The sequence below is a fragment of the Stenella coeruleoalba genome (genome assembly GCF_951394435.1).
Source record: "Stenella coeruleoalba genome assembly, chromosome: 5".
NCBI classification, from domain to species: Eukaryota; Metazoa; Chordata; class Mammalia; order Artiodactyla; family Delphinidae; genus Stenella; species Stenella coeruleoalba.
Window position 1 is genome coordinate 37137718 of NC_137150.1, and position 144179 is coordinate 37281896.

The 144179-nt window shown below is 41.5% G+C and overlaps 1 protein-coding gene across 6 annotated transcripts; it reads left to right on the top strand.

Moving 5' to 3' along the window:
* Positions 1–45161: 45161 nt before the first annotated feature.
* On the top strand, positions 45162–111032 carry TIPARP (TCDD inducible poly(ADP-ribose) polymerase). Of its 6 annotated transcripts, none has more exons than XM_079921534.1 (8): positions 45162–45910; positions 79584–79670; positions 81639–82199; positions 85052–86008; positions 101107–101275; positions 102922–103082; positions 107990–108268; positions 108953–111032. In XM_079921534.1, the coding sequence occupies exons 4-8, from the start codon at positions 85092–85094 to the stop codon at positions 109398–109400; spliced, it is 1974 nt and encodes a 657-aa protein (XP_079777660.1). In that variant the 5' UTR covers positions 45162–45910; positions 79584–79670; positions 81639–82199; positions 85052–85091; the 3' UTR covers positions 109401–111032. The 6 variants fall into 6 exon arrangements, with proteins under 6 accessions (XP_079777660.1, XP_079777663.1, XP_079777661.1 ...); XM_079921537.1 differs by having other exon boundaries at positions 81639–81804; XM_079921535.1 differs by lacking the exon at positions 81639–82199.
* Positions 111033–144179: the final 33147 nt, after the last annotated feature.

Here is a 144179-nt window from a genome sequence, read left to right on the forward strand (position 1 = left end):
TCTGTTTTTCTTATGCTTTTTACTAAACTACAGTTTCTGAAATCTAAAATAAGTTCCAATTACCAGTTCTCTACGAGAGCCCTGTTTTCCACAGGGCTCCTATGTGGCTTTTAAGAATTCCCAGGGTTAATAATTTGTCTTCGCGCCAAACCCCTGGCTTCATTTTCCTTTGCCCATCTGCACATTTTGCATGCATACAGGCTGTTGGTGTGCATATGTATCCAAGCCTTTGCATATGGAATGAGTACGCTTTCAAAAAGCAGGCCCATAAAAGTTCTAAAGCAGGCAGTGAGTTACTTGGAGGCGGTCCAGCCGCACGCTGCAGATGGCGCTACTGCGATGGAGTAGGGGGAGTTCGTAGCTCGGATCAAACCTCCCCAACGAACCTCTGCGCTCTCCAGCGGGAGGTGCGGGCTCTGTGCGCTTACTCTTTGTGAGGGGCTTCCGCACAGCACTAAGGATGAAATTAATGGAGGAAAATGCAAGGCTCTTTGTAATGAATGCAGAACGTCTGCACGCCTTTGTTTGCAACTTGGAGGAAAAAAATGGTCTAAAGGCTGAAACCAGTGTCAGTATTTGATAATAATGAGGAATAGTTACAGTGATCATCAAACCCTCTAACTTGCTATAAAAGAAGAAACCACAGGGCTTCCCTGGTGGCGCAGTGGTTGAGAGTCCGCCTGCCGATGCAGGGTACACGGGTTCGTGCCGGGAAGATCCCACATGCCGCGGAGCGGCTGGGCCCGTGAGCCATGGCCGCTGAGCCTGTGCGTCCAGAGCCTGTGCTCCGCAATGGGAGAGGCCACAACAATGAGAGGCCCGTGTACCGCAAAAAAAAAAAAAAAAAAAAAAAAAAAGAGGAAACCACAATGGGCTGGTTACGATCTTGGGGATGTCTCAATATCTTTTTCACTTAGTTCCACAGAAAGCCAATTGTCTAGTGAAAGTAATGGTTTATATAGATTTAAGTCATGTGCCCGAGGAGGCTGCTAGATGGGAAAGGAGAGCGGAGAGAGTATATTTGATCTAAGAAAGAATATTTAAAACATGAGGTCAGAATAGCTGGGGAGCGTTTGGAATATCTAATTCTGAATTCAGGGTGTTTTACACCTAAGTTTGTACTAAATTAAAGTTTGCAATAAAGGCTGTGATCAAGAACACAATAAACGGCACCAGCCCCTGACTGGTTTTGACCCTGAGCTCCAACGACAAAGCCCTTGTATCTGGGGATAGTGGCTGACAGCTCAGCTCAGGCCTGAAAGCTAGAGGAAAGGGACAGAAGTGATTTACTTTTGAAGATTCTTGTTCCATTATCTTGCTCTCCACAGTGCCTGGCACAGCTCTTCGTACATAGTTGGCACCCCAAATATTTGTTGAGCTGAAATGATTGGCTACCAACTGAACAAGCACAAAAAGGGCAGGGTGTGCAGGACAGGACAATACTGAGCTGAGCTTGTGCAGTTGCGAGATAATTGCCTTAAAGAGTTCGGAGCGGAGGGGGGGACTTCCCTGGCGGTCTAGTGGTTAAGACTCAGCGCTCCCCCGCAGGGAGTGGGTGGTTGGAACTAAGATCCCACGTGCCCTGAGATGTCCCAAAAGGGAAAAAAAAAAAAGAGTTCAGGGGGACCTCTGAGGGAGGGAAAGAGGAAGGGGAAGTGGCTGATGTGCCTTACCATAAATCTTTTGATGGGCTGAAAACACAAATGCCTTGATTCTCAGACAATGCAAAGCAATGAAAATCAAACACTATGTAAACCATTTACAAGGAAAGGTGGAGTTTGCTTAGGAAGGACAATTTGGGAGTTATCATGTTTTCCGTTTATACAGAAATTCATTCCTGGAATAGCTATTCTCCTTAGCAGGTGTCCCTCTGGCCCCTCATTAGGCATGGCCAGGGGGTGGGCCATGAAGTGGCTGTACCCTGAGTGCCTTCTTCAACATGTGGCTTCCTCAAGTGAATTTTTCAAAGTACTATGTTGACTGGACAATGGTTAAAACTATGGTGAGGGCTACCCTGGTGGCGCAGTGGTTGAGAGTCCGCCTGCCGATGTAGGGGACGCGGGTTCGTGACCCGGTCCGGGAAGATCCCACATGCCACGGAGCGGCTATGCCCGTGAGCCATGGCCGCCGAGCCTGCGCGTCCAGAGCCTGTGCTCTGCGGCGGGAGAGGCCACAACGGTGAGAGGCCCGCGTACCGCAAAAAAAAAAAAAAAAAAAGACATAAAAGATAACACATATACACTGTTCTTTGAAAACCATTTTGGAGAGTCATCAGTTATTTAAAAATGAAGGCTAGGGCTTCCCTGGTGGCGCAGTGGTTAAGAATCTGCCTGCCAATGCAGGGGACACAGGTTCGAGCCCTGGTCTGGGAAGATCCCACATGCCGCAGAGCCACTAAGCCCGTGCGCCACAGCTACTGAACCTGTGTGCTAGAGTCCCCAAGCCACAACTACTGAGCCCAGGTGCCATAACTACTGAAGCCCGCATGCCTGGAGCCCGTGCTCTGCAACAAGAGAAACCACTGCAATGAGAAGCCCGCGCACCACAAAAAAGAGTAGCCCCCGCTCGCCACAACTAGAGAAAGCCTGCGTGCAGCAACAAAGACCCAACACAGCCAAAAATAAATAAATAAAATAATTTTTTTTTAAAAATGAAGGCTAATGAAAACGTTTATATTAAACCTATTTCCAAGTTATTAATACCAGCTTTTAGGGGCTGTTAGAGGCTGACTACTATTCAGAGGGCAGCAAGAGCTGAGGGAGTAGATGAGGTTGTCCAGGCGAGGGTGTAGAGAGAGGAGCTGAGGGCCTGGAGAGACAAGGTGAGCACATAGATTTTGGAGAAGTGCAAAGTGGAGAGCCTCACAGGAGACAGAACAACCAGCCAGAGATGATGGGAGGAAAACCAGGAGAGATCGCTGGGTGATGTAGACACTGAGAGAGTGTTTCCAGAAAGAAGGAGTGACTGTTAATAAATTATCTTAATGAGCTTTGTAGATTTACTCCATGATAGAATTTTTGCTTGCTACTCAAGCTTCAGAGAGTTCTGCACCTCCCTAGATATTTCTGGGGTTAGCGATCCAGAAACATATGTAACCTACCCAGGTACTTTATATAAGTTTTGAATAAGTTTCCCATGGTCATGCTTCCTGAACCAAATACTGAACCACATGAGCTGACAGAGGGGCAAAATATTTGACGTCAGGTTGCTCTAGAAAACTGTGAGTGAGGACAGCCATGGGTGTCTCCTCCCGGCCTTTCCTTTGAGCACTGAGGAATCACAATTAGAATGTCTTCATGTGAAACCTCTCCACCCCTCAGTAATTTTTACTATCTAAATAAAGATGTTTTCCAAGACCTTTACACCTTTTTCAAAATAAAGATTATCAGGAGTATTTCTGCTCTAAAAGTAGTACTCATTAGAGAACATTCTCATTACATAAAATACAAGAAATTAGAGAAAATCACCCATTATACAGGGATCTAGTCTCTTAACATTTTTAAGCATGTTTTTTCTCCATCTTTTTTTCTACACCTTTAAAATTTTCTTTTTGACAGTTCTGCATAATTTTTATACTCTTATGTGTTGTTTTTTCTCCATTTGATGTAATACAGTTTCCCACTTTAAAGTCCTCATAAAGATTATTTGTAATAGTTACATTACATAATTTAATTAACAAGGCCCCTATGGTTAAACATTTGTATGAATTTCTAATTTTTATTATTATTAAAAACTCTGCCTCTAACACATTTATTTTTAATGCTTTTACAATTTTTCACAACATTTGTTATGTGTGGTAGAGCAGAATATTTAATTTAACAGATTAAGAAATATAGGTGTTCTTGAGGCTACTGATTTATTTTGCTAAATTGCGTTCTAAGTTGGGTCCCAGTAGTCTTTATTGTAAGTTCAGGCTTTAGAGTCGGATCTGGGTTGAATCTTGACTCCAGGGGCTGCAGTGAGACCCTTAGAGACGCTCACCAATGGCAAGGGTGCCACCAGCCCAAGCCCCCAACAAGTAACTCAAAATAAATTCAATACCCAGCTGAAAATACATTGTGAGGAAGGCTAAGGAATAGGTATTTCCCCGTGATGACTACCTTTAATGCTTTTATTTTTTTGACTATCAAACTTCAAACTCTATGTTTTCCCTCTTTTTTCATGCCCCTATTTTGCCAGACCCCTTGGCACATGTTGTTTCACTTTGTAGAGTGATGGAGCCCCAGAGAACCACCCTTTGTGCCTGTGAGAATTCAGCAAGGTCAGCAGGTTTCTCCAAACCTTATCTTTAAACTGAGGATAACAATATCTATTTTATGACCTTGTTTTAAGAGTTAAATCAAGTTTGCTCGCTTTGTATAGTATCTGTCATGTATTGATAGTAAGCACTCAATAAATGATAGCTGCTGTTGTTATTCTTTTATTTTTTGCGGTACACCGGCCGCTCATTGTTGTGGCCTCTCCTGTTGCGGAGCACAGGCTCCAGACGCACAGGCTCAGCGGCCATGGCTCACAGGCCTAGCTGCTCCGCAGCATGTGGGATCTTCCCGGACCGAACCCGTGTCCCCTGCATCGGCAGGCGGACTCTCAACCACTGTGCCACCAGGGAACCCCACTGTTGTTATTTTTGAGGAGATGTGATGGTTTACCTTCTTAAACACCAGCAAAGTATGACAATACTTACCATTAAAATTTTTTTAATCATGTAATAATTTTTAAAAATGGAGTCTCAATCTTGTTTAGTTTACTTTTCTTTGCTTACTAATGAGGTTAAACCTTTTTTCCGTGTGTGTTAATAGGTTATATTTTCATTTAGAATTGTGTGTATGGGTTCAAATCTCAGTGCTTCCATTCACTTGCTGTTACAAGGCCTTTGGTGGCAAGCAACAGAAGACCCAGGCTCAATGTGACTAAATAAGAAATATACTATCTCCCACATGATAGAGCCCCAAATAGAGCCTCTGGCAGGCCGGGTGGGGTGGGGGGCGGAGTATGATTAGGATTCCGGCCTTCTTCCCTGCGAAGACTTGGTTCTGACCCACCTCCAATGATCACAACACGTCTATAGCATCCCCAGGTATCACATCCACACCCAACCCTAAAAGTGTAGGTGAATTTTCTTCGGTTTTCTCATTGGGAAAGAACTTTATACTCTAAAAAAAACAGTGGGAAATTAGTACATAAAAAGATCAATTCATTTAAATTCACAAGCATTGTTAATGTCTTTAGGATATTTATTGCATTAGGTATTGCTTGTTTGGTTTTGCATTACTCAGAGAAATGCAAATTAAAATCACAACAAAACACCACTACACATCTATTAAATTTGCTAAACTATGAAACAAACCCAGAGACAAACAAACAATAAACTGGCAATACCAAGGGCCAGCAAAGATGTGGAACAGCCCATTCAATTTTCATATAAGCCTGGTAGGAATACAAAATGGTAGAGTGAAAAGGCAAAGAAGGCACTGTCTGTTTATAAGAGCGAGAAGTTATTTCCGACAAGCCCGTGAGAAGATTTCTCCCTGTCATTTTCTTAGCCAGAATTTGGCACTTGTCCACTCCTAAACCTTATCACTTGGCAAGAGGAATGGGTCCACACCTTCAATAACTGAGACTATTGAGGACACATCTCCTGGGCCAGGGGCAGGGCCGTGAAAGAAATCAAGGTGTAAAAATGAGCCAGGGGCTGGGAGGGAACACACGACCGATAGGCAGAAACAGCGCCTGACCCTTGAGGTGAGTGACTAGGCAAGAACCTTCACACCTCCGACCCTCAGGTTCTTCCTGGACCAACTGGGGATGGCCACCTTTACTGAATGTTTGCAAGCTATCCAGCACAGACTTGACCTGGGCTAGGTGCTCAGAAATTGTATTTCTGCTGATTTCAATTTATCTGAATGAGCATTTTATATAATACAGTTGGCCCTTGAACAACACGGGGGGAGAGGAGGGTTAATCCACGTGTAATTTATAGTCAACCCTCCATATCGGCGTTTCCTCTGCATCCCCAGATTCAACCAGCCTCAGACTGTATAGCACTGTAATAGTTACCATTGAAAAATATCTGCATCTAAGTGGACTCTCGCGGTGCTAGCCAGCATTTGTTCAAGGGTCAACTGTAATATGTTGTCTTTCATATTGATGCAAGATTTTTCTCTAAGGATATTGAGGATATATTAACTGGGAGAGTAAGACATCTATGGAAATTTGTAATGACTGTGTGGTCAAGCTTATTTAATCTCTTCTTTTAAAAAATTTCTTCTAACACTATCAAGCTTACAAAGTGCTTCCAAACCCTTTTGCACTTCTCTTCACTGATACCTAACACAAAGTCGTATTTTTGCTTCTAGTCTTTTTTTGATGTGATTTGTTTCATTCTGCTCTCTTTAACCCGTATTGGATTTGGTATGGTCTAGCTGTCAAATGAGGATCTACATTGATTTCTTTCCTAAAACTATAACCAATTGTTTCACTATTACTTATTAAATAATGCTCTCCCACATCGATCACATTGATCGTGATACCTTTGTTACAAAGAATTATATTCTTATACAATTTGAAGCTAGAGACCAGGAAAATCTCTCCTCGTGAAAACCAAAGGAGCAGGGAAGACACAGCCCAATAACCACTCCCTGCACACACTGCAACCAAACCTATAAGTTTAAGAATTGGCAGTTGCGTGAAAGTTCAGTTTTTCTACCTGGTCGATCGCTCGTCCTCTCAAACCTTCATTTAGACATTTGGTTGACTTTCTGTAGCTTCCCTTATATCACATCCTCACAATGCTGATTAAGATCATTATAGGTATAGTTATTTTCCCTGAATGTTTGACATGTTGGAAATAACCTAATAGATAAAGATATGTAAATTCAATGGAATGTTATATCCTAACCAAAAATGAACAGAAATGAAGACAATAAAGAAGACGAGGAGGATGAGGGGGAAAATGTTTACTAAAATATCTATAAATGAATTGTATGAGCAACTTAATTACAAGTAGGCGTATTGGTCAGTGTTTGATTAGATGACAGAAGTGCTACAGGAACTAGGGCAGCTGTGGAGAGGCCAGAGCCTGTCCTAATATTTGTCTCTCTGTCTCTATCTGTCTCTGTCCCTCGCTGTCTTTCTCCCCCGCACCCTGCCCCACACCTCTCTCTCTCTCTCTCTCTCTCCTCCCCTTTCTCATTGTTACTTTTTCCTATTTAACTTAATTCTCTTGCACCACACTTAGCCTTTCTCCTTGGGGGTGGCGGACACGATGCAGACAATGACTACCAGAATCTACAGCTCTGTGAGCCAGTTTGAAAATTTTTAAATCCTGGGAAGGACTCTGACAGGTATGGATGGACTCACAGGCTCACCTTAGGCCAATCAGCGCCATCTTAGGAATGTCTACCTTGATGGTCAGACTTGGAACAAGACTGTCCCTGGCATCAGGGAGAAGGGCTAGTGTGACTGGGCGTCTCATCAAGATCGTTTGATTTGAATGGAGAAGCAGCAGCTTCCCAAAGGGAATGTGGGTGTGTTGGGGGGAAAAGCAGAGGGGAAGATCCAGGGAGAAGCGGCCAGGGTGCTGAGTAGACAGATAAACAACAGCTGCAGTCTTCGAATTGGCATGCAAGGTCATTTGTGACTCTCCCCTGACCTGGCCACAGTGTCCTTTTTCCTCCTTTTCCTCCCTTTTCCTCCCTCCATATTCCTGATCCTGTGTTAAGGACCTTGAACTAATTAGAGCACTGCATCTCCTGGGCTCCACTTTGCACATGCTGTTCCTTCTCCATCTGAGCTCTCCTACCCCTCCTGTCTCCACCTGGCTAGTTCCAGCTCACTCTTCAGCTCATTGCAGCTGTCACCTGCTCTAGGAAGGCCACCAGGATTCCACACTTCCCCCATCAGAGTTAGAATCCCGTTAAGTGCTGGTCGTACTCAGGCTTACGTCTAGCATAGCAGGTATCACATCAACTTGCGAAACACTCCCACTAGTTTAAGCAGAAAGGGATTTATTACAGGGTAGAAGGTAGCTTACAGAATTTCAGAGAGGCTAGGGAGCCAAGCCTGGGTGTTTCCCAGCCTGTGAGTGGCACAGCCAGGAGAAATATCCAACATCCTATAGAAACCCCACAGCCAGCCGCTGCCTGCCACTTGGCCTCTCCAGAGCTATAGAGACAGGACTTGAGAACCCTTCCAACAACGGTCACCGAAGAACCAAGCGCCTCCACCACCCTTCCTGCCTGAAGGGGATCGTGGCCACCACTTCACAGTGTTTTCTTTTACCCTCCACATCTCTGGTTGGCAGAAGCCTGGTCACAGAGAGAAAGGAAACTGGGAAATGTAGTCTTTACCACAATAAACAGAGGGTTGGAGTAGCGTTGAATGAGCCAGTCTTCAGTATCTTCCACAAAAACTCTCTTGTTAAAGGCATACATATTTATGTTTTTTATACTATCTTGGTGAATAGTTTCATAATCTATATAAAATCTTTGTGCCCAGAAATACTTTAAATTTAGCATCCACTTTACCTGATATTAGTATTGCTAAGCCAGCTTTCTTCTGGGTACTAATTTCCTGGTATTGTATGTCTTTTTTTCCCATCCCTTTATTTGCAATCTTTCTATGTTATTTTGTTGGTGGTGTATAACTTGCAAGTAGTGTGGATAACTGGATTTTTTAATAAGCCAATCTAAGAGTCCCATCGTTTAATAGGCAAGTTAAAAATATTCATTTTTCACTGTGATTAGGAATCAAACAACTTATCTCTGACATTTTATAGTTTCTAATTTATAAAGACTGTTCTTTTCTTCCCTTCTGTTCTTCTTTTGGATTGTCAGGTTTTCCTAATTCCTTTTCATTTTCTTCAACAAGTTCGGAAATTACACATTCTATGTCTAATCGATTAGTGGTTTTAACAAACTTAGGTTTACATTTTCCTAATGAAGTCAATAGCTAATCCATATCTCCAGCCTCCTCCTGAACAAGACATTAGAACAGTGTAACTTCCCTCCTGACTCACCACTTTCCCCAAAGTTCCATGTTATCATTGTCTAGATTTCTCAAAATGTTTTTATCTGAGCTTGGAAAGAAGAAAGAAGTTTCTCTGTGTGATCACTCTACCATCTTGATCTAGATGTTACAACAGCCATGGGATGGATCTCTTCCTTTCTCCTAGTTCCTCCTGACTCACAGCCTTTCACCTGCATCCTTGACTTCCTGTTTCAACCATATTGTATGAAGACCCACAGCTCCCCCCCTCCCTACCTCACCACTGCACCATCCTGCAGGCCTTCATCCTGGGAGAGGCAGGCAGGTGCTCATGCACCCAGGAACATGTGCTCTGAGCATAAAGAACATAAAACCACTGCAGTGTCTCAAGCTCCCTCACCCACTCTTGCCTTTCTCTTTTTCAGCATATGACTTTGCCTCCTACTTCAGAGGAAATAGAAGCCATCAAGTAATAACTCTTAAAAATGTATTAATATTTATAGAGGCAATGAATGCATACATTTGTCATACAGGATATTTACGAAATGGCCACAGTAGCTGAGATGTTGTTAAGAATATCAAGATAGGGCTTCCCTGGTGGCGCAGTGGTTAAGAATCCGCCTGCCAATGCAGGGGACACGGGTTCTATCTCTGGTCCGGGAAGATCCCACATGCCGTGGAGCAACTAAGCCCATGCGCCACAACTACTGAGCCTGCGTGCCACAACTACTGAAGCCCACGCACCTAGAGCCCGTGCTCCGCAACAAGAGAAGCCACCACAATGAGAAGTCCACTCACCGCAATGAAGAGTAACTCCTGCTCACCACAACTAGAGAAAGCCCGCGTGCAGCAACGAAGACCCAATGCAGCCAAAAATAAATAAATAAACTAAATTTTAAAAAAAGAATATCAAGATATTGTAAACACTCAGAAGTGTAACTTTCTACTCATATTTGAAGATCATGTCATGAATCCATACCACAAATATCTGAGTCCAACAATTGCCCTATTGTAGGCGCTGGGGATAGAGAGTGAATAAAATAGACAAGGACCCCACCCTCATGTAGCAGGTACTCCAGAGGAAGGCAGGAAATGAGTAGTCAAATAAAATAATTTCAAATGGTGGCAGAGGCTTCAAAGAAAATAAAATGGAGTAATGGGTAGGAAGCAGCATGTTTGAGGGAAAACGAGAAGGCTGGTGTGGGAAAGCATAAAGAACAAGGGGAATGAAGTATGAGGTGAGGAAAAGAGGGTGGGAGCCAGACCGTGACATCACGTGTAGCTTCCATCCTAAGTGCATTAGTGTGCTGTTGACTCTTTTAAACTGAAGTAAAACATACACTGTAAGGTGCACAGAAAGTGCACCACTTGATGACAACACGCACACGACTCAGGAAACAACCCCCCCAGTTCGAGATACAGAACATTTCCAAACCTCAGATGCTTCCCTCATGCCACTTCTCTGTCTAGCCGTCCCTCCACCCCAGTCCCCAGCAAAGGTAAAGACCAAGTAACCACCAGCTGGCCTTCTATCACTACAGATTAGTTTTTCTTGTTCTTGAACTTATAAATCGAATCATACAGTACAAACTTTTGTCTGTCTTCATCTGTCTGTTTGAGAGATTCATCTTTGTTGTTGCCTGTGCCAGGAGTCTACTCTTCTTTTATTTTTTTGGCTGCACGGTGCAGCTTGTGGGGTCTTAGTTCCTGACCAGGGATGGAACCCACGCGCCCTGCAGTGGAAGCATGGAGTCCTAACCACTGGATCGTCAGGGAAGTCCCAGGAGTCTATTCTTTTCTATTACTTGTTATACTTTGTTATATAAATACATAATAGTTTATCTATTGTACTGTTGATGGACATTTAGATTGTTGCCAATTTTTGTCTATTATAGATAAAGCCTCTATAAATATTCTTGAACATCTTATAGTGGACATAGGCACTCATTTATCCTGGGTGTATATATATACATACCCAGGAGTGGAATTGCCAGGTCATGGGGTAAGCATATGTTTAGCTTTCTTAGCTATCACCAAACAATTTTCCGAACTCATTACGTATTCCCTTCCACTAGCAGTGTCTAGAGTCCTAGTTCCTCTATATTCTCAGCAATACTTGGTATTGTCAATCTTTTTAAGTTTTAAAATTGTAGCCATTCTGGCAGGTGTGCAGTAATCTCTCATTGTAGCTTTAATTTTACTTTCCCCGATGGTTAATGATGTCAAACACCTTTTCATATTCCAACCGTCTATTTGGATTTTGACTTTTGATAGGTTTAAAGCAGGAGATTGACCCAATGAGTAGCTTTTAAAATATCTCTCTGGGGAATTCCCTGGCGCTCCAGTGGTTAGGACTCCGAGCTTTCACTGCTGAGGGTGTGGGTTCAATCCCTGATCGGGGAACACAGATCCCGCAAGCTGTGGGGTGTGGCCAAAAAAATAAAAAATAAACTCTCTCTCTGGTTGTTCTGTGGAGGGCTGACTCCAGGGAGCCCAGTGGAGACAGAGGGCACTTTTAAAAGCCAATTATGTAGTCTGGGAAGGAGAGGTAGGTAGCTGAGACTAGCAGTGGCAAAGAAGTTAGAAGTGAAAAGATTCAAGACATATTTTGGAGGAGGCCTGCCAAATGTACCCATAGGCTGGATGTGGGAGAGAAAAGGAGGAATCACCGATGATCTGAACAGCTGAATGGCCGGTGGTGCATTTTCCACAGGGTGGAAATCTGCGGGGGGGAGCTGGTTCCTTGAGTGTTAGAAGGAAAGTTGTAGGAGATGAAAGAAGAGACTGAATCACACCATAGCAAACTGTGCTCCTTCCTGAATAAAAAAAAATTCTGGACACAAACTGTGCTCAAAGGAACATTCTGGGCACTGAGAGAACTGCACTGGACTTTGATTGGCTTCCCTGCCTTGCAAATGAGCTCTGTAGCACTGGGCAGTGTGAGTTTGCCAGCAAAACTTCTATAACTTCATTTATCACTCATGTCCTTGGGGTTTTATTTTTCTTTCCAAGAATAAGTACATCTCCACAAGATGAAATGAAAAATCCAGAAATTTAAAATTAGATTAGTTTGGAAATTACTGGAGTTTTTCTTCTCGTGTAAGGTCACTCTGCCCTTTCAGGCCAGTGCTGGGCAAGTGACACATTTCTTTCCATCTCACACTTCTGCTTATTTTCGTGCAATAAAAAAACAAATCCTCAACATTTCAAATGCTTCGTGCATGTGGCAAATATTTTTATTGTCATTTAAACCTTTAATTTGAAGTTATATTATGTAAAAGGTAGGGTGTCAGACCACTAGTTTACCAGGCCACTTCTATGTGGAAAATCTTGTACTTGCAGAAATAATAAGCCGACTCTCCAAGTCTCCATGACATTAGGCTGCCTGCTGCTTCGATTTGTGGGTGCTTTTCAGTTCTTAAACCAGTGACAATACCTCATAAAAGAGGGGCCTCACGATTAATAATGGCTTACTACAGATAGTCCCTATGAGATATGCACTATTAATATCTCCATTTAACATATAAGAGAACTGACTTCAGTCATTTGCCCATGATCGCTTGGCTGGTAAGCGAGATCAGAACCCAGGTGTATGTGAATCTAAAACGAACTCTTTTGATGGCTCCCAAGCTGGGAGAGTGTAGAGTGGAAGTTAAGCGTGTATCTGCCAGAGCCAGTCATCCTGGGTTCCTATCACAGCTCTTCCACTTACTGGCTGTGTGTTCCTGGGCAGTCTCTGCTGGGGACCATCATGGTACCTATCTCATTGGGTAAGGTAAGAATTAAATAGTTAACATATACAGTATACAACACTTAGAACTGTGCTTAGATTATGCTTTGAGGGTTTTAGCAATTACTTTAAAAAATAGCTTTATTAAGATAATTCACATACTACAATTCAAACATTTAAAGTGTACAGTTCAGTGGTTTTTAGTATATTCAGAGAGTTGTATGACCATCATCATGATCAATCCTAGAGCATTTCTACCCAGAAAGAAACCCAGTCCGCATTAGCGAGCACTCACCACCCTTACCCTACCTCCAGCCGTAGGCAACCAGTAGTCTACTTTCTGTCCTTATAGATTTATAAGAATCTATTGAATATACATTGCCTATTCTGGACGTCGCATGTAAATGGAATTGTGTAATATGTGACCTTTTGTTTCTGGCTTCTTTCTCTCGGTATAATGTTTTAAGGTTTATACCTGTTGCAGCAGGTATCAGTACTTCATTTCTTTTTATTGCCAAATAATATTGCCTTGTATAGATATCTCATATTTTATTTACCCATTCATCAGTTGATGGGCATTTGGGTTGTTTCCACTTTTTGGCTAATATGAATAATGATATGAATACTTGTGGACAAATTTCTATGTGGACATATATTTTCATTTCCTTTGTGTATATAGCTAGGAGTGGAATGGTAGCTATTACTTGGCACTGCTCCCCTCTCTCTCTATATATATATCTCTGAAAATGCAGACAGATAATTCTCACAGATAAACACATACCTTAGTGTTTTTGTTCTAAGTGACCTAATGAGGTAAGTATCCTTCCTATTTCACACCACAAATGAAGAAACCGAGACTCTGGGAGATTTGCCTTATTGTTTCTTGGTCTGCAGCTTTGCCCATGATATATACCTTTTTAAGCATGCTCTCCCCTCTGCCCCTTGCCAATCTTTTGGGTTTGAGCTAAGACTCTACTTCTTGCCAGGAAACTTTGCTCAGACCCCACGGGTGGGTCAGGTGCTCTGCTCTGTGCCTCCATGATGTCCTGAGCATTGCTTTACCATAATCTTCGTCATTTTCTACTACACTTATCACAACTACCAGATGGTAGGACTCTAGGGAAGGAATACTGTCTTCCTCAACTTTGTCTTTCATACCAAGCACAAGCCTGGCATGTAGTGGTTGCTGAATAGATACCAGTGGAAGTTAAGAAAAAAGAGAGGAAGAAATCTGGTCCAGATACGTGATAGAAAGTAAAATCTTTTCTGTCACACCATGCAGCCTCAGTTTGAATTGATGAAATAGAAAAACCAGGGAGTGATTATTCGGATCAGAAAAAAAAAAACCCTTCACTTTATTAAATCACTGAGCACAACCTTCTTACAAATAGTGAGACCTCCTGGGAGAATGTTGCCTAAAAGATGTTGTGTGTGTGCCATAGGGCAGTGGTCCCCAACCTTTTTGGCACCAGGGACAGGTTTCATGGAAGACAGTTTTTCCACAGATGAGGGAGGGGGAGATGGTAAGGCAAGCTCTGGGGAGCAGTGGGGAGGGCTGGGGAGCGGCAGATGAAGCTTCGCTCGCTGGCCTGCTGCTCACCTCCAGCTGTGCGACCTGGCTCCTAACGGACCGCGGACCGGTACCAGGCCCCGGCCCAGGTGTTGGGGACCTCTGCCATGGGGATACCCAGGATGGTTTTACTGGTGCATGAGGACATTTTTTTGCTTAATAGCTAATTATTTATCTCAATCTATATTAGAAATAAATATAACTAGGATACAAAACCTTTTATATCATTGTTCAGGAGCAAGTTAAAGTCTTTTTTAAAAAATTAGGACTATTGGGCTTCCCTGGTAGCGCAGTGGTTGAGAGTTCGCCTGCCGATGCAGGGGACACAGGTTCGTGCTCCGGTCCGGGAAGATCCCACATGCCGTGGAGCAGCTGGGCCCGTGAGCCATGGCCGCTGAGCCTGCGTGTCCGGAGCCTGTGCTCTGCGGCGGGAGAGGCCACAACAGTGAGAGGCCCGCGTACCGCAAAAAAAAAAAAAAAAAAATTAGGACTATTCAAAATGTGTATTAACAGTGGTGAAGATGAAACAGACAGCAAGCATGGTGTAGATGGTACAAAAGAATTCAAGTTTAAGGACACTATTTAAGGATATTTAAAATATAAAATGTACCAAGTACACTTTATAAAGCTAAGCTTTCTCCAGCTTGACTGGGAACATGGATCACCTGCAATCTTCCTAAAATTCAGATTTTGATTCAAATAGGTGTTATGGACTGAACGTTTGCATCTCCCAAAACTCATATGTTGAAATCTAATCCCCAGGCATTTGGAGGTGAGGCCTTTTAAGAGGTAATTAAGTCGTGAGGGTGGAGTGCTCATGGATGGGATTAGCGCTCTTATAAGAAGAGGCCAGAAAGCTAGCTCACTCTCTTCCCACCATGTGAGGACACAGCAAGGAGACCGCCCTCTGCAAACAAGGAAGAGGGCACGCACCCAGAACCTGACCAAGCTGGCACGCTGCTCTCTGACTGGCGGCCTCCAGAACTGTAAGAAATAAGTATTTGTTGTTTAAGCCACCCGTCTGTGCTAAATTGTTATAGCAGCCCGAACAGGCTAAGCCAGTAAGTCTGGGGAAGGAACTGAGATCCTATATTTCCAACAAGCACCCAAAGAGTGCTGACCCTGCTGATCCCAGGCCACACTCAGAGCAGCAAGGTCATAAAGCATAAATGAAAGTGTAAAGTATTGATAATAGCAGTACTACTACCTGCTGTCTTTTCAGTTCTACTAGGTACTGGGTACTCTTCTAGGTGGTCGATAAATGTTAAACTTATCAATGCTCACAAAAATCCTACAAGGTAGTGATTAATGTCTCCAATTTACAAATGAACATTGAAAAAGCAGAATTGGCTTGGCTTTTAGTCACAACATTTTCTTCCCCCACAAAGTAAGACACACAGGCAGAATGGAAATGATAGTATCATTGTCTTTATTTTCATTATTAATATCAAACAGAAGAAATCAAGCTACAGGAGCCCGCACCACTGCCATGGCTTTGGCCAGTGAAGGTTTTCAGTGTCTGTTCTATTCACATGTCCTTTCTCTGGCCTCATTGTGAGTCAGAAAGTAATCTGGTCCAGGGATCAAAGCCTGAAAAGTTTTCCCATTTCCTTCCCCACATTCAAAACAAAACAGCTCTGGGCAAGGGACGCATTTCTGTCCCATGGTTATTTGATGAAGGAAAATAACGACTAAAACCTGATTTGGAATAAAAAAGCATTCTTAAAATAAATATTAACCACCTATGGTAAAAAAAAAATACACACACATGGACACACACATACACGTACAGATACACATGACAGTTTCAGCTTCTGGTAGAGTTGTGCTGTTGTCTCTGGCTGATAGTACTAATTCATTCCCACATGGGTGTTCTGTGAGTTAACTACTTCACATTTATGTGGTTCTTTTTTCGTAAAGATTCCAAAATGCCTCATTAAAAATAAATCCAAGAAAAAAGTAAAAGCTAGGTTTCCTTTCAGAGGATCCTAGGGCGCCTTGTAGCTGGTGGGGAGGAGATTTTCTATTGCTCTGCACAGACCACCAAGGTGCCTTAGGTGTCTTCCTTATTATAAAAGACTTCACCAGCGAAATTTACCCCCTACGTGGCTAAACAGCCAAGATTTCAAGAGATTTCAAAAACCTGAGGGTTTAGGGCTCAACCTGGCCTGCTCAATTGGGCCTTTTTTTGTTGTGTTGTTTACTGTCTGTATAAGTCAGATGCCCGGCTTCACTTAGAAAAATCAGAAGGCCTAGCAACACTGGACCCAGATTTCTGCATTAGCTTTAGCTACTTGTAGGGGTGGAATGGCCGTCCCTCTTGACTGTACCAGCAACTTTCACTCATGTCTACTACCTGCCTGGCCCTGTAGGCTTCTGAGTTTGGAATTCCTGATTTATAAGCAGGATATATAAACAGCCAACATTTGCTCATCATTATCCTGGGGAAACTCTGGCCAAGGACGTTGGAACACTGACAAACAGCTTCCTTTTAACAAAGCAAAAGCAGCTGGCTGACACAGAATTATTCACTGAGTTTGTGGAGACTGGGTGCGCCCTGATTTAAATGCTATATTGCTCAAATACACAAGCAACAAATCCCCTGTGTTCCTCCCTGTAGAGCAGCTGGTCATCAGTTGGTATACTCTTGGCTCATTTCCTGGGAGGCTCATTTAAAGTGCTGGAAGGGAGTCTAGAGGTGGCCCAGTAATTTCCCTGTCTAGTTTGCGGGTTAGCAGGAGGTGAACTTCCTGAGGGTCATAACGGTCCATAGAATGGATGTACAGTATACGGTAGAAAGAGATGACACCCAGAGAACTGAACTACTTTTATTTTTTTAAAAAAAGCAAATACCTTCTTGTACTCAATTTAGAGGGTGGAGAACATTAAGTCATCTGATCTTTTACTCATTCCATAAATATTTATTAAACACCAACTTTGTGCCATGCACTGTGCTAAACTGGGGATGTGAATGATGAAGGAGAATGAGTCCCCTGGCCTGGAGAAGTTCAGTCTGGAGGTGGTTATCCAAATATTTATACCCTGATAGCGGCCCGAGAGGTTGTTGGTGCCGTCTTACAGGTAGAGCAAAGACCAGTCCATTAGGGTTCCCAAAGAGATCCCACAATACTCCCATCTGTTTGCTTTCAAACAGATATATTTTGCCTCAAGAAAGATTTTCCAGAGGTCCTACTGTTCTTCACCCCTAAGACCCCTCCACCAACATAAATACCCTGGGTAAGGGTGAAATCTCAAAATCCTCCAGGGCCTGGCAGCTAAAAGGTGAGTGGGAGACGCCACTCAGCGACTGCCAGCTGTTGGTGGGCCGGAACACTGGTCCAGTGTTGCCGGAACCTCAGGGTTTGTGAGAGAAGCCAGAAATTGGGATTTTAAAAAAATGTGACATCTTCTTTTGTGAGAGTTAGGGTTCAAAAATATTTTTAAACCCAGTGTAGATCATCAAAAATGGCAGATTTCATCAAAAGGCAGATTTCAGTCAAGGGTCCCCAGATTGTGATCTCAGTTCCAGGAGACCCAATGCCCCACCCACTCACTGTATGTAACGCAAATCTTACCAAGAACTGGCAACCTGGGATTTGCCTTTTCCAGGAAGTCCCAATGGGCCTTTCATGTTTTTGAAGATCCAACACATGGAGATATTGACTTCCTGCATCTCTCTCTCTCCCTCCCTCTCCCTCTCCCTCTCCCTCTCTCTCTCTCTCTCTCTCTCTCTCTCCCTCTCTCCCTCTCCCTCTCCCTCTCTCTCTCCCTCTCTCCCTCTCTCTCTCCCTCTCTCCCCCCTTCCCTCCCCCTCTCTCCCCCCCACTCTCTCTCTCTCAGTATTTCTCTTTCTTTGTTACTCTTGCTGTCTATCCAAAAATATTCTCATTATAAGTGTGAAACTTGAACACATTCGTCAATACAAGTTATTCTTTAAGAGTAACCTTTGGACGATATGTGTATCAAAATGTAATTGGGTTCTTCTGACACTCAAGCTTAATTGTCACATTCACGTCATTCTGGCTTGGAATCAGATCCTTTCCTGGGCACTTTTACTTTTGGACTGGTCTTGAGCTAAAAGTCCCTGAGTGGCTTACCTTTCAATGCCTGCAAAGACTTCATTCTCTACCATTCACAGGTGCTCTATTTGCCCTACCTGGATTGTATAAACTAATTACATGAAAGATTTTGTTTTGATTTTCCATCTCCCTGTTCTCAGAGCTGCCTTCTTTTTATCCAAATTCGGCTGAAGAGAAACAAGGTAGAATTGAGAATATAAAGCCTCCCTGGTTTTGTTTTTATTCAGAGAAGATATTTTCATTCTTTAATTATTTTACTGCAGTTTCTCACCTCATTAGGACCTAAGTTATGCACAATAAGTAGAATTAATTTTAATTAGTAGCCCTGAATTGTGAACTTTCCTTAGCAAATCCCAGAAAAGCCCTCAGCTTTAATAATGCTTCAGATTCCCTGCCTTTCTAGAACAGTATTTGAAAAAACAGAAAGAGAAACGATATATAAACCAGTTTCCCTAACACAATATAGTTATTTAAAACATTCTAATCACCTTGGGATGCTCTGACGAATGCTGGGTCTTTTTTTCCTAATCTCCTTCTAGTTGCCATCAAAAGAACCTGTTGAGTATCGCGGACACTGATTCTTCTCTAGAACTGCCTGTCCCTCGGGAATTTAAAAATGATGGTTTGATCATCATGACTTCAAGCTGAGGCCTTAGTAGTTAGTAATGCCTAAATGTGATCCAATTTTCTGAGAATGAGGAAAGTGACAATTTATGGAAACCAAGACAATAATAATAGCTGGCATTTTTAAATTGCTTGCTACATTCCAGCATTGTTCAAATCACTCTGCCTCTGTCTGTCAGCTCATTGAACTCCTATTATCATCCCATTCTTCTAGGTGGCATAGCTAAGGCATGGAGAAGCGGTGTAACTTGCCCAAGGTCACAGAAGTGGGAGCAGAGCACACATTTGAATCCACACCCTCTGCCCAGAGCCTGAAGCCTTAACCACTTGACGGCCCCACCTGCTGGGACTGAGGAAAACCGAAGCAGAGGTATGGTTGAAGCTGATGCTTTTTCCTTGTTTTTTTTCCTTAATTTGCCTTGGGTAGCCTTAGTCATTCCGTTTGTCCCAAATTCTTCATTTGTAAATTCCAACAGTCTATTTCCCAGGATGTTGCAGCGACTCATTATTTAAATGTATTCATAGTTCCTTGGAAGAAAGGCTACATAAATATTACAGAACCATTTAAAAATAGATGAAATGTCTTCACCTGAGTATATGACGGTCACGTTTCTCATTCTGAATAAATGAATGGGTGCTGACTTTCTGAGTCCCGAGCACGCAGTTGCTCTGGGCCCCTCTGCGTCATCTCACAATAGGGTCTCACATCCGACTCTTCAGACTAGAACGAGGCCCCCTGAGGCCTCAGGAAACCACCTCCCAGGCAGTGGCTATGCCTCCGTGAGCCTTATTCTTCAAACCTTCCACTATGCTAAGTGCCAAAAGAGAAATATGATGAAGCAGCAGGAGAATGGATAAATTATGATGTACTCATGCCGTGGAATACTACTCAGCAAGACAAAATGAACTAAATATTGTACAACACAGGTGAACTTCCCAAGCATTTATGTTGAAAGAAGACAGACAAAAAGTAATACATGTTGTATCATTTTATTCATATAAAGTTTAAAAACAGGCAAAACCCAGGGTGATGGGTGGGGTGTGTATAGGCCAGGAAACTTAGCGTGGAGGGAATGTTTTACGTCTTGGTCTGGGTGTGGTTAACCATGGATGCAGACGTGTGTGACAATCGTAAGGCCATACGCTTGTGATGAATGAACTTCATACATATTATACCTCAATAAAAAGTAAAAGGAAAGGAAAAGTACGTTTGTAGAAGACTGTGCAGCTGCAGATGCATGGAGGGGATCCACAGCCAGAGCTGAAGGCTGGGACCAGCTTGCAGCGGGGCTTGGATGTCAAGCTAAGGGGTTCGCCCTTTAGGTAGTCAGCCCAGGGCCCTCATGAAGGAGCCAGGGGATCGGATGGGAGTGTTGAAATCTCACCCAGCATCATTCGGCAGAGGGAGGCCCGGAGTGGGGGCCAAGCAGAAAGCTGGGAGATGAGATAACTGGAAATAGTGCTCATCTGAGAAAACTAGAATTGTATTTCTACTCCCTTGATGAGTAGAAATCATCAAGCACATGTTGGGTGATACACATGTCCACCCATGAGGCTGGGGGAGCAGGCGGTATCCACGTGGACCCACCGCACCACCCAGGCACGCGGACAGTGTTTAAACAGTCTGTCTGTGCCTGCACCACTGCAGGCCCAGAAAGCCTTGGGGCTCCCCAGGGCAGGCTTTCCCGGCTCCCCGCCCTGCTGGGCTTCTCCTACGTCCCCACTCCTCACTCCTGTCTGGTTGCAGTTTTCTTCTATTCACAGCATTTGCATGGAGGAGGAAGAAGCAGGCCCTGCTGGCCACACTGACCTAAATAAAATGCAAAGGTCACCGGGTCATCTCCATGGGGATTGTATATGATTTGCACATTCTCACTCAGGCATGCTGTCAAAATTTAAGACATTTTCCAAATTAAAATTAAATACTGCTGACTTAAAGATAAGCATTTTTGAATAACTGAATTGAACATAGATGATTTTTTAATGCAGGTCCTTTTTTTATATTTGTTTTGAGCTCTTTCTACTTATTCAATGAACATTTCTAACAAAAAAACTGAAGTTTATCTGTTTATGTGCTTTAAATATGTATACATTGGGCATACTGCTGTGTCAGTAATCTGGGCTCTTTTCTGACGTAAGCTTTTTCAGGTATGGTCATGTATTTTTCATCAGACACACTAAAGTAGCCACTTACAGGCCATTAAGTAAATAAGATATTTGGGTTTAAAACAAATGCATTCTGCAAATGTAATACTCTAATTTTAAAAATGAATTTGTGTGTGTGTGTGTGTGTGTGTGCACGTGTGCGTGCTTGTGCATGTGTAATGTACAAGTACTAATTTACAAATGAACCTTCTGGTACTCTCAAAATGAAGTTGTGTGCATTTGTTTGTGTGATTACTCTTTCCTCTTTCATATGGCTACCTTAGTTTCCAGATAATATATTTTTATGAGTGAGAGAGAAAGAGGAAACCATAGTACCTCCTGAGTCAGGAGGAATGGCTCAAAAGCTCGCCAGGCCAGTCGGGAGCAGAGACACTAATAGATCCAGGGCCTCAACTAGTGTTTTAGCAATTCCCACATTACTTCAGAGTCTAGTATCCTCTAATCTCACATTTATATCTCCCCAAGATTCATGTGAAAGCCCCTCTGGTCAGTTTTAAGTATGCACTGTGGTTCAAAAGCAACTCAGGCTTCCAAAGAAAACCACAATCCAAAGACGAAATCAGAATTTCTTCAGGATTTAAGTGGGCATTTATCTCAGTCTTACGATTCTTAGACACTCGTTTCCCAAATAATCTCGTCTGAAAGAACACATCTGAAATGTTCCACCTCCTGCAAGAATGTACAGTACAATGATTCCCTGTTCCAGGACATTATATGCTTTAGTGAGTCTTTAACAGACTTTGGATACTTTGTTTTCCTACTGAGGTGTCAACTGAACTCATAATTGCGTTTAGGGTCACCGTGGCTTCCTTCTGACTGATCTAGTACATACTTAAAGACTTCCTGATGTCCAAACCTGAGAACATCATCACCCATGGGGTCATCATGAAAGTAGTTACAGTTGTCTTTAAAATCTGCAAACAGTTCTCAGAATGGCTAATGTGATGTTTGCGCACACACACCCCTCCCCCAACTCAAACTATTAATTTGGTTGTGCTGGAACTCTTTGGACTCATCTATACAGCCATTTATTCTGGAACGAGTTCATTTCTTGCCATGAGAATTGGAGCTATTTTGTATTATAGCTTTTGGACCTGATTGCTGCCAACTGGGATAATTTTATCCATGAAAGGTTTTCTCTTCTCTCTCTCATGTTTGAAGTTTTCCGTTGTTGTCATTGTTGATTCCTGAAGATATGGCAAGGTTTCTTTTTCTTTATATCATCCCAGCTAAACTGTTTGGTGTTTCACAAATAAATAATACATAGCACATAGTCATTCATTCAGGAAAAGAAAGTTAAGTCCCACTGAATTTCCTGGAGCCAAAGAACACCCCTTTATCTTTTCTCTCAGGGGGTGTTTAGGATATAAAATTAGAGCAAACCGGAGGACATGTTAGCATGCATCAATGTGCTTTGGCTGCCAAGTACAAGAGGTGAAATGAGTCTCTGATAAATATCTTAGAGGGTACACACTTGTACTGGACAACCCAAAAACGACTGCCCTGTACTGGGAAGAACACAGTGCTCCCTTCAGTAATTTAGAGGCTTCTGTCTTTGCTTGTGGCAGCCCGTACACACTGGGTAGCTCAGTTGGCTGGAGCATTAAGTACCCACTGCTCCACAGGAGAGAATAGGCCCAGAGTTCTCCAGGGGCTCTGAGATGGGAATGCCTGGCACGGACCCCAGGGGAGGGAGTGCAGAGATGGGCCCTGACCAAGGTGGGCTGGATGCCACCAGGAGCCATCTGGCCGGTAGGGCCTTTCTGAAGTTGAGGGACACCAGGCTTACTTCCATTTATTTTCAGGGTCCTGGTGTATTATAAAATAAATGCTGAAAAAGGTATTGAAATTGTGGCATATTTTAAATATTTGCAACAATTACAGCTACAAATTGAACATCTTTTTTTCCCATTGCTGTATTTCTGGGGTTGTTTTACCTCATTGGAGCTTATAGCCAAAGTCTACATTTGAGGCCCTCAGGGAATGGTAGGCTCTGGCCTTCCTGGGACACCACTGCCCCTAGTTCATGCCCAACTCGGACCAGACAGCCTGACAGGCAAGGCCCACACTGTCCTTAGAGCTTCTTTCTTACCCTATCCTCTGTGCCGTCTGTGCCCCCGAGTAAGTATATGTCAAATACGTGAACTGAATGTTCTTTAAACATAAGCAAGAACTTTTTAATCTCATTCCTCTTCTGAAATGACTCCTGATTTGGCTCCCGACTAACTGTGCATCTTACCCACCTTTGACGTTCTAGCCAAGCTCCATATTTTCTTTTTTTTTGATATGGACCATTTTTAAAGTCTTTATTGAATTTGTTACAATATTGCTCTGTTTTATGTTTTTTTGGGTTTTTTGGCCACGAGGCATGTGGGATCTTAGCTCCCTGACCAGGGATCGAACCCCACACCCCCTGCAATGCAAGGTGAAGTCTTAACCACTGGACCGCCGGGGAAGTCCCAAGCTCCATGTTTTTTTATGAAGTCTACCCGTCGCAGTCACTGTACCGTATTTCCTGGATATGCTCAGAAGTCCTCCCGCGCTTTTACCGACAGAAGCATTTACAACAGTGTGACACTCCCACACCTCCATCCCCAGCTCCCACCCCGGCCTGGAGAATTCAAGCTCTTTTCAGTCAGGAAACATGTCTTATTCTTCTTTTGTATCTATAGCGTAAGGCCTAAAATTTCATGGGCTACCTTGACATCTTCGAGCCCCACGGGGCCCCAGAAGCCTAACCATAAGTTCTCCTGCTTTTGCCAGATGTCCCCCACCCAGTGGGTAAGGCACCCCACTTGGGTAGTTCCCCTATTAACCCCACCAGCTTCATTCCCCCGGTCCTCAACCTGATGGATATTAGTTCCCTGTCAGCCATGAAGTTGTTCAAACTAGCCAATCACATCCTCCCGCCGGAACCAGGGGTCACCCTACCCTCTGGTTAATAGAAAGCCTACCTCCTCCCGCCCCTGCTTATTTACTCAACTCCCAAGAGCAACCCCCACGCGGCCCTACGTGGTGTGTGATGTCTTCCCACAGGCTGTGAGTGTATGTGGCTAATAACCTGCTGTCCATCTCATCTGTCCAGGGCCAGGTGTGGTATGTTTGGCCATCTTGTACTACTTCGTGTGAGGAATCCCTCCTTCAATGACGGGGTGAATAGGAGGTGATCAGAGCAGTATCCTAGACAGAGCTGGCACTCAACAACTTTGTGTTGATTCCGTGATCTTCCTTCTGTGAAGTTCCTAGCCCCAGTTAGGAGACTGGAAATTAAATAAATGTTCACTGTAGATGACGACAGATATATTCTCCTACAAAGAATCCACATCCATTAGAATCATACAGCAATGGCTTCCATTCACTTAATTATATTTCAAACAATCTTTTCTCTACTACTCACCATGTCGTTGACCAATAAAAGTAAAGTTGCCTTAGGGCGAATCTGTACTTAATTTCTATACTACTGATCTGGCATCTACATTGTAATTCCTAATTGCTAATAGAAATAAACTATAACATTGTCCACTTATGAAAACAAGATGCTAAGTATCATTTGATATGATCAAGAGACTAAAATAACTGAAAGCATATGAGAACTCAGGCTTTTCCCACAAAAGACTTTACTTAATCTGCGCCATCGCTTTCATTTATCTCACTTCTTTGTAAGCAAAAATGGCAACACTAAAGGCACTGAGAATCAAATAGCATCTTCCTCCAGGAATGCAGTTAGCATTAAGCTTATTAGTGCTTCAGAGAGAGTTTCATTGGTTACTCTTCTATTTTATCACTGGGTTTCCGAAGGTCCAAGAAAAAAAAAAGCCACATGTTTTTACTTCTGAGGGCTCCTGCTTATCCTAAAGCAGCAGGTAAAATAATGCACAACAGCCAGCAGCTCTCCCATGCAGTTTCCAACTCACACTCATGCTCACATGGGTCACCTCCTCCCAGCGCCCTGCCACTCCTCTCCTAGGGCTAGTGCTGGTGACTCAGGGACAGAGGTTCTGAGATGGAGCAGGAAGGCTGATGAAACCTCAGATCCACGCTGGTACCACTCCTCCACCACACTGGGCATGTCATGACTCGCTTTCTAGCCTCAGCTTGCCAAGAGGAAAACTCCAGGAGGCAAAAGCTATGGGAAAATGGTCATTAAATAATTCCAGAAAGCTTCAAACCATAAGCCAAGTACAGGGCCCTTCTCTAATGCCTGTCCCTGTCAGGTGCCTAAAAGTCTGCGCTCCCAGCCTCTTCACTGCTCCTTCTCCAGAAGGGATGGCATGCGTGAAATACTCAGTATACTGTGATGCACATGTGCTGATCACGTGATAATTATAAGGCTATTGCCCGAGGCAAGGGTATGCGCTCAGGGTGGAGAAGCAGACAAGGAAAAGAGATTGCCCAACAACCCCAATGGCTTGCTACTGGTGTCTAACACTTCACTGGCATGTGGAAGAGGGAGCCAACCGGGCCAGGCGTGCGTGTACTCGTTAGTTCTGCAGGCTCCACACGTGGATGTCTTAGCTGCGCACCACGCAGGCGTCAGTTCCAGAGCGCGGCTCTCCATGCTTATGCAGCTCCTGGCCTCTGCCTCCAAAGGAGGATGGACTTTGCTTCCCACAGCAACTGGAAAAGAAGGAAGTACAAAATAAAAGGCATTTTCCCTCCTTTACAGAGAGGGAAGGCAGGGTGCCAAGCCCCTAAGAAAAAGCAGAAATGATTCCTCTTGAAATAAGAATTCTGTGTCAAATGGAGAGAGCTCTTGGGAAAGCATCTGGTTTGCAGTTTCTTGTACCCAGAGTTTATCTGCTTTGCTGCTCATTGCTGCCAGCTTAATCAGCCAAAAAAAAAGTCCCCACATGTGACCTGTAGATATGGAGACCTTTCTCAGTAGTCAATATACAAACTTTCCAGATTTATTTAAATTTTTTCAGAAAAAAAAATCAAAAGAGAAAAATTGTTTTTCCATAATCCAAGTATCCAGTACTAATACTGATACACTAATGTGTATATTCCAGTAGTTACATGGGTACATATATGTATGTTTTAAAAGCAGAACATACCATATAGTTGTGTGATCTTTGTAAATTTTTTAAAAATTGCATCATGCTTATATTTCCATGATAAGAAATACCTATATCTACTTCATAATTTTTAAGGCTGCAAGTGGATGGATATGCCAGTCAATTCTCTATTATTAGATAGTGTGGAAATGTTCCATTTTTCTGGATCATAAAATCAAGATGCCCTCTCTGTATAATTGGGTTCTCAAGCTGGCAGGTCAGACCGGCTTTTTGGAGCCTCCACATTCCTGCTAAATCTCACCTCCACCCTTTTCTAAATGCTACTCTGATTCCTTCTAACAATTTTCATCATAATCCATACAGATATTACACAGAAATTCGATATTCCTTTCACCGTGGTAAGAAAACACACCTAGGAGTCAGGGAGCATGGATCCTAGTCTGACATCTGGCATTGTGTAAAGAAAGTTCTGCGCAACCATTATGGACTGAATTATTCACCCCCCTGTGCCTGTTCACATGTTGAAGCCCTAACCCCTAGTACCTGCAACTGTATTTGGATATAGGGACATTAAAGAGGTGATTATGTTAAAATGAGGCTTTGCGGGTGGGTGCCTCTCTGTGGACACACAGAGAGACCTCAGAGGAGTTTGAGCAGAGGAAAGGCCACATGAGGCCACAGCAACAAGCTGGTTGTCTGCAAGCCAAGGAGAGAGGCTTCAAAAGAAACCAAACTTGCCCACACCTTGATTTTGGACTTCCAGCCTCCAGAACTGTGATAAGTTTCTGTTGTTTAAGCCATCGAGTCCGTGGTGTTCTATTATGGCAGCCCTAGCAAACGAATGCAGCAAACGCTGAGTAAATGATTTGAATCCATGAGCCTCAGTGTCCTTCCAATAAACTAAGGGGTGAGATTCCGAGATCTGCATGATTCCTAAACCTAAATCTGTCATTTATTTTAAATGAGATTGGTATTGAAGAGAACACTGAGCTTCACTAGCACACACCCCTGGAAGTCCAGAGGACAGTCAGAGACTTCAGGGCCGTTGATTTAGTGGAGTCACCATGTTTTCAAGGGCCCACATCTTTTTCTGTTTCTTTGTTCCGCACACCACAAGTGTGGGCTTTGTCTTAAGCCTAGGTCTCTTTATGGTTCCCAGATAGATGGCTGTCCACAGCAATAGGGCAAAATCCTTCCTTATTCACAACCAGAAGTGGGGAGAGAAGGCCAGTACCCTTCTACTCATATTTCATTGGCCCAAAGGGCTTAGACCTCTCCATTCCCAACTTAATCACTCACTCAGAAGTACAGGTCCTGTGAAGGGCTTGGATTGATCATCTGGCTGGAAAGGGTGTGGAGAGTTTACTGTAATGTCCTCTAAAGCTTGGAGTAAATCATTTCATTGCTGGTTGGCTATGATTTCTGTGTAATCAGTATGCATACTCAGGAAAGTGACACCATAATCTGCAAATATATTTCAAGCATAATAACATTTTTGTGAATACTAAATTTAACAATTAATGTATGAACATAACTATATAGTTCAGAGACACTTAACTAAATATTTAATGAGTTTTGATATCACTGTTTTCTTTGTGCATTTAGAAGCCAATACATTTTTTTCAGGTTTAAAATATTCAGACCCCTGAAAAGCTCTTAGACTCCAGGCATCGTGCACAACGAATAAAAAGGCCCCAGAGGCAAGACTAGAATGTGAAGGTAATTAAGAAAATCAAAAATGTGATAAATGATTGCGTTCTTTGCCTGAAGGAAAACTGTTTATGGGCGAAACAAAATCCCTCAGGAAGGGGGAAGCAAAAATAGAAAAAAATTTCAGTGTGTATCCAGGGAAATAAATTTTGACCACTAAAATCAAAGATGTGGGCAGGCACTACTAGAATCCCCTTTTCTTTACTAATATGTCCTTGCAGCAATGTGTCCAGCAAAAAAAAAAAATAAATCAAAACCAAAGCCAACAACAAGGGCAGCAACAACAGGAAAAACCAAAAGAACTGTAATTCCTCTCTCTCTTGCAAACTGGGATCTTTGTTTGACATAATACAGGCCAATGAGAAACAAGTGAAAGTCCACTGAAGATTTCTGGAAAAGTCTGCTTTCCTATTATAGATGTCTCCCTTCCTCTTTTTTACTTTTCTTTTTCTTCTCCCTACCTGGAATGCAGATTTATGGCTGGAGGTGGAGCAGCCATCTTGTGACTATAAAGTGACTATGAATAGAAAAGCCCCATGCCAAGGTTATGGTAAAATAAAAAGGCAGAAAGCACCTGAAGGTTGATGGTATCACGGAGCTGCTGCACAAGTCCTGAACTGCTCACCTCTGGACACAAGAGAAAGAGAAACACCTACTTGATAGAGGTATCTAACTGGTTTCTATTGCATGCAGCTGAATAGGATCCCTATTTAATGCAGAAAGCCTCATTGATATGGCAGCATTTTAGTTGGGCCTAATGATGAATAGGATTTAAACATGAATTAAGATGGAGAAAGGCACTGCAGCCTGAGGCAACAGCAGCAAAAAAGTGTCCAACTAATAGCATTTTATCTTATGGGAATGAAGAAGAGGGTCTATATCGTTTATTCCTGTGCAAACATGAGGGAGAAAATGACGCTCAAAGGTTAGATTGAGAACAGATTTTAAAACGGCTCTTCCCAATAGACATATAATGCAAGCTATATATATAACTTAACATTTTCTGGTAACCACATTGAAAAAGTAAAAAGAAATAGGTGAAATTAATTTTAATAATACATTTTATTTAACCTACATATACAGCATGACATTTCAACGTGTATCAACACAAAAAATTATTAATGATATATTTTATATTCTTCTCTTCATTTGAAGTCTTCAAAATGTGGTGTTCTGAAGACCTCATTTGAAGCCTTCAGAACCTCTCAGTTGATTCTGGCCACAGTTCAAGTGCTCACTAGTCATGTGTGACTAGCAGCTACCATAATGGACAGTGAGGTCTTAGAGAGTCTTGAATCTCATATTTAAAAATTTGAACTCTGGGAATTCCCCAGTGGTCCAGTGGTTAGGACTCTGCACTCTCACTGCCGAGTGCCCGGGTTCGATCCCTGGTCAGGGACCTAAGATCCCACAAGCCTCGCAGTGTGGCCAAAAAATAAAATAAAAGTTTGAACTCTAACTACAGAAGTATAAATAGCCATAATTTAATTTCTAAGAAAACATCTAATATAGCCCAAACATTATTGTATTTTATTTCTTTTTTTCAAATAAATTTATTTATTTTTTATTTATTGTTGGCCGCATTGGGTCTTCATTGATGCACACGGGCTTTTTCTAGTTGCAACTTCTCATTGCGGTGGCTTCTCTTGTTGTGGAGCACGGGCTCTCTAGGTGCGCGGGCTTCAGTAGTTGTGGCTCGTGGGCTCTAGAGCACAGGCTCAGTAGTTGTGGTACACGGGCTTAGCTGCTCTGCAGCACGTGGGATCTTCCCAGACCAGAGATCGAACCCGTGTCCCCTGCATTAGCAGGCAGATTCTTAGCCACTGCATCACCAGGGAAGTCCCTATATTTTATTTCAAAATATTATGGTTTATGGTTTTTGGAGGCAAAACCTACAAACAGTAAATTTTCAAGCTTCTGTGGAACAGTAACACCAGTGGTCTGGAACCCAAGGTCAGGGATGTCTGCTGAGTCCCCTTAGCATTAGAATGCTTCTTTCACAAGAACATTTTTTGGGGATATTTTTAAGAAAAAAACAGAAGCCAATAAGAAAGAAAATAAAGTCAGTTACCCCAGATAACTATGGTCAACATGTTAGCAAACTGACTTCTTGAACTTTTTTATGTATGAATACTTTTACACAGTTGAGATTATACTTTTTATACTATTCTATATTCTTAACATTATTTCATAAGCACTTTTTCTGTTAAAAATTCTTCAAAAACATCATTCTCAATGGCTACCTTATACTATTTCTTCATATGAATAAACTATAATTATTTTGAACATTACCTTAAAATAGACACTTAGGTTGTTCCAAACTTTTTGCTGCTGTAAATAATTTGTGCCAATCATCTTTATACACAAAACTATTCTCACACCTTGGTTTATTTCCTTAGGACAGATTCTTAGAGGTAAAATTACTGTAATAAAAATTATGAACTCTTCTTCATCTCTTGATATCGATCTTCCAGACTACTTCCCAGGAAGATATGAAGCAATTTACACTCTCACTGAAATTGTGTGAGCATATATATTCCTCCACACTGTTACCCATATTCTGTATTAACCTTAAAAAAAGGCAGTGGAGGAAGAGAATAAATGTGGGAAATCATATGTCAATGTGCTTTAATTTCAATTAGTTGATTACTAGTTAGAATGAACACTTTTTTCCTTTGTTATTTAGCAACTAGTGTTTGTCATCAATTTTACGTACTGTTTATCTATTAACAATATGCATACTTTGTCACGCTTTTTTTTTTTAACATCTTTATTGGAGTATAATTGCTTTACAACGGTGTGTTACTTTCTGCTTTATAACGAAGTCTTTGTCATGCTTTTTAGAAAACATTTTCCAGTTTGATTACCTTCTAAATTTCTCTTTTTTTTTTTAAAGTCAGGTTTATTGTGATATATTTTACATGTAGTAAAATTCACCCTTTTAGTATAAATTTCTATGGATTTTTACAAACACATACAGTTGGGTAACCAGCATCACATTCAATTTATAGAATATTTCCATCACCTCCAAAAAACTTCCCCATGTCTTTCTGTAGTCAACCCTTCTCCTCTCTTCTGCTGCCTCTAGCCCCTGGCAACTACCCATCTCTTTTCTGTCTCTATAGTTTTGCCTTTTCCAGAATGTCATATAAAGAAATCATATAGAATATAGCCTTTTAAGTCTGGCTTCTTTCAATTAGTATAAGGCATTTGAGACATTCATCCATGTTATTGTATATGTCAATACCTTGTTCTTTTTTATTGCTGAGTAATATGTATGGAATCCCATATTTTGTTTATCCAAATACCAGTTGAAGGACATTTGGGTTATTTTCAGTTTTTGTCAACAATGAATATAGCCACTATAAACACTCACATACAAGTGTTTGAACGTAAATTTTCATTTCTCTCAGGTAAATACCTCACAGTGGTATCACTGGGCTATAAGGTGAGTGAATATTTAACTTTATAAGAAAACCACCAAACTAGATCCAGAATGGATCTACCATTTTATATTCCGACCAAAACTTCATGAAAATTTCCTTTGCTCCACATCTTCGCTGGTCCTCAGTATTGCCAGTTTTGTTTTGGGTTTGTTTTGGTTTTTTTTTTTGGCTGTGCCCCGAGGCTTGCAGAATCTTAGTTCCCCAATCAGGGATCGAACCCAGGTCCTCGCAGTGAGAACGCGGAATCCTAACCACTGGACTTCCAGGGAATTCCCTGTTTTGGGGTTCTGTTTTTCAGCCATTGTAATAGATGTGTAGTGGTATTTCATTGTGATTATAATTTGCATTTCCCTGAGGAATGCAAAAACAAATAAATAATGCTTAATGCAATAAATATCCTAAAGAAGTTAAGTTTATGAATTCAAATGTAGTGAACTTTTCATTTGCTATTTTTCCACTGTTTTTAGATTAGGAAGTTCTTTCCCAATGAAAAATCAGAAGAAAATTCAGCTATATTTTTAGTTTTTATAAAAATATTATTTTCTCTAAATTATCCACATTTTTAATCCATATTTAGTTAGTTGTATGATGGTGACAAGTATCTATATTCATTTTTAAAAAAAAAGGCTAGTCAGCTTTCTCTATAAACTTTATTGACTAATCCATTCATCCTATTTATTTGTGAAGCCTCCTTTATTAAATAATAGGGTCTATACCTCAGAAATCAAATGTATTCCATTTTTCTATCTGTCCCTCCATTCAACAATTGCTTATTAAGCACTTACTCTGTTCTAGGCTCCATGGTAGGTTCTGGGAATACAATAGTGAACTAAAAAGTAAAGCCCCCTGATTTCTTGGTGCTTACATTCTAGCCAGGGGAGATAGGTAATAGTTAAAGACATGAATAATTGTATAATATTTTGGGTGGTAATAAACGCTAAGAAGGAAAGTAAAGCAGGGTAAAGGGCATAAAATGACAAGCGTCATTTGGGGCTATTTGGTCAGATCACTGTCTCTGAGAAAGAGCTACTTCTGACCAGCATGTATCAAGGTTGTGCAATGTATCAATGCTCTTCTAGAGGAGGAGCCTTCCAGGCAGAGCCACCCCCAAATGCAAAGACTGTGTCTGGAATGAGCTTGACATGTTGGGGAAGAAGCAGGGGGGCCACTGTGGATGAAGCTAAGTGATGGGGATGGAGCATGTAGATGAGGTGAGGAGGGCACGTAGAGGCTCAAATCACAAAGATCCTTGTAGACGATGTATGTTCTAAAACAGATCAAAGTTATTGGAAGATTTTGAGCAGAAGGATGATGTGACCTGACATTTAAACAATAACGTTCTGGTTACTTTGTAAACAATAGTTTCATACATTTAATTTAAATAAAAATCTATTGGAAGAAAAATTAGTAAGTAACAGCAGAGTCATACTTGAATATAGCCCCAAACGATAAAGGTCATATTTTAATGCCCACCATGTGGGAAACACTGCTTAACTGATTATTGCTAGTATCCAGGCAACAATTCCTACAAGATTCTCTCACGACAAGCCATTTTCCTGAACTTTGCTGTTAATTCTCAGAGTTCTCCCACTGATTCTTCAACAGGGATTTCTCTCCTTCCTGGTATTCAAGCCCAGTTACAGAGCTTCATGGTTTTCAAAGTTATCGTACATCTATGATTACAGCAGAGCTCGGAGGAACTCACCTCGGAAAGGTCTGGAACTCTGAAGCCAACCAGAGCTATCCGAGCCTCCATCAGTGATCCAACTGTGTGCTGAGAACAAAGTACCAGAGACAGAAGGACAAATAAGCACAGATAAACTGTCTCAAAGGCACGCCCAGGCACAACCTCCTCCATCACTGCGCCTGTTCTTCTGGATTGGCATTATCAGTGAGCAGTTTGGAGAGCTGTGGTGTGATTCCAGATATGCCTAGAGAATCTCCATGAACTGTCTTGTGATCCAAAAAACAGAGTTTGAAAGATGCTTTCCTACCCAACTGAATAAACTGGGCAAAACTACCTATTTATTTTGGAAAAAGTAATATATACACATGATAAAAAAAATTCAAATAATATGAGAGTATACAGTGAAAAGTTTCAAGTGGGAAGTATGTACACGTGGCTATGAATGAGTTAGCATAGGCATGGAATGTTTCTGGAAAGATGCCCAAGAAATTATTTGCAGTGGTTGCCTCTGCAGAGGGGAACTACAGGGGTCCAAAGTGAGGAAAATTAGAAGAGCTTACTTTTCATAGACTCTGGTACTTTCTAAACTTTTATTGGATTTTTTTTACTATGTGTATATATTAATTTTCAATTAAACAAATTAACTCAAAATGATACAAATATGGCATTTGTTTCTATCACTCACGTGAGGGATCCTGGAAGTTCACAGTGCAGAGGCATTCAGCCAGGTACCTCAATTCTAGCCAGAAAGACAGTCCACCTGAATCTCAGCTTCCTAGCTGCTGCTGAGCCAGGAGGCCCTGAGCTCCCTCCTGGAAACAGAACTCTAGCCTTGCCTGAGATACGACTGGAAAGTTCAGTTTGAATCCCATCCATGAAACCCACTGTGGGACATACAGCAAATTACTTAACTGCTCTGAGCCTCACTTCCTTCATTTGTGAAATGGGGGAAATAATACCTGCTGGTGTTTTTTTTTCCTTTTCAAATTGAAGTAGAGTTGATTTACAATGTTGTGTTAGTTTCAGGTGTACAGCACAGTGATTCATATATATATATATATATATATATATATATATATATGTATGTATATATATATATATATATATATGTATGTATGTATATATATTCTTTGTCAGATTCTTTTCCCTTATAGTTTATCACAAAATATTGAGTAGTGGTCCCTGTGCTATACAATAGGTCCTTGTTGGTTATCTATTTTATATACAGTAGTGTGTATTTGTCAGTCCCAAACTCCTAATTTATCTCTCCCATCCTTCCCCTTTGGTAACCATAAATTTGTTTTTCTATGTCTGTGGGTCTATTTCTGTTTTGTAAATAAGTTCATTTGTATCTTTTTTGTAGATTCCACATATAAGCAATATGTGTGTCTTTGTCTGACTTACTTCACTTAGTATGATGATCTCTAGGTCCATCCATGTTGCCGCAAATGGCATTATTCCATTCTTTTTTATGGCTGAGTAATATTCCATTGTATATATATACCACATCTTCTTTATCTGTTCTTCTTTTGATGGACATTTACTGCTGGTGAATTTTTAATGATAGAGAGGGCTTTTTTGTGTGCAAAGGAACACTCCCAATTACTTGGCTTTTAATTAATATTCACTATGTTGAAAGTTTTCATTTTTAAGCCATTAAATACTATTTTCAAATAGTACTTTTATATTTTTATGCTGCTATATATTAGATCATATATATATGTTTTTAAGAAATTTATTTATTTATTTCTGGCTGTGTTGGGTCTGCATGCGGGCTTTCTCTAGTTGCAGCAAGCGGGGGCTCCTCTTTGTTGCGGTGCATGGGCTTCTCATTGCAGTGGCTTCTCGTTGTGGAGCACGGGCTCTAGGGGCGTGGGCTTCAGTAGTCATGGCACACGGGTTCAGTAGTTGTGACACATGGGCTTAGTTGCTCCGCGGCATGTGGGATCTTCCTGGACCAGGGCTCGAACCCGTGGCCGCTGCATTGACAGGCAGATTCCACTGTGCCACCAGGGAAGTTCCAGAACATATCTTTTTAAAAATCAAAAAAACTCATTCTTTGATTAATGTTTAGTTCATTCATAAATTTAATAAATGAGAATTTCTTAAATGGTCAATACCTCCTACATAGTTAATGAGATTCCTTTAGACATTTCAAATATGAATTTACTACATTTTACTCTCTCAAACACTTAACAGCACAGATTTATAAATCTCACAAACAAAATCTTTCTTAGAGTTTAAACAATTCTTTATCTAATAGATCAGACTTAAACATTTAATCATCACATTCTCCTAAGCTTATCATATATCTTTTAAAAAATCATATATAGAAAACGGCCCAAGGATTTTTTTTTAAAACTTGCTACTAAACAATTTACACAAAAATATCACTAACTCAAAGAGTTAAAATATTCTAAATACTTTCCTGGGGTTTTACTCACTACCACTGTAGGTCAGCTGAGATGACTCAGTTGAAAAGGAATCAGAATTTGAACGCACGTACTGGGTTGTTATTGTATCCCATTTTGTTTCATAATTTTAGATGTCTGTTGACTCCCATCCTGTGGCATTTTGTTGACTATATGATGATTAGATATGTTAATTTATATACAGATTCTTACCGAATATTCAGAACACTGGGAGTATTCAGTTATTCATCACAATTTACAGTTAGAAAGGAAGTGGAAGAAGATTGTGAATAGCCTCCCGATATTGTCCTCCCATTCCTTATAACAAAACCTAATTTTTCTCTGGCCACCCTACAGGCAGCTAATAGATGACATTTGTCAGCTTCCCTTGCAACTGGGTGTGGCCATGTGACTAAGTTCTGACCAATCAGATGGAAGCAGAACAAAGTTGCAACTGTAGAATGTATAGGAAGCCTCCTTAAAAGGAAGGGGTACACCCTTCAGTTTCCCTGTCACCTTCCTGCTGCTTCAAATGAGGAGCTCCAGCAACCATCAAGTGCCACAGCCCAAGGATGACAGACACAAAGAGTTCTGTTCCCTGGTGACCACAGAGCACCATGCTACTCCTGGACTGACTTCCTAAAGATTTCTTTTAAATGAAAAAAATAAGGTTCTATCTTGTTTAAACAGTTATTTTTCAGGACGCTGCTACTCATAGCCGGACTTAATCCAATTGCCCCACCTTCCTCAATAACAGAACCCTGCGTTATGAGCTAGAAAACCAAGAATGTTACATATATTAGATACAAGGACCCAGTGTTAATAAAATACATATTTTTCATTGTTGCCACATTAGGGTCATAGGTTTTTAAATTTTTCTTCCATAATATCTTACAGATGCTAATTCATCTTTCATAAGATTAAATTGTTAATTTAAAAAATATTTAAAACGTCTCCAGAAGAAAATAAGTAGCCTGAATCAGTGCTGCCCTATGCCAGGGTCTGTGTAAGATGTGGGCCCCTCTGGGGTGCATGAAGCAAGCCCTGGGCTCTCAGCCGAGTTAATTGGAGGCTTGGGGGTGCTAGCTTGTCCCTCCTCACCTACGGGCCCTCCTATAGCCTTTGGCTCAACCTCTCCCACACCTCACACTGCCAGATTGGCTCTCCTCATCCATTGTTCCCAAAGAAGCTTGGCGGAAATATAACAAGAGGTTGGAGCTTTTCTTTCATTTAGCACTTCAAATATTTGAATTTGTATGGGATGACTCAATTCCAGGAAACTTCAGACATCCTGTGACACTTGTTCAGTGCAGTGTTAAAAAAAGACCTACTCCAGGGTCTTACGGAAAGATGTGAGCAAGCCAGCTTGTGGGAGGCAAGGACAAAATGTAACTTCAGAAGAGCGTCTCTTTCATTGCCTTGTGGTTTGCAACGCTGGGCTTCCCTGCCCCACTCCCACAGTGTTCTCCTGAACCCAACCCTGTGTGCTTGGCTCCAGGAAAGCCTGGCTACTGACTTTCCCATAGCAACTGGCTTGCACGCTCTTCCAAATGCTATTTATGAACGTGTGTGTTTAATCATAAACTCTTTCAAATCCTTCGCGGGAAATATTTACTAAATGCTCATTAAAGCCTTGATACAAACACTATCTCCTTTACTTCTCTTATCTATCCTTCAAAGTAGGCTTCGTGAGACCCATTTTACAGAGGAGAAAACTGAAGCTCAGAGGTTAAGAAACTTGCTCAGGGTCTCAAAGTAAGTACTTACTGGAGTTTGCATTAATCTCAAATTCAGGCAGTTTTTCCTACTGCCTGGCTCAGCCACGCCAGAAAGGAACTGAATTTTTTTTTTTTTTTCTTGGCTGCGTTGGGTCTTTGTTGCTGCACGTGGGTTTTCTCTAGTTGCGCGAGCGGGGGATACTCTTAGTTGTGGTGCGCGGACTTCTCATTGCTGTGGCTTCTCTTGTTGTGGAGCACGGGTTCTGGGCGTGCGGGCTTAGTAGTTGTGGCTCAAGGGTTCTAGAGCACAGGCTCAGTAGCTGTGGCGCACGGGCTTAGTAGCTCTGTGGCATGTGGAATCTTCCCAGACAAGGGCTCGAACCCGTGTCCCCTGCATTGGCAGGTGGATTCTTAACCACTGCGCCACCGGGGAAGCCCCAGGAACTGAAATTTAATGTCATTTGTTACCAACAAAATAGAAAAATCACAGGCTTTGGAATAAGACACACCTGGGTTTAATTCCACTTGGTTGTTTCTGAGCTGTATGACCATGGGCAACGTATTTAAACTTGGTTCTTTCATCTGTAAAATGGAATAATAACAGTACCTACCTAGTGGGACTGTCAAGAGAATGTAAAAAAGAGCTTGCACATGCGAGATACTGGATGAATAGTAAGCAATGATGGCTTTTTTGTTGTTGTTGTTGTTGTTTTAAAAAAATTGAAGTAGAGTTGATTTACAACGTTGTGTTAATTTCTGCTATGTAGCAAAGTGATTCAGTTATATATATATATATATATATATATATATGCATTCTTTTTCATATTCTTTTCCATTATGGTTTATCACAGGATATTGAATATAGTTCCCTGTGCTATACAGTAGGATCTTGTTGTTTAATCCAATGATGGCTTTTTAAAATTAATTTATTCTTCAAGATGATGACTGAGTGCCTAGACTATATCAGGCCTAGGAGTTTCGACTGCTTTTAAAATGGCGTTAGAGAAATAGCAATTCATTTTTTCTACAACTATTAACACCTACTCTTTGCCAAGACTGTTCTGGGGACCAGGGGTCCTGGAACTTACAGTCTATCGAGGTGGTGCAGGAGGATCAGTAAATCTAATAAATAAGTTAATTATGTAGTATGTTGAAAGATAAGTGCTGTGGGGAAAAATGTTGACGAGAGAAGGAGCACGTTGCAGTGTTACACAGAGAGGTCTTGGCAGGCCTCAGCGAGAAAGCAAGATTACAACAAAACTTTGAAGGAGGTGAGTGAGTCAGCCAAGCAGACATCTGAGAAAAAAAAGAAAAAGAAGTGGATTTACCGTAAAGCTAGTGAAGCTGAAATTTCAAGATCCCTAACTTGCAGGGCCCCTTTAAGGACTTGCATCTAATTTTATTCTTGTGATTTTTTTTTAAGAGACTATTAAACAGTTACTTTTTTTTTAAGAAGATGTTGGGGGTAGGAGTTAATTAATTAATTAATTTTTGCTGTGTTGCGTCTTCGTTGCTGTGCGAGGGCTTTCTCTAGTTGCTGCAAGCGGGGGCGACTCTTCATTGCGGTGCGCGGGCCTCTCACTATCGCGGCCTCTCTTGTTGCGGAGCACAGGCTCCAGACGCGCAGGCTCAGTAGTTGTGGCTCACGGGCCTAGTTGCTCCGCGGCATGTGGGATCTTCCCAGACCAGGGCTTGAACCCGTGTCCCCTGAATTAGCAGGCAGATTCTCAACCACTGCGCCACCAGGGAAGCCCTATTTTTGTGATTTTTTAACAAAGTTGAATATATTTCAGTATTTAATCCTGTGGAAAAGTATTTCCAGCAGAAGAACCAGTTAGAGCAAAGCCTGTGAGGTAAGTCCACCTGCCTTGCTCGATTCATAGCAAGCAGACCCCTGTGGCAGGAGCGGAATGAGCAGGAGACGTGGGAAGAGGGAGATAGATTACGTAGGGCCTTGGAGGCCACTCTAAGGACTTTGACTTCTATGAGAAGCCATTGGGGGTTTTGAGCAGAGTTGTGACGTTATCTGATTTACACTGTAAAGCATTGTTTGGCCTGGTATTCTGAGCAGAAACATGGGAATGGTTGGGAGTCCATGGCAGAAATCCAGGGGAGAAAGTTGATGGTGGCTTGGACCAGTACGGCAGCAATGATAGCGGAGAAGTACTGGATTCCGAATATACTTTGAAGGTCAAGTCAATAGGATTTCCTGATGGAGTTACTGTGGTCTGTGAAGAAGAGTGAGGCAGAGGCCCTACTATTTAAAGTAGTGAAACAGCAGGAGATGACCAATGAAGTGAACCTAGAGAAGGGAAGAGGACCGAGGTTTTTTGTTTTTTTTGCGGTATGTGGGCCTCTCACTGTTGTGGCCTCTCCCGTTGTGGAGCACAGGCTCCGGATGCGCAGGCTCCGGACGCGTAGGCTCAGCGGCCATGGCTCACGGGCCTAGCCGCTCTGCGGCATGTGGGATCTTCCTGGACCGGGGCACGAACCCGTGTCCCCTGCATTGGCAGGCGGACTCTCAACCACTGCGCCACCAGGGAAGCCCCAAGGACAGAGTTTTGAGGCAGGAGGCATACCAACTTTTCAACAAAAGAGTTTGGAAACTCTGGCCTAATACTTGATTGAGGTAATTCTTTCAGACAAAGGCTGAGATTTAATTCGCTCAACATGCCCTTGTAATTTAATTGTCCTGATTGTTTAATTAAATTAAATAAAACTAAGGTGTGTGTGAGGCTTTTCCTTCCCTCTCCCACTCTGTGAAATTCAGCTAAGAAGATGTATTATATTAGGTCAAAGAAAAAGGCATCAGAACTGGAGTTTACAGTTAAGGGTTCTAGTCCCAGTCTACGGAAAACGGGACGTGGGCAAGTCACTTAAACCCCCAGTCACTGATCTCTGCATCTGTGAGATGAGAGGATTGGAACAAATGTCCCTTCCCCTTCCATAGTTATTCTTTTTTGAGATGAGTCTGTAATTGGTAAGATTTCTTGTTTTGTTTGTTTTGTTCTTGATATAGTATAAGAAGGATAATTTTGAGCAGAAGCAACTTGAAGCACGCTTTATTTATCTCCCTCACACCCATCTTGGTCTGCAAGGGAAGGACATAGCCTGAACCAAATGCTTCCATTAAAACTGAGTTAGACATGACATTGTAAATCAACTATACCCCAATATAAAATAAAAATTAAATTAAAAAAAAAGAAAAACTGAGTTAGAACACCATCCCCGCTCTCTCTGCAGGATTCCTCTGGGAATATACTATGCACTTCCTGCTGAGAAAGGGATGTTTCATTGGCCTGGCAACCTGGGGCTCTCCTGCAGGTATTTCATCAGATTTTTGCCAGTAAGCAGTTTACAGGGCTGAAGCCAGAAGCAGCAGCTCTTACATGCGTTAGATCATGAAACCCCTTGAGAATCTGATGCAACAGCTGCTCTATCAGGTCAACAGGAAAGATATCATTGCCACCAAATATTAGAAATGGAAACCTCATCCTTTAATAAATGAAGAGGCTGAAGATAGAAGTGAAGAGATCTGCCCTAGGCCTAGGTAAGTAGTGACTGCAGACCAAAAATCTAGGTCTTGACTCTTGGCCAATGTTCTTTCCATTATATGATGATGCCTTGGCAAATTTTATATTTCTCTTATTTTCCTACAAAGCTACTTTTTAAAAATATTTTTTGGGGGGCATGCCATGTTTTGTTCTTAACAGCGTTACTGAGCTATAACTCACATACCATAATATTCAACCATTTAAAGGTACAACTCAATGGTCTTTAGTACAGTCACAGAGTTGTGCAACTATCAACACTACCTAATTTTAGAACATTTTATCACCCCAAAAGGAAACCCTATACCTATTATCAGTCATTCCCATTCCCCCATCCCAGCCCTAGGCAGCCACTAACCTACTTTCTATCTCCATGGCTTTGTCTATTCTGGGCATTTCATATAAGTGAAATTATACAGTATGTGGGGTTTTGTGACTAGCTTCTTTCACTTAGAATAATGTTTATAAGGTCCATCCATACTATAGCATGTCTCAATATTTCCCTCCTTTTTAGTGCCAAATAATATTCCATTGTATGGAACGTTTTGTTTACCCATTCATCAGTGGATGGACATTTGGGTTTTTTCCACTTTTTGACCATTGTGAATAATGGTGCTATGAACACTGGTACAAAAACGTGTACAAGTTTTTGTGTGGACATATGTTTTTGTTTCTCTTGATTTATACCTAAGAGAATTGCTGGGTCATGTGATGTCTGTGTTTAACATTTTGAGGAGCTGCCAAACTGTTTTCTAAAGTGGTTACACCATTTTACATTCCTACCAGCAATGTATCCAGGTTCCAATTTCTCCATATTCAAGCCAACACCTGTTATCATCTTTTTTCTCGTTTTTTTTCTTTTTTTTTTTGCGGTACACGGGCCTCTCCCGTTGCGGAGCACAGGCTCCGGACGCGCAGGCTCAGCGGCCATGGCTCACGGGCCCAGCCGCTCCGTGGCATGTGGGATCTTCCCGGCCCTGGGCACGAACCCATTTCCCCTGCATCGGCAGGCAGACTCTCAACCACTGCGCCACCAGGGAAGCCCTGTTACCATCTTTTTTAATCGTAGCCATCCTAGTAAGTGTGAAGTGGTGATATATGTGGTTAGTGGCTACCACAGTGGACAAAGTAGAACCAAATAGTCAGGTACTAAAATGTAATTCAAAGCCAGATCATAAATTCTACCCTCATTTTTTTCCCTGCAGCCCACACTGAATGAGCCTTTACTATGTGACATTTACTATACTAAGCACTGTCTTAGATTATCTCATTTAATTCTCATGATACTACCAGCAATAGATACTATTACTGGCCCATTTTATAAATGAGGAAACTGGCTTAAAAAAGCTAAGTTGGCTTGACTTTGTGACCAGTAAGTGGTAAGTCCAGGATTTAAGTCTAGGTCTATTTATCCCCTGAAATGAAGTCTTTAATCACTACACTCTACTGCTAAATATTTTATTCAGTAGATTTGCTTTTCAAAATGAATCTTAGCACTCATTACTTTTCAAAGTTTTACCCTCACCGTGCCTCTCTCTAGCTCCCAGGGATATCTGAATAGTTGTTCGCAAACTCAGGTATTAGAATCGCCAACTTCAATGTGCTTTATTAGCCTTATGGGTGTTTCTGATATAAACCAAAATTTGAGAACCACTGAGTCTGTTAGAATTAAGTGCAGCTGCAATGAAAAGAAACAGTGCCACAACCAACTTAGAAGTTTATTTTTCTTATCCATTAAGAAGCCCAGAGATGGTCGGTCAGTCTAGGGTGGGTATCAAGCTCTGCAGTGCTGGGAACCAGGCTCCATCCATCTCTTTGCTTTGTGTGGCTTTCGTTTTCCCAAAGTCATCTCATTGTCCAGCTTGCTGTTGGAGCTTCATCTATTATGTTTGCATTCCAGCTAGCAAGAAGGTAGAAGGGGAGAGGAATACATACATTCCCTTTAAGGATTGTCCAGGCATATGCACGCACCACTTCCACTTATTCCCACTGGCCAGAATTGAGATGTAGGGCCACACTCTGCTACAGGGAGGCTGAGAAAAGCAGCCTTTATTTTGCGTGGCCACGTGGTCAGAGAACTATTATAAGTTCTTTTATGAGGGAGGAATTAGGAAGAGTAAGTATTTGGGACAATTAATCTCTGTCACACACAGCAAAGAGAAAAATTTACCTAATTCCACCTCTACTTTTGACACGAGACCTAAGAGACATTCTTTTTATCAGAAATTTTAGATCCCATAATGAAGGTGGCTAGGGCAGTGGTTCTCAAACTGCTGCACATAGGAATCACCTGGGGATCTTAAAGACCACTGATGCCTGGCTTCCACAGTGGCCCCCCATGGTGATTCTAAGGTGCAGCAAAGTGTGGGAACAAGACTCCTAAATCTTTGATCATCAACCTAAGATCCATTGCATGTGGATTTGCTTCGTTCTATTTTTTTCTTCTGAATTGAAACCCCAGCAGTTGGACTGATACATATTACTGGTAACAGGGTTAGGTATGATCAGGGTAAATCCACTACCAGCCCTGAAAAAGACAATTCAGGGGGCATGTCCTCCTGACAATAGCCAGTGCCATTCTCACATACAGAGGAAAACACATTTTCATTGTAGCTATATTTAAACACGTATTATTTCTGTGTGGCATGAAAATAACTACTCTGGTCGTGTGTGTGTGTGTGTGTGTAGCAGGGCTCAGATATGATGATGTATCATCCTTGAGCATTTATATTTCAAACAGAAGAACTCATTCAAATCAAATTCAGATGACCCTCTCTATTTGGCAGTATGTTTGTCATCTAGGAGCTCAAAATAGCACTTTAGAGATCCAAACAGCCTGAGCTAGTGGCATCTCAAACCATTACTAGCTGTCAGATATTTTATCCATTCAAGGAGTTCGGTGGACAAAGGTTATGTTTCTTTGAATTAATGCGGAGGCCTGTTTTCTAAGTTGAGCTGTGAAAGGAGGAGAAGAGGAGTAAAATGGAAAATTTTCAAAGAAGAAATCTAGACAGGTCATTTCATCCACCTCTTCCCCTTCAGGAAGAATGACACTAAAACATTCCAAGCAGATGAGAATCTATACTATTTTTATAGCTCTTAAATGACAGGATTGCACAACCCCATTCTCCCTGTACCACATTTCATTGTAATAATTGTAATTGTAATTGAGATAATTTGCAGCTAGGAAATTTTTCTTTGCATTGAAGCCAAAGGCTCTAACCAGGTTAATCCTATTTCCTCTTTGCTGGTCTTCAGTTCAGATGTGCAACAGCATCCTTTGTGAAATTTTCTCACACATTTGGAAACTATAATTAAATAAATCTTCAGGTTTCTCTTTTCCAATCTGAATAACCTCCCTTCACGCCTACGTATTACATTGCTTTCAAACTTGTGGGATTAAACTTGTGGTTCTTAAACTTGTGAGTTTCTCAAACTTGTCTGCACATTGGAATCACCTGGAGAGCTTCAAAAAAACTACTGGTGCCTGTGTCCCACCTCCAGAGATTGTGATTTAACTGTCTGGGTTATGTTGTGAACTTCGGACTTTTTAAAAGATTTCCAAGTGATTTGAACTTGTGGACAAGTTTTCGAACCCCTGTCTGAACCTGCTACTGGCCTATCACACTCCCCTCCTTCCTCCTTGCTACTAGAACCTCAATAACAGCCCCAGATTAGGGATCATAATTGACCTGAAAAAGTGGTTCCCATCCCTGAGTACCATTAGAATCATCTGCAGAGCTTTGACATTAGGAATGCCTGGACCCCACCAACAAATTAAATCAGAACATGTAGGGGGTGGCACCGGGGAACTTATACCGTTAAAAATGCTCTCCAGGGCTTCCCTGGTGGCGCAGTGGTTGAGAGTCCGCCTGCCGATGCAGGGGACGCGGGTTCGTGCCCCGGTCTGGGAGGATCCCACATGCTGCGGAGCGGCTGGGCCCGTGAGCCATGGCCGCTGAGCCTGTGCTTCCGGAGCCTGTGCTCCGCGGCGGGAGAGGCCACAGCAGTGAGAGGCCCGCATACCGCAAAAAAAAAAAAAAAAAAAAAAAAATGCTCTCCAGGTGTTCCTAATGCACCACCAGGGTTGGGAGCCATTGGTGAGAAGTCAGTGGTTCTCAAAGTGTTTAGCTAAGACCAGCAGTATCTGCATCACCTGAGAACTTAATTTTTTTTTTTTTTTTTTTGCAGTACGCGAGCCTCTCACTGTTGTGGCCTCTGCCGTTGCGGAGCACAGGCTCCGGATGCGCAGGCTCAGCGGCGCCATGGCTCACGGGCCCAGCCGCTCCGAGGCATGTGGGATCCTCCCGGACCGGGGCACGAGCCCGTATCCCCTGCATCGGCAGGCGGACTCCCAACCACTGCGCCACCAGGGAAGCCCAGAACTTAATTTTTTAAATTAATTTTTATTGGAGTATAGTTGCTTTACAATATTGTGTTAGTTTCTGCCGTACAGCAAAGTGAATCAGCTATGTGTATACATACATCCCCTCTTTTTGGGATTTCCTTCCCATTTAGGTCACCACAGAGCACTGAGTTCCTTGTGCTATACAGTAGGTTCTCATTAGTTATCTTTTTTTTTTTTTTTTTCCTTTGCGGTACGCGGGCCTCTCACCGCTGTGGCCCCTCCCACTGCAGAGGACAGGCTCCGGACGCGCAGGCTCAGCGGCCATGGCTCACGGGCCCAGCCGCTCCGCGGCATGTGGGATCCTCCCGGACGGGGGCACAAACCCGCGTCCCCTGCATCGGCAGGCGGACTCTTAACCACTGCGCCACCAGGGAAGCCCTTAGTTATCTATTTTATACATAGCAGTGTATATATGTCAATCCCAATCCCCCAATTCATCCCACCCCTCCCTTCCCCGCCTTGGTATCCATACATTTGTACCTGAGAACTCTAAATAATACAGATCCTCAGGTTCTAATCCAGGCCTACTGAATCAGAATCTCTGGGGGTGTTTTAACAAGCGCTCCAAGTGATTCCAGCGCCTGTTAAACTTTGGGAAGCACTAGTCTACGCCCATTACAAAGAGCCTGGTCCCTGATTTCCCAGCCTCCCTTTCAACAACAGGTGGTCATGTGACCCACTTCTGGCCAATGAGACCTGGTAGAGAGCTGGGAAGAGGTGGTTTCTGGGAAGGCTTTTACTTTCTTGATACGGGAGAACGGTTAAGGCTAGCGGTGCACTTCTGCGTCTTCCTCCGTCGCCATCTTGAAGGTAGGAGACCCCCTCCCTGGAACTGTAGCTGCCATCTGGGGGCCATGAGACAAGCAAACCCAAGAGAATCTCAGAGACCTTGACCCCAATTATAGCATGCTGCTGACCAATACCAGCAGTAACCTACCTCCATACTTCTAGTTATGGAGAAAATAAATCCCTACTTATTTATGTAAGGTCGGATCTTAACAAACGGCACCGCGAAACAGAGGAAAGCGTCAAGTGAGCTTTATTAGGGAGCGCTCCCGGGCGAGGTTCACTTGTCCGAGAGAAAGGGGCCAGAGAAGTCACATCCGGGCGAGGGTTGGGCAAGATTTTATAGGGGAAGAAGGGAAAGGGGTGTGGTGAATCTGGGAGGGCGCAGGGTATTCCTTATTTGGTGGTCTCTTCGGGTATCGTGGCAATATCTGGTGCCGGTTGCATCAGTCTTGGGACCCGTTAGTCCCGCCCCTCGAAAGGCGGGAAGGCTGGGCGGGGTGGAAAGTCCTCAGGTCAGTCCCTGGAACTGGGTGGTCCGGAAAGTCTCCATGTCAGTTTCTGGAACTGGGTGGTCTGGAGAGTTTCGGTCTGATGCAACCTGTGAATCTGATTGCGTTCCCCTGCCTCGGGCCAATTGGCCTTACATCTTAAGCCACTGTTAGTAGGATTTTATGTTGGTCGCAGCAGAACACTATCCTTACTGATAGCGAATCAGATCTCCCAGGACTTTCTACACGGAGAAAACTCAGAATTGGATCCAGTATTTATAGTTGGAGTTAATGCTAACTTTAAGGGAATGTCACCTTCTAATTGTGGTATCCTAAATATTACATCAGTGGACCCCAAACCTGGCTACGTATCAGTACTACATGAGGAAGCTTATTTTAAATGATTCCTGAACCTCACCCCAGATGTTCTGAATTGGAATCGCCCAGATTTGTACTGGGAAACTGAAACTTAACAAGGTAACTTTTGCTCCCAGCTGGCCACAGACTACGTGTTGCTGAGACTAGGGTGAGGCTAGTAAGGAGCCCAAGGGAAAATTTTAAAGAGACACTCACTCTCAGTGTCACGCAGCCGTGGATCCTACACTTGCAAGCCCCTGCCAGTGAGTGCCTCCTTAAATTTTGTGTCCTAGGCATGTCACTTGGCCTCACCCTGATTCAGATTAGGTACATTTAACAGATGATGTCTATCTTTAAGAGGAAACCCCAAATAATCCTTTATAAAAAACAATCAGCTCAATCAACTAAATTATCTAATTTTTCAGTGGTGGTTCTAGCATCGTAAAGACAGACACATTTATTTATAAATTATGCAACATACAGTTTAATTTCAGTTTGGGGTCTGCATCTTGGTGTCAGGTGACATCGGTTCCCTTCTGAGTTGAAAAATAACTACAGCACTGATTGTCTCAGTCCCTGTTCACCCACATGAAAACAGATATGTGATCTTGTGAGAGAAGAATTTAATTAGGTGAGTCAAAGGGTGTCAGATAGCGTGCTAGTGGCAGAATCCAGGACTGAGGTCCTCCTGTAGCTACAAAGCAGTCAAGTATCCATTACTTGAATTAAAAGTGGAAACTAGTAGGTGTTTGTAAAAATATGTGTTGAGCTTGGCTATTCCTGTTTCCCGAAAGTATTTTAGGACACATATAGGCTGCGGTCTCCCAGAAATAGAAGTGTGGGTAACTTAACCCAAAGTTGTGGTTCCTGTGTGCAGCCTGTGTTGGATCGTGCGTCAGCAGAATGCATGGTGAAGAGTCTGAGTGGCCTGACCTTCAGGAGCTTCCTCAGGATGCCTCGTTAGGGTCGGCAGGGAGGTGGGGGTGCTGGCCAGGCAGACTAAGGGAAGTCGCACATGACTTTGGTCGAGGCAGAGCCAAAGGTCCGGGCTAAAGCTTAGGTGCACGTGTTTCACTCCACGTTTCATGGCTCTGGCTTTTGATTTCATAGATATAGTACTGATGGCAACAGCTGGAGGCTTGTAGCAGGACAGCCTTCACCAAGTGAACCATAAAAGGGCCCTCTTGTCACACTGCCCCCCTGCTGCAGAGGTGGCCTTAGATTACCTGTCATCTTGGTGTGGCTGGTGGGCACCCCAGCACAGATCAGGCAAATATTTAACAAGTAGTTGCTACTTGTTAAAAATAATGACTACACTTTCCTGTGTGATGGAGGCTAGAGACTCTGACTGACCTCTCTCTGTGTGATTGTCTCAGATTTACGGCAGCAAGATTAGATGTCCTGTCTCGCTGCGGAAGGGGATTAGTTACAAATTCTACCTGTGAACCAGGAACTGAGTAACTGTTGTCTTGAGGCTACTTCCCTATTTCCTTTTCTGACAGTCTTGAAGCACGCAAGGTAGCACTCAGCAGCCACTGGCAAACCGAGACCGGATTAAATCAAAACTCAAATGTGTCAGAGGGTTTGGAGGGAGCCCAAAAAAGTGTTTGCTAGCCAGGATGACTGAGAACCCACACGTGGTGCCAGAGTGCAGCCAGCCCAGACAGCGCACCCAGGCAGATCTGCGGCGCTCGCTGGAGTCTGTGCTGCGAGGGCCCAGCTGGCTCTTTGCAGAGTCACCCTCCTTCAAACACAAACCCTGGGTGTTTTTGTTTTTGTTTTGTTTTGTGGTACACGGGCCTCTCCCTGCTGTGGCCTCTCCTGTTGCGGAGCACAGGCTCCGGACGCGCAGGCTCAGCGGCCACGGCTCATGGGCCCAGCCGCTCCGCGGCATGCGGGATCTTCCCGGACCGGGGCACGAACCCGTGTCCCCTGCGTCGGCAGGCGGACTCTCAACCACTGCGCCACCAGGGAAACCCAACCCTGGGTGTTTTGATGAGATGCATCCAGAAATATGAAGGGAAGAAATGGCATGATGTCTGGGATTTGTTTTAAAAGTATTTAAGAATTTCAGCGAAGAATAAAGAAGAAAAATAATAAAAGGGGCTTGATAGAGCAACTGTGGCAAAATCATGATGGTGGTTGACTCTGGAGTTTGGGTAAATAGGAATTTATTATTCTATTCTTTCTGAGTTTGTATATTTGAACAGTTTCATAGTTAAAAATCTGTTTAAAAGGTTAAACTGTCATTGTAAAGATTGTAAACGCTGCAGTAAGTTGATGTATTTTTTGTATACTACTCATTTCTTTTGGGTGACATCAAGCAATAAGGGGCTAGAACTATCTGGAATTTGATCTGGAATATCCTTGCTACTCAGCCCCGTCCGCCTCCTGCTTGGGCTCAGGACCTTTATTTTTCGGTGAAAAGATGGCAGAACAGGGCTTCCCTGGTGGCGCAGTGGTTGAGAGTCCACCTGCCGATGCAGGGGACACGGGTTTGTGCCCTGGTCCGGGAAGATCCCACATGCCACGGAGCGGCTGGGCCCGTGAGCCGTGGCCGCTGAGCCTGCGCATCCGGAGCCTGTGCTCCGCAATGGGAGAGGCCACAACAGTGAGAAAAAAAAAAAAAAAAGATGGCAGGACTGGGGCTCAAGAAATGTGGGTGCAAATTTGATCTGTTCATTAACAGTGAGACCTTAGATAAGTCACTTGCCTGTCCCACAGCTGCTTTCCTTTCTCTGTGAACTGAGGCTGATCCTGTGATAACACCAGCCTCGCAGGTTCTTAGAAGATCACATGAAATAAGGTACCCTGTGAAGTGTTAGGGAAGTGTTAGTAACAGCAGCATGACCTTGGACCAGGTGGCCAAGTGCTCTGGCCTCGGATTCCTCATTTATAAGATGAGAGGCGAGGTCACATCAGCATTCCCAGAGCCGTGTGAGAACCGCCCCAGAGGAGTGTTAAAATTCAGATTCCGGGCCCCACCATAACCTCCTGAATCAGGATTTCCAGAGGTGAAGCCCAGGAAATGTATGCAGCCGATTCTGCATTGCAGCCTATTGGGGGGGTGGGGGGAGGCAGGCACTGAGTTAAATAATAGAGGTTCTTTCCTGCTCTAACAACTGAAATGGCTGTTTGGAGGATTGGGAGTCTTTTGGTGCCCAGTTATTTTGATGGTTAGCTGCAGGTCACAGATTTGGGGTAATTTCATGGTGAAAAACAGAGAACCATAATAAATGAGGAGGAGGGAGTCTGAACTAGTCTGGTGGACCAAGGCCCTTATAGCCAGAGGTAGACACACAAATTAAGAGTGGAGAGTAGCGTCAACAGTTCTGCTCTTGCAGCTGCTGTGTAAAAATGCCCAGTGAGCGGGCCTCAGCCAGCCACTACAAGAGCCTAGGGTGGGAGAGCGAACTGTCTCCAGTGAGAGCACCCATAGTTTCTGCTGTCTAGGGGACCCTGGGTGGCCAGTCCAGACAGCAGGGCCACGTGTGGGAGGGTGACCTTGCAGTCCTGTCTCCAGGCGTGCGCCTCCGTCACCATCACCGCTGGCTGGAGGGGGGACTGGCTGCCCACCACACCCGTGTCCGTCTCTTCGGCGCCCCTCCACTTTCGCCTGAGGCACATTCCAACACTGGTTCATGTTTGCTCACCAGTCACTCTCCCCCCATTCTGAGTTCTCTCAGAATTCTTGCTTGTCTCATCTGAAAAGCAGTCCAAGTCAGTGTTTGTTGACTGTCTGATGTGTTCAAGGTCTTGTGCTACTGACCTCAGATGAGGCAAACAAGAGGAAAAGGGAGCCCTTGCCCTTAAAGCACCGGACTGATGTGGGGAGGGAGGAGAGGCTGAGAAAAGCACACAGATAACCCGATGCAAAGGACCTGGCAAGCACCACAGGAATCCTGTGAGTTGTGGAAGGACTTTAAGGAGGTTGGTCACATTCAAAAGACTTGATAGAGAAAGCACGGGGACTTCCCTGGTGGTCCAGTGGTGAAGACTCCGTGCTTCCACTGCAGGAGGTGCGGGTTCGATCCCTCGTCGGGGAACTAAGATCCCGCATGATGCTTGGCGTAGCTAAAAAAAAAAAAAAAGAGGAAGAAGAAAGTGTGGTATTAGAGATGCATCTTGTAAGTAGGTCTTCTAGAGGCAGAAGAGGATGGGCAAAGTATTTGGGGAAGAGTATTTGGGGAAGGGTGTGTGTGTGTGTGTGTGTGTGTGTGTGTGTGTGTGTGTGTGTGTGTGTGTGTGTGTGTGTGTGTGTGTGTGTGTGTGTGTGTGTGTGGAAAAACAAGCAAAGACATTTCAGCTGGATCCTGGTCTGAGTAGGAGACCAGTGGGACACAGATGCAGGCTGGGCCATTCAGAAGAGGCACTTACTTCAGCTTGCTAAGTAAGAAGGTTTTTGAGAAAAAAACCTGATGTGATCCAAGCAGTACTTTGGGAACACTGAGTTAGTGGCCAGTGTGCAGACCGCAGAGACAGACGGACCAAGCTGCCTACCGTAGAGAGGACAAGAGAGTGGTGACCCTCAGGATGGGCCACACGGGGCCACCACATGGTGGTACCCAGAGTCCAGGAAACTCTGGAGTTGGGCTGAGGAGGAGATGTCATGAGGTGTTATTTTAAAAACTCTAGTTAGTCTGAGGTGAGCCACCCTCTGTTCTGACCTATACTTGAGGTCTGGAGAGGCCAACATTTTCCTGTCTTACACAAGAAACACAAAATCAAGGTTCCTCCCCAAGGGAGCCACCAAATTCATCTTTCCCTAATATCCACAACGATTCCCACAGCCATTCCACAGGGATCTGCAAGAAAAAAAACAAGCAGTTGAAATGGAGGTCCGAGTACCCTGTCTTTGTGCCTCAGAACTTCTAAACAGCCCCGAGGGTAGATGATTTCACTTGCGTGTAACAGCCTCTCTCCTCCACCTGTGCCCTCAGTTCTGTCCCTTCCCTGCCCACAGCTCCTGCGAGGTCTCCCTCTCCCATGGCTCCATCCCTCCACCATCCATCCCATGCGCCTTCTACTCCAAACCTCGACCACTGCTGGAGCCTCCTGACTGCCTCTTTGCCCTCTTGCCCCCTTCCTGGCCCTGCCCTTTGAGCCACGGACAGACAGACACCCGGAGTGGTCCTTTTCAGAGTGAAATAACACTATGTCACTATCTTGCTTCAACCCTCCAAGGAGACCACTCTGGCCTCCTTGCTGCTTTCACACCCGCCAAGCGTGTGCCAGACTCAGGCTTGGCCCTTGCTCTACCCTCTGCCTGTGATATTCTCCCTCAGCTACTGGTATGGCCTACTCCCTCGCTTTAGGCTTTTATCTGAATGCCACCTCCTCAGAGAGGACTTTTTGGGCTGCCCTGTCACTCCTATCCACGGACCCCGCTTCATTGTTCTTTGTAACGGAGATGGCGTCAGTATCTGTGTGGTGTCCATCTGCACCAGCAGCAGGATGTGAGCTCCATGAGGATGGGGTCTCTGTTTTGCCCACCTCAGTTTGCTCAGGGCCTGGATAAGGGCCAGGTTCTCAAATATTTGTCAAATGAATGAATGTGGAGATCTCTCCGGAAAACACTTTCCTTGGCTCTGCTTCTGTTTCTTGGTCCTCATTCACTTTGGTCCTTGAAGGTTTTGACTTACCTGAGCACCATGGCCGGGCCCCTCGACGAGCATGGAGCTAAATGTTTCTCCTCCTCCGTCTCAGACCACTCCCAGTACTTTCACGGGCTCCCTAAATATAAATACGTCCCAAGATTCACTCCTTACTCTCCTCTCACTCCCTCTGCCTTTTCTCCATCTTCATCTCTTATCTCTGTGCAGATGATACCTTACTGTTCACTTTCAGCCTGGATCTCTATAAACTCCAGTCCTTCCAATGCCCAGTAGACGGGACGGCACCTCATATTTCATATATTCAATACTTAAAATTTTCCTCCCTCTCCTCACTTTTCTACGCAATATGTGTTACTAGCACTACTGTTTCCTTGGCTTCCAAGTTAGAAGTCTTAGAGTCCTTTTTTTTATTCCTCCTTCAGACTCTGTTTCCTATTAGTCACCAGTCCTATTGAATCTGCCTTTGAAGTGCCTCTTAATGTCTCTTCAGCTATTTCCATTCTCACAGCAACCACCCTGTTATGACCTTTGCCTGCCTGGCCAGAACCAGCTTGACCTCTTTGGTGGTTCCTTTCCTGCTGGCAGGCCCCTATTTAGGACCCCCTCCCCTTATATCTCTGCTTCGAGGAGTCGCTCCCGGCTCTGATCCACCAGCCTCACCTCACTGCGTCTCCAGCCCAGCTGTGGCTCCCTGCTTGCCCCTGCACTGCCCAAGGCTCCCAACCCTGCTCTTAAGTAAAAGTCTAAAAGCCAGGTAGGCCAGGCCCACTCCTTTCTCCCCATAGGCCCAGCTCCTAGCACCTCGGTCCACTCAGAGGCCCCAGCTCCCATCTCCCCAGGCAATGAGGTTTGAAGTCACTTCTTCACCAGCACCTCTCACCCCGCTCCAGTTTCTTCCCTTCCTTCTGTCAGATGTGACGTCAAATAACAGAATCATTTTTGGAAGAGTAGCTTTAAGGGCTTGGCCACCCTGCTAAAAAATGAATAGCTCTGTATTTCCTATATAATGAAGACCGAATACCTCATCTTACAACTCAAATTTGAGTATGATCTACCTTTTAGCCATAAAATTCCTAAAATAGGCCTAAGACTCAAATGCTGAGAGGGGCTGGGAAGGTAATAGAAATGAACAATATGTATACTACAATAGGGAGTGGTGGAGACTGGCACACTGGAGAGCACGTGTGCTCTTTAAAGAGGAGAACCAGTTGTTGCCATGAAGAAATTTGGGCCTGGTAGTGCCAGATGTTCTCATTATTCAACAGACGCTAGAAATCTGAATTTTTATGCAAAATTTCCTGAGTTTTTAAATGTTGGCTTAAAAAAACATTTGGTACAGTGCAAATCGTGTCTGCAGGCTGGATCCAGCTGCAGAGATACAGACTGGAATTCTGCCCTCTGTACCAAGCAAACCAGCCAAAAGCTCTGAGCCTACGCCTGTGAAAACAGTAATAATAGCAATAAGCGAGTGTCAGTATGGTGTTAAAGATCTGTTAGCTCCCGGCTGAGACCTCCTCCTTGGTGTAATCAGAAGGAGAGAGAATTCAAGTGGTAATAACTTTCTCACTATGTGAGTCAGTGGCATTTGCTGCCTGGTCTGTGTACAACCTAAAACCATCCCGTAGCGCCAGTAGCAATGGCCCCATTTGTGTCTCAACCTGGCATAAGGTACACAAACCATGCTTGTTGTAGTAAATAAGTGGCATTTCCAGAGGCTTGGAGACAAAATTCTTTAAAGAGTTCGTGTTCCAAATGTTTGTTTATAAGGGTTTTGGGTTCTTTCCAACATGGAGCACACTTTCCCCAGAAATGGGGATATAAATAGGACCACAGAAGCAACACTGCAGATGGATTACTTTACATTTGCAATGAAAAAGAGTAGCCAAGAAGGCTGTTACAAATATATGGTATGACACATCAACCCCACAAACCTCGTCTGCCCTAGTGGCTCCTGGTCAGAAATAAACCTCTGGGAGTCAGGCCTTTGAGAGGAGCCAGGACACACAGAAGGGTGGGGTGGGCTGGCGGAGGAGAGTGTCTGACAGGATATAGAGTTTGTGAAGTCCCTGGAGGGAAGGTGTTGGCCCTCCAACCGCTCTCCCTGGACTTGTCATCAGCACTGGCCTAGGAATGGCCCTCCTTTGAGGCTGAGGGCCTTGGGGTTTGGCCAGGAGTAAGGAAGGGGAGAACACAGATTAGCGGAGCAATCCTCCAGCTATCCTAGAGCTGGAGAGCACCACAGGACAGTACAGTTTTCCCTCCTGACCAGGGTGCTAGTGCAGTGAGTTTGGGAGAACGAGCAGGCAGACACGTCTGGAAATGTCTCCAACTTACTCAGGTCAGAGGCCCCTCTCACCTCCCCACTCCTTTCTCCCAGCCCTGCCTCTCCCTGGGGGCTGGCTGGAGGTACTTCCTTTACAAGTTCAGCAAATGGAGCTGACAGCACCCCAGGGGACTCCTACCATCTCCTCAGTCTCCAGGGAGATGCCTCCTGAATGAAAAGATCTAAAAAGAGACACACACACACACATTTATACACATGGCTTCCTGTTCCCTCAAGCCCCAGGATAGTTCCTGCTCTGGGCTCCCACACTCAGCAGCCTCATTATCTTCTCGGAGATGTTTTTCTCCTTCCTCATACCACTGCCTCAGCTTCCACACGCACCCGACACACACACACACACACACACACACACACACACACCCGACACACACACACACACACACACACACACACACACACACACACACACACACACACTTCCCACTGTCACCTCTGAGGGCTAGGAGAGCTATTGAGAAGAGAGAAGTGTCTAGAGCTTCATCTACCTGGCGACTTTACCTCAGTCTCACTGTGGGATACTAAGAAAGCTGTTCCCAGAAGTATGGAGGGCACGTTGCTCTTTTCCCCTCCTCTCTTCACTCCCCTCAATCTCATTCCCATTGATCAGTGAGCCCATAATTAATTTCAAGGCTTCTGTTCAAACCTAATTTTCCTCCGTCAAGACAGCCACCAACCCCTACACCTCTTCCTCCTCCCCCCGCCCTCCTCCCTCCACACCTCCATACCCCCAGGTTGGGAGACTGTGTGTCTGGCTTTTCTATTTCTGCCATTGATGAGATGCAATTCTAAGGGTAAGACACCACAGGGTGCTCAAAATGTCAGCCAAATTTGTTTGTAAACAGTATTTTAGTTACATTTCCAAGTAATATGCGGAATGTTTTTCTTCAACGTTCAAACCCCTTCTCAGGTGAAGCTTCTTTAAATGTAATGCAGTAGGCCCAACTGTTAATCTGAAAAGTGCACTAAAAACACTACAGACGTATCCAAAAATCTGGAAAGGCAGACAAAATTGTATTTATTGTACTTTTTTCAGATTAACAATTAAACCCACTGTTTCTTTAAAGGGAGTGATTCCTCACCCGGCATATAGTTGAAAACAAAACCATATTGAGCATTTTTTAAAAATGTAAAGACTATGCCCTAAAAGGTCAGTTTCTCCCATGCTTCCTGACTTTACAAACACTCAGCATCATACCCTGTAATTTAAAAACCTTAAAAAGTGGACAGTATAATAGGTGTATGTTCCCTTATTGCCTTCTGAGCTAATTGGATTAATAGAAGAACTATTTAGCCACATGCAAACCCTCCCATGAGGATGACCAATTCAAATTCAGTAGGCTTATAATATATTTATCAGAATATGCCAGAAATGAGGATGATTTTGAGTTTTGCATTTTAATGAAATCCTGGAGCCTCCAATGAGAAGCAGAGTAGAAAAGGGTCATAGTGTCCTATTTCTCCTTTTCTCTAAAAATAGATTTCTTATTATATAAATATTCTATCTGTATTACACAATAAATCTAAATAAGTGCAAGAGAACTTCTGCTCAGAATCTTGTTGCCTCAGCAGAGCTGACTTTTCATTTGACCCTGCTCCCTTCCAGCCCTTGTGAAAAAACTGCAGTGAGTTCATTCTCCCATTTTCAGTTCATACCTTCTCAGAAGCATGTTCCGTGTTGCTGTGTAGTCTTTTTCTAATTTAAATTTTAATTACTACACCATATTTTAAATTATTCCCCTGCTGTCAGACATCTATTTTATAATCTTTTCTATAATAATCAATGTAGCAGCTAATCTTTATTTCACATTTTTTCCTTGTGGGCTGTTTCTTCAGACTACATTCCAAGAGGTAGGATAAAAGGTCAGAAGACTGGATGTGAGGAGGTTTTGATGTCACCCTGTGACCAAGGGGCTCTGAGAGCCCTGCCCATGGGCTCCACCTTTTCCATCAGAGATGGACAGTACTCCATCAGAGGTTTATCAAGCAGCTGCCGTCCCCCACTAGAATGCTGGGACAAGGTCAAGGTCCATTTCAGGAAAATATAGCTTAAATATTATGACCTTTAACCCATATGAGCTTGTTATATGTTGTTATTACATGGTTCTCAAGAAGGAGCATTACCAGCACTTTAAGATTATAACAGTCTAACTGAAGGAAAAAAAAACCCCATGACCAAGTAGGGACATTTTAAGAGTTGTATGCCCCTTTAATAAGTGTAAAATGTTCCTCATTGTTGTTTTAATTTGCATTTCTTTTACATTAGTGAAACTGAATACGTTTCCATGTATTTACTAGTTATTTCCTTTTGAATGTAGCATCTGTTTCTTTCTGAGATAGTTCCTATATTCTATAATAAGGACCTAATATTTTTTATGAGCATTCTATATAACATAGATTTAAAGCCTTTTTAATACACGCTAATAATATTTTCCAGTTTTTCTTTTTAATGTAATTCTAAAGTTGTGTTAATGAGCTATATCCACCTTCAATTCTCATAGAATTGCTGCAGAAAGCTTTGGAGATTGATTTTGGTTCGAAGGTCAGGTACAAATCACTAACATACGTGCTTCCAGAGACAATAATACAAAAGTGTCAAATGTTGGGATTTTTACAATATGCCAGGCATAAATAATGGTAATATCTTTGATAAATGCTGAATTATGTAGTAATTCATTTTGGGGGATGGGGGTACCGCATAAACAGAATAATCAGTTAAAATATATTGGGGGCGGGCTTCCCTGGTGGCACAGTGGTTGAGAGTCCGCCTGCTGTTGCAGGGGACACGGGTTCGTGCCCCGGTCCGGGAAGATCCCACATGCCACAGAGCGGCTGGGCCCGTGAGCCGTGGCCGCTGAGCCTGTGTGACTGGAGCCTGTGCTCTGCAACGGGAGAGGCCACAACAGTGAGAGGCCCGCGTAGCACAAAAACAAAAATTATATATATATACATGAACACACACACACACACACACATATATACACATATGTATATATATTGGGGGCTTCCCTGGCCGTCCAGTGGTTAAGACTCCGCACTTCCACCGCGGGGGACGCCGGTTCGATCCCTGTTCGTGGGAACTAAGATCCTGCATGCCATGCTGCGTGGCCAAATAAATAAATACATTTTAAAAAATAGATTGGGATTTGGGGGAATCTCAATGCAGGTAATAGGGTTAGGGCCTTTTGGAATGTGGAGAGGCAGGAGCTGGGCTTTCATGGGCTGGTGTGAGATAGGGGTGTGTGTAACGGGATGGACATAAGATGAGGAGTGGACTGGGAAGAACTGAGATGAGAAGAGTTTTCTTCTGTCTCTGGCCTTCTCCATTCCCTTCCCCTTACCCCTTTCTGATCCCTGGATTGGAGTTCCGTAGGAAGTTGTTTGCAATTACGTTTGGTGTCTCCCTTCATTGCCTCTCTGCTACATTCCTTCCCAGACTCCCCTGCTCCTTCCCCTCCTTTTCTCTTATGGCAGGATAGCACTATTATATTGGGGTCAAACAAGCTGGGTCCCGGCCCTGCCATTTGATTCTTGTTTGACTTTTGCCAGGTTACTCTCTGAGCTTCTGTTTCCTCATCTGTAAAATGGAGATAATAATAGTACCTATTTCTAGAAGGCTGTTATGAAAATTAAAGGAGAAAGTGTGTGAATGCATAGCATAGTATGGTGGGCTATTTTATTGTTCACAAACATTCGGTGCTCCTTCCTGGGGGAGGATTAGACTTCCCAATCCAAGTGATATCAGCCTTGGCCATGAGGGTTGATTTAGCCAATAAAATATGAATGGAGGTGACATATGACACTTTGAGGCAGAAGATTTAAGAACCAGGACACTGCTTGCCATGTTCTCTTTTCCCTCTGCATAACAACAAACAATGTTCTAGAGAGCAACTGCTGCATTGCATTGAGTCTCAAAGAAAATGTAGAATAGATAGTTGCAGGCAACATGCAGTGAACATGTAGCATGAGCAAGAAAGAAAGCTTTGTTGTAAGTTATAAGCCACTGAGCTTTGGGGGTTGCCTGTTATCAGAACATAATCTAGCCCATGCTCATTGATGAACACAGTATCTGGCTTATTGTAAGAGCTCATATAATGACTGGGGAGCTGTAAACCAATTCCAGTGCTCACATAGGCCTGGAAGACATTTGAGTCCAGCTAGAGTGGAGTGTCCTTGATGACACCTAGTAACAAAGCTTCAAAATACATGAAGTGAGAATTAACAGAATGGCAAGGCAAAATAGACAAATCCACAGTTATGGTCAGAGATTTCAATACTACTATCTCAACAATCTATTGAATAAGAAAATTAAGGGCACAGATTACTTGAACAACAACCAACTTGACCTAATTGACATTTATAGACTATTCCACCCGACAGTAGCAGAATACATTCTTTTCAAGTGCACACAAAACAATCATCAAGATACACCAGATTCTAGGCCATTAAACAAGTCTCAATTCAAATCATTCAGAGGATATTCTCTGACTACAAGGTAAATTAATTAGAAATCAGTAACAGATATCTGGAAAATCCCTAAATATTTGGAAGTTACACTACACATGTCTAAACCTATGCATCAAAGAAGAAACACAAGGAAATTAGAAAACATCTTGAATAGAATGAAAATGAAAGCATAACATACCAAATTTGTGAGATGCAGCAAAAGCAGTGCTTAGGGGGAGAGTTATACCTTTAATACCTTATTTTAGAAAAGAAGAAATGTGTAAAATCAACAAAACTTTCAACTTAAGAAGCTACAAAAAGAAGAGAATTTAAACCAAAGTAAGCAGAAGGAAAGACATAATAAGGATAAGAGCAGAAATTAATAGAATCAGTTAAACCCAAAGCTAGTTTTTTGAAAAGATTAATAAAATCAATAGACAAGAAGAAAGAAGAATATTAGAAACCGAAGAGGGGACATCGTTACAAATTCTATAAATATCAAAAGCTTAATAAATTAATATGAACACCTTTGTCAATAAATTTGACAACTTAAATGAGATGAACAAATTCCTTAAAAGACTCAGTCAACATTGATTCGAGAAGAAATGGGAAACCTGCTTAGCCTCATATCTATTAAAAAAATTGAATTCCTAATATCTATTTTTTTTCCTAATATCTATTTAAAATATTAAAGTTAGGCCCTAATCTGGGCCTAACTCTAGATGTGAATAGCTTAACTGGTAAATTTCACCAAACATTTAAAGAAAAATAATATCAATTCTATATAAACTCCCTCACAAAAGAGAGGAGGGGGGCGTATTTCCCAACTCATTTTATGAAGCCAGGATTACTGATATCAAAACTTGTTAAAAACATTATAAGAAGATCACTGACCAGTATCCCTCATGAATGTATATGTAAAGATCCTTAGCAAAATATTAGCAAATTGAATCCAGCAGTGTTAAGAGGAGACTCTGTCACGATCCAGAGAGGTTTATCTCAGGAAAATAAGATTGATTTGAAATTCAAAAATGGATTGATGTTATTTACCATATTAACAAAATAAAGGAAAATACAATATGATCATCTTGATAGATACAGAAAATCATTTGACAAATGTTTCATTTATGACAAAATCTCTCAGCAAATCAGGAGTAGAAACTTCCTAAACCTGAGCTAAAACATCTACAAAAGTCTGCAACTAACACCATACTTAATTGTAAAAGAGTGGATAAGAAAACAAGGGAGAAAGTCTTTCTGAAGTTGGGATAGGCAAAGATTTCTTAAAACAAGGATAGGGACAATTTAAAAGAAAAAAAAGTTGAACTTTGTCAAAATGAAAAACCTCTGCTCTTAGACAAATTCAGGCAAGCCCAGACTGGAAAAAATATTTGCAAAATACACTTTAGATGAAAGACTAGAATCCAGAATATACAAAGTACTCCTATAGCTCAGCAGTATTAAGATAAAACAGTCCAATAAAACAAGGGGCAAATGATTTGAACTTCACAAAAGAAGGTATATGAGTGGCCAGTAAACACATGAAAAGATGCTTCATATCATTAGTCTTCAGGGAAGTGCAAAGTAAAACCACAATGAGTCACCACAACATATCCATTGGAAAGGCTAAAATTAAAAAGACCAAAAATACCAACTGTTGGCAAGGATATTGAGCACCTAGAGCTGTCATACATTGCTGGTGGAAACAGAAAATGCTACCACGACTTTGAAAAGTAATTGGGCAGTTTCTTAAAAGTTAAACATACACATACAATCTATCAATGCCATTCGTAAGTATTTACCCAAGACAAAGGAAAATATGTATGGGTATATACCTATACATGAATATTTGCAGCAGATTTATTCATAGTAGTCAAACTGCAAATCAAATGTCCATCAACAGATGAAATAATAAATTATGGAAAATTCATACAGTGGACTATCACTCAGCTATTAAAAGAAACTACTAGTGCACACAACGGTATCAATGATCTCAAATAGTATGCTGAGCAAAAGAAACTAGACATAAAAGAGTGCATAGTGTATGATTCTATTTATATGAAATTCTAGAAAGGAAAAATCTAATCTAGTTACAGAAAACACACTAGTGGTTGCCTAAGACTAAGGGTTGTGGGTCTAGGAAGCATTGACTGCAAAATGGTACAACAGAACAGTTAGGGTGATGAAAGTGTGCTGTTTCTTGACTGTGGTTGTGGTATGGTTGTATACACTTGTTTAAACTCATTAAACCGTAACTTAAATTAGGTGCGTTTTATTTTATGGAAATTATACCCCAATAAAACTTATTGTTTTAAAAAGTTACAGAAGTGCTTCAAGGGTACACACACTGAACCTATCAGCCTGGGTTGGAGACCCAGCTCCAACTCTTATTAGTGATATAACTTTGGTGAAGTTATTTAACCTCCCTTTGCCTCTGTTTCATTATCTGTAGCATCAGGATGATAATAATAGTATCTACCTCATAGGATTGTTGTAGGGATTAAATGAATTAACATACAGAAAGCGCTTAGATTAGACAGCAAATATTAATATTATTACTGATATTTTCATTGGTCACAGGATGATCCACAGAAAGGCACAAATATTCAAAAATGAGCCACTCCCTCCATTGTTCATTTTTGTTCATCATCCGTGTTTATTGTTCGTCTCCAGCATCAAGCATGGAATGATAAACCTGATGATAAACTTGATAAATATTTTTTTAGTGGATGAACTATTTATTTAATGAATAAGCACTTATTCAACATGTTGCATAAAATATACCTAGTGATACAGAGTTTCTGTTTAGAATAATGAAAAAGTTTTGAAAATAAGATAGTGGTGATGGTTGTACAACATTGTGAATGTAGTTAATGCCACTGAACTATATGGTTAAAATGGCATACTTTATGTTAAGCACATTACCACAATAAAAGAAGAAATTTTAAGTATCTAATGAAAAAGAACCTACAGCTTTGGATTCCAGGTTTGCAGAGGCTACAAATAACCTCAGAAGAGTCGCTGCAGTTTTGTCTGTGGTTAAAATGTGGAGAAAAATGTTCATTTGTAACGGCCTTTAAGGTCTGAAGATGGGGATGTTTGTGATCACTTGAAGGAAAAAAGTGGAAATTTGGATCCATCATAGGGTGCATTAAGAACCAAAAAACTTGATCTATCAAGCATTTGTCTAGTAACATAAAACTCCCACCAACTAAACTACAGCTTGCTTCCCACACAAAAGCTATAAAAATATAGAAGAATCAGCACCTGTTAGCAAAATTATGAATTGAAATATCTTGAGTTCCGGTGTTAAGTTGCTTGATAATTTTATGGTTAACATTCCTCTTCTTTAGAAATGTTGTAATATGATTTGCTTGCATAGCTTGAACACCTGTATAGAAACACTGATTTTGCTGCAGTGGTCAGTTTTTAGGAAATGTTGTCAAAATGACCACTTGAAAAATATCATTGGTTTATTTCTGACACTTCTAAAGCACATGGAGAAGTGTTCATTTTATGGATATAAAATACTTACATGTTGTTCCTCCGCTTGGTGGAAATTACTTAAGAATTCATGTCCTGGTGTCTAAGATGATTAAAGTTACATAACAAGTACAGAAGAAAAACAGTTTTAGTGGTCAAATCAGTTTGACTAGCATGTAGTGTTACTTCCTATCATAAAGACAGAATTAAAAGATACCCAATAGTTCCATTAAAAAGGAAAGTTTTATTCATTTCTTTCTTCTCCATTCCTGTCTCTACTGCTTCATGGCAAACATTGAAGAAAAGAGGAGGCGTATTAGATTCCGTGGTGGCATCTGCCGTGACGTAGAGCAATGCTTTGCCGTCTGCTACGTATTTGGGGGCTGGTAGACTATCTAAACCTTGAATAACTTATTATCAAAATACCACAATGATGAGTTTCTCTCCCTCAAAGAATCTGATTCACTTTACAGTTACTAATCAGCAAAGAGCACAGGGAAACTTTTATGAAGAAAAAAGCTAGATATAAAGTGTATTATTTTCTTTACAAAGTACATAGGCTAAACCTTTGAATGGAATACCTGAAGGGAGTTTTGCAAGATATTTTAAATATTTCAAAAAGCCCAGTGAAAATTCAGTCGATAATAAGAGCTACCTGGCTGTACTTTTGGCTTGCATATTTTTATAGCATGCTGATTAAGTGCTCTAATTAGGGGTTATATATGTCTAACTAAGGCATTACATATGATTAAAAATGGAAAAGTATATTATTGCATATGATAAATATAGTTCGTTTACTAGACATATTTTTTAAAAAATTAATGAGGGAAAAGCATAATGAAACAAATATGAGGTGATGAAAACGTTGGGAACCACAAATCTATACTAATCACTTGGCAATTAGTCACCTTTCTATACTGCTGCTTTAGTGAGTATTATTAATTTGTGATTTATACCTTACATTTTTCTGAAAGAATTTAAAGTGTCTCATGCTAGCTAAATATTGTTCTTTCAGTATTTTGGTTACCTTCTTATGGTCCAATGAGATTATAGAATCCTTAAGGAAAAGAAGCACCAGTCTTAGATATCCTTATGAACTTCATCCTGTTTTTCTAGCAGGCATTTTCTGGCATAGAGTAAGTGGTTTCCCCTTGTTCTACTCATTGACCAATGGATTGTTGGTAGAATTTTCTAGTCAGATCCACTTGTTGCCCTCATTCGGCAAATACTGATTCAAAGACTACTATGTGTCAACTACGGTACCTAATGTCAAGTGTAATTAGGCAAAGGGAATAAACATAAAAGGAGTAGGCTGAAAGTGTTCAAGGAAAAGGGAACAGTTTATGCAAAACTGTAACTGGGAAAGAGCTGGGCTGGTCCCAGGAACTGAAAGGACAAGAGGTTTAAGCTCTGTGGGCAAAGGAATGAGATGAGCTTGAAGAGGCTAGCGAAAGCCACATCATGCATGGCCTGGTAGGCCACGGTATGAAGTTCTTAAAATTTTACTTTCTGACTGTTTGGGTGAAGAGATTGGGGTTGGGGTGAGGGTGACAAGAGGTGTATCAGAGAAATCAGCACAGAGGCCAGGTGTTGGCTTAGACCAAAGTGGTAGAAGAGGAATAAAGAGAAATACATTTAAGATTTTTTGTGAAGGTAGAACCATAGGGCTTACAGATGAGTTAGATGTAGGAGATGAGGGAAATGCAGAGGTTTCTGGCTTGCACAGTTGCATGAAACTGAATATACCACTGTCTGAGTTGGGAAGACTGGGGGAGGACAGGTAGAGCTGGGAGACTTTGAAAGAGAATCAAGAGTTTGACTGGGGCTATGTTGTGTTTGAGATGCCTGAGAGAGATTGAGAGAGAGATGGCAAGTTAGTAATTATGTTTACAATCTGGAGCCTACTGGATATGTGGTTGATCAGCGTATATAATATTTATATACAATGTATATTTATTTAATTAAAATAGTATTTAAAGATATGTTAGCGGGACTCCATATTTCAGAGATTGAAGAGGATAGTGTAAGAAGATAGAGAAGGAACGGGGAAAGGAAATAGGAAGGAAACTGGGATGTGTAATGTACCAGAGGTCAAGAGAAGAGAATGGTCAACTGAGAAGTGTGCAGCTTGAAGGCTACTGAGAAGTGAGCGTGAGGATAATAAAGTGACCATTAGATTGGACAACACCAAGGTCACTGGAGGCCTTAACCAGGTAGTTTGGAGAGCATGACAGAGGTGAGCAATTTAAGACAGTACAAGCAGATAAGTCTTTGGGGAGATTAGGATAGCATATAAAAAGGAAATTCAAAAAAAAAGAGACAGATCTGGGAAAGGGAGATGGGGCTGAAATGAACTAAGTTTTTAGGTACGGTGAGCTTCAGGTTGCTACAGAACATCTGAGTGATAATATCTTACAGGAGGCTGGATTATGAATTGAGAACTTTGGAACCATGTATGTGCAGCCAAAGCTGGGACAGGCATCTCTGGCCCAGATGCCCTTTTAACATACCAGGTCCCCTTGTACTGTCCCTGCTCAAGGTCCTGATGTAAAAGAGATTTAGCATCTAACCTCTCTTCCAGACATGAGGCTTGAACTACTCACCTCAGCTAGTAGCTACTGACTCCATCCTCTCTCTAGAATCTACAAGCCACCTTAGCCCTTTCCGTGGCCCTACAGTTTTTTTCTGTAAGCGAAATTTCTAGAAGTAGCATTTCTGGGCCACAAGATATGTCTTGATCTGACATTTCAGAGGCATGACCGTGGCAGGTTGGAGAAAGCTGAATGAGATATGCTGTCTCTCTCTGTTCCTGCTCTGAGTGGTACCTTACTTCTGCTTGGTTTCTGTAGCCTTTGCTAAATAAATCAAGAACTTCATCTTTCTTGGGTCAGTTAGTGTGGTCTCTTGAGCCACTCCATGGCCCAAGACTTTCTTTCAGTGTTGGGAAGGAGAAAATAGCTATGAAAATCAGAGGAGGTGGGAGGACTTTTGGAAGTGGAACCCATTATATATGATTACTGAGAACTTTTCTCAGCACTTTGGTTTAGACTGTTTTAAGATTCCTCATGGGAACACTTTCTTGTGAGAGTTGCATGCAGGTATATTTTACAGACTCCTTTTCCTTTTTTCAAAATAACTTTAACATACACCTACTCAAATAAGCCACCCATCTTATATGAACTGAGTCATTTGTCAATAACAAGTGCAGAAGCCAGTGTGGAGGCTGACTGCTCCACCAAGAGCACAAAGTGTATTGTATTTCAGCTTAAGCATGTCGAGCAGTGAACTTTTCCTTGTTCATAGGACATCCATTGACTTACATGTGGGTCCTCAGTGTCCTGAGAGAGACTGTAAGTTCAGTGCAAAGGGGACAGGGACACAACATGGGTAGAACGTAATAGAGATGATGTATGGACTATCTCATTGTATTCGTTATTGTATTAGTGTCCTAGGGTGGCCACAACAAAGTACCACAAAGGGGTGGCTTAGAACAACAGAGATGTATTGTCTCCCATTTCTGAAGGCTAGGAGCCCCAAATCAAGGTGTTGGCAGGGCCATGCCTTCTTCTGAAACCTGCAGAAGAAGTCTTCTTTGCTTCTTTCTAGCTTCTTGTGGTTGGCCAGTGACCTTTGGTGTTTGTTGGTTTACAGCTGCATAATTAGTCTCTGCCTTCATCATCATGTGGCATTCTGTGTCTGCATGTGGCTGCCGTCTCTCAAGAACACTAATTATGTTGGATTAGGGCCCACCCTACTCCAGTATGACCTCATCTTAACTAATTATGTCCATTTCCAAATTTTTGTGACCCTATTTCCAATTAAGTTCACAGCCTAAAGTACTAGGGATAAGGACTTCAACCTATTTTTTTTTTTTTTTTTTTGAGGAGACACAATTCAGCCCACAACACTCATGTTCACATCAAGGAAGGGATGGGAGGGAGGAAAGGGGGAAAGAAAAGTGATAGTTATGGATAATGAGTTGGAAGGCTAGTTGTCCCCATTACTGTTTCCAGACCACTACTTCCCTACCCTCTTCTAACAAAAAATTGCTTCCAGGGGGCCCTGCTATTTGGCTAAACTACCCTCTCTTCCTTTCTTCTGGTAGATATTATTATATACTGAACAGTCTTCTGTTCTTTGCACTAAATACTGGGCAGTGGTTCTCAAACTCTTCTGGATATTCCAGATCACCTGGGAACTCGGTAAAAATACACAGAAGTCCAGGCCCTATCCTACTTCAACCAGCCTGTCTCTGTATCTTCTAAGGCTCCCTCAAGTTTGAGAACCACTGGCCTTGGACATATGGCTTGCAGTCTTTACCCCAACCTTTGCCAACATCGTGGGTACGTTATCATCAGAGTCACAAAGATGACTCTGCCAGCACCAGACCTTTCATTTCTTGACCTCTTCACCCTCAGTGACCTTCTACTCACTCCTTCAGAGCCAGCCTGTCCCACAGCCACACCCTGGACCTTGTCGGCATTATCTCATTAATGTGCGGAAGCAATGTCTCTTGCCTCCTACTGGCTTCCTACAATTCCTTCCTCAGCCCCTGGCCATCTATCTGGTGGCAGCTCCTTCCAGCCCATCTTGAAATCTGAGATAGCTCCAGACTGCATCTTCCCACAGGCCCCCACGTGGTCTAGGAGAAATACCCACCCCTACCCCACCGCTGGGAGAGGTGCTCCCAATGCAGCCTTACCACTCGCCCCTCTCCCCTTTGGTCAGAGCTTCTCTTACCAGTCCTTACACTTTTCAAACTTAAGGAGGCACATTTGAAGTTCTTCAGGTTGCTTCCTTAAAGTATCTCTCTCACTTGGTTTAAGAAGAGAGGAGAACCATTCCCTTCACCTGGCGGGGGGGTGGGGACGGAAAGAAAAAGCCAAGGTATTCCAACAATTCTCCAAAGAAAACTTCTCTCAATTTTTCAGCTCTTGTGCTTATACAAACTCCAGTTGGGTGGATTAAAGGTCACAAAACCAGTTTGACCTCTCTTTACAAGTTCTGCATTGGTGGTATAGCCCCTCATTATAGCACCTATTGTTTTCTTCTCAGTCTTTAGGCCAAAACTAAAACAGAAAGAGCCCCAACTGAACATCCTGTTTACACACACACTGCTCCCTAATTTAGGAAATGGCTAGTTCATTTGTTGAACAATTTTCACTAGGACCATTCCTTGACCTTAAGGGGACCCTTCCCTAATTCGTGGTCCCATTTACTTTCACCACTAGCCTTCTCCCGCCTCCCTGCATCACAGGTTAGATTTCATGGTTCCTACTCTCGGTAATCCTCTTGCCAATGCCATAAATTTCCTTGTCTCCTTATCTTTTCCTCATATCAATCTGGAAAAACCTCCATCCTGGATGAACTCAACAGCCTACAGCCTCCATGCCTGCACCCAGGCAGCTGTGCACCACACTTTAGAAACACAAAAGGGCAAGTTGGTATGACTATAATTTTAAGGTCACTAGCTCTAGGCCCTTACTGCCAACAATTCTGTTATATTTCTTGGAGAACACAGAAGTCATTATACTGTAACACCTTCTCCCTAGCAAATTTGCCACCCAACCTTCAACTGCACCCATCCTATTCTCTTTCCCTCCTGTTAAAATAGAGATATTCCCCCTTTGGTCCAAGACCAATGCCTCTGTTTCTTCTTTGGATCTCATTCCCTCTCACCTTCTTAGGAACCATACACCATTAATTATCCCTTCTTCCATCTGGATTCCTATCGGTGTCTAAATATACTAAAGTCTCCCCTAGATTAACAAACCTGTAACAGCTTACACTTTATAAAGTACTGTGCATCACTATTATGCTAAGTACTTCATATATGCAAATTATTTAGTCATCATATTACCCTCTGAAGTAGGTAGTATTTTTATCTCCATTTTTTAAAGAGGAAACAGATTCAGAGAGATTACATAACTTGCCCAAGATCACACAGCTGATGAGTAAAGTGGGATTCAAACCCAAGGAGTTTGGTTCCACAGCCTTTTCTATTCTCTGGATTCCCTGTTGGTCTGTTTTTGTTGTCTGTTGTTTCTCCAGATTTTCCATTTCATTGTCTTGTCTCCTCCATGAACTGCTTATTCCCCCCATCCTGCTCTAACTTTTATTATGATAAATTCAAAATTTACAGAAAAGCTGCAAGAATAGTGCAGTGGACCCCTATATATACTTTACTGAGATTCACACACATAAATAGGTGTATACACACACACACACACACACACACACACACACACACACACACACACAGAGGCAGTTACACAATGACATGATTCAAATTTCAGTTACCATGGTATACTAACTGTAATTGCGTAAAGACTTCCCTGCCAGAGCTTCAAATAGCTACATAATGAACAGATGCCCATGATGATCGGTGACAGTGACCAATCATGACACTTCTTTCAAAAATCCATCAGATTGGTCACTGCACATCTGTTACTCAGTTCATGCAGACAGCAAAGCATGCAATTGTGTTGCCTCCTTGTGTCTCAGTGATAAACTCACATGACATTTTATAAAAATGGATACTGATCAAAAAAGATGAAAGTGCAGGAAAGAAATTAAAAGTGTTAATGCTAAAAGTGAAATTCCAATCAAACATAAATGGAGTTGTAGAAGACAGAACTGGGAATATTGACACTGCCACCATTAGAAAGACTCTAGATATGCAGCCAGAGGAGCTTAGTGAAGGCAAACCTATCAAGATTAATGAGGAAAGTGGTTGTGATGAAAAGGATGAAGATGTCCCGGGAGAAGTGACATTAGCAAAAACTTCACATTAAAAGAGCTTCTGGAGATATTTCACAGCATTGTAAGTGCAAATGATAAAAGGATGCAAGCTGATCCAAACTTAGAAAGGAGTATGACAATTTGCAAAGGCACAGAGAAGATTCTATATAGTTAGTTATATGATCAGAAGAACTGTTCAAACTACTCTCAGTGTTTTACAAAGAAAATATTTTAATCGTCAGTGTTTCTAATGGTTTAAATTACAGTATACTAAATAAAAATTAGTTTTACTAGTATTTCATTTTCCTACATTTATAACTGACCATAAGAGTTCATAGTGTTTTGACAAAACTGTTTAAAAGTCATGCAACAGTGGTAATTTTCCCCATTGATTATTAAAAATAAGTTTGCACAGTTTCACTTTACACAGTCATTTCTGAGTCCTGTACTACCATGCAAAGTGAGGACTGCATATATGTATACATATATATATTTTTTTTTTGCCTGAGCCATTTGAAAGTACTCTGCAGATATCATAATGCTTCATCCCCTAAATATTTCAACATGTATCTCTATCTCTTAAGAACTGGGGCATTCTTCTAGGTAATCACAATACCTCTCTTACCACTCTCAAGAACTTTAACATTGATACCATATCTAATATTCATTATGTATTCAAATTTTCCCAGCTGTCTGAATAATATCCTTTGTAGCATTTTTTAAAATCCAATGGCTACATAAAGGCCAAACATAGCCTTTAGTTGCCTTTAACGTAGAATAGTTCTGCTGCTTTTTTTTTCTTTTCTTCTCCTGACATTCATATTCTTTAATGAGTTCTGTAGAGTGTCCCACTACTTGGATTTGTGTGATTGTTCTCTCATGCTTAGATCTAGATATTTATGTTCTAGAACTTGTTTCCTTCACCTGCCCTCCTCCCATTTCCCAATCAGTGCCCAGGTAGCTATGGTAAGGTATGGTGAAATTTCTGTAATGTCCTTCTCTCCTTTTTATTCCTTTCTCTCTCCTTAACCAAGTAACCAACCAATCCTCTTCTCTCAAAAAAAAACAAAACCAATCTACTCTAAGTAACTCCCTCAACCCTGCCACACATTCTTATGACTGACTGAAATTCCATCATCCATTCCCTTCATTCTGTCGTTTCTAGGAGAGTCTCTCTTTTCACCCCTTGGGTGCTCAAATGCCTGCACATTCTCTATCCCAATCAAAATCTGCTCTCAAGAAAAGACTTAAAACCCTCATATTCAAAGTGAACTGACTACCAGCAGTTTAAAAAGGCACATCTCCCAGGGGAAGATTTGCCTTTTAGCAAAGTTCTGTGGAGATATATGCCCAGTGCTCAGCCAGTTGCCAGGGCATAATAGAGTCTCTAATTTTTTGTTGAATTAAATTGCCTTATAGCTCAGCAGGCAAGTTAGAGATTTCCATATCAAACTCTGTCTTCATTAAAGCACTGCTTTCAGTGGTATCTCTTTCTACTGATAAGTTCATATAGGAGGGCTAGAGTCTTGGATGACCAGGTGGGCATTTGAAGAAAATCTTTGTAATATTGTTGTTTTACTCTTGGCAAACAAAGTAATTCTTGTAATATAATTTTCATGGATGGCTTGTCTCATGAACTAGTTTATAAACTTGAATTCAGAGAAAACAAAGTTATGATATCTTAAGGTCTCATTCTCCCACGACTCCTAACACATGCCTTACCTGTAATCAAAGTTCAACAGATGTATACATTTGACAAGAATACTACATAGATGATGGTTTGTCCTCTTTTGTTCATCATATCACAAGGTATATAATGTCTGTTCGTAGTCATTTAAGTTTTATCATTGGGTTAAGGTGGTGTGTGAGATTTCTTTGTCAGATTATCTCTTTCCTTTAATTATTAATGAGTACTGTATAAGGAGGTACTTAGAGACTATGTGAATATTTTATTTTCCAGCCTTTCACCCAGTAGTGTTAACATCCATTGATAACCCTTCCCTTCTCAGTTATTATTTTGGTGGTTACAAAATGAAGATTTTCTAATCCCATCAATCCATCTACATTTATTACCTGACATTTTTCTGTAAAGAAGAGCTTTCCTTCCTCTCTTGCACCCTACCCCCACCCCCTGCCTTTTTTTTTGAGTATTTTAATTGACTCATGGATCCTTTTTCATTCAGTATGCTATAATGAATTGCCATCGTTATTTTTATCTTTCAGATTGCCCTGTTTTGGCTAGTAGGAGGACCTTTAATCTGGCTTCTGTGTCTTTTGACATATCCCATTCGTTTGGAATGCTTATTTGGTTGCTTTTAATTGAGTGCCAGATATTGCATTTGGATAATTGTACAAATAGTTGGAGGCCTACAATAACATCTTTCTCCAAGGAGGATTTATGTTTGCTTCTGGCAAGAGGTTAAGGACACTAGCAATCCTAGATCATTTTAATCCAATTGGAGAACCTGAGAGGATTTGAAGCTGGGAGGGCTGGTCTATTTCTGGTTTACCCTCACTCCCAATGCAGTTCTTTGGGTCCCAACCCAAAACCTGGCGTCACTCCCTTTGACCTTCCCTGAACTTCAGTTTTTATACCCCTATCCCTGCTAGTCTGTCAAAAGTTCTGTTCAGCTTCTTAGCCACCTCTTTGGAAAAAGTGGCTTGAAATGTTCTGCTCACCTCTGAGTTTTCTTCTCTCAGGTCTTATTACCTTAAATCTTTGTGTTAGCTCTTGGAGTAATTTTTAAAGTATTTTTTTCCCAGCTTTTGTGGGTCTTCTGGGTAAGGTGCTAGCCTGAATTACCTAATCCATTACTAGAAGTGGAAGTTCTCCTGACCCCAGAGTTGACTTTTAAAAATAAAGTATGGTCACATCATCTTTCTAATTTAAACACTTCAGTGACTGCCTATCTTTCTGCAGAATTGTTAATTAGGCCTGAACGTCTACATCCCCAAATCATCTCCAGCCACTCTCCCTCTCACTTTCTGCTTTCCAAACCCACTCACTCTTTTTTGCATGCCACACCTTCACAATTCTGGCTTTGCACTTGCCGTTCCCATCTCCTGACCGCTGTTCATTTCTCCCACCCATCTCCCTCTGAGCTAGTTAATGCTTACTTAATCATCAGAGCTCAGTCAAATGTTTCTTCACCAAGGAAGCTTTCCCTGGCTCTCCCTGCCTAGGCAGGTCTCAGTGATGGCACCATGCTCTTCTGCAAAGAACTTAGTGAGGTTTGTAAGTTTAGGTTGTTCTGAGTGATTATTCAAGTAAAACCTGTCATCTTCCATATCCTATATGAAGGCAGGGATCATGTCTGTTCTGCTCACCATTGCACACTCAGCAACTGTTTGTGGCAGGCATTCAATAAGATAGAAGAATGAATAAAAATAATTGTCAATCAACAAGTCCTTTTCTGGGTCACTTATCTATGCAATTAGCCCACTTATTTTTACCAACAGGTCCTCATGTAGGGTTTCGTTGATGCAGCTAAAATTTCCTGGCTTTTAACTTTGAAGTCTGATAAAAAAACAGTTTCGGTTTCCATTTCTCTTATGGTCACACTGATTTCATGTCTATAGGACATTATTTTTAACCAAAGACACACTGTTTTTTTGATGACTTTACAAAACTTTGAAACCAAGAGTTATCCTAGGTTTCAATAATCGTCGAGAAAAAGCCAGTTCAGATCCTTGATTTCCAATTTAGTTAAGTCTTCAGAAAGTGAAAAAAGTCAGAGTCTCAGGCAGGTGATGAAGTCAAAATAATACGGCAAATAATGTTGCAAATATTTTGTTTAATATAGATTTCCCTGACAGAGTAAATTTCCATCTGTTTTGCATTTGAAAATAAAAGACAGCTGTTTTGTAGGCAAGAAGTCAATAAATAATGGGAACTCTAATTGATACTATAGATTTCTCTTTTAAAACCAGACTTAGGCTTACATTGCTAGAAACTTGTATGCACCTGTACCAATTGTTAATTTTCATACTGTAATATGCTTGACTTGGATATTTTTCTTTCTGTAAACTCATAGAACACACAAGTGTCAACTGTTTCTTTAGACTCTAATTTCTTACTCAGCTTCCCCAAATGGGGTCTTCATTGACCAAGTTAGGTAATAGGAACTGTAAATTAGCTTAGATTTACAGGGATTACAGCTTGCCTCAGCTGGAGAAATATGAAATGAGTGGACACCACTGGGCAACACCTCACTTTCAGGCTTTGTGAAAATAAATCTCCCTCATCTACAAATGAAGAATGCAGCCCAGTACTCTTTTTAAAAGACACACGTTTAGGGACTTCCCTGGTGGTCCAGTGGTTAAGACTCCGTGCTCCCAAGGCAGGGGGCCCAGGTTCAATCCCTGGTCAGGGAACTAGATCCCACATGCCACAATGAAGATCCCGTGTGCTGCAACTAAGACCCAGCGCAGCCAAATAAATAAGTAAATATTTAAAAAAGTAAAATAAAAGCTAGCCCTAGTCCCACCAGGGTCCCTAAGTTTAAAAAACATAAAATAAAATAAAAGACACATATTTAGGCCCTCCTAATTAACCTTTATGTCAAATGGAGGAACCAATGTATTCACCATGTAGGTTTAGAAATGGGGAAATTCTTAGATATGATAGCAAACAGTCCCAACTTTTCTCCTAAACTCTAGTCTTCTTATCTACTAACCATCTCCTCTTTGTTTTTGCTGCGTTGGGTCTTAGTTGCGGTACACGGGATCTTTGCTGAGGCCCATCGGATCTTTCGTTGTGGCATGCAGGCTTCGCTCTAGTTGTGGTGTGCGGGTTTTCTCTTTCTAGTTGTGGCGCACAGGCTCCAGGGCGTGTGGGCTCTGTAGTTGTGGTGCACAGGCTCTCTCATTGAGGCATGTGAGCTCAGTAGTTGTGGCGCATGGGCTTAGTTGCCCCATGGCATGTGGGATCTTAGTTCCCTGACCAGGGATCGAACCTGTGTCCCCTGCCTTGGAAGGCGGATTCTTTACCACTGGACCACCGGGGAAGCCCCTAACCATCTCCTCTTAATGTGTCCAAAACTACACTCTTGTTTCCCTTTGCTCCCAAAAGCCTGCCTTCCACAATCTTCACCCATCTCAATAAATGACAATTCCATTTTCCTAATTGCTAAGCTGAAAACTGAGGGATCATCCCTGGTTCTTCAGTTTCCCTCATAAACTGTGTCCAATTCAACAGCAAATCCTCTCAGTTCTACCCTTATCATGCTTCCAGAATCTAATCACATCTCGCCACTGCCACGGTTAGTACACTGGTCCAAGCTACCATAATCTCTTGCCTACACCAATAAATGATCTTCCTGCTTTTACTACTGCCATCCTACAAGGCTCTTCTACACCCAGTAGCCAGAGTAATCCTTTTAAAATGTAAATTATGTAGATTTCTGTCTCAAGTTGGAGTACAAACTCCTTACCATGGGCCTAAAAGATATGAGATCTGGTCTCTGGCCACTCCTTTGACCTCTTCAGCAGAACTTCCTTTCATTCATTCCACTCCAATCAAACTGGCCTCTCTGATTTTTTTTTCTAATATGCCAAGCTTGCCTCTACTTCAGATGCTATTCCATCTACCTGGAATGTTCTTCCCCTGATATCCTCATGGCTAGCTCCTTTATCTTCCTCAGACTTCTGCTTAAATGTTTCCCTTTAGGAAATGCCTTTCCTGAACAGCACATCATTTTTAAAAAGCACCATCTTACCCAGAGTGACTATACATCTCGATTTATCCAGGACAGTCCTGGTTTTATTGGCATCGTCTTAACATAATTGTGAATAATTACTCTCAATGTGTCCTTGTGTGATATATTATGTGGTTGTCCACCCTTAACATGTCTTATTTTTACAGCTTTCACCACTACCTGATATCACCTGTCTGTCTCCTCCCATTAGAATATTTGATAAGAGTTAACCATTTGTTCTATTCTCTAGTATCCCTAGCACTTAGAAATGTCTAGAACATAAATACTCAGTAAATGGGTTGAGTGAATAGGACATTAAGTACCCGATAATGTCAAGTGCTCTCCTGGGAACCAGAGAGGAAAAGATAAATAAGACAGTCTATATTCAACGTACCAGCCCCACCTGAGAGATTCTGGTTCGACTGGTCTTGTGTAGAGACTAGAAACGGATGTATACATATAGGGTGTGTGTGTGTGTACACATATATATAGTCAGTGGCTCAAGTGATTATCACAGCCAAGTTGCAAACCTATGGTCTAGGAGCTATATGCCTGTAGAGGAGTCAGAGGTGAAAGGCAAGTGCACTTCAGAGCCATCTCTTTTCAGTGAATGGCTAGGATGTCCAATCTGCCAAAATCATCATATTGAGTTTGGACATTAGCATTAAAATTTATGCTCTGTACATGATCTTGCCCAGTGTGGCTGGCCAGGGCTACTGATGAATTAAATTCCTAAATTCTGTTTTTGTCACTGGAAACAGTGTTTACTGTAGGGATAGAGTACTGGTTTTACAGAGCCTGAACAGCAAGACTGGGAACTATTTATGGTCCAGAATGTTTTAAGACAATATAAAAAGTAGGGACAGGGAAGTTGTCCATGGAGAACAGATTCTGGGACTTGATGAAAATGAGCAGTTGGACACAATTTATTTGCTGCAGGGAATAGCTTTGTAATCAAACCTGTGCATAACCCTAATTATATCCTTAGGATAAATTTACACAGTAGAAATGCTGTTAACTCAGATGATCTCTGCATACAATTTTCAAGATCATCTTTAATTACTTGGGAATTCACTTATTTAAAAAGTAAACTTTTTCTTATTAAATTTAGGAGTACTTCAAGAAGAAACAATTGAGTTGCTTAACATTCTAAGGAATAATGATTCTAGATACTTCAAGAAATCTTGGTAATTCTCTCCTCTGACAATTTATAGTCAGGCTTAACTCTTCCTCACTATGTATTCTTAGCACTTTGCAGGTGTAACTCTATTATAGCACTTACCACACTATAGTGCATTTATTTGTTTTCCTGTTTGGCCATACCCTCCACATCTCCTTTCCCTCCCAGCACTTACCTACCCCTGCTCCAAGTCCACCTCCCCAACCCCAGAGTGTTTTAAACTCTGAACTCTTAAAGCAGCAGTGCCTAGAACATCTTCAAAGTGCAGAATCCTCTGCCCTCTGAGATTTTGATTCAGGAGGTCTAGGGTGGGGCTGGGGAATCTGCAGCCAACTTTCCCAGGTGATCTGGGTCGTCAGTTCACAAACAATTGACAGAAAGTAGGAATTATCTTAGTCATCATTGCATAACTAGTACCTGGTACATATACACCCAATAAATGAATAAACTGAATGAATGGCCTGGAAAAAATGTGGGACTTCTCTGAAGGAATCATTTCATATAGACCAAAACCAGTTACATCAGAAAGCACTTTGATTATGTGCTGTGTGAATTACTCAACAGGTCCAAAATGAAGGGGATGAAAGAGCACACTTGGCTGTCATGGATCCTGTGAAGATAAGAACAGTCCAGCAGATGATTGGGCAGTTTACAAATACAAATCTTGGCTAAACAGAATAGCTGGTGATCTGGCATAAGCGTTTTAGAATTCATCCTATTCATATTTTATCTGTATCATTTTCTAGTAAGCCTTCACTTTTCCTAGACATACGTACCTTGTTGCCTCATCAGAGGTGGAGAAAAAAAGTTTCAAGAAAAAGATTATAAATGAGAAATATTTTTAAAACTTGGAAATGGTCTGCAAAGCGAATATTCTATCACTTTATGAAAATATGAATCTTAAGTTTACATTTATCAAGGCATGTTCATGTCAAGCTCTAAACCAACCTACCTCTGAGCTTTGAATTAATTCACCATTCATGCTGATGAAATTCTCTACTTTTAGTTGCTGTGACATATTCTCTAGTAGCTTTTTCCAGTCTTCTCCCACCAACACCATATTTAAGACCCACTTGAGGTAAATACATTTCAGCCAAAATCTTTTCTTACTCTAGGATCCAAGGGTGCAGAACTGCCTCTCAGGAAACTAGGAAATCTTCCTTCAGATACATTCCAGGAGTTGGCCCATTAGTAACAACATCAAGACAGAATTTTCAATAATAGGTTTTATGTTTTAAAACATCAGTAATTCAGTTGCATAATATCAATTCGTCTTTTCTTTCACTTTGAATACAGTACATACATGCACTTTTGAGTTAGAAAATCAGTTTTCCTTATGTACATAGAAAAAATTATAGCTTGGACTTAGCACTCACAGATAAGGAATTGTCAATCTGCCATTTATGCAAATTGGCTGTGTTCTCAGAACAGCATTGCTAAGAGCCAAGGCCTCTGCTTTCAAATCTCAGGTCTTTAATGACTCTCTGAGTCATGCTAGTCAGTTTCCTTCTTGGTGTGGTAACCAGAAATGATTATCTTTCCACCAGAAGGTTGTTGGGGAATTAAGTATTACTGATAATTGTGAAAACAGAAAGGAAGAAAGAGTTATTAACACTTTGAAGCATGTATTCTGTTAATAAAAATGAAAACAGGAGGTCTTTGGTCACTTGAAATTTCAGGTGGTCTCAGCTTTTACATAAGTTGTTCATTGGAAGTGCTATACTGAACTGATCAGTCACGCTAAAGCAAATCCAGCAGACAAGGATAACAGAAATGATCAATAAAAGGAGTACATGGAAAGGTAATTAGAATATTTCAATCCTATAAGCATATTTAAAAGCAATTAAATGGCTTAGGGCCACATACAGAAAGTGTGCACATGCATATGCTATATATGTCGAATGTTATGTTTTGTCTTTTGTAGTTGTGAAGAGCGTTCAAATAGGAGCCACTTCTTACTGGATAATATTTAATCCAGTGACTTGAATGTAGTAGATACTCAGTGAATGAATGATTTTTTTAAAAAGTGAATTAAGTTCAGTGACAAGAAACGAGTTAGGTAAAACTTATTATAGTTACTTGGAATGTTAAACAGCTATTTGTTTAAAAGCTATTTGTTTCCATGTGTTAACATGGAAAACTGCTTATAATATAGTGTTAGGTAAAATAGGAATACACTGTAATGTTATTGTGAAAAACCTGTGAATAAAATAAGACAGCATAACTATAGGAAAATGTTAAAATGGGACTTGAGAAGTTTCAACTATGGGTAGTCTTATGTCTCCTCTCTACTTTCTATTTTTTCTTTAATAAACATGTATTTCTTAATCATATAATTTGGCATATCTGGAATTGGCAGCAAATGCTATAGGAGTTGATGTATTGCTTTGTGATAGCTCTTATATTTCTGACATACTAGATCATGCTGCTGCTGTCTAACTGGTAGAGCCTGCAAGCAGGAAGACTAGTTAGAAGATAACTTATGACAGTTTATGTATTAGCCAAGAATATGTTTAGCTACACATAACAGAAAACAGTTTAACCAAATTGGGGTTTATTTTTCAGACTTACTAAGTCCACGGGTAGCCACTCTAGGGCTGTTGCAGCCTGAATGACCCAGGCTTCTCCTCTTATTCTGCTCCAGGATCCTTAGCTTATAGACTTCATATTTTCCACATCATGTTCACCTTCATTCTTGTCATGAGGTTCCATCTCCATCTTCATGTTAATATTCTAGGAGGAAGAAAAAAAAGGAAGAAATGAATTGGGGTATATCTACATTAGGAAAAAAAGTTCTTTTTTAGACATCTTCACCGTGTGTCTAGAACTATATCCATGGCCACCCAAAAGTGTATGGGATCTAGGGAAAAGCATTTGCGGCTAGGCACATTGCTAGCCCTTCTCCTCAAAAAAAAAGTGTCAGGATCTTTCTAATAAGAAAGAGGTAACAAGCAATGTCTTTCCCTTCTTCTCATGTAAGGAATACTCATCCCCTCCTTTAAAGAAAGAAAAAAATCCCAAAGTCTCTGCAATGAGCTTAGAGTCCAAGATTCAGGAGTCCCAATGATGTGGAGTACTCCCCAGTAAGAGTGTGGATCCTCATGCACCGGCACCAATTTAAAAAGTTATCTGCCTCAATACTCCTATTAAGTAATGATGGATAGACAGGGTACATGATGTTGGTAAAACTCCTATTCAGAAAGGCGAAGATGGAAACACCCAGTGGTCACTGGTCCATAGAACATCTCCTATCCTGTTGGAAAGAGCAAAGATTCCACGCCCTTGCTTAATCAGTCAATTCCTGGTTCTGTTCTTTAGGAGGATCTTACTACTCCATTATATTCCAGGGATCACATCTGAGGCAGACAATGTGGAAGATACATTTTCTGGAGAAGTAAAATTCTAGCAGTCTGAGAAGTCTAGATCCACGAGTGGTGAGTCCAGAATCTGGTGCCATTTTTCCATTTGGGCCAATTGACACTCTGAAAACAGTAATGGAAAGGTTGAGAACTAGCTAGAGTTCTCTGTTGCCTCAAGGGGAGTAACTGGGGAGTGGAGGGTGAAAAATAAGTTGGATTCCAAAGAGCTACATCCTGGGAGTAACTTTTAATTATTAATCCTTGATTGGGGATTAAGGTGATCTGCTCTTAGTCTAAGCATCTCCCAATATTCATGGCCTCAAGCAGTCCCCCTCCCACATAGACTCTGAGCCGGGTAGTGTGACTTGCTTTGGCCAATAACACATTATTAAGCATAACGTAAGCAAAGGCTTGCATAGTGAGGCTTGTCTTCTTGGAATGCTCCCTCTTGGAACCCCGAGAGGGGTCCATGCTGTGAGGAAGCCCAAGTTAGCCACATGAAGAAGCCTTGTAGAGAAAAACCAGGGAATTCAGCCAAGGGCCAGAACAGAGGCCCAAGACATGTGGCCCTAGTTGAGCCAGGCCTCAGCCATCTGAGACACCCCAAGTGAGATTCCAGATATGGAGCAGAGATGAGCCATCTGCACTACGTCCTGACTGAATTCCTGAGCCAGAGAATCCCGGATCATAAGCAAACAAGAGTTGTTGTTTTAAGTCATAAGTTTTGGGGTCATTTGTTCACAGCAATAAATAACTGAAACACTGCTAAAAGAATAAAGAATGTATAACAAGTAACCTAATTGTTGAGAGGGAATAGAATTTAAAATACTTCAAAAGAAGGCATGAAAGGAAAGAAAAGAACACAGAACAGATGAAACAAATAGAAAGCAAACAGTAAAATTCTAGGAAATTCCATATGTGAGTAGGCACACATCAAGCTTTTGTCTCAATACAATTTGTAAAGCCTGGAAATTCTTGACTTTTACTTAGTAGTCCCTGAATTCTGTCCATATCATTCTCACCTTAGTTTAAATGGCATCAAGGCACCTGCCCTGATGCCATTTGTAATAAGCCTGCTGGGGTAGGATACTACCCTTAATCTATTCTTTGCTGATATGTCACTCAGTTTGGTTTAGAACAGTTTAAGAAAGGCTTGGAACCCTAATATTTATTACTACAACCTCTTATTTTTTACAGGCGTCCATGTTTGGTAAGGTAATAGCTGACTTTTTCAACCCAGAATGCCTCCAAGTTACAGAATTAAGCCACTTTAGATTTCAGGCCACATGAAGAGAGTATCTCTTTGCGAGCTGTGTTCCTTTTTCTGCCAGCTGTTGGGGATACAGTCGTGATTAATTTTCTTTGATTTTGACCAGGGCCTCTCCCCCCGCCCGACACACACACATATATGGCGATTATATGAATTTAACGTAGTGTATGTTCCTCCACCGCTGAAAAATTATTCAACAGACTCACCATCCAGGGCATTCTACAATCCAGAAAATATGGAAAATTCACAGGTGGTGTGTATTTTAGAGGTGAGTACATGGTGCTCCGAAAGCTCCATGAGGACAGGCAAGGTGTCTTGGCTGATCAGGGCTGTAGTCTAAGCCTACAGTTCACCCGGCATGCAATAGGCACTCGACAAATTTGTTGAATGAATAAACAAGTCTCTACCGTGTTTGTGGCCTTTAAGACACATATACGTGCTTCTACTGTCAAAACCCAAAGCTAGGTTTCCCTTCTGCAATGCTGAGAATGTTTCCCGTGAAACAGGAATGCGTGCAACCAGGTCGGGCAATCGCAGGCCATGGTGCGCCGCAGGGCCTGCCTGTGCGGAACGGGGCGGGCGACCCCGTCTGGCCGCAACGGCCATAGCAGCTGATTGCCTCCTCTCGGGGTCGGTGGCGTCAGGGGTAGGAGGCCTCTAGTGAGGAGGCAAATAAACAAAGCCAACCGCACAGAAACGGGTTGTTCCGTTTCACATCCTCCCTCGGGTGCCTGAGTTTCCTCCGAACAAAGTGACCCTCCATCTGTCTGCAGGTAGGTGGAGCCCGCCGCACGGTGCGAACCTCCCCTCCTCACAGCCACGCGATCCCAGACGCTTGCGGACGTAGACCCTCCCGGACCCAGCTGGCGGCGAAAGGACACGCCCCCTCCAGGGAGCACGGGGCCGCTGCACGCACACCTCGAGCGCGCCTCCCCGCGAGTAAGCGCGCATGCGCACGCGGGGCGGGCCGCCTACCCGTCACCCACTGAGCTCCTGGTTCCCTCACCCCACCCCAGCCCCCCTGCCTCTCAGGCTCCGCCTCCGCGACGGGGCTGCCGAGAGGAGGCGACCGGAAGCCACTTTAAAGCAGAGCTCGAGGTGACAGGCGAGCGAGCCGGGTCGGGAGTGCAGTCGCGGTTTTCTGCGCTCCCGGCGGCGGAATGGCCCGAGCGCCGCTCGCCGCGTCTCCCGCCTGCGACCCCTAGACTCCCGAGCCCGTCCCCCACGCCCACCCCCACATACCCCCTCCCCCCCCCCCCCCCGGCGCGGACAGTGTAAGCCGGCGGCACCGCGACTCGACTCCTGTGGTCCGTTTTCTCAGGCTGCCTGTTCAGGTAAAGGGCTCCGGGTGGGCTCTGAGGGGCCGAAGAGGGACCCTCGCTGGGAAGGCGGGCGCGGAAGGGGTCGCCGGCCTCGCTGCCGGCTTTCACGGATCCGGGGTGAGTGCTGTTTAGACTGCCTTTTTGTACTGAATTCACTCGGATCCCGTCAATATCAGGACGGCATTGGTTTACACTTCTTAGTCACTTCGGGCCTCTGGCAGGTGTATAAATTGGAGTTAATTCGCTGAAGGGTTTAGTCTGGGGCGCCGGCGTCTCCCCATTCCCACTGGGTCGGGGAGACTCGGGGGTGCGTCTGTGCGGTTGCCCCCGCTGGGCAGACCCTGCGCGCTCTGGGGCGCAGATCGAGGGGGAGGGCACGGCCGCTGAGAGGAGCCTTCCGGAGGACCCGTGTTCCGGCTGCAGCCCAGAAGTTTGAAAGCTGATTTCAGTTTAACTTTGAAGTCGTCGCCTTCCTCCCCGCCGGCCCGAGAAGCGCCCGCCGCGTTTCCCCGGCTCTTCTCGGGTCGAGCCTCCGAGCCTCGCAGGACGGTCTTCGCGGGAAGGTCGGTCGAGGAGAGAAAGAAATTAACTGTGGAAGGCGCCACGAGTGGCTTCTGGAAGGGAGGGCAGCCAGGGCGGGAGTCTCTCGTTGGGTGGGAGGAGGCTGGCCCGGGAGTGTGAGGGCAGGCGGGGGCAGGATGCTCGGGAACACACGGGATGGGCCGCGTTGCGCGGAGTTGGTGCGGCCCGGGGGCCCGAGCTGAGCAAACTACCGCGGCCGGCAGGAGGCGTCGCTCGGACCCGAGCGTTGCGCTGCGCCTGGCCGGAGTGCTGAGTTTGGAGCAGGCAGTTTCCCCGGATGGTGCGAGGGGTCGGGAGTGCGCGAGAACCGGGGGCATCACGAGGTGAAGGGTAGAGCGGTAGGTCGCCTACAGCGGGGACTGGAGGAAGGTGTCCTTCCAATCTTTATTTCTCTGTTATGCAAACTAATTGAGGAACTAGGTTCTAGTGACTTCCCCACTCCAGCCACTCCTCCAGTTCTCTGCCCCTTTCTCGGTTTTATTTCTGAGGTTGACAGAGGGCAAAAACAGGAAAAGTTGTGGCGTGTGTGTATGCACCCGTATAAATGAACTGGGTTTCGTCTGTTTTGCCTTGATTGGGTGTGATAGGAGTGGTGTGTGTGTGTGTGTGTGCGCGCGCGTGTGGGGGAAGGCACAGGCCGGTTTGGTGTGGTGAAGAGGGAATACCACAATCTGTGCCAATTGTGCCTTGAGGCAAGAGCACCAAATGATGAATAATAACGCCTGGTTTGGCTGCTTTCCAGTTGATTTATGTCTTATGTCAAGTCTCTCCTTCATGAAGCTTTCCCTAACAATGCCAGCTCACATTGAACTTTCCTTTTTCTACCTTTTTTTTGTACTTACTGTGTGCATTAAAACCTTGTTATAAAAAAAAAAAACTTTGTTATATACTGTGTTTTTACTTTTTTTGAGTTTGATCATTAAGCACTTTTTACAAATGTACATTTATGAATCTCTCCAATTAGTTCTTTTTAATATTCATTTTTCTGGGTACTCAGTTTTATCATTTTGTTGCTATTGTTGACTCATAAAGCCTCACAGAACTAGGCATTTAATAGGTGCTTTTTCTTCAGTAATTCAGCAAAAAAATATTGTGGAGCACCCACTATGTGCATTGTGCCAGGCACTGTACTGGGTACCTGGGATGCATACTTGATGAAGTCACGAGTCCTTGCATCAAAGATTTCTTTCAGTCTGTTGGACAAGGGAGAAGATTAATTGCTCATCACCACCCCTTTACCACCTGGCACAATGCTCAGTAAATATTTTCAGAATTAGTTAATGAATGCTAGATTGTGGAGGAGACACCATTCATCATTTTACAAAGTTTTCTTTGCTTTTTACTTTAAGTTCCAGTTTCTTTCAAGGGGTCTGATTCTTTGAAGAAAGCACTTTTTTAGTCACTGAGTAGTTCTTTAGGGATCTGAAATTTGGTGGGTTTTTTTTTCTTGTGTTATTTTTCTATGCCTTCATTTGTCTTTTTGAAAAAATGCATATATGTAACTTTTCTGAAGAGAAGGAGGCCCCTTTCTGTATTAGGAAGTTGTGTTTGGTTTCTAAAACAGTGTGCAATGGTTGTTGGTGATGTAGCTTCTGTTACTAACAAGCCCTGATATTCTTCTTCCAGTAGTGGTTATGTTTGGGGATTGCAAAAGTAGACCCTTAACATCCTTGGGGAATATATTGGCAGTTTCTGAATCTAGAAATGCTTCAGTAGGCTTTCTCCCATATAATATTTCGATTGAGAAGCCCCTGTTTCCTGAGTATATCCTTATACCCCAAATTCACTCACAGTTAACTTTGCAGTTTTTCCTGCGTTTGACAAACTTTTTTTTTTTAACAAAGAAATAGTTTTTGTCACCTCATGAGATAGGCAATACATAAACAACTGTGAAGAGAACCACAAAGCAGTAGAGATGTGGTTTCCCCACTGTCATTAGATGCACTTATTTCTACCCCTCACCCTCCACCCCATTCTAGACTTACTGTAAACATTCATACCCCAGCAGAATTACAAGTCGTATATTAAGTCCACAAATAAATGTCAAGAGCCTATTGGAAGATACTATCTCTCTCTCACCTTATCTGTTGTGGGCTTTTGAATAACCTTGGCTGCTTTGGAGCCTTGATTTCTCAGTAAAATTTAAAACTGACCTGTAAAGGTGAAATACAGTATAAGAGGAATGATTTCAGGGACTTAGAGACTAGAACAAAACACGTTGATGAATGAATAGGATTCGGTTGTTGTCAGCTTGTAAATGATATTCTTTCTTTTCCTGGTAGGATTTTTTAGACTGAGGAGCAATTGGAGCTAATCCACATCATGGAAATGGAAACCACCGAACCTGAGCCAGACTGTGTAGTGCAGCCTCCCTCTCCTCCTGATGACTTTTCATGCCAAATGAGACTCTCTGAGAAGATCACTCCATTGAAGACTTGTTTTAAGAAAAAGGATCAGAAGAGATTGGGAGCCGGAACCCTGAGGTCTTTGAGACCAATATTAAATACTTTGTTAGAATCTGGCTCACTTGATGGGGTTTTTAGACCTAGAAATCAGAGTGCAGAAGAGAGCAGCTTACATGAATCTATGGTGAAAAAACCTTTGGAAATCAATCCATCGTGTCCACCAGCAGAAGACAGTATGTCTGTCCTGATTCCTGATGGAACAAATGTCGGGGGCCAGATACCAGAAGCCCATCCTACCACTGATGATCCTGAACAAGTGGTTCCAATCCAGGATCATAGCTTTCCACCAGAAACCATCAGTGGGACAGTGGCAGATTCTACAGCAGGGCACTTCCAGGCTGACCTTTTGCACCCAGTTTCAAGTGATGTTCCTGCTAGTCCTGACTGCATAGACAAAGTCACGGATTACGTTCCAGGGGTTTTCCAAGACAACAGTTTTACAATCCAGTACATTTTGGATACCAGTGATAAGTTGAATACTGAGCTCTTTCAGGACAAAAGTGAAGAGGCCTCCCTTGACCTTGTGTTTGAGCTGGTGAACCAGCTACAGTACCACACTCACCAAGAGAACGGAATTGAAATTTGCATGGACTTTTTGCAAGGCACTTGTATTTATGGCAGGGATTGTTTGAAGCACCACACGGTCTTGCCGTATCATTGGCAGATCAAGAGGACAACTACTCAGAAGTGGCAGAGTGTATCCAATGATTCCCAGGAGCACTTGGAAAGATTTTACTGTAACCCAGAGAATGATAGAATGAGAATGAAGTATGGGTATGTATTTATAACTACTTTAAAGCTATTATTAAATCCTATAGAGAAGGTAAAGAGGCTTTAGTAGGGTAGTTTCTTTCAGTAGTAACCTAACAGGTTTTTTTTTTTTTCTACTGTTATTCTTTTGGCTGTATGCTATCCTGATTTTTCATGGCAGTTGAATGCAGGCTATTTATCTAACCAGACAATGAAGGTTTTATGATTTGAACAATTCAAATGTCACTCTGTGCAATATGTGTGTGACTGAGAAGTTGCATATACATTGAGTGTTGTGAATCAAATACTATTTTAATCATACAGGAGAGCTTGCTTTTGAAAGAAAATCCATGGAGAATCTTATAAATTACGAATGCCTAATTTATCTAATTTTAAAGTTTTGTATATTGAGTAGTTCCTGTTTTTTAAAGGAAAATAGTATTATTTGGAGATTTTTGTGGCCCTCTTTACATTTTGAATAGTCCAAACAATTTTTCTGTGAATGATTCCGAAGTACCTCCCAAACTTCTGAATCATGCCCAAACATGTTAAATCTTTTTTAGTTTCCTTAAAGCTTTTTACCATTAATTTTATTATTCTGTTTATCTTACAGATAAAATAAATTGTTCCACAACTCAGGGTATTTTTTTAAACCTGAAAGAGTCTTACAACAGTGAGTGAAGGGAAAATTTATGTTAATGGACATGTTTGTTTGTCATTTACATAAAAAAAGTTATTCTCATGATTTTGTAGGCAAGATATGTATATAAATAATTTGGTTCTTTTATGGATGTCCAAGCATTATGTACTGATAGGGAACTGAGATTTCCACATCTCAGTTCTTCTTTAATGAACTTGAAAGTGGAGAAAATAATACTTGCACATGTAAAGTTGCTAGTGCAAAAATGGCTGTATAATAAGCATTGATCTTTATATTCCTAAGTTGTTTCTTCTGTAGTATAAAGGGACTTAAAATAGTAGGCTGACCATCCTAACCCAGAAGTTCGGGAGAAAAACTTTGTGGAGGGTCATCTTTGTTCACAAATAAGTCAGGTTACACTACCCAAGTGTCTGGAGAGTTAGAAGGCAAATGGTGGCAGTGAACCATTTTCATGTTGTCTAATTCTATTAGTTTTGATGTTAACCTTCTGTGTTCTAACAGTGCCAGAGCGTTGTTGGCATTACAGTAACCTGGTCTTTGTTTAACTTCTCTTTGCTCCCATTTAGTATTAGCTAGGTGGTTTTCTTTGAATATTTCAGTTGTATAGTACACAGATCTATGTGTGTTTTTAGCAACTTAATTACCATGAGACTGGAATTTTGCGTCTTGTGTTTCAAAAGCGACATATGGAACAAGATGAGAAACAATATAAAGCCCAAGTTTAAAGGCGTTATTATGTAGAAGACCTCTTCGGATAAAAGTAAAGCTTATATCAAAAATGTAGTTCTCCTGATCATAAATGCATTCTCTTGATAATGTAAATGCATTCAAGATTCTGTCTTGCTTGGGTAGCAAAATTCTCAGATCCTGTAACAAAGCTAAGTACTTCTGACTTATTCTTTTTAGCCAGCATTGGAAGAGAGAAAAATGTTTTCCATTTTGTCTTAAAAATCTTTTTAATAAGGTATTGTCCAAAATCTCTGTTGCCCATGAGCTAGCAATTCTGATTGGTATGTCAAGGGTAATTAATTTTATATACTCTCAAAGCCACTCTAATCCTTCCATCTCCAGATTGCAAAACTGTGCAGAACAGTGGCCTCCCACTTCACTCTTATAAAGCAAATTTCCAGTCTGCTAAGTACTTCAGCATCTTGGTACATTAAGTTTCTCTGTTTGAATCGCTCAGGAAGAAACTAGCAGGATTATTGTCCAACACATTACGTTCTGTTACCTTGAGCAAGGCAAGACAGATATTTTGATTCCCAGAAAATCCAGGAACTCTTATGATAGCAGCACACTGAGTATTTTATCCTTTGGTAAAATTTCTTTGCTGAAGAATAGACACAGATAAAAGCCCATACGCATTCATTGTTGGATCAGTTATAAAGTAGTTGCAGTGACTGCTTGATTTCCAGATCAGTTTTAAGGAAGTAAATTAGTGTTTATTTGACACTTGAGAGGAGAAGTATGAGTGAATTATTATACGTGGTTCTGCCCTGATAAAAATGGCAAAAAGTATTAACAGTTAATTACTAGTAAAGTGAAGTTCTTTGTGGACTACAGTAAGAAATGTTATAAGATTGTAGATAGCTAAATGTCAAAAATTAGGCTTTTGGGAAGTTGACCTGTAGTCATTGCAACCTGGTTTTCCTTGTATTCCAAAGCGATGTTGTGTTTCCTGGCAACAAGATGCAGATAACGGCATGTTGAGCCTTGCTGAGAGATTCACAAACAAGCTGGAGCAGCCCAGGTTCACATGGTTACCACATTATTTGGCTAAAGCTATTAATCTCTGTGGTCAGGCCTGTAAAGCTGGTCTATCTGTGCAGATTGCACATAACCAGGAAGTGTGTGTTCAGCTGTGTATATGCCCAAGTCGAACCAGTCTTTAGATTCAGGAATAATGAATGGCAGTTGTTTATCCCACTTGTTTTCAGCAGTTTATATGACTTGGTAAATCATTATTATATACTATACCCATAATAGTTCATTGTGTGGAACTTGGGGAAAGTTCATAGTACTGAGTCTCTAGCAGAGACAAAAGTTCATAGTTTCAAACTGTGTAGATAAAATTCTTTGGTTTTTGCAAATGGATTTAACATCTAATTTAATCCAAATTAGATGTGCAGTGTTCATTTTATTCTCAAGAGTGAATGGAAGGAAAGTTGAGCTAGATAAGTTCACAGGTGCCTTCCAACTCCTTAGTCAAGATGCTTAGATACTAAAAACACATGTAAAAACAGAATTTTAATAATAAAAGTGCCTACTTGGTTCATTATAATGAAATTATTTTAATTACTCTTTTCCAATTTTGCCTTCACCCCAAATTATACCATTCCACTTTGCTTTCTCATTCCTTTTGTACATCTGCAAAATCAACTGGAAAGTAGTTGTATGTATGAACTCCCCATATTTAGATGCTAAGGCTTTTGCACACGGGATGGGCTTTGGAGAATTTCCAAATTCCAGATAAGCAGTTAAGAAAACAACATCGAATGTTGTGTTTTCCATTAAGAAAACATAGTCTCTGACAGTTTAGGCACTCATCCTTAGTAGAAAATGATATTAAATGGCAGGACTAAGCTGTTTTAAAAGGGTCTCGGTAGCTGTGCGGAATACTGTTGTGGATAATTGAAATTGTGGAGGATGTGCAAATCTCCCTTTAGCAACTGCGACCACCATAGGTTTTCACTTACATTCATTTTAAAGTGTGCCAGAATAGTCTTCTAGTTATTATCGCCCATAAGGAAGAGGCACTGTGCTGACCTTATTTTGTAGGTAATTTCACCTACTGTGAAAATATGACCAGTGATTATTTCTAATTCTGAATTTCCTGCAAAGGGGGGAGGATGAAGAAGAAAGTTGCAAGCTCTGACTCCATGGTTAATTTTTCTCAGAAGACAGTGTTCTTTTCCCCTCTTTAGAATTAAAGCTTATTGATAAAAAAGGAGTTTAAATTTTATAGCTTAAGCCTAGAGTGTTGTCATAGTCTTAGCTAATTAGTTTTGAGTGATTTTGATTGCTGGTGGCTCTTAGAAGTTTTTGTTGTTTTAAAAACTGTCCAAGGGACAATACCATTAGAAGACTTCACAGTAACTCTGAAAGAAGACAAGGAGAATTGCATATTAGTGATAATAAAGAGCATATGCTGTTCATTTCTATATGACTTGCAGAGTGGATTATCTAAAGTAGAGCAAGCTCCTGACTGAACTCTACTGGAATAGTTAAATTAGCCAAGTTAGCTCTGGCCTGCACAGCTGTGATGATGTATGAACTAACTCATTATGTGTTATTGATAATACTGGAGAGAGGAGAACAGCTGAAACTTACTATGCCTTGTGACTTTCTGGTATTTCTTGAATATACACAGCTGGATGAGTTTGAATTTATTTTAAAAATTCCTGCCTAAGAGAAAGCAACAGCCCCATAAGCAAGAACTGTGTTTGAAGTGACTTTCAAAATAATGTGCCTTGTGCTTTAGGAGAGAGCAATCCAGTGAATTATTTTCTGTACCTCTTTATGATGCTATTTACATATGAAATAAAACTAATTGGCTTCTGTCTATACTAATCCAGGGAAGTTAATGGGTCTGTGTAGAGCTGTCATGGGAATCAATAGCAATCATTCATTTATTCCCTTTCTAAGCAGATTAGACTTTTTGAAGCAGCTGTCACCTGGCTTCAGGTTGGGGTCAGTCTGTTCCTGATATATTCATGGTAATGAAAATGAAGCTTGCAAAGATGTGTAACTTTTAAATCAGACAGTTGGAGGAGATAACTTACAACGTTATCTCACAGTTCCTAAAAATAATTGCGTGATACATTCATTATACATTTTATTGTTGAGTTGACTCTAAAGCTTTTACTTTTTATTGTAAATAAACAGAAAAAAATAACTCCATTCAGCGTTTAAAACTTCATTCTGCATATGTGAACGTGCAAAAAATGCAACTTTTGACTGATTACTGTGCTCCTGTAAAACTACTTCCATTGTTACACTAGAATTTCTAGATTCTAGATTTGCATTCTACCGTAAAACAAAGGTAAATTCATAAATTCCATCTGTGTGCATCTTTGATCTTAGTGATCCTTAGTTTCATATTGGGTTTGGGGGGGCTATTTCTAAAGGGTGTAAAGCAGTATGTAGCCCTTACAAACCTTGACTACTTATGGAATTCTACTAAAATCCAGCCATTTGAGATGGTGACTGTTTTCCTATGGCCTCTTAAATCTCATCCCCTGATTTGAGACCACCAGATTCTGCATCCTTTGTCTGATGGTAATAATTTTGATCACATTTAAAATAGAACCTGAGATCCTCTTAACCTAGGTCATCAGCCTTTGATAATTACCAGTATCCTGTTTGTGAGTTGTAGTTGCCTTTTTGTGGAAGGAAAGCTTAAGTACTTTTGAGTTACAAGATGATTCTTGATTATCCTGGAACAACTTTCTGTAAGGCTGGTTCAAATTGGACACTGATAAGTTTTGTAAGAAACTCCCTTTGTAAAAGCAGTAGAGTTTCTCTTTTAAATAAGTCTGAGAGTCTTAAGCTAAAAGGAAGTGAATATGAATGATATTTGTATCTTTGGAAGATACCAGAGTGCTGAGGATTGAGCCACTTTGTGTTTCATTCTGGGCTTGAAATCATTAGGTAATAGCTTAAGCCCTTGAGGTAAACTGTACTTTGCAACACCATAAACAGAAACTGTACAAAAGAATAAAATATTTCTAATTAAAGTTCATTTCTAGGAGCAAACAAGTCATGTTTTTAAATATGAAGGAACTCCCTTAACAAAACCAAATATTATTTTTGTATTTATGGCAGTGCTTTCTAGGGATCAGGGATCATACTGCACAGACTGGCCTCTATTTAAAATCCCTGTAAGTGTTAAACGTAATCCAGCCCAGTCCCCAACACATTAACTGAAAGCCTCAAATTTCTAATGTAGATGAATTCCTTGTTAATAGGGGGATTTTAAATTACAAGGGATAGGTTCTGAAATACATTTTGAAATCTTTGAAAATAAAGGATTTTACGTAAAAATAAATTCCACTTATTTAGCTTGGTAGTTTGATATATATTTGATTTGTGCAAAAGATAGTATTGCAGTCTTGTTCTGAATAAATATGACTAATTCTGTGATCAGGCACTCAAATTTTAGAAGTTGCTTGTATTAATAAACTTCTGATTATGAAAATTCCAATTTTCCTTGCTGACCTGTCCAGTCGCTGTTGCTAAGACAAGCATAGAAGGGAGTTAACTGAGCATTCCTATTTGCCGTGACCACACCGCAAAATGTGTCTGTCTCCTCCATCTTTCTCTGCTATTGCTGTTTACTTACTGGTAACACCCACTTGACCAGTAAAGAACCTTTGCATGGTCATCACAATGAAAGGATAAGCATGTATGAGAGTGGGAATGCTAGAGCAAGTGTTTCTTTTCACATTCTACAGAAACCAGTGATTTGCGAGTATGTGTGCCACAAAATGTTGTGTAAGGAGTGTATTAGAATCCCTCGTGACAAAGTTATCTGAGAGAGAGATCGAGAAATTTGTATTCCTTATGCAAATAGATATCCTTTGTTTTGGTGCTATTGCTTCTGAGCTTAAGGAAGAATTTGTGAATAGTCTTATGTTGAAGCTTAGCACTTCTCATAAAGATTGGAAAATGTTTAGTTTAAGCCACATTTACTGGAATTTCTCTTTATTACATTAATTTTTTGTTTCCTTTTCGGATTAAGACATTCTTAAACTGTCCCTCTCATTTGACATATAGCCATAGAGTTTGTGTGACTTTCTTTGCTCTAGGTTTTTACCAGCACTGAATAGTCAGGGAAGAATGACAGGGGTAGGGGTCCCAGGGTGAACTTTGCTTGCAGTGTAGTACATGTGCTTTCAGAATCTTGCCTGCACCCTGTGATCTTCAAAGCTCCTGCAGCTGATCTGGGCATAGGGAGGGCAAATGGCACAAAATACTTTAAGTAATTTCCTGCTGCGGTTGGTCTTTGGTTTCTGACTGTCACCTGGCTTCGCTCTTTCATTTCCAGGCATTGTGAGAATAAAAATAAGCACAGGAGAAATACCAGGTTTGCCTTCCGAGGTAATAAAAGAAAGACATCGTTGAATGGGGGGGGGGGGGTAGAGTATGTGAAACAGGAGGAACTTTGCTTGCTTGCCTTCTGATGTTCGGATTGTCAAAAATGCTGCCACACATCAAAAACTTTGTGTAAAGTCTTCTATTGATACAATTAATTTGTTACTAAAAATTAATTTAGACTGTCTTAACTAATCGATAAAATTGAAGGAAACTTGGCTTTGTAGAATCTCTCTCCCCTAGGAAAAGTTACTGACTTAAGACCCTTTTGAAAGGTTTTGTGGTCATAGTTTACAAAACCTAGACAATAAAAAAAATTCTCTTAATATGTTTTCTGTAGGAAGTTTTTATTTTTCTTTCGGAAATTTGCTTTGAAAACTCTCAGTGATAAATTCTTTATATAGTTTGTATACATTTAAGTCTCTCATGCTAAGAGCCTCTTAGTTATATCTGGGTTCTCATGATAAGCCATCAGTGAGTATATTTTTAATTTGGTCACTTATCAATTAGTTTATCTGTACTAATTGGGGGAAAAGACACGGCAAAATTTTAAATAAAAAGGATTTGTTTATAATTTTAAAAGTCAATTCAGAAATAAGCTAATAGATTGTATCTTACTGGGGGTTATTAGGGGATATATTTTATGATAATTGTAATTAGTATTTCATTTATGTGTAAATGAGTTCCAAATTGTTTGAAGTTATTTGAAAACAGTTATTTTTAAGAAATTTTAGCATTTGCATATAACTGATTTTATAATTATGTAGAAAAGTTTTATAAGTAAATATATTTCAGCCCACTTTAAACGTCAAATTTCATATACACAAAATTTAATTAATCAGCTGAGAACACAGCAGACATTTTTTATTGTCTACTTTGAGACAATTAACCTCCTTTCTTGATAGAAACCTCTCAGTTTTAAAAATATTTCACTTAAAGGGGATATTTACTATTCTTCCTAAAAAACAATAACTGCATAATTTAAGGTAGTATAAGGCATGATACATTTCTTTTTAATCTGTTGCATGCTTTCTATCCCAGCTGTTCTTGTAGAAGTTGTTTCACTTCCTTTTCAGGCCATGGTTGAGAAGTATGTCTCACTTAAGTTACCTTCTAGGAGTCTCAGGACATGTGACTGAACTGGGATAAAAGTTAAGGCTATATGACATTTTTGATGTCTTCAGTGTGCAAATTTAAGCCCGTGCCTCCATAAATAGCAGTGAGATCTTTTGATCTTATAAGCATAATTTTTATTTATGAAAGATTTTAGGCTTATCCACATTGTATTCAAAAGTTCTTTTGTATTCTTTGCTTTGAACTGATAGTTTTGTAATAAAAAAAAAAAAGCCCAACGTAACAGTACTCTAGTAGGTTCTCTTCCTCAGGTGGCTATTGTAATTTGCTTTAAGTGGTTGTATGGGGTAGAGAGGACTTCAATGTATGATATATTTAGGGGTTTAGGAAACAGGTGTACTCACATGGCTGTGTCTTAGTACCAAATTTTTTGAGAATAAACTGTTACACGTATTTGTTTGCTTCCCCACATGCTTTTGGAGAATATAGAATAATAAAAGCTTAAAAACAAGTATCCTTTCACTTAGAAAGCCTACCTCACTGCCTTTTTTCTCCTATTTCTTATCCTCTTGTTTCTATTTCACTGTGTTCACTTCTAGAATCACTTTAATACCACAGATTATATGTCTGACAATTTGTAAATCAAACATGGGGTTTACAAATAAATGTGGTTCCACACAGCATCCACTCATTAACTTACTGCCTTCTCATTCACCTGTTTCGAAGATGTCCTAGGAGGGACCAAGAGAGCAGCACCCACAGCCAGAAGTTTGCCCTAAGAAAGTTGATCCCCAGAAACTCATTGACTCTTAAAGTACGGAATATTTTTACCTACCCAAAAATCTTTTGAGGTAAATCCATGAACCAGGTTTAATGTTAATTGTTTTACGGAGTGATCTAAAATCTCAGTAATCCTGCCTTGAATAGGTCAGTGTCTCCTTAGAGGTGGGCAGGTTTAGTTGTGAGTCAACATTTGATTCTTAGTCTGCTCGTAAGTACTGAGGGCCATATGCAAAATAATTAAAAAAAAAAAAAACTCCCAATTTTGATTTGTAGGTATGTCTGTGCCTACAACTACTTCTGGATACAAAGGGGAAATACCCAGTTGTTACCAGGGCCCAATGTCATAGTGTAGAAGTTAAGTAGAGAATTTTAACCTCTGGTACATATTGAAAGATATTGCTTTGTATATAGGCAACATACAAAGATAGATAATTTTATAGATAATTTTTATTGCCTCCCCAAATAGCTCTGTGCTATTTATTCGAGTCAGTGTTAACAAAAGTCTTAATTAGTAACAGAATAAATGACAGTTACTATGCTTCTAAAACAGAAAGAGTACATAGTCCTCTGAAGTTTAATAACTACACTGCTATCACAAAGTATGTTGGTATTATATATGCCATGGCTTTGATTCTCATCACCTTGTAACATATTTGAAGGGATCTATAAGCTGCCAGATATTCCAACATTGCTAAATGAGTTCCTGGAAACATCAAAGCCAGGTATCAAAAGCCAGCTATATTTCGTGCGCCTGTGAAATTTCTTTAGCAGCAGCAAACATACCCCATCTGTCATGCCTGTCTCAAGTCTGTAGCAGAAGAGCCTAAATACTCTCCATATTGCATTTGATCTTTATCCTTCTATCATTATGACCCTTAGTTTGGGGAGACATTTTCACTTTACATCACAGTAATAAGTAATTGTGTCTGATTAATCCAGCTATGAGGGTGGGTGTTGATTAGTTTGAGGTCACAGGTTTATCCTTGTAGAAGCCAGTTAACTTTTATGGGCAGGAAGCCAAGGTTCCGAAGTCTAACCCACCTGGTTAAAACTGTACAGAGTAGTGTCCAGAAAACTTTATACTTAATTGACCTTTGCTGAAGTCTGAGTTCTATATCTTATTTGCATCATCTTCCCACTTAAATGTTTTCCGTCTCCTGTGTCCCATTTCATTTAATGGCACCATTATCCAGTCATCCAGATCAGAAACATGGGACACATTCTGGACCCTTTCTACTCCCTTCAGCCCCTCCATGCAGTTAGTCTAACTCTTAAATACTCTCAAATCATCCCCACTGTTACCTCCTGAGTTCTCTACCATCATTTGCTTTATATGCAGTTCTAGTAGCTATAGGTGGCTAAGCATAGAATAATAAATATTAATAATAAACATGCTAATAAATATTTAGCAAATAAGGGCCTGTCTCCACCCTTCCCCCACCGTCCTCTACCAAAAATAAACAAATCAGTCCTCCATACCACTACTGTTGGAGTGATGTTTATAAAAAAGCAAGTCTCTGACCCTTTTTGAAACCCACCAGTGATTCCTACTGCCCACAGAATCAAGTCCTAACTCCTTAACCTAGCATACAAAGCTCTTCATTATCTGGCCCCAGCCAGCCTATCCAGTCCAGTCTTATCATCCCACTCACACACACATACACCCTCACCTCCCACATGAACTGCATGTGCTGCTCACTCTGGGTCTCTTGTGCCTCGCTTGGTTGGCTTCTACACATGTCATTCACTCTGCTTGTGGTGACTCTCATTGTCTGCCTGGTGGCTGGCCAAACTTGGTTCCCATTTCATCCATTCTGGGACACCTTCCTTGACCAGCTTGCGTGACCCCTTTCCCAGCACAGTTAGGCCCTCTGCCTCTGGATTGTTCCAGACCACCTTTGTGCCACATTTCACACTGTGCCACAGGGTTTGCTTGTCTGTCTCTCTCCCCACTGACTTTGGGTATTTTGCTTTTTTCATCTTCTTATCCCAACATGTAGTCCAGTGCCTAATCAGTGTGTCTACTTAAGATTACTTTCATTTGTTTTCAGTTGTCACATTTCTTTCTTGGTTTCAGACAATTTATAGAGAAATTGCCTAAAATGGTTACACTCTCCTGAGCTCCCAAATGCATAGTCCCAAGAACTATTTATCCAGCAAAGAGATCATGTCCTGACTAATTTCTGTTTCATTCCGCAACTATTCTTTAATAGTTTTGGTTTTCATTACGGCTCTATTATTTATATCGCAGGCCTTTTTTTACTTTTTAGTATCTGAAATATACATAGAAGAAATGATGGTGTGTGGGGCAGACTTTCTGACTTAGTGTGGGTGTTGGTGCTCTATGTGTTAATAATATATGTTGGAAATGTTGGTATGTCAAGGTATTTAAGTAGGAAGAAAACCACTGTTAGAAAGCATCTAAGTTATGAGAATGGGTGTTCTTTTCAGAATTTTTAATTAGTTTTGTATCTGGATTCTTGTATTGGTATATGTAGTGGTATGTTTGTTGGTGAAGCATGTGGACACAGAATTGTTAATATTTCAGCAGTTCATGTTCATTCTTCCCATCAAAACAAAAATCAGCAATCTGTTCACAATATTTTTTTTAATTCATCATGATAAGGTTATATTTTGGGTGAGTCCAGATTGATTGATGGTAGCCACATGATATATTTAACGAAATCTAAATCCTACTGCGCAGTGGCTATCTCCCATACTCACTCTTTTCTGGCCATCCCTCAGTAGGGCTACCATTAAGTCAGATAGGGTTCTCATCTGCCAGGATGATTGCATCTTGCCTTTGTGAAGCCCTATCCTCCCCACCTCCACCCCCATTCTAGCACTGTCTCTGTTGCTCAGTTTTTACACATCCTGTATTTACTACTTTGACCTTTTACCACAATCTGCTCAATACTCTAAATTCCAACCTTTATTTAAGGCTCTGAGACCCTGGACTTACCTCCTTAGCTCATGGCCCGACATCTCTCACAGTGTCTGTTATATATCCTGTTCACATTTGCTCATCTCTTATGTACCCTTGTTTAGGTTTCCTTTTCCAGCTCTCTGTTCCTGTCCTTCCCTGTCCCTACCCTTCAAGCAAAATACTGGAAGAACTCTTTTTTTCTTGTTCTTCCACACAACCTTCACTTACTGGTAATTATTTCCTATTAAACTATTCCTAAAATTCTTTCTCTTACAGAAAGCTATCTTGGATTGATACTGGAAAGCCTCTTACTTTTCCTGACCTTTATCCATTCCTGGAGGAGCAGCCATCTCCTCTCCCATAATGCTGCATTATTCTGTTCTTTGTCCTCTCATTCTATTCTTTGTCCTCTCATTCTTTGTCCTCTCATTCCTAGAGTGTACTTGCCACCGATGAGTTTAGATAGGCAAATGTACTGCTTCTTTGGTTTTAGATTTTGTTAGTTATTTCCCTCTTGAAGCCCTGGAAGTCAGGGACTACATCTGCTTAATTATTTGTGTATTGCCTTACAGCTCACCATCACCATTTCCACACACGACTCATAACTGCTTTCTGGTAACATGAAACAATGGCTTGATAAGAGTGGTAAATGTTGAACATTTGGCATTCGTGTTGCATGAATTTTACACTGATGCACATTGAGGAGAATAAAAACTCTTGGCTTTGTTTTTTTTTTTGGGCTGCATTGGGTCTTTGTTGCTGCACACAGGCTTTCTCTAGTCGCGGCAAGCGGGGGCTACTTTTCTTTGCAGTGTGCAGGCTTCTCACTGCGGTGGCTTCTCTTGTTGCGGAGCACGGGCTCTAGGTGCGCGGGCTTCAGTAGTTGTGGCACATGGGCTTCAGTAGTTGTGGCTCACGGGCTCTAGAGTGCAGGCTCAGTAATTGTGGTGCACGGGCTTAGTTGCTTCACGGCTGTCGGATCTTCCCGGACCAGGGCTCGAACCCATGTTCCCTGCATTGGCAGGCGGATTCTTTAACCACTGCACCACCAGGGAAATCCCGGCGTTGGATTTTTTAAGGATTCCCTGTTTAAGGGAGAACAGGTGGTAAAATTAATCATAAAAAGATAATGTTTTTCAGATTTGTTGTTTTGTCTCTGTCCAGTCTACTAAAGCATATTGAAAATCAAATAGAGCTAAAACAGTACTTTGATACATCGATCCACAGAACAGTTGATTGTAGTAAATTAGGATTTGTCATAAAAATTTCATAATGCCCAAAGGACTGAAGTACACAGAGAACGTAGCAAAAGCTGCAGTTTTAGATATCTTTCTCATGCAGATCATTATCTATGAAGTCTCAATAATACAGGAGTAAACAGAAATTGCTAGAGAGATGTCCAGAATAAAATCTGATACTTTAATAGCAAAAAGCATTGGCTGTTTATATTATAATGTATGTTATTAACATAATGACTGCTCTTCTAAGAACTCCATAAAGAAAATACTGAGGATTTATTAACTCATAATTGGGAACAGTTACTGGGAAATAAACTTAAAATAGGAAAATCTGTTTAGAAACTGGAAATGATCTTAACAGGGAGAAGGAGGTTAATATCTCTCCACTCAGTGATAACATCAGATTCTCCTAAAGTTAAGGAAAAATTGTTTAAAGCAACTTGTTGTGAAATTTAATTTAGATATAGGGGTTCCAGTTTTCAGTGTTTTTCTTTTTTGAAGAATTTCCCAGAAATGTTTTTTAAAATTTTGGATTAAGTATTCCTTTTGACCATAAATAATTTTAAACAAAGTAGTGTTCAAATGTGATGTAAACTACATTTTATTGTCTTCTTCCCATTTCACACTTAAAATTATATGTTCCATTTAAGACTACATCCTACTAGTTAGGTTGAAATTAGGTATCCTAATCCTAACTTGAAATTAAGCAAGAAATTAGGGTTTTGGGAAGCTTTTTAGGAATTTTTTAAGGAACATACTGCTTTTTACAAGTTATGTGCTCCATGGCACCATCAGTTGGTATATGACTTTTTTTTTCTTTTTTCAAATAGAACCTGATTCACAAATTGTGAACATTGGGGTGGAGGGTGGGAAATATTTTCTTTCCTCATATTTGCCAGGGTGTTTAGTGAGAGATGTTAATAGGTCTTCATGGGTAAAAGGGACAGAGCACTGTCATAGGTTTAGAAGAGTACCTTCTAGCCCTCATCATGGTACTTCAATATATCTACCTTAGCATATTAAAGGGACTGAGGAGTGGCTGCAGTAAGTAAATCGTTTAACTTTGTGTAACCAAGTTTTTCAAACTTTTGACCACAGAATGCTTTTTGCCTAGAATACTTATTAACAGTCCTTGAAACAAATGTTCGAAGAGCAGTCTGGAGCATCATACTAACCAACAAAACCCATAGATCAAAATTAATACCTTTTTCAAAATCTTGATTTACTGAAAGGAAATATGTTAATTACTGGGAATATCCGTCCAAACACCTGGATTTCACCTGAGCCAGTTCTGAGTGCCACTGGATCTGGAGTATTTGGATGTGTGTTATAGACAGTCATTTAGAAATCTGTGATTGAAGAATGTATTTGGAAGCTTAGTCACTCTGCTTATATCTGTGATGTTATTATTTTATGTCTTCTTAGGGGAATTTTGAAATATACATGGAGAGAAAAATAAAATGAACATTTTGCCATTAACGGTTTAGATGTTTCAAACACTAGATGAAGTTCCATTAAAAAAGGAACACGTTTTTTAGACCACCCTTTATAATTTTTTAAGTGATTCTGATTTATATAGCAGGACCTACACACACACACACACACACACACACACACACACACACACACACACACACACACACACACGTAAAGTGCTTATTAAGCAGCAGCAGACCAGACACACACACACACACACGCACGCACGCACGCACGCACACACACACACGTAAAGTGCTTATTAAGCAGCAGCAGACCAGATAACAGAATGACGAAACTATTCTCATAGCTGAACTTTACAGTAATCCAAACTATTTTTTCCCATGTTTCGTCAACTTTTTTTTCTACCCACAGGATAAAGGACAATATTAATGTTGGGTAGGTAGATTAGCAGTACTTGCCTCATCTGGGGTCATTTTATTTTTCCTGTCTTTCATCAGACAATATTGTGTATTCCTATGTTGACTTACGAAAACTGATGCCTCTTGAAAAAGAGAAGTTCGTTTCTCTCTCTGCTTTCTGTGGCAGCTTCATCTTAGAGCTGACTCCCTGATTGGTTGAGACCAGGTTTGGCTCATCCCACTGTGGTAGGGAGGGTGGGACTGTGTTGATTGGTTTAGGCCAGTGATGTTAAGGGATAGAATCAATCCCTACTCCATGGCTTGCACGTTTTGGTCTTAAGGCATATACGAAATGGGGAAAAAACCAGGAGTGATGTCCTTTTACTCCAAACAAGACAAGCTTTGAAAATTCTACAGTATGCTATACTAGATATTTGTAATATCACATGAGATGTTTAGATATTTCCATTATTTATTAACAGTTCATTTTTTTTCTTGGGTCTTTTTAGAGGACAAGAATTTTGGGCAGACTTGAACGCCATGAATGTGTATGAAACAACTGAATTTGACCAACTACGAAGGCTGTCCACACCACCCTCTAGCAATGTCAACTCTATTTACCACACAGTCTGGAAGTTCTTCTGTAGGGACCACTTTGGATGGAGAGAGTATCCTGAGGTATTTACAGGTTCTTTTTTCCAAAAGTGCGTTTAAATTTTTGTCTTTCACTGTTCCTTCTCAACAATGACTAGACAGAACCACAGATCAAAGAACTTATGGATGTAAAATTGAGTCTTGTTGATATGAGTAACGCTATTCTCTCTTGATTTTTCTGAAAATATATTTCTTTCCATTAATCTATAACCCATAAATAGAATACCACTATTATCAGAAAATGCTTTTCCCAGTATCTTTCTTTCTTTCTTTTTTTTTTAGATGTAGGGGGTAGGAGTTTATTAATTAATTAATTTATTTTTACTGTGTTGGGTCTTCGTTTCTGTGCGAGGGCTTTCTCTAGTTGAGGCAAGCGGGGGCTACTCTTCATCGCGATGCGCGGGCCTCTCACTGTTGTGGCCTCTCTTGTTGCGGAGCACAGGCTCTGGACGCGCAGGCTCAGCGGCCATGGCTCACGGGCCTAGTTGCTCCGCGGCATGTGGGATCTTCCCAGACCAGGGCTCGAACCCGTGTCCCCTGCATTAGCAGGCAGATTCTCAACCACTGCGCCACCAGGGAAGCCCTTCCCAGTATCTTATACTATAGGAGCCAAGTATTAAATGTGGTAAGTACTCAGACTCAGTGCCGCCTTTGGAGTAATTTTAATGAGATGAGCACTGGTGTAACTTTTGGCTATATCTGGCTCCTGGTGGTTGGATCATGTGTTACACTATTAGCAGTTTAGAAGTCTAGGGGGAAACAATCACCCTTAAGCCCCTGGAAGAAGTACTTGAAAATGTTTACTGAACTGTGGTCAGGCAGATCAGTCATTTAAAATTCTATCACATGTGCACATGCATCCTTAGTCTGAGATGGTAAGAATAGTTCATCCATCACAAAGCGAGGTTTTAAAATGATGGTGGTTTATTTTGCCTGTGAGAATTCTGAGTCACATTTAAATGCCCTGAAATGGACTTAAAGATTAATTTCACATTCCAAAGATCTGACTTCTTCAATTTGATTAAGTTCATTTCCAGTATTACAAAAAGGGAGAATTGACTTAGCTACCTTAGGTTTTCTTTTAAGGCAATAGCAAAAGAAAATGACCTAGTATGTTAATTAGTGTAAAACACAATATTGAGTTAAAATTTCTGTCTCTTAAGTAGTCACTAGGATCTAATACCTTTCAAAGAGAATAAGAGGCTGTTTAAAATGTATCCTCAGAATAGTTGGACTGTCCCTGTGTTTTTCCTCAGAGAGGTTTCTTGGGTTTGGAACTTAATTGGTTTATTTGAACTGTATATACTACTATCTTTAATCCTGTTCTGAAAATCCCTTAAGAAATATTAAAAAAAAAATCTCCAGGACATTCTTATAGCCTCAAAATAGAATAGACTAATCCTTCACATGTTTCATAAGGTGGAAATCCATGTTCTGAACAGGAAGCATTTTTCTATTCTGAATCTTTAAAGAAAATAAAATTCCTACATGTAACAGGAGGTAATTTGACTCACTGTACTTTATTGAAACACTTCTGATGTTAATAGCAAAGTTAACTATTTTAACCTTTAGTTACATTAACATTTTTCATATTTTATAGTGACTATTTACCATTTATTGCTTTTTTAACTTGCTTTTTTTTTCTTTACCTTCTGTTTTCTGCTCCATAGTCTGTTATTCGATTGATTGAAGAAGCCAACTCTCGGGGTTTGAAAGAGGTCCGATTTATGATGTGGAACAACCACTACATTCTTCACAACTCATTCTTCAGGAGAGAAATAAAAAGGAGACCCCTCTTCCGTTCCTGTTTTATACTGCTTCCATATTTACAGTAAGTGTCCAGCAGAAAGTCTCATCTTTGCTTCCATTTTATGTAAATGTACACTTAATGCCAAAGAGAAAAAGACCGTAAAAGACTAACTTATTACCTCTAGAATATAAAATTCTGAGTTATCTTTAGATTTAATTCTTCAAAAAATGTAGTTCAGATAAGCTGCAGTTAAAACCCAACACTAAAAGAGTGAGTATCCTATTGAATTTTTTGAACTGAAAAGCAGAGTTAACATTTTTCCACAGCTAAAAGTACTTATACCGTATCTGGAATAAGGCAGAGTTTGCATTTGCCTCCTTCATGGAAGATTGAGATACTGTTCCATGTTATGGGACTGTTTCCCAGCCCAGGTAAACTGCCTTGGCAAGTAGAGAGAGAGTCCCTCAAGGTGGTGTTCTCCATTCTTCTTCCTTGAGTGAATTTGCATGGGAAGAATTCACCTTTTCAAATAATTTGCATTCTCATTTGCTCAGTAAGCCCCATCTTCCTATAATATGCACTAAAATTACCTGTCATACTTTTAGGTCAAGACAGAACTCATCCTTCTGAATTATAGGTGAGCTCTCCTTCCATTTTCCCAAGTGCCATTTTTCTTTTCCCTCTCCAGAGAGCCCAGTGGCACATCTCCATAGGTCCCAAAAGCTGGGGCACATTACCATTAGCAAGGCCATGTCTGAAAGGTAGTATCTCTAGGGAAATCATTATCTACTCTAGTCAGATACACCATATTTAGAGCTTGACTTTTAAAATGCTACTAGGTTTACTTGGTTTTATGAATTGGGGAGGTCTAGGGTGATATTGGTTGGTCTCTTCTGATCTTTGAGGTAAAAATCTTCTTTTGTATTCTTACTAGTAGTTTTTTATTCCAAGGCCAAAGTGTGTTTTTCCCAGATCATTATGGCAGAGTGTTAATGATTCTAATTCTGAGATTGCAACGGGAACATTAAAAACAAAATATAAACAAAAATCCCTGAAATGCTAGGTACCCAAAAACAATTTGTTAATAAGGCAGATTTTAGAAATATATATATCGACTTGAGGTAAATATGTGCTTTCTTCTTAGTTCAAGTGTAAGGTTTTTTTTTATTATTATTAGAAACTAATAAAAATGCCATTTCACTAGCACAGCTGGAGATAGTGTCAGCGTCCAGTAGTTAGGAACATATTGTCCTCCTAGTGAGATAGTAGAACTCATTAGTGAGACCGGCAGCTTGGCATGCTGAGCCAATCAAGCGAGATGCAGCTTCTGTGAGAGAGGAAGAATGCTCATTCAAGTGCTGCATTGTTGGGGGAGTTTTACAGAATAGTGAAAGTTGATTTGTTTCCATCTTAAGTAATTACGGAATACCCTCTTCCCCCCACCTGTTTGTAAACTTAGGCTTGTTTTGTAAAAGTATGAACTGTAAAAATAATATGAGCAGTAGTAGAATTAATGCCACAGATATAGCCTTCCTATTTATAACATAGGCTTACAAGAGAACAAAGAAAGTCACTCTTTTCTTTTTAAAACTTCCTAGTTTAGTCTTATCTGGAACAGTGATCATCAGGTATAAAGTAGGAGCTTAGCAAGTCAAAGAGATAGTGCAGACATTTCAAGAGGAAAAGAGCAGAGAAGCAGCAAGTTCACCAGGGTGGAATGGGTAAATGCAGCCTTCAGTTCCTGTTTGTCCTAGAGTCTGGGGCTGGCCTAGAGGGCAGAAAGAGGAGGGAGACTAATTCCAAAAAGCAGATTTCAGAAGTAGATTTCTAGAGAGACTGTGATCTTAGCCAGGAAGAAAGTTTTGTTTTTAAGTGTTAGCAAACACAAAGGGTCAAAGAAAAACATAGGTGTCAAAAAGGCCACAATTATCAGGGAACCAGAGAGGCCTAAGAATTGGGAATGCTGGAGTAGGGAGGTGGAGGGTGAGGCAGGGGCTTAGTTCATGAATTATGGCAAAAGCTTGGCTCTTTTTAAACAAGGGTTTCCCTGCTTTTTTTCCCCTTCCAGTTTTATTGATATATAATTGACATAAAACACTGTATAAGTTGAAAATGTACAGCGTAATGACTTAATATATGTATATGTTGTAAAATGGCTACCACAATCAAGTTTAGCTAACATTCCTCATAGTTAAAATTTTTTTCCTGTGCTTTGATGATTTTTAATAGGGCTGATAAAAAGGATCTTATTCTTTAATATTCTTAGAATACTTGAGCTAAGGCTGCATAAGCACACAAATATCAGATTTAGAGGTTTGGAAGTCCATTTCAGCTGGAGGGACATCTGCCCTGTGCAATCACCTCATGGTCATGAGAAGGCCTGAGAGGATTTCTTTGACTCCTCCCCAAAAAGGATAAAATTAATTTTTACTTCATCACTGAAGTTAGGTTAGGAAACGTCTTTCAGAATGGCCAGGGGAGGGAAGGAGAATGATAAAAGGTGACCTTGGATTAGGAAAAGTTGTTCTTCAGGGGCCCTTGAGTACAAGTGCCGTAGCCTTTGACTTTGCCTCTCTAAAGAAGGCTGGTTACGGTGTGAAGCTCGCAGTATGTCATTGGAATATCCATGAGCTGAATACAAACTCAGCATTCTTGGAAAATAAAGCTACATTTGTAAGCTTAGAATATGTATTTTTAACCCATGGCAACCAGAGTGTAGAGTTCCATCAGACAGATGTCTGTATACATTTTTATGTTTTAGCCCAATTAAGATGTTGGCTTATTATAAGTAAGCATCCATGGGTAAGAATGGATGCTTAACCAAATACATAAAATCTGATTTAATGTCTTAGGATAGATGGGATTTATTTACACAGGCTCATCTTCAAGCATGTGTAAGGAAATAATAGACCCCCCCAGTCCCCTGAAAAAGGAAAGGAGACGTTTGAAGCGTTCATTTTGTGAAACTGATTTCTAGGCAGGAGTGCTAGCAGAAGGAAAAGGAACAGTCTCTTCCATTGTCAGTGCCACGTTTTCAGTATGGCTGTGACAGCCTAAAACCTATTTTGGGCAGTGGTTGGGAGAATCTTACCTTCCTCCTTCAATCCAGAAACCTCTGTTGGTAACTTCAACCCCTAACAATACTGGGAACTTTGCAGAGCAGGGATAGAGGGAACAGCTAAAAATAAGCAGCTTATGGTCTGTGTTTCCTACCATTACTCTAGAATGGTGATGGCTTTTTAAGGAGTTACAGACCTATCAGAGTCTGATTAAAGCAGTAGGGGCCTCTCTTCAAAAAAATGTACCAGTGAAGGAAGGCTCTGGAGGAATCTGTCAGGGCTTTGTGAAAATGCTCCAGAAGAGAAGAAGTGTTGTGCCCTCTGTCATGAAGGTTGGGGAAAACGGCACCCCTTTAGATCTGCTCCTGAACTTAAAAGCACCTGGGGGATTCTGCAAGCCCCGGATTCACCCAGAACTCTGTCTCTGTCTAACAAAGGGACTTTGAGGCACATTAATCATAGGCGCAGCTACTTGAAGGAGGTGGGGGGTAGAGGAGGCAGGTTGTACCTCTATAGCAAGCCATCTCTTAAAAGTCAAAAGGCTGTGGGGTAGTGGCAATGGTAGTGGGAATCAGGCAGACCTGAATTGCAATCCTGGTATCCATCCATCACTTTCAAGCCTTGTTTAAAGATAAAAAAAGAAGACAAAGAAGAAGAAAATATATGTACATGTGAATTGTGAAATATATGGAAATGCAAGGAGTATGTGCTTAGAAACTAGATAGGCCTGGGTTCATATGCTGTCTCTGTTCTTTACTAGCTGTGCTGGCAGTTTCTTGATTTGAAAAGTGCTCTACAGCAGTATCCAAGTATCCAATAACCAAGCCATTGTGTGGGGTTATGACGAGTAGTGACACTGGGTGTGAAGTGCCTGGTCCACAGTATGTGCTTAGTGTAAGGTGGCTGATGGTAAACATCCTCCTGGAGATTAGATGCATGTTCACCTATTGTTGTAACCTGTGTCCCAAAGCTCTTCTGAAAATTTCAGTTTCCTAATGATTTGGCAGACTTAGGGCTTCCCCGTGACCAGTGTATGCTTATGAGTGGAGTAGTACCCCAGCCCTGAATCTGGGTCTCAGGGTCAGGATTATCTTTCTCTCTGCTTCTTCCGTTTTGCTCTGTTTTGAAAATGGCGAAGAAAAATGATTTAAATCATTTAATCAGGCAGGAATAAGTAACTGCTTGTCTAAACTCATCCTTCAACGTAACAGACCTGAATTTAAGGTTCAAGGATATTCTAGTGTCTAGGGCTTAAAGTAATTAGCTCCATCTTAAGCACATCTGAAGCTATAACATTTGAATTGTATTGATGGTTTTGTTGTTATATGTGACATTTAAAACTGAAGCAAATGCCAACTTTCAATGCCTACTCCATGATTTGTTTTTATACAAAAACCAAAGTATAAGCTTTTTATTTTTAATATTTTCTGTCATCTCCCTGTAAGCTCCCTCTTGCCCTGCTTCACTTTGCCTCCACTCACTATGCTTCCCCATGTACACAACCTCTAGCAATGATACGTTTTGTGCTTAGTACAGCAAAGTTTGAGGAACGTATATAAATTGTTCCTCCCTTGAAACGGAGCATAACTATATAGGCAAAAGAGGAATCCAGGATTCAGAAAGTAAAGATATTTATAAATTGGCACTTGCTTGCTTGCCTTGCAGCAGTACATTCCAGAGTTTTCTCCACAAGGAGGAGGCCAGGGGAAGCTAATAATAGGTTATCTCTATACAGGCAGTGTTAGCTCTAAGGTTTTTTTTTTTCTTTAGTTGATAGCATTTTCTATGTTGTTTTTTTAAACAAGCATTGAAGCTATTCAAATTATAATATTAGATACTGCTGTAGAGCACTGTATGTGAGATGGAGGTTTTGATGTAGAGCACCTTACTGCTGAGGTTGTACATTGACGTTCTCCCTCTCCCTTCTAGGACACTTGGTGGTGTTCCCACACAGGCACCTCCGCCTCTTGAAGCAACCTCATCATCACAAATCATCTGCCCAGATGGGGTCACCTCAGCAAACTTTTACCCTGAAACTTGGGTGTATATGCATCCATCTCAGGACTTCATCCAAGTGCCTGTTTCTGCAGAGGACAAAAGTTATCGAATCATTTATAATCTTTTTCATAAGACTGTGCCTGAGTTTAAATATAGAATTTTGCAAATACTGAGAGTCCAAAACCAGTTTCTTTGGGAGAAATATAAAAGGTGAGTCAGCAGTATGAAAAGTTTGAGAGCTTTTCTTGATGTAGCTAATGACAAATGCAGAACATAATAGTAGAGACTTGCATAGAACTTAATGTCATATTTGTTCATATATTTTAACTCACATATAATTCTCATAACAGACCTACAAGAAAGATTATTACAATCTGCATTTTACAGAAAGGAAACTGAGTCACAGAAAAGTTTGGTAACGTGCCACAGGTCATACAGCTAATATGATGCAGTGCTGGAATTTGAACCCAGGCAGTCTAGCACCAGAGGCCTTGTTTTTAATCACTTTACTATGCTGCCTCTCAAGTCAGCAACAAATTAATGTAATTCAGAGGGGATACATGTAGATTCGAGGAACCTCAGAATTAAGAGACTCTCAGGTTGGTGGAATTAGATAAGGAAGTCACCCTGAGAAGATGTGAGAACTAGATTTGAAATGGAAGAGAGAGCAGGTGAACAAATGGTTGATGGAGAAAAAAGGGAAAGGGCTTTTCTTGTCTGCAGTGGAAAAGATAAGTTTAAACTTTTAGTATGATCTTTGATGAGATTTTGCCCTTGGTAGCTACTTTAACATTTCCTCCCCATTGAAACCATAAAAAGAAGTTTATGACTATATCATGCCTATTAAACTGATCTACTCATTTTTCTGAATTCCCTGTCCACTCTTTGCCTTAGGAAAAAGGAGTATATGAACAGGAAAATGTTTGGCCGTGACAGAATAATAAATGAGAGACATTTATTTCATGGAACATCCCAGGATGTGGTAGATGGAATCTGCAAGCACAACTTTGACCCTCGAGTCTGTGGAAAGCATGCTACAATGTTTGGACAAGGCAGTTATTTTGCAAAGAAGGCAAGCTACTCGCATAACTTTTCTAAGAAGTCCTCCAAAGGAGTCCATTTCATGTTTCTGGCTAAAGTGCTAACTGGCAGATACACGATGGGCAGCCATGGCATGAGAAGGCCCCCTCCCGTGAATCCCGGAAGTGTCACCAGTGACCTGTATGACTCTTGTGTGGATAATTTCTTTGAGCCTCAGATTTTTGTCATCTTCAATGATGACCAGAGTTACCCTTATTTTGTTATCCAGTATGAAGAAGTCAGTAACACTGTTTCCATTTGAAAAATCTTGGTACTGATAAATTATTTGTATAAACTCAATCCAGCATTTGTAGCAGGTTTTGGATGGGTGGGCCAGAGTGGGGAACAGCATTGACATTAATAGGGCACTTTTAAGACCCATTTTTTTTAAGTTGCTAGAAAGTGAAATTTTTTTTTTAAGGAAAAACACAAGTTTTAAAATGACCACTTATTCTTTAATTATTTACTAATTGTTGTTAGTGTACTCAGTGTGGAAAAGACTACAGATTGCATACTCTTTTCATTCACACCTGTACATATAGGCAGCAGTGTTATTGGAAGCATTTTTTATAAAGAAACTGAACAGCCTAACTAATTACATGTGGCTTAAGCCTGGTAGAAGTTTGGCCAAATGAAACGGAGGCTGTGAGCAAAGTGAGGATTCTGTTTATTTACAAAGATTAAAACTGAGTGGAACTAGTACTACCATATTTAATCCCTGTGCAAAGCATCACTGCTGTGCTGTAGGATAAGTTCATGACATTCTGGTGGGTGGAAAGAAATTTCTATTTCTATCAGCAGGACTGAAATATGTCACCCAACCAGAGAACATCAATGACTTTAACTGTTCTGCAGAGTTTACCCGAGAACTCAGAGTTCTGTTTAGAGGAAGTAAGAAAGAAAAAAAAGGAACCATTTGAAAAGTTTGTCACCAGCAAAATTTTTCATTAACTAGTTCTCTGAAATGTGATTCTCGTGTTAAACTTCAGCATTGGAAAACTCAGTCTCTTTCATTATCATCCCACCCCAGTTTGAAGGAGTTGCGTATCTAATTTGGTTAAAGCCAGTCTGGAGAATTAGAAGTATTACTTTATTTTAGGGTTCCAGACCTAGGCCCTGACCGAAGGTTTTAGAGAAAGGAAGTACGTCTGTAACTGAATTGGTCAGGTTTTTTACTGTGCTTTGCACAAAGTAGACCCTCAAAAGAAGTCTTTGTTGACATGGAAATATTGTTCAAGGTGGAGCTCCCACCCTTCCGCCTGCTCTGCCAGGTGCAGCTGGGTTCCCTGGCCAACTCTGTATCTTACACTACTTCACAGAAACACAGACTTGGAAATTGTGCCCCTGGCCCAGCAGGAGCAGTGTTAGGTGAACATGCCACTGCCTCAGCTCAGAGAGGCAGCAGCTTGGTGTACTTCGCCTTAAGTAAAGCAAGTGGACCTGGATTTATAAAAGCAGTAGTGGTTGTTCACAGAAGAATTCACCACGAGTTCTTTCAGGTACCAAGCTCCCCTAGTATGTTTGTGGTTATTTCATTTACACACAACCCTTCAGGAACTTCTGTGTTGTTGAAAGCAAGATCTATCTATCCTGATGTCTCAGTGACTCGGCCTGTTTAAGCACTTACCAGGGCTTCCACACAGTAATTTATTTTGCCCTAGTAGATCTTGTTGTTTGCTGCCATTGGCATGAAGCAGCCAACTGAGGCTGGTACAGTTGTCCTTTCATTCAATTGTAACTTGTAAACCAGTGATTCCCAATCTTTTTCAAGTTAAGATACCTTACCGTTGCTTATTTGATTTTATGAGACTTGTTCCGTTTTTTTCTCCCTAAAGAAAAAAAAAGCTTTATGACATATTTATTTTTCTAATAAAACTGAGCAAAAATAAAAGTTCTGGTAATTCTTTAAAACTTTTTCTTGTGGTTTTGGTTCCATTTAAGACAGCTGCGTTCAACACGTAGTGGGTGATCTGTAAATGCTGGTCGGTTGCTTGAATGGATGTGTGATTGAATGACTGAATGAACAGACCTAACCAGAAACTGCTGCCTAAACACTTGTGCTCTGATAATCAGCAAAAAATACATTATCTGGCAGTCAACCGTAAGTCACAAGAGAATAGTGAATATTTTATTTTGCAGGTAAGTGCTTGAGGGAATGGGACAAGTTTTATTTCAGCAAACTGCTGTAGTAGAAACTATGACCAGGTTGTCCCCTGCAACAAGTGCTGAAGGAAATAAAAGAAGTGTAAAAATCTCATCTGCTCTCAAGCACCTCCGCTTTCAGCTAACCTAAAGTGACCCAACTGGTGAACGTGAGCCTCTCTGACAGTACTTTCTCTCCAGTGTAATGATTTTTAAATTCATGTATAGTATTGTATGTTCTAACTAAACAAGAACTATGGAATCAGACTAAATTTTGTAATGGTTCCATGGATTTAAAACATACTGAAAAGCATTCAGTAAATCTATCTCCCTACTGGCACAGCTGTAATTTACACCATTTCAGAAAGCTGCAACTCACTCTTAAACTATGGTTAAGATTTTCAGGGGGAGTCTGCAAACTAAGATATTCCAGTGTTCATACAATTCTGTAGACAGGAAGGTTTATGTGTGCAAAGTTAATAAATATTGGGCCTTTGTATTTATAAATTCTAAAACCCAACTCCACATTTTGCTATTAACCTTTTTTAGTAAATGGCTTAGATATAAAAATAATTATTAGGGCCTGAAATACTGATCTTTGAGGAGGAATTTTTGTTATACTAGGTCTGAAAATGACTTTAAGAATATATTCAATACCCAAACAGTCCTATATGGTCAGTTTAAATCAGGTTTTTTTCCCTCCTTTATTTAAGGAAGGTAAGAAGGTTTCATGTGGTTAGTTTACTCATCTTTGTAGGGTTTTTTTTTTTTGGTTTTTTAAGACTACAAATGATAAGAATGTTACAACTTTGAGATCCTATAATGCAAATTTTTGTAAAGTGCTGTACAAATCAGTAGCGTTTATTTACAAATTAAGAGCCAGAAGCAGTATGGAGGCTCCTCAAAAAACTAAAATAGAATTACCATATGATCCAGCAGTCCCACTCCTGGGCATATGTCCAGACAAAACTCTAATTCAAAAAGATACATGCACCCCTGTGTTCATAGCAGCACTATTCACAATAGCCAATACATGGAAACAACCTAAATGTCCATCAACAGATGAATGGATAAAGAAGATGTGGTAAATATATACAATGGAATATTAGCCATAAAAAAGAACGAAATAATGCCATCTGCAGCCACATGGATGCAACTAGAGATTATCACACCAAGTGAAGTAAGAAAGAAAGACAAATACCATATGATATCATTTACATGTGGAATCTAAAATATGACACAAATGAACCTATCTACAAAACAAACAGAGACGCAGAAAACATACTTGTGGTTGCCAAGGGGGAGTGGGGCAGGGAGAGGGAGAGGGATGGATTGGGAGTTTGGGGTTGGTAGATGCAAACTATTACATTTAGAATGCATAAACAAGGTCCTACCGTATAGCACAGGGAACTATACCAAATCTCCTGGGATAAACCATAATGGAAAAGGATATAAACAAAGAATGTATACATGTGTGTAACTGAGTCACTTTGCTATACAGCAGAAATTAGCACGACATTGTAAATCAAGTATACGTCAAAAAAAAAAAAAAAAGCCAGAAACATTTTCCTTAGAAATGATAGTGTTGCGTTTTAAAAACAGACCCATCTAGTTTATTGACTTAGGTACTCTTATTGCAGGAAAGTTAGAGAAATAAAACAGTACTTTTCCTTAGCTTGCTTACCTCACTCATAAGCTATCATCATCATAGGTAGAAAAAGATGTTATCGAAGAGTTTCATCAGCATCATTAGTTGGTCTTATTTTATTGCTTTACTCACTCTTCAGCATATTTTTTGGGAGACTAACACCTGAATAGAACTCTCAGATGGCAGCTCTTTTAAGGCTTTAATCTTAGATGAATGTGGAAGATTTGTGTGTTAGAAGTGTTTCATGAACACTGCTAAATCCTCCAAACCAGAGCAAAGATGCCCACCCACTTTGATGAGGTCAGAATTTTATGGGCTTAATTGTTTTTAAGTACCTAATTAATAAGATGAAAAATGACCAAAAGCTTCTATGAATTCAGTGATCTTTTAAAGCAAATTCATATTAACATCACAACAGTATCTACGTTTGATATGTAGGATATATTTAGTCTACAGGCAACGTTTAGTGCTCACATGGATTAATGGGCTCCTTACGATAACTCCCATATGCTGCTAAAGTTTACAGCCAACAGGCTGGAAACCACTGGGCTAGACTATTTCTATATTCAAGTTTTATGTCTATCTCAGTCATATCCAGTCCTAAAATAGCCTTAATCAAATCAGCTAAGAGGCTCAACCCAGTGTTCAAGAGCCTCTAACCCTTCTAAAATAACAAGTTTTAGGTGCCAAATTGTCATTTGTGGGGCCTTATGTCCACATACATCAGCTGCCCTTCAGTGTTTCACAGCACATTAAGGACTGCATCTAACAGATCTGAGTGGCAAGAGAACACTAAACAGGTGCTATTCAACTATATGATAATGCAAGACTCTTCAATGCTAATATGAAATTCTTATGTAACCATCAGTTTATAAATTTTTTTGAGGAGCAGTGATGGATTGGGGGCATTAACCCACATTTTTCTGACAAAGGTCCTCCTTGAAGGTTTGCATTTCATAGTATCTTGGTTAAGGATTTAAATCATAATTTCTAAGCTGAGTTCAATGAACTGTTCCACTTAGGAGTAGCAGCCATAAATCTAATGAGAATTACTCTCAATGATCTAAGCCAACTGAACCCAGTAACAACAAGCTTTAGTTCCAACCACTCATAAATGTAGCTGAACTTCTTCTAAATGTAAATTTCTACCCATATGACTACATTTTCTAAAAACACAAGTTTGTGGTCTCATTTATAATTAACTTGTAGGCATATATAAGTCAGTGCTGGATAGGAGTAGGAATGCAGATTTTGTGAATCATTGTTACTCAATTTTGCAGTGAATTACTGTCATCGGAGAGCAGTGGCTTAGTCACAAGCCTGTCTGAGAAAGTTACACAATCTTAGTGTGTGGCTTGTAGACTAACTGAGATAAAGAATGTAAAGCAGCATAGTGCCTGGCTCATGGTATACAATCAAATTTTAGCCAGTGGTAGTAATAATAGAAGTAGTAGTAGGGTAGGCTGAATAACGTCCCCAAAATATCCAAGTCCTAATCCCAGGAACCTATGAATATGTTATATGGCATCAAGGCTTTGCAGACATGTTTAAGGGTCTTGAGATGGGGAGATGATTCTGGATTATCCTAGGATGCCCAATGTAATCACAAGAGTTCTTGTAAGAGTGAGGCAGAAGGTCAAGAGAGATTGGAAGATGCTATGGTGCTGACTGTGAAGATGGAGGATGAGGCCATGAGCCAAAGAAGGCAGGTGGCCTTTAGGAGCTAGAAAAGGTAAGGAAACATGCTCCCTTAGAGCCTCCAGAAGGAACGCAGCCCTGCTGACACCTTGACTTTAGGAATTCTGGCCTCCAGAACTTTTTAAGATAATACATTTGTGTTATCTTAAGCTACAAGTTGGGTAATTGTAACAACAGCAATAGGAAGCTAATACAAGTAGTAGATATAATAGAAATTATATTGAATCATCAGGAAGCTGTTCTAATATAAATTAGTAATTAAAAAGAACACTACAAATATGAAAAATTCCAACGCTTGTTGGAAATTTTTAAAGGTTATGTGAAATCCCAAGAGAGTAGACTGCCCGCCCGTGGCTTCCCAGGGGTGGTATACATGCATACCAAAGACAAACCTCACTTAAAATAAGGCCGCTTCTAAGAGGTATTTAAAGACTGAATAAAGACAAGCACTGTAGTTGGTCAGATAGCCCAGTCTTCATGAAAGACGGGAGAGAAAGCAAATTGCTTTTGAGAAATGGTTGGTGAAAAAGATGTAGGGATGAAAAATGTTAGCACTGAGATTGTCTAATAGTGGGTTTACTTTGAAGATTCAAGCCTCTTTGGAGTGATCTTTTGTTCCTACTAGGAAAGAGTACACATCTATTTAGAAAACATTTGTTGACTAGCTCCTAGAACCCAGGGAATTCCTCCTTGAAAGGGCACTGCTCCAGGATATAAAGTAGCTTCCTTTAACTTAGCAAGGTACAGAGTTTTCCTCAGCCCCTTGTTAAGGAATATCAGAAACCCTTGTCTTTTTACTGCCTCAAACTGAAAGACTAACTCCACTCTTAACCAGCTCCTATTTTTCTGTAATCAGAAAACAGAGGACCTCATTTGGAGCTTTGTTTTGAAGGAATGAACATCCGTTTAGCTTTGCTTTTCTCTGTTACACCTTCCTCTGAAGAGTCTTGTGGAGAGGGTCAAGGTAATCAGTTTGTTGTGGTAAAAATACATAAAGATGTCTTAAATCATAATGAATACAATGAATTCTTTATCTCTCATAACGGAAATCCAGAACAGGTTATTCCAACACTGATTAAATTCAAAAGTGCAACAGCTCCCAGGATTCTGTATGATTCTCTTGGTTCTCCCCTCATGATTACAAAATAACTGCTCTGGCTCCAAGTACTACAATACATCCCATTTGTGACATCCAAAAGTAGGAAGGGATGATCCTCATCTAGTGCCTTTTATTTTTTCTTTCAAGAGTTAGTAAATCTTACAAAAGCCTCCTAGTTGACTGCCATTTTTGTCTTTTGTCCTGGGTTGCATCTGGTGACCATGCTTAAACCAATCCCTGGCAAGGGGTACAGAATCACTATGAAAGATGTGAACTAACCAACAGTCACTCCCTAGGGCAGGGGACTAATCCATTAAGCAGGTGATGACCCATACCTGAACAAGATTGGGGTTTTGTTAGGAAAAAGGAAAATGGCCACTGCGGAGAAAACCCAACAATTATCTATCTCAAATATTGTTTTTCAAGGTTAAATGAAGGAATTGTATTAAAGAGCACCCCTTGGGGAAGTTTTTCAATCTATTTACAAAGACCCTGGGTACCCATTTCCTTAAAGATCAAATGGTTATGGAAGAAAAACATTACTTCAGAAAGCTTATAAACTGACCTAAAGCTGGATTTACCACTGTCCGGTCTGTGAAACTTCCAGATTCTAAGTGGAGCTATTTTTAATATGAAACTTTGGCCCTTATAATGGACTGACATCAAAAAGACCATGCAGCATGGAACGCAGAAACAAATCTTAGCCCCATTATCTCCATGTGGGGTAACTTTAGCAGGTTAGCATCACTTTTCCTTATAATAAATAACCTCATGGGCTGTATAAGGAATAAAAGAGAATTCATGTAAAATGTTTAGCACAATAATTAATAAATAATAAAGCTGACTTCTTGTTACTTGAGTCCAAGGACTCAAATGAGGCAAACTTGAAGATCTATATTTGGGAGTAGGGATAAATCCCTGTAAAGTTAAAGTATCCAGTTTCCTTGGTTTTAGACTCAAGATCTCCTACCTCCTAATCACAATTTTTAAAACTATAAACAACAAACATTAAAAAAAATACAGCTAAGTAGAATATAATGAAAACATACTTCAATTAAAGAAAAAATAGAATTGACCACACACACACACACAAGTTAACTGTCTACCCTATCTCTTAGCATCAATGCCAACCCCTCAGCTTTATGGAACTGCTACAGCAGGCTGGGGTTCTCACTCAGGATTTGGGAGGGGAGGTAGGATTGGCAATGGGCAGCATCAGAAATGGACACTCATCCCTCAGAATTTGCTGGGACACTATAGGCCTTGAGTTTGTGGCAGTGAGATAAGCCTACTTGGAGACAATAAAGTTAAATTATCTCATTATCAGCAAGCAAACTCAGTAGCTTTCTCCATTAATGCACACAAACATATCATGGGATTAAGGTATTACCAGGCAGTATCTGACTGAGAAACTCAGGAATACCCCATCCTGGGTGTGCCCCGTTCTGCCTTGGACTCATCACTTCACCTTCCCACAAGATCTCTGAGGAGGTATTTGCCCAAAGGAAGCAAGCAAAGAGACTCTTTATTATCATCTGGGGTCTTGACTCCAATCTCTTAATACAGTAAACTGGACTGAGGGTTGGAAGGTGGAAGGCTACTTTTTCTATTATTAGTTAGGACCAAATGCCCTCGGATCTAGCAGGATATATAGAAGCCCTGCTTCAACTACTCCCTACTTCCAATGCCTTAATTGGGGTTAAGCCTTTACTTCTATGATACAAAGAAAAACCAGTTTAATTCACTTTCCTGTCAGCTCTAAGAGAAAAGTATTCATTATTTAGAGCAAGGGTTGACAAACTTTTTCCTATAAAGAGCTTGATAATAAATATTTTAGACTTGGTGTGTCACACAGAATCTCACAGCTACTGAACCCTGCCATCATAGCACAAAAGTAGCCCCGGATGATGTGTAAGTGAATGAGAATCGCTGTGTTCCAATAAAACCTTACTACTAGCCTGAGGTCATCTATGCTCTATACCACTTTTCATTCAATGTAAATAATTGAACCATAGTTTATTTGATTTGTTACTTGAGATGTTCAGGTACTGTATTAAATTTTTGCTTCTTGCTCCTACTGTAGCTGTGCTCCTAATTATAGGGAATGTACTATTATTACTTGTTAATATTTTATTTTCTTTCCCTCCCTATCCTATATTAGACTATGTTCAACTCAAAAAGAAAACGGAAAACACTTAAGAAGTCTAAGCCCTTGCGGCTGACATTACTTGTGAAGGCATGTTTTTCACTTTGCGGTCAGTGATGGGTGATGAGGCCACTATGAGAAGGCTTCCATCATTACACTGATAGACACACCAGTTGAAAGGCAGTCCCATCCTTGCTGTTCTGGTTCAACAGAAACCTCCCATCAGAGGACAGAATAGATGAGAATCCAACTGGATAAAATAGTGGCAGATGGTCAGTCTCTTACTGGGGTTGCAAGTGGACAGAAACATTTTCTGACTTTGGAATTTTCTGTCATAGGGTGGCCAAGGGCCTAAAGAAGTCCCTAAAGGCAAGAGGTCACTTATAATAATCCCCATCCCCTTTGTTCAAGAGTTAGAGTTGTTTCGATGGTGGTGGGGTTCCCCAGAGCCAAGAAATAGTACAGGGCATTTCACTGGAGGCAGTGAGAGACAACAGGATGGAAAGGGTAGAAACTATATTACAGAGCTATGACCATATATTGGACAAGGCTCAGGATCAGCCCCAAGTCTGAAGAGGCCTCAATGTCAAATATGCAAGAGATCAGCACTGGGATATGGGTTTTATTCTAGTCTTCTGTCCGGAAATGGGAGAAGAGGGTATCTGATGAGTAAAAAAAAATGTTAGAAGCTGCAGACATACCTAGAGACAAAATAAGGAGCTCTAGAGGGCTTCCCTGGTGGCACAGTGGTTGAGCGTCCGCCTGCCGATGCAGGGGACACGGGTTCGTGCCCCGGTCCGGGAAGATCCCACATGCCGTGGAGCGGCTGTGCCCATGAGCCATGGCCGCTGAGCCTGTGCGTCCAGAGCCTGTGCTCCGCAACGGGAGAGGCCGCAGCAGTGAGAGGCCCGCGTACCAAAAAAAAAAAAAAAAAAAAAAAAAAAAGACCTCTAGAGAGCTTTGGCGGGTATTCATAGAATTGCCACCGGACCTCAGAAAAGCCAGCGAGGTGGTAGTGATGGCTATGGGGGTAGTGATTATGATCATTGGAGTGATGATGTCGGTCCTTCATGTTTTTGTTTTGTTTTTTTTGGCCACGCAGTGCAGGTTGTGGGATTTTAGTTCCCTGACCAGGTACTGAACCTGGGCCCTTGGCAGTGAGAGCATGGAGTCCTAAACACTGGACCTCCAGGAAATCCCCCTTCATGTTGATGTTGCCTGTGATGATAGCAGTAGTGATGTGGTGGTGATGGAGATGATATGGTGATGGTGGTAGTGGAGTCATGCTCGTCGTCAAGGTGGTCATGTAGGTCATGACGGTGGTGATGGTGATGATAGCATTGTTGCTATCAGTAGCGGTGGTGGTTGAAAGAGAAAAAAATAAAGACAACTAGTACTTGATCTAGAAAGAAAGTAGGGGTAATAAATTATATAGTGTCCAGCTCCACTATAAAGACTCACAAGGAAAGTACAAAAATTTTGACCTTGAGCCCTGCCTCAGAATTCAATCTGATAACTTTGGAGCCAGAAAAGAAAAACAGTAGATTCAAAAGCTTCTATTGATTGTTTAGTGAGAAATAGAGACCTATGGTGAATGGTTTTCTTCTTCTTCTTTTTTTTTTTTTTGGAATATATGTTAATGGATTCTTGATTTTGAAAGTGAAGCTTTTCACCACCTCCACTCTTGATGGCTTGATGGAGAGGGTCAGGGCTGCCTTATTGTATAACTCCAGGGAATGTTATTCACACATCTGTGTGAATAGCACCCTGGAGGAGTTTAATGCTCAGACTGCAGCTATGCTTAAGGCCTTGGCATGATAGAGTAGCCTGTAGTTGTCTGAGAAACTGGGGCAGGGATTCAAGGAAGAGCTAAGAAGGCAGAAAGTTCTCGGAAGGGAAGGAGTAGTGCCAACAACAGGGAGACAGGCCAGGCCCAAAGCTGTACAGAATCGATAAGATATTCCCAGCAGTGGACAGCAGTCCATGAACTTAGGAAGGACATTGTGTGATACCGAAATTTTAAGTGGATTCCTGTTCAGAACTGTATTTACCCTGTGTTATCCACACACATAAGTCTTAAGGCTTATGATAGCCTTGAGTCTCAAGGAATGCTGGAAATGAGATTATGTCCACTCTTGGGAGTCATGTGGAGAAGGAATAGGATGGAAGACTACAGGAGATGGACAACTGAGCAAGGACAGAGATATCAAGCAACCACCAGGAAAATGTAACCACCAAAAGAATTTAAGAACCTTCTGCAGAAATTCAGGGGCATGTGCTGGCCTTCTCATAAAAAAGTGAGATGGGAGGAATCGAGTTACTTCATTGGAATATTAAAGAAAAGGGTGACCCTGGAAGGCTGGAAATGTTTATTGAATATTTATGATATTTACTGAACATTTATTATGTGCTACACTATGTATTAAATGCCAGGCCTTATCTCAATTTATGGTGAGAAAATAAGACCTATAATAAATTATTTAGATCAAGAGAATGTAGCCAGTGAGTGGCAGAGCCCTATTTAAACCTATCTGCTAAATTCCAAACTCACACTCAAAAACCACCGGTCTCCAAACATTGTGATGATACGTTCCCATCATTAAAAACTTTGGAGGCATGTACCACAATCTTTGTATATTTATTTACTCATAAATTATATTTAATGTACATATCTTCTTCTCCACTAATAAATTATATGCATTATAAAATAGACATGAAAATAGAAAAGAGATGAAGTAAATAATTTTTAAATGTTTTAAAAATAAGAAATGTTTTTATATTTATTAAATGTACACAAATATTTTTATTCTTACTAAAAAATAATAAAGCTGGAAAAAGCATATCACAAACATATCCAAATGGAAGATGTCCATCACCGACTAAGCTTACTAAATCATGATAGTCATTTTTCATTCTTAACTTCCTTAGTTTTGGAAGTCCTAGCCATGGCAGTCAGAGAAGAAATAAGAGGAATCCAAATTGGAAAAGAAGTAAAACTGTCACTGTTTGCAGATGACACGATACTATACATGGAAAATCCTAAAGATGCTACCAGAAAACTACTAGAACTCATCAGTGAATTTGGTTAAATTGTAGGATACTAAATTAATAAACAGAAATCTCTTGCATTTCTATACACTAAAGATTAGAGAGAGAAATTAAGGAAACAATCCCATTTACCATCGCATCAAAAACGAATAAAATACCTAGGGATAAACCTACCTAAGGAGGAAAAAGACCTGTACTCTGAAAACTATAAGATGCTGATGAAAGAAATTGAAGATGACACAAACAGATGGAACGATATACCATGTTCTTGGATTGGAAGAATCAATATTATGAAAATAACTATACTACCAAGATAATCTACAGATTCAATGCAATCCAAATTACCAAAGGCATTTTTCAGAGAACAAAAAATTTTTAAATTTGTATGGAAACACAAAAGACCCCAAATAACCAAAGCAATCCTGAGAAGGAAAAACAGAGCTGGAGGAATCTGGCTCCCTGACTTCAGACTATACTACAAAGCTACAGTAATCAAGACAGTATGGTACTGGCACAAAACAGAAATATAGATCAATGGAACAGGATAGAAAGCTCAGAAATAAATGCAAGCACCTATGGTCAATTAATCTATGACAAAGGAGGCAAGAATATACATTGGAGAAAAGACAGTCTCTTCAATAAGTGGTGCTGGGAAAACTGGACAGCTATATGTAAAAGAATGAAATTAGAACACACCCTAATACCATACATAAATATAAACTCAAAGTGGATTAAAGACCTAAATGTAAGGTAAGATACTATAAAACACTTAGAGGAAAACATAGGCAGAATACTCTATGACATAAATTGCAGCAAGATCTTTTTGGATCCACCTCCTAGAGCAGTGAAAATAAAAACAAGAATAAACAAATGGGACCTAATGAAACTTGAAAGCTTTTGCACAGCAAAGGAAACCATAAACAAAAAGACAACCCACAGAATGGGAGAAGATATTTGCAAATGAAGTGACCAACAAAGGATTAATCTCCAAAACATACAAACAACTCATGCAGCTCAATATTAAAAAAACAAACAAACAACCCAGTCAAAAAATGGGTATAAGATCTAAATAGACATTTCTCCAAAGAAGACATACAGATGGCCAAAAAACACATGAAAAGATACTCAACATCACTAATTATTAGAGAAATGCAAATCAAAACTACAGTGAGGTATCACTTCACACCAGTCAGAATGACCATCATCAAAAAGTTTACAAACAATAAATGCTGGAGAGGGTGTGGAGAAAAGGGAACCCTCCTACACTGTTGGTGGGAATGTAAATTGGTACAACAATTATGGAGAACAGTATGGAGGCTCCTTAAAAATCTAAAAACAGACCTACCATATCCCATTCCTGGGCATATATCCAGAGAAAACCATAATTTGAAAAGATATATGCACCCCAGTGTTCATTGTAGCACTATTTACAATAGCCGAGACATGGAAGCAACCTAAATGTCCATGGACAGAGGAACGGATAAAGAAGATGTGGTACATATATACAATGGAATATTACTCAACCATGAAAAAGAATGAAATAATGCCATTGTAGCAACATGGATGGACACAGAGATTATCATACTAAGTGAAGTAAGTCAGAGAAAGACAAATGCCATATATCACTTATATGTGGAATCTAAAAAAATGATATAAACTTATTTACAAAATAGAAACGGACTTACAGATATTGAAAAAATAATTATGGTTACCAAAGGGGAAAGGTGGGGGGAGGGATAAATTAGGAATTTGGGATTAACATATACACATTACAAGATATAAAATAGATAACCAACAAGGACCTACTGTATAGCACAGGGAACTCTATTCAATATTTTGTAATAACCTATATGGGAAAAGAATCTGAAAAAGAATGGATATAGGTATAACTGAATCACTTTGCTGTACACCTGAAACTAACACAACATTGTAAATCAACTATAATATAAAAATTAAATTTAAAAACTTTTAAAAACAAGAAATGTAGTGTTTTTATATTTATTAAATGTACACAAATATTTTTGTTCTTACTAAAAAATAATAGTAGCTGGAAAAATTATATCATGAATATATTCAAATTGAAGATGTCTATCACTGACTAAGCTTACTAAATCATGATACCCATTTTTTTTCATTCTTAACTTCCTAGACAAAGATTTCTGTTGAAATTCAGCTAGTAAATATTCATATTTCCAGGGCTTCCCTGGTGGCGCAGTGGTTGAGAGTCCGCCTGCCGATGCAGGGGACATGGGTTTGTGCCCTGGTCCGGGAAGATCCCACATGCCACGGAGCGGCTGGGCCCGTGAGCCATGGCCGCTGAGCCTGAGCATCCGGAGCCTGTGCTCCGCAACGGGAGAGGCCACAGCAGTGAGACGCCCACGTACCGCAAAAAAAAAAAAAAAAAAAAAAAAAAAATTCATATTTCCAGATGTCAGTCATTCTTGCAAACTAATAGAGAAATGTTGCATTTTTATATTTTTAACCTATGGCTTCAAATTCCATCGAAACTCTTCATTTAGATGACTTTTAAATGGAAAATTTCACTTCTGAATGTTTCTAAGAATGCACGAGAATATTTTTATGTGATATACTGTTTTTAGAAATAGAATCACATAAAATGGAAACACATCAAAATATTCTTTTTCAAAATGTTCTCTCCAAAGTATGTCTTGTGAAATAGATAAGTATTTCTTATGTATCGTTTGAAAATGAAAAGACAGTGTCACTTGAAAAGACAAAAATGTTTGTTTTGTGTTTTTTCAAAAATGTCTTCTAAGTCACTAGCGTCAGCTACTTGTCATCAGAAGAAAAAGTCAGACACTTTGAAACATTAGTGTTTTCATAAAAATACGAAGGTATAAGTCATCTTTAATGCAACCTTTCTTTTAAGCATTTTATCACGAGGTAACCAGTGAATCTAGGTAAGAGACAAAGATTTTCATGCCCACAATCCTCCCATACCTATCTTATAAAATTTTATAAAAATAAAACTATTTAGACAGGGTTTGGCAAATGTTTTCTGTAAAGGCCTTGATAGTAAATATATTAGGTTTTCCAGGCCATACAGTCTCTATTGCAACTACTCAACTCAGCTGTTGATGATACTAAATAGATAATATTAAACCAAGGAGCATGCTGTGTAAATAAAAATTATTTACAAAAACAGGTATCAGGTGGGATTTGGATGTGGCCATACTTTGCCGAAGCAAGACTTAGGGTGGAATAATCCTTAAATCCACTCAACGAAGTGCAGATAACCTGTCGTATGTTACTCCAAAAGGGAAAAGAGTGCTAGTGCCTCTGTCTCCTCTGGGAACCTCTCACTTTTTCCCGAAGTTACTATGTCTACTGTATGTGATGTGTCCCCATCCAACATACAGGCCTGATGAGGGTTCCAGTGTCAAAGTTGGGGAAACAAGATTTTTCTTAAATACCTTTAGATAAAGAAATGAATGTAAATAGATGTTCCAAATTTTTGTCTTGCATCTCAGTTGATCATTGTTTACACCCCACTCTGGAGATCTTCACTCAAAACTATTGCACATCTGGCTATGCAAGCAGATCATTGGGATAAAAATGGGAGGTGAAGTGAAGGAGCGGGTTGTGGGAGCTTTACGGCCTCTAACACTAGCCAACTTTCAGATTGTTGGGCGTGGGGGGCGGCAATGTGATGGCAGCCTTCAAGGATGAAGGTCAAAGACTACAGAGGTGAACCAATGGAAGAAGAAACAGAACAGGGCTTGGGCTTTGGACAGACTTTCTAATCACCATCCATCCAAAGTCTGTTGTGCTCTTACCACACTCTGTTGTTATGATTTAATTAAAGGTATGTCTCTACCAGTAGACTGGGAGCTAGCTCCATGAGGGTATCTTTATATCGTTAGTACCCTTTTTTTTTCTTTTCTTAGAAACCAGGTGTCATGAACACTCAAATAATGTTTGCTGAGTGAATGAAGGCAGAGGTAAAGAAGTGCCACAAGATTTGGGACTCTTTCTTAAGGAATAAGGTTAATTTAAGATTAACTAAAATAAGACACATAAAAATATAAGGCAGTGTATGTCTCCAAAGTGTCCCTGTGCATCTCAGCACCACCCCAAGTGAGGGAGGGAGGAAATTACTATGACTCAGGAGAAAGGGATATTTCGCCATCACCAGGAGATGTGCTACATAAGGAGATGCAAGGTAAGCAACCAGTTTTTTTAATTGCGTTTTTTCCAGATAGCCAGAGTGGCAATGATTTAGTTGATTTGATCAACACAGACTGCAGAACTGGAAAGTAATGGTAAAACACAACCTACTTCATGCCAAATTATGTGGTTTGTTCAGACTCACTGAACTGGAAAAGGCCAAATCACTTTTCACTTGGCACGGCATAATCACCTACAATGATTAACGGCAGAATCCCAGACCATGTCAAGATATTAGCCAGCTGATGACATGTAGTCCTCAAGCAGGCATGGCTTCCCCTGAAAACAAAGGCTAATCCTATCTTCTGTATTTCGTATGTTTGAGCTGGTATCATTTCATATACCTCAAGTGTTGTTAAACCTGAATATTATTTGTCAGTTAAGATTCTTTCAGTCACACTAATCTTTGTGAGCCTTATATATAGGTTTGTGCTAGCTCTCTGAAAATTCCTGCTGAATCAACATATTCACTTCTCTTTGGGATAGGGAAATGGACCACACAATTTGAAACGGAGTGAACAGAGGTGTGAGTAAAATGTAAAAGTAGGAAATTAATGTTACTTTTCAAGTAGCAAAGGACTCTCCTTGGAGAAAGAAAAGCTAAACTCTAGTCCCAGCTTTTCTGATAGCTTTATCCAAGTTACCCAGCCCTTCTAGGCCTCAGTTTCCTCATCTGTAAAATGAGTGGGTCAGATCTCTACTAAGACTTCTAACTCTATGATTCTAAGACAAATGAAGAATTAATACGTCTGTCTTTAATACTGAAGACCTTGACCTTAATGACATAATATGCTTCATCAAGAAAGTCATCTGATTCCAGGCTGACTGGAAGGTGGAAAGTACAAGTCAAAACTCAAGATTATTCACACTCCCGCATCTCCACAGGACTCTCAGACATATTTACTGCCTCTAAGAGCAGCCATTCTTTGTGACAGCCAATCTCAGTCTTGATTTCTAGAGTCGTGTGAATTATTCTTCCTCAGGTTTCTCTCCACCTCCACTAGCCAGTGCCCACACCACAACCTTTTCCCTCCCTCCTCCAAGAATACCAGAGGGTGTGTGTTTTCAAGGGCCACCAAAACCTGCCCTGAAACCTGATCACGAGGACAGGGGACCCTGATCTGGAGTCAACCCAGTCCTCACCAGTGACCCACTTTTTAATGGATAACTTGCCGGCTGGAAAGGCCTCCCGTGATATTGACTCTGGCCTTCTCCCCTGCGGCTCGCGCTGCTGTGCAAGCCCAACGGCCTGGGAGTCCAGAGTTTTTTCGGAAACACCTCTCATCTGTACCGGCTTCCCAGAGCAGGGAAACTCTGCCAAGAATGGATGGCATCCTCTTCTTGAATGGAGCATTCAAAGCTGCTGCCACGTGTTGAAGGTGAGCCATTTCTGTCTCGTGTGCCCCTCCTTGGTCAGGCTGTGCTCTGACTCAGCTTCACATGCAGCTGTTCCCTGGGGTGTTATCACGGTTTTCTCTAATGAGCCATTTCTCCTTCCTGCAGCCGCTCTGGGACTCAGACCTCAGGTCACTCTGCGAGTCCCCCAGCCTCTGCCTCAGCACGGATTCTCACAGCGACCTTGCAGCTGATGGAAATTCTGCCTGCAAGCAAGTTAATTCCTCATGTTTCTACTAGATACATATTTAATGCATTTTTAAAATAGAAACTGAATGTCATTTCCGTGGCTCTTGCAGATTACCGATGGCAAATTCTTTTCAATCAACTTTTATATGCATAAATGATTGATTTAACATGGGGCAGATTTTATTACCATGAGGAATAGAGGTTATAAGTATTATTTGCTGTCCTCCGTGGCACAGCAATGTCGGAAACCACAGAGACTATGCTCCGAACACAGACATCTGAAAAACATGTGATTTCCATCGTATTTCTTAAAAATTTTACTGGTTGCTGAAGACCCTTATCGGGCCATAATTATAAATGGCCCAGAACATGAAATAGCTGTGAGAGCTAAGAAAGACCTTCCTGCTGGAACAAGTTCGTTCTTAGAAACCAAGGCCTCTTACAACTTAGGAGAAAATTGTAATATCGTATGTGCATTAGACAGTATTTTTCAAGAAAAGTCTTTCCAATACTTTATCTGAACATTGGTCAGGTTAGTTGTTCAAATCTTCAAATGGATTAGAAATGAGTGCACTGTCTTCCAAAAAAAGGAGGTCCATCCTAAGAGAAAATGCCTTTCCTGAAACATTTCCTAAATTCCCTCTTACAGAAGCCATATTTACGCCTGACTAAGAAATGCCCACATATTGAACCAGCCAAGAAGACGATTACACACTGATTTTAGGAGCTTTTCCACTTTTTTCTTTTTTTTAAATAAATTTATTTTTGGCTGCGTTGGGTCTTTCTTGCTGCATTCAGGCTTTCTCTAGCTGCAGCGAGTGGGGTCTACTCTTCGTTGTGGTGCGCAGGCTTCTCACTGCGGTGGTTTCTCTTGTTGTGGAGCACAGGCTCTAGGGCCATGGGCTTCAGTAGTTGTGGCACGTGGGCTCAGTAGTTGTGGCTTGCGGGCTCTAGAGCACAGACTCAGTAGCTGTGGCGCAGGGGCTTAGTTGCTCGGCGGCATATGGGATCTTCCCAGACCAGGGCTCAAACCCGGGTCCCCTGCATTGGCAGGCGGATCCTTAACCGCTGCACCACCAGGGAAGTCCCGGAGCTTTTCCACTTTTAACATTTGAAATTAATTCCAGCCAGAACTGTGATGTATAAGTACACATGAAAAGAACTTTGTATGAAGATTATATATAATTATACTGCAATGCTCTATTTTTCAACATGTTTATCAAATAGCTAAGACATGCACAAGTAAAAAATGCAAAAGTTACAAGAGAATATATAGTTTCCCTAATTCTCCCTTAATCCCTGTTGAGGCAAAAACTTAGTTTCTTGTATACCCTTCCAAAGATAATGTGTATATATATATTTTTTCAAAGATGATAGCATATTGAACATAATTCTTGTGTGTTTTTGCCTCGCTTAAATTTATCTTGGAGCTCAACCTCATTCTTTTTAATGACAAGAAATTTCTCTCATGTGAATGTTCCATAATTTACTTAGCCAGTCTCCTAATGATGAACTTCTGGGTTGTTGACAGTCTTTTGCTATTATAAGCTATGCTGTGGTAAATATCCATATATATAGATACCCATATATCTTCCTGCATATATGCCATTGTTTCCATAGATTAAACTCCTACAAGTGGGATTATTGGGTCTAAGGATAATTTTTTTTTGGCCATGCAGCACAGCTTGTGGGATCTTAGTTGCCCCACCAGGGATCGAACCCAGGCCCCGAGAGTGAAAGCACCAAGTCCTAACCACTGGACCACCAGGGAATTCCCAATAATGTATTTTTAATTTTAGTAGATATTGCAATTTTGACCTCCTTAGAGACTGAATCGATTTACAAGCATTCCTTACATACCTCCCCCAACTCAAAAAAAAAAAAGTATGAAAGAGCAATGCTCTCCTAGTAAGTCTCTTTGCTCTATTTGAGTTTGTTTGTGGAATTGCTTTAAATATAGAGAATATCAGATATAACACAACTGACATAATATTATCACTCAGGTCTCAACTCTAGTGTTGTTATTCCCTCCACAAAGCTTCCCTGACCACCCAAAACACACATCCCCAAGCACACTCTAGCTCACTCTCCTTTGTGTATCACCGTCACTTATCGCTATCAGAAAATTACTTTGCTTCTTTGTTTATTCTCTCCCCCTACCCTGCCACCTCTCACTAGAGGGTGAACCTTGGGAGAACAGGAAGCATGACGACCCAGTACTTTGAACAGAACCTGGCATGGAATTGACACTCAACATGTGTGTGTTGAGTGAAACCCTGGCTTCAAAGGTACCTTTGTTACCCGTGGATGTGAGTTTGCTCTGGAATAACTTTCCAGAGCCCTCCAAGAAAGGGGATGGGAGTTGCTCAGAGGAGTTTCTAACACATTCTGGGAATATTTTACAGGCCTCAGAGAGAAAACAGGCTCCCACAATTTTGAGGAAAACAAATGGGGCTGGTAGAAACCATCCAGTTCTTTGATTTGGGCCCGAACAAAAAATCACATTATCCTTAGTTCTGAGCAAACTATGGGTCAAAGTGGAATAGAAATTAATATTTGTAAAGTGGTTTGAAAAGTGTCAGGCACCATTGCTACGGCTATTAAGAGAATAGAGAGATATTCTTAATGAAAAATAAAGAAGTGGTTTTTGACTTTCGGTTCATAAAGTGCCCCCTTTTGAGGAAGTTCTGTCAGGTGGTATCTGCTGGAATGGTGATTCACTGAATACAGGTGGTAATAAATGAGTGTTTGTTAAAAGGGTGTTTCTAAATCCTCTGTGGGTTATTAGCTGGGTCCCGGGTATGGCTGGCAGGCTCAGCTAGACCTAATTAATTAGATTCAGCTGTGTGGGAAACGTTAGTAATGACTGTTGGTATGACTATTTCTCACTGCCCATTAACTGGCTTGGCACCAGGAAGACATGAAAATGCCATCTGAGCTTTCTAGACGTTATATATTCCGGGAGATACAGGATGTTATATATTCTGGGAGATACAGGAGATACCATGTGAATTTTCCCATTGGAAAAGATTTTTCAGTCTTAATACAGGAAGTAGATTCATCTTCATTGTCCAAGAAAGTACATTTCTCAGAATTCTTAGAGAAGCTTGCTACTCAGTTCCTTATATAGAACTTGCATGTAGGCTTTCATGAGCCAGTGCCATGTCAAGGGGAGGCTTCTGGGGTTTAGACCCCTTTAATCCTCATTGGAGTCACCTTTGCCAATTCTTTAAATGGGCAGTGAGTGTCTTCTCAACCTTAAAGTGTTATGAAAGTGCAGCTTCCTAGACAAGTCTCCCAGCTACATGGCTGGCCCCGAGCACCCCCGTAGAGCGGTCCTGAAGGCACCCTTGGGCCTGGTCCTCTAGATCTGAGGGCCCTGGAGAAAGCAGCCCTTGCAGGGCCATCTGTCCAAAGACAGCCTCGATTGTTAGCTCACTACTTCCTCCCCGCCAGACATACCACCTCCAGGGAATTCAGTCTGGGTGGCCTTTCATAGAGTTCCCTGTTCTGATCTCAGCAAACCCAGGGCCTAAGTGAACTTCTGACTCTGGGGAAGAATGTTGTGGGACTGGGTTGTCCTGTGTGGAACAGAACAGGCTCAGGAGAACTTTTCTGAGTCTGCCAAGGGGTTTCTTCTCAGGCCCAGGCTCTACAAGTGGAAACTTCCAAATATTAACTCTTAGTAAAAGGGCCTGATAGTCACACAAGACCCTCCCTCTGAGAGCTGCACAAAACCCTGAGCCCCCCTAGACTGAGCCATTTGAGCAGGTGCCATCTCCAAACCTGGGAGGAAAGTACAAAGCCAAGTTGGGAGTGACTAGAGGCGTTCAAGATTTATTTGAAACACATGATTTCTAAGATGTAAGGACCAAAGTTGATCTGAAGGATTCAAGATACTCCTTTTCATACCACATTTTCCAGGCCTTTCGTAAAATACCCTCCAAAGAAAAGTGAAGGATATATTTGTGTTTAAGAAATACACAAGATTTTGAAAAAAGGTTAATGCTAGAATCCTGCCCTATTTAAGATTCTCCCATATATTTCCCTTACAGGTTATCAAACATCCGTCTGCCTGCCTTAGATTTTCTGTCCAGGAAATAAGAATTTTCCCACAAGTAACCTAAGCTGCCTAAGGGGAAAAGGTGGAGAGACACACATACTTCCTGGCATGTGGAATGAGGAGTGATGTTATGATTCCCACTCATATGATCCACTGGGATTGTTACTGAAACAAAATGCCCTCTAATTAAGAGTGCTGCCCCTTAGAAAGGCTCGTCTTGCCAAGCCCTGCTTACAGTACTAACAACGTCTGCCCTTGGAACAAGTACCTAGTAAGAACCTGTGTCTCCACTCGGTTTTGCAGAGATGAGGCACAACGTAAGGACATGGCTTTCTTTCTTCCTTTTTTTTTTAAAGTCCTGTACAGAACTGTGCTGTCAAGGACCTGTGGCCGGGTGACCAGTGTGGCTATGAATAGCCTAACCCTGAGTCAGGTTTGTATGAGGAAAGCCTTTGTATGAGAAAAGCCTATGTGGGATATTATCATGGTCAGCTGGGGCTACCATAGCAGAATACCATTGCTCGGCGCCGTAAACAGCAGAAACTTATTTTCTCACCGTTCTGGAGGCTGGAAGTCTGCGATTAGGGTGCCAGCTTGGCCAGCCTCTGGTGAGGACTCTCTTCCTGGTTCGCGAATGGCCATCTTCTTCCTGTGTCAGAGACAAAGAAGAACGAGAGAATATGAGGGACCCACCCAAAAGCCACACTACAAATACCATCACCCGGGGGGGCGGTACAGGGCTCACAAAGGCACCAGCCAGGCAGGGCCCAGCTATCCGCACTGAAGGCTAACAAAACACAGTCCAGATTCCTTCCTCCTTCGTCTGGTGTTTATTGAGCCCCTACCGTGAGCCAGGCACAGGTCTAGGCAATGGGGATACGGCAACCAAGAAAGTATTGACATTCCCTGCCCTCGTGAGGCTTCCAATTTATATATTCCACCAAAAGCCTGGCCCTCAATAATTCTGATACAGAGCTAGAGGCTTTGACAAGCTAAGGTCTGAGCACTCAACCAGTGCTGCATTTTAAAGATGTGCATTGTTTCACGTTTCTTACCTTTGTCAGGTTTTGAGACACCCCAGGTGTCACATTCTGTTCAGAGGTGGAACCACCCAGGGTGGGAGCAGAAGCCCATGAGCCTCACCCCATGAGTACTGCTTGGCCCTGTGGCTAACATACCTGCTGCCTGGCTGTTGGGCTGCACACTGCAGACCTGCAAGCCTTGCAGTCGTCCAGTCCAGAGACTGAAGGAAGAGCAGAGACATCAACGGCTTATCAGACGGGGGACTCTTACGCAAATGTGCGGCAGGCGGAGAGCAGAACATCACAACCATCCTCGCTACCCATGGGAGGAGACTACTATTTATAGAGGGGAATTAATGTCAGGTGGACTCAGTTACCAGGGACTAATTAAGCCCTATAATTAAGAGAACTGGGTAGTCCTGTGAGAGAAGCAGGACCTGGTTGAGCAGGGGCTATACAGAAGGCAAAAGAGTAGCCATCTTGAATGGTCTGATCATATATTGGCCCTGGACCAGACGGTTCCAACATGCACCCGTTTCTTCACTGACAAAGAGGAGATGATGCTATTTACCTGTGTCCTAGGGATGTGTGTAAATTTTACCCACCAGTCAGAGATTGGAAAGCCCACTTAGGTGGAAAGACAAGTAAATGAGCTTTACAACTTGCCTTCACACAGCTAACTTGCTGCCTGCCTTTTAGGAGATCCGCGTTTAAACACAGGACCGTGTAATTAACCTGATGTCAGGAGAGACACATTTGGGCAGAGGCTTTGGGAGAGAAGGAGCCCTTTCTTCTGGCTCCTCATTCAGATCCCTTCAAGGGAGGAATGACCTACCAAACGTGGGCAAACGGTTCCCAGAACTGCTGAGTTTCATTCACACAGAAAAAAATCACAAAAAGTTACCCCTGGCAGGCATTTATTTTCCAAGAAGCCATGGGCAGCCAGCGGCTGTGGGCACTTGTCCAGATACTTCAGGTGGAAGCTGCCATTACCTGATATGGTGATGTCTGCTGTGCTAAGTAGGGCGTGGAACATGAACTGCATTTGGTCCTGTGACTGCTGACAGAGATGGGGGAGGGGTGGGAGTTAATGGTTAAATTTCTATCTCCCATGTTGTCCAATGTTCTTCTTCACTTGGGGAAATCACTAATATTGTGATGAGACGATTTATAATGAATTTTAAAGGCATAAATGCCTTTAAAACACAAGGTGTGAGAGAAAGCCATGTTGTCACTATAGTAATAAAAAATGCAAAGGTAGGGCTTCCCTGGTGGCGCAGTGGTTGAGAGTCCGCCTGCCGATGCAGGGGACACGGGTTCGTGCCCCGGTCCGGGAAGATCCCACATGCCTCGGAGTGGCTGGGCCCGTGAGCCATGGCCGCTGGGCATAATCAGAATGGTTATCAAAACAGAACACAAATAACAAATGTTGGTGAGGATGTGGAGAAAAGGGAACCCTTGTACAGTATTGATGATGGGAATGTAGATTGGTGCAGCCACTTTGGAAAACAGTATGGAGGTTTCTCAAAAAACAAAAAATAGAACCACCATATGACCCAAAAATTCCACTCTGGGGTATATATATCCGAAGAAAATGAAAACACTAATTCAAAAAGATACATGAACCCCAATGTTCATAGCAGCATTATTTACAATTGCCAAGATATGGAAGCAATGTAAGTGTCCATCAACAGATGAATGGATAAAGAAGATGTGGCACATATATACAATGGAATACTACTCAGCCATAAATAATAATAATAATAATGCATTTGCAGCAACATGGATGGACTTGGAGGGTATTATACTAAGTGAAATAAGTTAAAGACAAGTACTGTATGATATCACTTATATGTAGAATCTAAAAAATAAAACTAACTAGTGAATATAACAAAAAAGAAACAGACTCACAGATGTAGAGAACAAACTAATGGTTACCAGTAGGGAGAGGGAAGGTGGGAGGGGCAAGATGGCGGGGTGGGGGGTGAGTGGAAGGTACAAACTATTATGTATAAAATAAACTATAAGGATATATTATACAGCACAGGAAACATAGCCAATATTTTATAATAATTATAAATGGAGTATGACCTTTAAAAATTGTGAAGCACTATGTTGTACACTTGTAACTTATACACTACTATACATCACTATACCGCAATTAAAAAAAAAAAACATAACGAGCTCAAAGACTGTCAGGGCAAGATGTGGCAGCATTAAGGAATCGTCTCCCCAAGGCTCTCCCACAATTTAAAGGAAACTTCCTTCCTTCCCTCTTCCTCTCCTTTCCGTCCTTCATTCTTCTCCCTCTCTGCTCTTAACCATGATTAACAGGTTTTAGTGCTTTAAATAAAAAGCAACACCTTTTTGACCTCTCTGTCCTCCGAGGTGTTCCAAGTGTGTCACCTGCCCAGTGTGACTGCACAGGAACGAGACAGACTTCCAGGTCTGGCTTGGGAAGGTAAGTCTCATCACTTTGTGGTCACAGCACATTGTTTCGGGGGATTATCAACTCCTAGGGAGGGAGTCAGGCAGGCAGACAGGCAGGCTAGTGACCCCGCAGGAATGCGAGCTCTGGTGAGTTTTACAATAAGCCAGCTTCCACCATGGGAAAGCCGTCCCTTCTAGAAGGCCCGGCAGGCACGCAGTGGGATCAGGTGCCTTGCAGCCTTCTTTGGGCTAGGTGTCTGACTGTATGTGTTCGTGAGGTGGGCAGGGCAAGAAAAAAACAAAACAACCAAAGCAAACACACCGCTGCCCTCACCTTGAGTCCCTGCACCCTCTCTTCATGGGTCCCAGATCCCCTGATTTCAGGGCCCCTGCAACACATCCTTCCCGACACCCCAGGAGTTGTCCTCTGCCCTGGGTTCATAGAATGAGACCTAGATGATGCCTAATTCTGATTTCTACTCTGAACAGTCAGCAGAGCTGAGTTCTGAACAGCGTTGTTTGTTTGTTTGGGGTACGGTCTCTCTTTACAGGTTGGTCTGTTTCCCATTCAGTGGTTAACTTTTTAATAAATAGACATTAGGAGCTGTGAGTTCTCACTGGGGGTATTAGTACATCAGACTGGTGATTCAAGAACTCTGAGCCTTAGAAACTAATGACAAGCGACACAGGTCACCTTGTAAACGTGCTCACGTCCCGGGGTCTGTCGTGAACAGCCTCACATTCTGGAATAACAGACCTTCTTCCCAGCACGCCGGGCCCAGGCTTCCAGTCTCATAGCGCTTTCTCTACCCCAAGGAGAAGCTGCTCTGACATAGTGTTCTGCATAAAACATGCAGTCCAGCTGGAGGGATGGGTAGACATGATCCCACTTTATAATTTTTCCAGTTATCGCACTTCCTGTGCTCAGAGCAGCGAGTCTCTCTGTGCTTTTTGGAAACACATGTCTCAGTTGGAGTTAACGCTACAATGCCACCGACGGGGTTAACTATGGTCCAGGCAGTCAGCTTGTTTGTGGACATACCTTGTGGACTCAGGGGCTGGTCAAGATGATGAATTTTATACAGTCAAAAGGAGAGTCACTATGTTCATCTGTAGGGCGCGGTCAGCTAACTGCTACGCGGCAGGAAGCTGAAATAAGCTGAGTCATCCTTCCTGTGGCCACTGCGCTTGCGCTAAGTATACTAATGAGGTTTTAAAGTAGCGACCTATCCGATGCTGGCTCACAAATCGCACCATCGGCGAAAGCCAATCACAGAGCGACACATGTTCTTAATCCCTATATAAGCAGACTGCTATAGGATTGCGGGGTCTTCCTTCCATCTTTCCTCAACCAAGCTGTGCTCCAATAAAGTGTGATACGAGAAGAATCTTGCGTGTGGCGGCTCGTTATTCTGCCGGTCAGAAACGGCTCGCCGCATTCATCTGTCATCAGGGTGCTGACATAACACTGGGTTTTTCTAGCGTGCTTTTTTCACCTTCCCCAAAAAGGTAGCATCGGCTCTCAGAATGTTTAAAAATACCAAGCATAGGTTACCATAGGAATGGTTACATTTCTTATCATTGAAAAAATTGAACAAAATTACAAAAAGGCAAGACAATATGTTGATCCTTATAGAAGCTAGGTAATACATACAGGGAGAGTTATCATGTATGACATGACATGACCATTTTCTATACTTTTATGTGTGTTTGAAAGCATTGAAATAATTTTTTAAAATAGACTCTGAACACCCATTTGAAACGATACAAGGACAGCTGACGTGCAAATTCTTACTCAAGAACTATTAAGAGCTGTCATTTAGGGAACACTCAGCCTTAGATCTGAGGATCCTCTATGTGCCAAGCCTTCACATGTGTGATTTCCAAACCTCACAACAACCCTGCAAAAACAGGATAATTAATCCAATTTATAGGTGAGACTCACAGAGGCTAAACGATTAGCTCAAGCCACTTGTCAAGTAACAGAGTCAGGACTGGAACACAGACTTGTTGTGCCCTAAGAAGAACTTTCCACAACTCCACCCAAACTTCAGCTTTCTGTGGGTGCAGAGTGCAGGATTCCCTAGACCTGTGATTCCAAGGTCAGGAGTAAGGCAGGGGAAAGCCATGTTTACCTCCAGCTGATTCTCATGGAAACAGAATTTAGGGAATTCTCCAATTCTCCTTGGTTTGAGGCTCTCGGATTCCCCCCCTCCCCCCGCCAAAAAAAGGGAAACTTGTTCCTCAAAGTGTCCCCTCTTCAGAGGCTGTCTTTTAAAAATGTATTGCTTCTGGGTGGCATAAAACATTTCAACACATTCCTAATTCTTTCCCTTTGAGTTAATTTATTCCGCAGCTTCATTTTTTTTCCCTGTTGGGAGAGAATGTCCTAAGAGCAGGGACATCTGGGGCAGCGGAGTCACTAAGAGGTGATAGAAGGTTACAGAAAAGGAAAGTGGGGAAATCCAGCGTCCTTTCCTTTGTGATTTCGCCTAAGCAGCAGCCAACACCACACCCTTATGGGTGTATATTTGGTCTTTATACACTGTAAAGTCTAAAAATAAAAGAACGGTCTTTGAAAGGGAACACTGTGCCCTCCGTTTTTGTGGAGGATTTGAATCCAGTAATTACTTCTATCTTTCAAAGGCCAATTTTGATATCTGGATTTTCTTCCCCGATGCCTCTTCCTTGCCCGAAGCAGCGAGTGTTTGTCGAATGGATGCAAGGGTCAATTCCAGGCCAGAAAGAACAATGGGCGCATTAGAATTGCCAAGGGTCAGAAACTGAAGCATTTCACATAGTAGGTCTGAGTTCCAGGAAACCATGACATTCCTGAGCTCTTTGGAGATACTGGCATTCAGAGGCATGGATGATTTCAACTTAATTTCAGGCCTCGGGGGACTACATCAGGTTGTGAAGATCTTCAAGAACTAACACCAAAAATAGATGGCTAGTGGGAAGCAGCCGCAAAGCACAGGGAGATCAGCTCGGTGCTTTGTGACCACCTAGAGGGGTGGGATAGGGAGGGTGGGAGGGACGCAAGAGGGAAGAGATATGGGAACATATGTATATGTATAACTGATTCACTTTGTTATAAAGCAGAAACTAACACACCATTGTAAAGCAATTATACTCCAATAAAGATGTTAAAAATATTTATCCTTCCCAATACCATATCCACCCTCACTGTGAGGGATCCAGAAGGGCCTCATAATATGCCACTGTGAGGGAAGGGAACCAACACTGGATTTTTCCCCCACGTGCTTGCTTGCCAAGGCTAAGAAAACATTCAAGCCCATGGCTTCTTCTTTCAACCAGCTGAACCAAGGGTAGGGGAGCGAATGAGAGCGGGAGCCTCAGTAATTCCTACATCTGACCTCAAGTCCAAAGATGACGTCCTCCTTCAAAGAAAGAATTCTTTGAATGTGTCCATGTAAGCTTGAGACAGGGGGTGCAGGTGGCTGAGGCCTACAGGCACCCAGAGTAGCAGTGGCTCTCGTGTCCTTCCAGCCTAGGATGCCGGGTTGGCTGGACAAATGTAGCTGTAGGAATCGGACACACCACGGAGACACGGGGTGGATTAGTATCAGTCGCTCTGAGGAGAGACTGCATGGTCAGCTGCTGTCCCAGAATTCCCCTCTTGGGCCCTGACGGGGGACTCTGAAGGCATCCAACAGGGACACTGGCAGTGCCCCAAGACAACCTCCTCAGAACCATTTATAGAGTTCTATGACCTTAGAGGCCCAGGCCTCCGAGAATACAGACTCTCAGACCCAGAAGGCATCACAGGGCCATCCTGTCATGCCCAGTCAGGGAATACGATAGAGCCTGTAACTGAACTTTCTTCTTATCCCTTTGAGCCCTACAAAATCTCTGGTAAGCCACTTTTGAAGGAAGCATTTCTAAATGATGTTATCTACTAACCTGTTTTATAAAACAGGTGTTAACGAACATACAACCTTTTCATAATAACTTGACATCACCCTTAAACTTCAGTTTTCCCATCTATAAAATGTAGAAAACAATAGCCCTGACTTAATAGGGGTATTGTCATGATTGAAAGAGACATGACATATGGAGTGCCTAGTACAGCCCCTTACCCATTATTAGTGTTAAATAAATGACAGCAAGAATCGGGATACCACTCAGTCCTAGCAGCTCCAACCGTCAGATATCTCCTTGACTAGCAACACTGTGACTGTCCAGCAGCTCCCTGTCACACCCCTGCTAAGTCTGCTGTTTCTTATCTACTGTGGACTGGGAAACTAGAAAAATCAAACACGTCCAGAATTATATGTGTATATGCTCAATTAGAATCAATAAATCTCCAAATAGATCAGCTCGGTGCTTTGTGACCGCCTGGAGGGGTGGGATAGGGAGGGTGGGAGGGAGGGAGACGCAAGAGGGAAGAGATATGGGAACATATGTATATGTATAACTGATTCACTTTGTTATGAAGCAGAAACTAAGACACCATTGTAAAGCAATTATACCCCAATAAAGATGTTAAAAAATAAATAAATAAAAAATAAATCTCCAAATGAGTGGTTAAATGTATAGCTGTGTGAATGCTTTCCTCCACCCAGGAATACAGTTTGTGTTTTGAAGGGTTGAATATATCATATATCAGCTTTCCAGGGTCTAGATGAGTAAGCTGTTACTGTATTTATTATTCCCTACATATACAAGCACATATTTCTTTTTATAAAGTAGGTTTGTTTTTTTTTTTTTGGTTGCGTTGGGTCTTTATTGCTGTGTGGGCTTTCTCTAGTTGCGGCGAACGGGGGCTACTCTTCTTTGCGGTGCGTGGGCTTCTCATTGCAGTGGTTTCTTTTGTTGCGGGGCATGGGCTCCTGGCATGTGGGCTTCAGTAGTTGCAGCATGTGGACTCAGTAGTTGCAGCACTCAGGCCCTAGAGTGTGTGGGCTTCAGTAGTTGTGGCTCAAGGGCTCTAGAACGCACTCAGTAGTTGTGGTGCATGGGCTTAGTTGCTCTGCGGCATGTGGGATCTTCCCAGACCAGGGATCAAACCCATGTCCCCTGCATCGGCAGGCAGATTCCTAACCACTGCGCAACCAGGGATATCCCTATAAAGTAGTTTTAATCACATATCTTTAAGGTCTTGCTAAGAAGTTCCTCTTTTTCCACCTCCTGGCAAAGAGACACACCAGAGCACGCAGAAGTGATATATTGTGATTAATGGAAACCAAAGCCATGGCTCCTCCAAGGACCATCCAGCTTTAGAGATATCAGATGCTTGTCAACCCAGGAGAAATCTTTAGTCTTGACTGTGCAAAACAAATCTCACAGAGGAATGTCCACCTCTGGCTCTGTAAGAAGGGGTAACGGAAAACAATGCTGTGTTTCTGTGTTGGCAGTTTGGCATTGTCAGTCTTCATCATAGGCGGGTGAGTGTAATCGTCTGTTATGAAACCAGACAGATACAGATGTACTTTTGTAGTGAACTGTGGTTGATTTTACGAGCTCAGCACCATTCAGCCTTCTTTTGGTAACAGCACTTTAGTCCAGGGATGGGTATGGGACTTGGGTCTGGCCAACCAGAGCACCATATCTGAAAGGGATCCAGTGATTGGTTCTGAGATAAATATTTTAGCCGATGGAAGCCCCACTGGCATTTTTGTTGATGCCAACTGGAAAGAGGCAGTTTCTTTCTTTTAAACTGGAGATGCAAGCCTGGAGCAATGGGTGGTCATCTTGCTACCACAAGAGGAAATCTTATCTGAGAAAGAGACAGACCTTGGGGACATCATTTAAGTACCTGTATTCAACCGTAGCAAGACTTTTCAGTTATATGTGCTAGTAGACACATTCTCTTTTATCATTTTTCCCCCCTTGGGACAATTTGAGTTGGATTTTGATCACTTGCAACTGAGGGAGTTCTGATCATGCATCCTGATAATAGGCAGTTCTTGCCTCTGTGTGACTTCATGGTAGCCAGCCTCCAAGATGGCCACCAGTGAACTTCACTTCCTAGTAGTCACATCCTTGAGTAGTCTGCATTAGGGCTGGTCTGTGTGACTAGAGGATGCAGCAGAAGCAATGGTGTATGACTTCCAAGGCTAGGTCAGAAAAATGCATTGCAGCTTGTGCCTTGGCTATTTGAGTCTCTCATTCTGGGGGCAAACCAGCCACAGTGTTGGGAGAACACTCAGGAAGCTCATGTGAAGAAGTCCACACTAAGAGCACTTAGGCCTCCTGCAAAGAGCCAGCACCAGTTAGCCAGGTATGTGCACGAGACACCTTGGAAGTGGACCCTCCCGCCCCACTTAAGCCCAGCTGACATCTTAATGGCAACCTCATAAGAGATCCTGAGCTGCAGCTACCCTACCAGCTTGATCCCAAATTCCTAACCCACTTTGCGAAACTGAGAGATAATAAATAATTATTGTTGTGTTAAGTCACTAAGTTTTGGAGTAATTTGGAGTAACACAGCATTAGGTAACTACCAGACCTCTTCTGCTATTTCTCACGTCCTAACCCTGATGAGAAAAACAGGATACTGTAACACATACGTCCCAGGCTCTCATCCCTCAAAGTCTCACTCTGTTTCTGAGAGTTGCCAGAAGGGAAGTGATTATCATAGTGGAGTCCCTCCCACCATGGGCCCTCAAGTGCCATGCGCCACCGTCACCTCTGCCAGGCAGCACCATCACTTTCCCAGCGGTCGGTGTCTCTGCCAAGTGACCGGCCCTGAGGCCTCCTCTACGGCAGCCCTCAATTCCCCATAGAGGAACTCAGGCCTCCTGGACGTTTGTGAGCTCAGGGCTCACTGTGTCCCCTGCAGGAATGACGTTGCCTCTTGTCCTCTCTCTATGTCACTTTAACCTTTGACTTGCCCATGAAGTTTGGAATGTGTAATTTTGTACACACCATATGATATATCAGAGGTCCAGCTTGACCATTTTCTCTTCAGTCATTGGAACAAATAACTTTTTCTTTGAAGCAGAGTAGCTGAATAGAATTTTCTGTGAAGATGAAAATGTTCTATATCTTCATCATCCAATACAGTAACCACTAGGCACATGTCACCACCGATCCCTTGAAATGTGACTAGTATGATATGAGTTGAATTTTTGATTATATTAAAATAGTCACATACGATGAGTGGCTTCTGTATTGGACAGTACAGCTTTAGATGCAGTGGTTGTCAAACAAAAACTTTTCATCTTGAGCAGAGAGTCTGCACTAAGATCAATGTGACTTTAGAGAAATGCTTTAACTCCAATGTCTTAACCTAATTTTAATGGAAGTGGTTCCTTTGGGTTTTACTTTCAGAATTTCCTCCCGCCTTCCCCTCAGGACTCAGACAGGAGCCCAGGACTGACTAACCCCTCTGTCCTCCAGACATGCCAACACACAACTGAATCCCAGTGATGGATGTGGCCCGCTTTCAAATGAATACCCTGCTACCATCAAATTTGGCATCTCAGGGTGGGAAAGGATCTGGAAGCTTATCTAGGCCACACTTCCATGGGCTCCTCACTGCTTATGATTGCATAACCGTTCACTGAGCAGTCCCAACTCCGCTGGGTCTAAACACGAAGTGTTTTTTGTTGTTGTTGTTGTTGTTTTTTGCGGTACATGGGCCTCTCACTGCTGTGGCCTCTTCCATTGCGGAGCACAGGCTCCGGACGTGCAGGCCCAGTGGCCATGGCTCACGGGCCCAGCTGCTCTGTGGCATGTGGGATCTTCCCGGACTGGGGCACGAACCCGTGTCCCCTGCATCGGCAGGCGGACTCCCAACCACTGCGCCACCAGGGAAGCCCATGAAGTGGTTTTAATTTTTCCAATGACTACCTTCAAATTTGATTTGCTCTGAACCAAACAAAACAAACTAACAAAAGAAAAACAAAAAGCTTTTCCCTTAGCACATCTTGGGCAGATTCCATTACTCTATTGTCACTTTCAGCCCATTAAAAATCCCCTTCTCATAATCTAATTCAGAATCCTATGCCAGCCTACTTCTCTGTTAGTTTTAAGATCCTCCAGCCTGTTGGAGTGGAAAGGGGTCAGGAAGAAGGGACCACATTGTTCCCTGATCTAGGACATCCGATCGATCGGTGAGGCCTCCTCACCACCTCTCAGCTCTGCCCTGGGTGGCCGACCACAAAACCTCTTGCTGCTGGGTTTCTTTACCAGAGGGCAGCCCTGTGGAATGGATCCTGGCGAGAAAGCTCGAGACCAGCAATTTCTCTGGGTACTGACGCCCTGCCACCATCTCTAACTCAGGCAGGCAAAGGAGGAGATCTGCAAGTCCACAGCCCAAGCTGTTGTCCACCTGGGCAGGGAGATGCTCTCTCCCCTCTTTCAGCAGTGGTACCCTCCCATTTCTCTTGCCTGGGGCAGGGGTGGACTGGGGCATAGGGAGGGAATCACTTCCTATTGTGAACCCTGCCCACCGCTGTTGACTTAGATGCCTCCTGCTCTTTTCCATGTAAAAAGAAGTAGGAAGGTGGTAGGGTGGATGTTGACTATGGAAGCCTAATATGTAGCCTCTTAGAAAGGGCAAGGGGGAGGGGAGAGGGTTGTAGTGTGGCTTTTGGTTTCTACTAATTCCCTTTTTATTTTCCCAGGGTAGAGATAATATTTTATTTCATACATAAATGCACACAATATGACTAAACTATGAAGGGCTTGCTCTGGGGTAGTAGTCACATTCAATTCTCACAAGCCAGGCCAGTGGAAACAGTATGTTTTGGGGGCTTAGGGGTGGAGGGGCACCTGGCGCAATGAAATATATTAAAAAATATTCTTGTGGCGGCATTTTTGAGGGACTCCTCTGCTTAAACATGCTAAAAGCATATTGCTTAATTTATGCATTTATTCATAGTGTATTGACCCCTGAATCCATCCTCAGAGTGTGAAGCATTGAGCACCTTTTTTCAGGTGGGACTCTAAATGCCAGTTCCAGAGCCCCAGGAACACCCTCACTTCACCCTCCCCCTTCCTGATTTGGTTTGGTTTAAGTGGTCTTGAGCAGGAAGAGTGGATGTGCAGGGATCTTGGTGAGCCACTGGATGGTCTCAGGTGAGCTGCCGGCAGAAGGGCTGTAGACAGAGACTGGCCTGGATGCTCGGAGGCTGGACAGAGACCCCAGCATGAGGCAGCAGCTGTCCTGGTGTCCTCACAGTGGGCAGGGGCTGTCCTGCCCCATGAAAGGCCAGGCAGAAGGGCTCCCAGTATGCCGGCCCAGGCCAGAGGGTTAAGCTCTTTGCTAGAATCTGCTGACTCACAGATGCATAGTAGAAGTTCCAGCCTAAGTGACAGAAACCTCTGGGATCAATATGCCATTTATGGGGCATAGGGTGGCATAGTGACCAGTGGTGGCTAAATTTCCCTGGAAGCAAACCCTGAAGGTCATGTCTAGGGGCAGAGGTGGAGGCTGGGCAGGATGGAGCTGGTCAGTTCACAGTGCTTCTTGGGAGTGGATGTTTCTCCAGCACTGGGGCGGCCTGCACTCGTTATCAGGGAGAGCCCAGCTATGGCCATTCTTAGTGACCTGCACATCGGTTCATGTACACAGACACCTGCAGAGGCCAGGAAGCTGGGAGTGATGGCTCAGGCCTGGCACCAGCATCGACCTGCCTCTTCCGTACCCAAACCACCATTGTGTCCCAGACACGTGAACCCTGCCCCCACCCCACCCAGGAGAAAACTCTCCTCTGCCTTTCCTTTTCTCTCTCTCCCTCTTCCTTCTTCCTTTCTGTTTTAAGCCCAGCGTAAAAGGACAACTTACTCTATACCCACCATTCACAGGGAGGCTTGCTTCGTGGATTTCAAGGTGGTTTTCTGAGCTTATATTTTGAACTATCTGGCACTTCTCTCACTAAAGAAGAGAAAAGAGAAGAAAAAAAAAAACAAATTAAGTCTCCAGGACTTGGCTCCAACAGAGTACCTGCTCCCCATGCACATTTGAGTAAGAGAAAGGAAAAAACACCATCGCTCTTAAAGT

Bases quoted from the DNA above. Each gene is read 5' to 3' on its own strand.
- TIPARP (XM_079921534.1), top strand. From the start codon at position 85,092: ATGGAAATGGAAACCACCGAACCTGAGCCAGACTGTGTAGTGCAGCCT. The intron at 101,276-102,921 runs GTATTTACAGGT...TCTGCTCCATAG, and splicing joins GATGGAGAGAGTATCCTGAG to TCTGTTATTCGATTGATTGA. The intron at 103,083-107,989 runs GTAAGTGTCCAG...TCTCCCTTCTAG, and splicing joins ATACTGCTTCCATATTTACA to GACACTTGGTGGTGTTCCCA.